Below are 109,433 nucleotides of genomic sequence, written 5' to 3' on the forward strand. Positions count from 1 at the left end.
ACCGTACTTTAATAGTGTTTTTGGCGCAGAAGGTAATGTTGATGCGTCTGCGTCTGTGAACCCAAATGGAAATCCAGGTTTCTGCCGGGCTAGCACATGATTGGCGCGACAGTATCTCGCGGCGAAATAGACTACCCGTCCCTCTTTAATTAACATAGTTAGAAAACCGGCCAAGTGCGAGTCGGACTCGCGCACGAAGGGTTCCGTATCATTACGCAAAAAACGGCAAAAAAAATCACGTGTGTTGTATGGGAGCCCCCCTTAAATATTCATTTTATTCTGTTTTTAGTATTTGTTGTTATAGCGGCAACAGAAATACACCATCTGTGAAAATTTTAACTGTCTAGCTATCACGGTTCATGAGATACAGCCTGGTGACAGACGGACAGCGGAGTCTTAGTAATAGGGTCCCGTTTTTACCCTTTGGGTACGGAACCCTAAAAAAGACGGGTAGTCTATCTCGCCGCGAGATACTGTCACGCCAATCATGTGCTAGGCCTACTGTATGGAATGATCAATTGCTTATACTACTTATTTTGGAACAATTGCTTCGATTAGATTGCTCCAAACCGCGGATTTGGGGTTGTAGTACTAACCGCGACACTATCAGTGGGCCTTGTGTTTTTGGAATAAGACTTAAAAATGGTCACAAAAATCCCGTGGACGAAATTGCACTTTAACATTTTAATGAACTGACTTAAATAAATATCGTTACTTTTTACATAAGGAGAAAACCTAAAATTTGTGCTCCAAAATTGACTCATAACATATTTATCTTGCATCTTAATTCTTCTCCATGTCAATTTCGCATGCCCCAGTTTAGACTAATAACTTTCTTAGTGCCAAATAGCTACGTAAGGAATCAGGGCATTTTAGCGTGAAATATGGCAAGGTTGTTTTCACACGGAGTACGTGCTGGTCACTGCCGGTCACCGGGCCAACAACGCAATTTCAACCATAACGGTTACCTCTGTGACGGTAATGTTAATGCAAGTATTATTGTCATTTGGTGTAAGCTTAATAGCTGCTGTGTAACTTAACGTTTGTTATGTGTATTTCAATTATGCCAAGTCGGTGAGGTCATAAGGTGGTGAACGCTCCAACACGCAAGTGAGCGTGTGTGAATTGTATGGACAGCATCAGACTGTATTTGCGTGGTGCCAATGTCAAGTTTATGTTGGTAAGGTCACAAAGGTGGCAGACCACAAAAAGCGCATGGCACAGTCGCCATCAGTTATATCGGAGTGGTTAAGGTGTTCACAAATATCCGCACAAAGCCTTGTAGGTATTATCAAAACGTTATGCATAATGTATGTTATGTATATAGGTACATAGGCATGTTCAGGTATTTTAGAGTACCTTGGCCGCTCCGATGTCTCTATTGGCAGCTGGCAACTGTACCTAAATTAGACTTTTTAAAAATTAAATCTGCAGTTAAATATATTTAACAATAAACAAAATAAATATCATATACAAAGGAAAAAATTACCAAGGCCTCCAGTCAAAGAGTAGTATAATATATAGGCCTCCAGTGCCCGCGGCTGAAACCGAACCAGAGTCCTCCGTTTACGCGACAAAAAATTTAAAAAAACATTAAGTTACTGATTTGTGATAAAATTACTGTGTTATGAAAATATTTTCATTAGACAGTAATTTAATTTGTTCTTAGAATATTTGACAATGCTAAATATTGGGTTTTTGGTGGTGAAGCCATAAAAGATTTGGTATGACATGGTATGACTCTTGTATGACTACTTCCGTTCACTGTAAAAAAATAAAAACACTCATGACAAGTTTGGCGTGTCACACAAAATAAATGTCAATAGAACTCGAATGACCTCGATTGTCAGACGTCATTTTTTGTTGTGAATGTTTATTTGTATTTTATATTTTTCAAAATTGTTTGTGTAATGTGATCGGTCATTCCAACACCTAGCTTAAGAGTAATTTATTTTCGTTACACTTTTTCTTAATTTTCCTCTTTTGCCCATGAAAGTTCAATTTTCCATTCTTTAAAATTTTATAATAGAGATAAAATTGAAATTTACTATGCCAGGGTTGGGAATATTTAAGGACCTATATCATGTAAGTAAATGCTGTTCAGAGGTTCCGTGAATATATTCTCAGGTTCAGTACTACAAGCCGTAGGAATACTAGGAATCAATTTGTAGCAGGGCGTTCTTTTTTAAGTGTTCAGGTCCCACCGGCTCCTTTTTGACAGCCATAAAAATAAAATCGGAAGTGTAAAATAAAAATGCATTTAGACGCTACCATAGGAGTTAGCAGGTTTAAAATTGATCCCCATCGGCTATGATAATGATAATTTTGAAGTCCCGCCACTGACCACCGACGACTATTGTGATTCTAACCATGAAATTTCGGCAGCTTCTCATATTTTTTTAAAGATATTGAAACTTACCGTTTCCAAAACAGAATTTTTTTATAATTCTTTTCAGAAACATCTAAGAATATTTCTACCTTTTTAGGAAATTTTCCGCAACTTGTACACGAGACTGAATCACTAAATTCAAAATTAGTGTCCGCAATTGCCGTGACACCATGAAAACTGAGAAATATCAGCGCTTTAATCATGTCTCAGTTTTTAGGTTTGTGCGTTTTTGATTATTGTATAATTATCATCAGATGGATCATGAAAACCACCTACCAGTCCAAGTGAAGCCCAAACCCGGGAACCAACACGACTGCCTCCGCACCAGCGAGAAGATCCGTCTCCTTCTCGCCAAGTTTCCTCCCGCGAAACCGATACACGATGTGCCCAGTCTTGGATACTCATGTGTAACTACTACTACTTAATAAATAAATACATATTTGGGACAATCTTACCTAGCCCTAAACTAAGCAAAGCTTGTAAGCTATGGGTACTAGGCGACGATATACATGCTTATATAGATAAATACATAGATGACATCCATAACTTAGGAACAAATATTTGTGATGAACCCGCAAATAAATGCTCTTACCAGGATTCGAACCCGGGACCTCCTGCTCCTCCTGCCCGCAATAAAATGCATAAAAAACATTTTATTTTAAATGTGGCTTTCCTGGGTGCTGTAATTTAAGTTTGTGCTTATGGAGCTATTAGTCCTAGGTCCTAGATAGAAATAGGATACCTAGATTGACATTTTTTTCGTCGTTAACTTTGTGTTTTTTTCCAAAATCTGTTAGTCTTCAATGAAAACATAAGCAAAGTCTACTTAGCTTAGACCATTTTCGCTCAGCGGCACATCATCTGGTAGCTGCCCTAAACTAAGTCATTTAAAAACCCGCCCTGTAATTTAAACCAAAATAGTACATTTCGATGCTAGTGCGGAAAGCAGGCGAGTGGCAAGACTCGGGACGAGTGAAGAATGACATTTCCGCACGTGTATCGAAACGACGTTTTTTAATGCAGTTGCGAAAAAATAAGAAAAACAACAAGTAAGGAATTCGAAACTTTTATATTATTAATTCTGTGACATAATTGACATTGACATTATGAAGAGGTGTTTTTTTAGCTGGGTGTTATGTTATTACCATTGCACCCACTTCAATGAAAGTTTTTTTTTTTAATGCATGTTCTATAAAACAGTAACAATTGTAAATGTAAAACATTGTACTATTATTACCCAAATATCGTTAATTGTAAATGTAAAACATTGTACTATTATTACCCAAATATCGTTAATTACGATTTGTGTATCGTACAATTATAAAAACAATATCGAATGTTGCCTTTGGAAACTTAAAGCAGAAAGAAAAAACGCCTCTTCTTTGACAGTCGTTCCGTTCCATTCAGACAACTTATTAAGAACGGTTTTTCAATATTCAATATTAAAAAAAATAGACGTGTTATAATGATGAAGAAGTAAGTAATAAAATATGTATATTTTTAGTATTCTTACATTAATAGTAGGTTTTTATGTTGATTACGACGTTTAAAGGAAACTTAATATTAACACTCACCAATAAGTAGTCATGAATTGGAACAAGAATAAATTTAAAAAAATTGGAAGAGTAAAAAGCACTAGTTCGCGAAAACCAACTTTCCGCACGCTAAACACTACGTAAAGTAGCACTTTTTGAGCAACTGTATTAAAAAATATCTTTTCTACTCGTCGAGTATAATCTGTGTATTACAACTTCACATGCAACACTACAACCTTACTCTTTTCAACGTTGGTTAGTCTATGGCACTTCCGACTCAAGCATAAGAATTTTATCGATACGGTTTAGTCAATTATAAAAATTTTGAAAATAGAACTTCATACATTTCGAGGAGACTCGATTCAATGCATCTGCTTTGTGATTGGTTGGCCAACAAAAACATTTTATTTTGTTGTAGTAGAAACAATTGCCTCATAAGTCAGAAACGCGCATGTGACACCCTTCATATAGCAAGATCCATACCCTACGAAAACCGCTTAGCGTTGCTTGTTAGTCTCCATAGGCTACGGTGGCCAAAATCGAGAAAAAACTGTCTTAAAATTGAATTTAGCAAGGAGCAGGTACCAGGGCCTCATAAGTTACGAGGAGGTGTCGTTGACCAACCCGCCGGGGGCGCCGGGCCCGCGGCGGCCGCGGCCGGGGCGCGTACGAGTATGAAGGTATCGCGGGCTGCGGCAGCTCGCGTATCCTGTCTACTTTTGGTTTGTTTACCTATATGATTATACTAGTGGAAAGTATTATTTTTTTGTCTCGTAGAAAAAGTATTGTATACAATAGTGATATAATCAAGCCTTTCAATCTCGTACCTTAACTTAAGCAACTCAGCAAGCTTCGTTGCTTAAACACGGTACTCGACTGAAAAGCTCTCTATTATATCACGATTGTATAAAATACTATTTCACAGTCCCAATTATCAGCCTAAACTATTCTTCAAATACCAAAACAATATTTTAACGGTCTCCAGGATTACGTCTGTGGAAAATGTACAGCCACGATTTCCAAATCTAATTCCCAACCGATACCACCGTTCCCTGACAATAACCTGGACACTGAAATGATTAATGGCCGGCCAGAAAATGATCCAGCCAGGACACAGCCCGAAAATATCAAGAAGGTATGTGACCATATTACCTAATAGAATAAGGAGCTCTCTCTCTCTCTCTCTTATCTTGGCGTATATCCCTATTTATGTTCCAGCTGCTACTTTTTTAAGGAATGCCAGGAAATCCTACACTACAAGGCCACAAAGTGCCGAACTATAAGTTGGTCAAGCAAATCTTGTCAGTAGATTAAAGCGAAATTCAAATTTTCTATGGGACGATATCCCTTCGCACCTACATTTTTTAAATAACTAATGCCGTCTTTTTCTACTGACAAGATTTGCTTGACCAACTATATTAATTGCATTATCATAGGATGCGTAGGCGTAGATGTGTACTGATCTACCGTGGAAGCTTTCCAAAATTGCGAAATTTCCACATGTTAAAATTTCGGAATCATATTTATGTATGGGATCGACATTTTCCATTTCCATAATGAAAGTTTAATTTGTTTCCTGAGAACTTTTCGAACATTTTGGAAACTTTCTGCAAATTTCAGTAAGTATGTTTTTACATATTGTAGTGGCTAAGGTTTATGATATCTCAATCAGTTCGTTATTCAGGCCGGAATGACATAGGCTTTAAACAAGGCAAGGTTCTTTACGAGAAAAATCTTATTCCATTTCTTTTTCCTTTTTTTGAATAAAAAGCGACATTTGTTTATTTCTTACGTTGTACCTACCAAATTTTTGAGCCGATTTTTATAGTTTCCTATTCTGTACAATATAAGCGTAATTTCACAGTATGTCCTAAAAATAATCCCTTGAGTTACGTAAACGAATGCAATTTTTGGAACGCTACAGAAAATTATGTACGTAGGTACATTTTTTGTCCCAAAATTGGGATTTCGTGTTTATTCCGCCCAGAATACTCTTATTCTCTTCAAACTTACCAAATTTTTTCAAAATCTAACAGAAAAAAATCGAGAAAAAAACGCCCCTATTGGTGCATTAACGAATAGTTATGTAGGTACAGCCTAAGCGCATTGTTCGTAAAATGTCAAATGCTACAAATGAGTGCAAAATGACCGATTGCCTAATTGGCGTAATGATACGATCACCGAGCTATGGTCGTGCCTCAGGGTCGTGCCTGTCTATCGTCCATCGGCCTGACGCCTCTTCAGATGTATACAGTCAACAATACAGCCAAGTCTAAAGCCGAGTCCATCTATACAGTCCATTAGATATTTATTAACAGATTATTGGTAAAGGAAAACATCAGATCATGCATGTCTGTGGATACATTTGCCATAGTCTGTGCGCTAAATATTACCGCATAATACAAGCTATGAGGGAGGTAGCACATGGCGACTTTTTGCAGTGCGGTGCAGTCGCTGGTCATATACCTTCGAACACGTAAAATCGACGTAGAATTCATTTAGCCGCGAGACACAATACCTGCCTATAAGTACCTACTTGTTTTACACAAGACGTGTCAAAAGCTGAAGACTCAAGATGGTCAATGACATACCTAAATAATTAAACTAAATAACTGAGCACTTGTGTGAACGTAGCTTTTCATGTACCTAGTATCTTACAGAAAACAATACGGTCGTGTTGACAAGAGTTACCTGCAGATTTTCCTGGTCTGGACTGTTGGAATGCCTTGCTTGTTACCGATGGAATTCGGTGCATGCTTTAGGTGTGGATAGGAAAGATGGGTTGATTTATTTTCACAGGAGTTGAGCCAATAAGAGAAGAAATAAAAGAAAAAAGATTATTGGCTAGAAGCAGTCGTATTTGACATTAGAACAATGGTATTCCGGACATTTGGTAAGCGTGCGTGTGGCCAAGCCAATACATATACGCTCTTTTAACACTTTAATGAAATGTAAGGGATACATTATTGTCTTTAAATAAAATAAATGCATATACCCGAGCAAGTAAGACAATCCAATATTGCGGAATTTTGAGCGTCGCGAGAATTTCAAGGCACGATGGTTAAACAAACTTTGCTCCCGAGTGAAAACGATATTTTTCACCACATTAACGCAAGGAAAATAACTAAGTAATGTAAAACATTACAAATTAGGGATGTACCGACTAGTCGCCGACTAGTCGGGAAAGCCGACTATCCGGCCACATTCGTAGTCGGCGATTAGTCGGCGACTAGTCGGCCAAAATGGCCGATTAGTCGGCCTTTTATTAGTTACAGAAAAACAGGACATAAACTAAAGAAACAGCAAATACATTTGATAAAATTTCCATTTTATTCAATGAAATTAATTATACTTTATACCTGTTAAGGGTGCATACAAATATAGTTATTCATATTATTATATTAAATTCATGTGTAGGGAGTAAATAGATAGATTTATTTGTTTCTTAAAGAAAAAGACACAGTACTTTATACAAAGAGATAAAACAAAATGCTTTCACGAAAAGATCTTCAACTTAAAATTGAAACAGCAAAAATAACAACTTATGAAGTAAAATATTAAATAAAAGATAAAATGTTACAAATAAACAATGTGATGTGACTCGCAAAAAAGAGGTATTGCCGAAATATGAAAAAAGTATGTATGTCGTCGCAGTCCATTCAATATTATGTAGTTGGTTGCAATTACAAACGTTTTATTACAGTGCCTATGTAATTTTTATTATTTGAGGCGCGCGGGTCTCTTAAGGAAAGCCTATTTTGCTCAATATGCTCAAATGGCAATTGGCTTATTTATGCATAAAGCTTGTATTTGAAGGAAATATTTTTTATTCGAATATTTGATGGCGTAATATCTTGTAGCATATGCATTACCTTGGTTAAATTGTCATTTAATTGCTTAAAATGTGAAATAAAATGCATTAAAATTACGCGCAAAAAGCTAAAACGACGAAAGGAACAAGAAAATTGTTTTACAAATGCATCCTAACTTGGACATAGCTGCTGCAGTGACCATCTGAATGTAAACTTTAAACAGAAATAATGATTTATGAATTTGGCCGACTAGCCGACTAGTCGGCCGACTAATCGGCCATCGGAGCGCCGATTAGTCGGCTAGTCGGCTAGTCGGCCAAATCAATAGTCGGTACATCACTATTACAAATCAAATCCAAATTAATGCTATCAAATACTTATCATTCGACATCATCAATTAAAAGTCAATTCCAATTTCCACCAGCCAACAGAAGGTAACAACTCAAAATTTGCATCTAATTACTTTGTCACTCCTGTGCATAAAATGAAACTTTCTTATCAGTTTTTAACGAATAAAGAGAGCCTTTACGATCTGGTGTGGTGAAAAATATAATTTCATAAATTTAACTAGTTCTGACGACCGCTCATGACATGACTGCGTCGTCGACAATATGGTCACATGATCATACGAGGTCATCGGTGACCTGACCAATTGAGTTCAATTCAATTCGAAATACATTAAGTCCTAGAAAGTTCAAAGTAGAATTGCAAAAAGTATCGTCATATGGTCCATGCGGTAGACGACTGGCCAAGTTAAAGTTGTGACGGTTCAAACCGTTAATAAATAAAGGGGCATTTCACGTCAAGCGGGCAGCAAAAAAATTGTCAGGTTCTGGATTTTGTTCATAGTTGGATTAATTGGACCTATATGTGAACTAAAAAATTTGGCATCATTACTTTTTTAATATATTGCTTCGTTAAAAATTTATACGCATTTGAAAAAACTACAAAATTTGAGGAACGGATTTTTTAAAAATTATTATTGCAATTCTTTCAATGGATTTAATTATAACTAAATAGTGATTATTTGAGAATATTAGTTGATTTCTTTGAAAATTTATAAAAAAAGTTTTTTTTATCTTTTTATCATATAACAAACCGGAAGTTAGTATTAAATATCTTTTTTTTTCCAACTTCGCATTTTTTTATATTTTTTATTTTTACACAATAATGTAGCTTATGGTGTACTAATGTCCTATAAAATTTTTTATAATGGCATCTAGATTGGTTTTGAAGGTTCATGAAGTAATTCGAAAGTACTGCGCGACGCTCCGTACTGAGCGGTAGTTCTATGTGGCAGTCTTTAATGGCCAATTACGGGTTTTTTTACTTTTGCGTAACGGAATTAAAGCAATAAACAATATTTCATCGGTTAAGATGTATAAAAGCAAATCATGTATTATTCAATCGTGCCTTGTAGCGCTATCACTGATCAACCATATCTTAGAACTGAAAACAAAACGTTTATGTTTTAAGAAAACGCTAGAGGTAACTTAATAACTATAGCTAGGTTTAGGCGGGGTATGTCACATGCTTAAGAAGTCACTTTCGAGTTAGGTCACGTTCTGAGGACGTCACTTTCTGTACGTCACATTCTGAGTTTGTCACATTCTGAGCTCGTCACATTCTGAGTACGTTACTTTCTGAGAACGGCACTTTCTGAGGACGTCACTTTCTGTGAACGCCACTTTCTGAAGCCCTCGCTTTCTGAGTACGTCACTTTTATAGCATAGTAAGATTAAAGCGTATACCTGCATGAACAATAGATACCAGCAATCATAACAGCTGTACGGCATACGGCCGTTTTTTTTTATGCTGTACAGCTAATATGATTGCTGGTATCCATTGTTAATGCAGGTATACGCTTAAATATTACTTTGCTATAAAAGTGACGTACTCAGAAAGTGACGAACTCAGAAAGCGAGGGCCTCAGAAAGTGGTGTTCTCAGAAAGTGACGTACTCAGAATGTGACGAACTCAGAATGTGACGTACAGAAAGTGACGTCCTCAGAACGTGACCTAACTCAAAAGTGACATCTTAAGCATGTGACATACCCCGCCTAAACCTAGCTATAGTTATTAAGTTACCTCTAGCGTTTTGTTAAAACATAAACGTTTTGTTTTCAGTTCCAAGATATGGTTGATCAGTGATAGCGCTACAAGGCACGATTGAATAAGACATGATTTGCTTTTATACATCTTAACCGATGAAATATTGTTTATTGCTTTAATTCCGTTACGCAAAAGTAAAAAAACCCGTAATTGGCCATTAAAGACTGCCACATACAACTACCGCTCAGTACGGAGCGTCGCGCAGTACTTTCGAATTACTTCATGAACCTTCAAAACCAATCTAGATGCCATTATAAAAAATTTTATAGGACATTAGTACACCATAAGCTACATTATTGTGTAAAAATAAAAAATATAAAAAAATGCGAAGTTGGAAAAAAAAAGATATTTAATACTAACTTCCGGTTTGTTATATGAAAAAAAGATAAAAAAAACTTTTTTTATAAATTTTCAAAGAAATCAACTAATATTCTCAAATAATCACTATTTAGTTATAATTAAAACCATTGAAAGAATTGCAATAATAATTTTTAAAAAATCCGTTCCTCAAATTTTGTAGTTTTTTCAAATGCGTATAAATTTTTAACGAAGCAATATATTAAAAAAGTAATGATGCCCATTTTTTTTGTTCACATATAGGTCCAATTAATCCAACTATGAACAAAATCCAGAACCTGACAATTTTTTTGCTGCCCGCTTGACGTGAAATGCCCCTAAAGTCAAGTTGACCCCCGACATCGATTAAATCAAATCTAAATCATTGCACAATTAACCCTAGTGTAATCTGATGGTAACTAACACTTCGTAACAATGCCGCCGCTCTGAAAAATGTGTAAATATTGGTTCGCATTATAGTTTATTTGATATTTTTGGAGTTTTTGTTAGGAATAGTCGTGGGCGATAGCATCAGGGCTGTAAATCTAAATTGCAGAAGCTTGGACTCAAGGCATCCAATATAAATGTAAGCTTTAGATCCGTACTAAGTATGAGTAGTCATAGATCTAGTCTATATTGGTTTTCCGTAGTATGGCGCCGGGTACAATGGATGAACTGTCAGAGCGTTTTCACATTGTCCGATCCGATATCGGATATGGGATGGAAGTATTTATTTATGCATTTAATAAATATTTTATGCTGAAAACACCTTAGCGGCTTTATTGCTAAAAAGCCGAACTTTATACCATTGGGCACTTACAGTTGTCTTTCTCATCAGGGGCCGTCCGACATCCGATACCGGATTGGCACTTCCGATAGTTTCAGACATGTCCGAGCCGCCCGTCAGCTGTCGGACCAATAACTAGACCCCGCGGTCCGCCATTTTGGATGTAGAATCCGACATCCGATATCCGACAGGACAATGTGAAAACGCACTCAAGGATCGTGACGGCGTCGCTTCCCGCGGCAGTTCCCAGCGGCAGAAATCGAGATTTATTCGTGCTTACGTAATATCTTATTTTTCATAAAATGCAGGAGTTATTGCAATGTTAGGATTTATGTACTTTCGTTATAGAGAGATTGCCTTATGACGATAACTGTGTGTGCTATAAAAATATTTGCAGACTTGGCATGGTCTAACTCTACTACTTATAGATACAAAATCTCAAACAAAGCTCTCAAAGCATAACTTCATGCAATATAATATATGCAATTTAACACTATTAACACTTACTTTGTAAGTCGCTGCGGGCAAAATAAATAAAAATGTCTACCTACCTACACATACATATTTTTTGTGTCTATTTTGCAAAACTTAATAAATTAGCACTTAATGTTAAATAACAAACGAAAATGTACTCGTCAAGTTAATTCATTCTTAGTATAAGTATGTTAACTCACGTAAGTGAATTGTAATATTCTTATGAGTAATAAAATTCTTTAAACCTAACACAGTCCGATGAGCTCACGGAATTTGTTTACTATTCTTTGCTAAATCTATGTAAGTACATCTTCGAAATAACATAATACCTATTTAAATCTTTTGTTTGCTACTTATAACAATACTTTATAGCGTTTTGATAAGCATTTTACTTGGCGGATGGACGCCGGAAGGCGCGAAGGCTTCTGGACTTTTATTGTAATTACTCGTAAATGCCGAGCACTTCGCTTTATACGAACCAGTATCATTAAGTGATCTCCGATCACTTCGATCACTTATCATAATTATAATGATTAAAGATTACTACACTTTTACATTTTTCGCCTTATTACAAAGGAGTAACGAGGAAAAGTGTAAACATGTCCCATACAGACATTTGATCCTCAAAACAAACCTGATCGACTACGTTTTTCGAATAGGATAAAGGAACATTTTGGAAGAGCATAGTATACATCGAGATCCGACGCCGCATCAAGGTGCAAGACGTCGGATTCGTCATTACCAAACTGGAGCTGGGCGGGACATGTTGCCAGACAGAGTGATGGTAGGTGGGCCAAAATGTTAACGGAATGGTGGCCGCTTTCAGACGAAAGGAGTGCCTGGCGTCCGTTGGCTCGTTGGGTGGACGACATTTGGAAGACTGCGGGTCACTTCTGGATGAGATTGGCTCAGGACCGGGATAAGTGGCGTACTCGAGGAGAGGCCTATGCTCAGCAGTGGGCGATAAAAGGCTGATATGATGACGATGATGATGATACATACACTGGTTTACGAGGCGATAAGTACGATAAATAACAGAACAACTACCATTTGATATCACTTACGCGCCGCGATAAAATAATTGTTTACTTATTTCAAGTTAATGTAAACCTTGTTTGTTTAACGAGGTTACTGCTCGTTAAGCGTAGGTTTAATTAAAGCGTATGTAACGCGTGATAGTAATCTCTCTAGGTTAAGTGTACAGTTTGTTGTGAACGTGCGATATGGATTTGGGTTAGGTATCGAAACGATCTAGCTTTGCCGAAAATGTATCGCTTATTTAGGTATACAAACATCCAAGTACGATCGAAACTCAATGGTATCTTAATATACATAGGTTATATTTTGCAAATGAAAACCCGTGCGACCAAATATAGGCACTATGCCTATAATTATGCATATTTTAAGGTAAGTCTTTTGTTTTCAGTTTCTAGGTTTTTGCCGTGGTTCTCGTCCGATTTGTTATCTCCCCGAAGCGCAGGATTTTTCAATTTTCTCTTTATTTATTTTAATAATTGTAGATGACTTCATTGAGTGCTGAATAATTAGTATAATTACTTATTGGTTGGTTTTTTTCTATAAGCTATCAGCATTAGACTGGCTATAAAGTGTGGGTCTATAGTATTAATCCTAATTGGCCAAACTATAGCACACTGCGTTCATTTGTGAGGCCCATATAGATAGGGTAGTGATGATATGATGTATAGGTATATTAATACTTACCGGAATTTCGACCATATTTTATTTTAACTCAACATTTTTATGTCATGACTTGTGGGCTAAAATAAAAAAATAGAACCCGGCGCCGTGGAAAATCTCGATGGCGTTGGCGAGATAACCTTGACGCCTTTGATAGGGACTGGTGGGAGACGGGTCAAGACCGGGATACGTGGAAAGGGAGAAGGGAGGCCTTTGCCCATCAGTGGGACACTAGGCTCATAAAATAATTTTCATGTGCTGCAAACTACTTTTGTTGCACAGAGCCAAGTATGGAACGCAGTTACCGAAGTAGTGCAGCTGGTGCAGCTAGTGGTGACAGCCACGGCATTCGCACTGTACTACGTCATCTATGGCTGGATGCAGCTGGTCTATCACGGGCTGCGGGTCGCTATGTTCTTCAGAGATTCTGATGGGTATGTAGACAAATCTCTTTGCCATGTACGGTGGCTTCAAAAATAAGTGCATTCCCGATGCCAGGGAGGTGTTGGGATTATGCTGAGCAACTTTTACTATGGGACCAACCCCGAAATCGCGAAATAAAATTTAGCTGTTTCATACATTTTGGCTGGTCCATTTTCTATGGGAGGGTAATTTTTTTTTTCGTTATTTCATGGTTGGCACCAAAGTAAAAGTTGCTCAGTATAATCCCAAAACCTCCCTGGCAACGGGAATGCACTTATTTATTAGCCATCCTGTATATATTGATGTCCCGCTTGCATGCCGAACCTATATCTGCAGGAAAATGGACCTTAGAAGACTTTGTAACAATCAGGTTATCGATTTTAAATATAGGTAAAAAAGTTCCTAGATTCTGCTCTATTATAACACACTTGTTTTTCAGGCCGACGAAGATTACGCTTGGGGTGGTTGGTGTTACGTCGATCATCGTGGGGTGCAACATGCTCCTCCGCATCCGTAAGATATACTCTGATATCTTGCGATAAATCTGGATTTTATGACGCAGTAGATTTTTTAATGAGATCCTGTTCTTTAGCTACTTGTCAATGGGTTCACTAAATTACATTTTTTTATAAAATTAAAGGTCATAATAATCCATAGTTACTTGTTTTCATATAAATTGGAGTATGTATGTATATACACCTACTACTAACACTGTATGGATCAAAATGATTCAAATTAAATAATTGAATTGAATTGAATTGAATATGCAATATAGTACCGAAATAAATTGTTTCGTGTCTAAAATTTTATAACAGAGTCCTGTAAAAACTACCATGAAAGAAGATCCTCGAAAATTGGATGAGTAACCCGTTAAAAATAATTTCAAAACAATAATGGTCAGAATATTTTAATTTATTTTTCTTAATTAAAAAATAGCCACACCTAAACTCGATCAATTTCAAATGTTAATTTTTTCTTTGAATCTTTGTAGTAGTTACAACACTTTTGGATTACAGTTTGGGGTAAGCGAACAATAAAAACATTTGAATATATGTTGGAAATGTATTTGAACATCCGTAATATATAATACAATTTTAGTGACACAGGGCATAACTACACTAACGGGGCAGTTAATTCAGTATTTCACTAATTGCTTCCGAACTGCCATTAGCGGTCTCAATAAGCGGATTAACCGTAACGTTTCAAAACGCAGGGGTTTCGCTTTAGGAAGTGATTAAGGCATTCGCTTTTTGTCCAAAGAGCATTTCGCGGTGAGGCTGCAACCAACAGCCAACATTCGAACACAGAGAGCCGAGACGAGCGTACACCGCCCGCTCTCCGCGCTCGACTTTTCCCGCGCGCGGCTGAAAATTTTCCCGCGTTCTTTAAATTTAAAAAGTTAGTTTTGTTTTTAATTTACTTTTTTAATTGTGTCAGTGGCGATATATGACAGTTTTATGACAAGTGAGAAACGCCAAGTGTGTGCAAAATGGTGTTAAGTGTGAGGTAAGTGGAGTATGAAATTTCAAGGAATTTGCAGTTTTTATTTTACTAACATACATAAATACAATTGATTGATTGGTGCTGTTTTTGAACTGAAAATTATAAGGTCTAGTAGATAATTATGAACTGAACAAGTGGATCATTTCATTTTATTTATAAAATATAAACATTTAAATAATTAAAATACATTTTCATATTTTTGGACTTAGAATAATGTAATTAATTATCAGTTTTCTACTTTATGAATAAAGTAACATATTTTAACGGACTAACATACGATGTGATAAAACCTTGCAATACGACTTTTAACTAGTCGTATTGACATGAAACTTCTAATCAGTGAAATTGACGAAAAAGACTGGGTGCGTAGACAAGAAGTCGTTCACGCTCCGTAGCGTAGCGTAGCGTAGTTATCACTCAATTCGAACAATGAGATACGTCATTTACTAGTTCAAGAAACGATATGGATTAGATATATCAGTCTCAAAAATGACGTTTCTTCAAACAAAAATGTTATTTTTGACACTGACATATCTAATCCATATCGTTTCTAGAACTAGTAAATGACGTATCTCATTGTTCGAATTGGTCTACGGAGCGTTAACGATTGGCATCTTGTCTACGCACCCTGACCAGTGATACGCTACGAGGGGAGGTACAATTATTCGCGAAATGAAGTAGAACGAGGTAAAATGGTACAAAACCTCTTTGTTTATCTGGTATGAGAACTCTTTAGAAAAAAAAAATATAAATGTCAATTCAAAACCGTCATTTGTTTTAAAGATATCCTTCCCTTCAAACAAATTATTTCGGAATAAACGTGCGGCCATTAGGCAAATTGAATATCGTGCCGTGATAAAATTTCTATCGAAGCAAGGAAAACTTCCGCAACGTTTGTGACGGCGCAAAAATTGTGTTTCAAGCATTTCCCTCTTTAATTTTTGTTGAGCATTCATTTCCTGGCCTAAATGGGCTAAATTGTCTAATTGAGTGTGAGTAAAGTGAAAATCGCCACACCGTGGTTGTAAAGGCCAAAATTGGACAAAACATTACACGTTATTTTAATTATTTGCGAAAATCATTTTTTTTTTTGTATGAGAAGGTAAGAATAATTATTTCAAAAATATATTCCTCGTCCCAAAATTATAAGAAAATGATATATAGTTGCCCTAGTTGCCAAGAGCATCCAGAAATTTAGCACAGAGAGGCCCTGGGGAACCGATCCTCCACCCCGCCTTTTTTGGGGGGTTTCCACGGTACGATTTCGTGGCTACCGGGCCAAATCAGCTTTTTTTGACCTAAGGATCAATCGTGCCAAGCTGCATCGCCTGTGAAAAAAAATGCATACTTTATGCTTACCCCGGTAAAAAAAGTTTTTGCTCGTTAAATGATAATAAAAAACCGGCCAAGTGCGAGTCGGACTCGCGCACGAAGGGTTCCGTACCATTACGCAAAAAAATCACGTTTGTTGTATGGGAGCCCCACTTAAATATTTATTTTATTCTGTTTGTATTTTTTGTTATAGCGGCAACAGAAATACATCATCTGTGAAAATTTCAACTGTCTAGCTATCACGGTTCATGAGATACAGCCTGGTGACAGACGGACAGACAGACAGACAGCGGAGTCTTAGTAATAGGGTCCCGTTTTTACCCTTTGGGTACGGAACCCTAAAAACGAACGTTGTGATAAGATGATGATGATGACGTGATGTTGTGTATAAACTATAAAGTTGACGTGCCGAAACTTTTCGATACACAACGAAACTAGGAAAAGTGTTAACGAAAGTAATTATCTGCTCCAACCAAATCGAACATTCTAAGAAGTAAGGCCAGGCCAAGAATAGATACATTAGATACCCTAAATTAAGCTATACAAACAAAAACTGAAAACCACTGATATTCAAATACAATGGAAAGTGTTACATTTCTTAGCTGTAAACATTTCTTTGAAACCATTCTGATTAACTGTTATTATTACCTATTCTGTCCACAAACCCAAAAATCTTACCACAAACAATCAATGAATGATTTACCACACGAAAAAGAATTCAAAAACTAGTTTCGCGGCCCCGCCATGGTTGATCGCTGTAAAAAGCATTTGCCCTCACTTCCAATACTCTGAGATTACTCCGAATTTGCGTGGTGACCTCAGAGATTTATAAACTCATTTTTTGTGTATTTTTTTTAGGCAAATCCTATTACATATCGTCCTTACATGTCCTTCTTTTAATTTGGCACGTATTTATCCGGTCAAGCTAATATACATTTTTACGCTCTAAAATATTAATGAACGGCCAAATTACATTGTTATATGCCCAATGAAAGTTCCTGTCTAATATTTTACATGCCCGGTTAATAATAAGCCTTTTAATTTGTCTTAGTAATTGTAAGGTTTTGTTAAGGGCTACAAGATTGCATGCCTACTATACATATAGTCTGGTAAGCTAAGTTTGTCAGTAGAAAAGGGTGAAAATTTGAAAAAAAGAATTAGAATTAAGGGGGTGCTTAATATAGATTCATTTAAGGGGGTGTAAGTGTACTAAGGGATAACTGAATCATTATTTAACCTCATCTATAGTATCCAAGAAGAAGAATTTACTTATTAATATAGTTTTATAATTTCTGAAAATATCCTTGAGTTTTGTTTCTAAGTTTGTATTTAAATATTCTTATAATTTATATTAGAATTATAGAGAGAGAGAATGGAATTTATTATAATTAATATAAGTATGATTAGTGTTGATGAGTAGAGTGGGTGAATAAAGGGGATCGCTGCATTTCTTTATATTTTAGTGGTGACCTGTCGAGTGGAGGAAACTAAAATAACTGTTATACATATAATGCATCTAATCGAGTATTGCAGTGTAGTGATGTGATGCCAATTTTGTATTGCAGAAATATTCGAGTACTTACCTTTTTGAGTGGGAATTTATCTATGATTAAATTTATTGAGATGATTACATGTATGTAATATGAGGGATATTTATATAGGTTGTGTTATGTTTTTGGTTATTGTATTTTGTAATTATTTGTTCTTTTATAGTAATATTTACTTACCTTTTTACATTATTTACCTATCTCTTACAAGTTATTTTGCATTTACATTTGTGCCAGAAACTTATTTTTTTGTTACTAAATGTCCTCAAATGTCACAGTGTGTTAGTCCTTCGAATTCACATTCAACTTTCAACAGCGGACAGTAAAAAGTGGCCAATTTAAACTTACATTTTGACGATCAAAATGATGTGATTTTGTTATCAATTACCCGTGTGTCTTTCTCGCGCCAATACATGTGCGTTCAAGTATGAGCGAAATGACATGATTTATATCATTTCGATGTTAGAATGCAAGTTTGAAAAGGCCTCAAGGATAGCAGAATGGCCCGCTCTTGTCAAAGCGTGTTACTATTACAGTATAATAGAGATGAGGTGCGAAGAGCCCGCGATGTCACCCGACGCGTGGTGTAACGGCGCGCACCACGCACCGGTGCGCACACGCACGTTTACGACGATTAGCGAATGCCAAATATATGGGTGAATTTGTAAGGACACTTAAACGCTACTAATATTATAAATGTAAAAGTATAATATTAGTAGCGTAAGTATTTTGATGATGGGGCATTTTTTTCTATAGTGATACTGGACTTTATTTTAGGATATGTAAATTTAATGTTATTTGTGCCTAGAATTATGAGCTGATTCCATGCTCCTAGGAAAGAAACAATGTCCCAAAATTTTCATACATTTTACGTACTTTCCGTTTCGTTACCGCCGTGCTCGGCCTTGCAAAGTGTTTGAAAAATGGTAACGGAATGGAAAAATAAAAATTGGGACGCTTTTTTCCTCCTAGTACGAACGAAGGAGCTCGTGATTCTAGTAGGAAGAACATTAAATTTACCTATTTTGGAAAAAAGTCCAGTGCATCACTACAAAAAAAAATGCCAGATCATGTCTTACCTAGGTACTCAAAAACAACTGCAAAGTGTAAAGGGGCCCACTGATTACCAGTCCGCCGGACGATATCAGCCTGTCAGTTGTTCGGAACTGTCAACTTTTTGTTCTAACTGACAGGCTGATATCGTCTGGCGGACTGGTAATCAGTGGGCCCAGATAAAATGGTTTGGCCGTGTAAAAAGCGTGAAGAGGCAACAGACAGGCAAAGAGGCAGAAAGAGTTACTTTATCAGGATTGGTGGTGTTTAAAAGGAGGTCAAAAATATGACCTTGAACACCTTTCATTTATCAAGGTATCAAAGAAAATATATATTACTTATTGTTGTTGTTACGTTATTTTTGAAACATTATTCTTTACCGTTCATGATTGAGGTAAAATGTATTATAGGTATCTACCGCATAGTTTCAGGATATTCTTTAGTAAATTATAAATTGATTTTGTATGAATAATAAGTAGATACGTTTACTAATGAATCCAGAATTTCTCTTAATCTTTTGTGTATGATATCTATTTCAGTTTATAATTGATATATAGTAGTGTGACTATGACTATATACTTAAAAAAACACAAATCAAAATATTTCATAAAAATAATTTGATTTGATCCCTAGTTGGAATCCAGAATATTAGAAATAGGGGAAAAGTAAATTTAAATAGTAAACTTTCTAAAGAAAAATAGTAAAAATATAGTCAGCGATTAAAACTTGTATATAAAATGTAGATTTATTTTTGAAAAAAGAAATGCCATTTTCGAAATGCGTTATGGATGTGTTACATAGGAAGCCGAGCGAGGCCAGGAGGAAGCGTAAGCGGTGCGAGGCCGAAAAGTGCATTACACGTGTTTGATTTTTTATTGACCGAGCGTCAGCGAAGGTCTCCGTTTCAGCTTGGGCAAAAATGTTTTCGTATGTCCGGATGTTCTCCTCTACTCGTTGCAATTCTCAACCGATTCTCGTGAAATTTTGTAAGCAGGTTCGATGATTAAATAGTTTTTAGGGTTCCGTACCTCAAAAGGAAAAAAACGGAACCCTTATGCGATCACTTGTGCGTCCGTCTGTCACAGCCTATTTTCTCCGAATTTGGTCTAGTAGAGACCAATTAAGTTGAAATTTGGTATACATATATATGTAAGTTTGTGACCCAAAGACGGACATATATGTAACGTAAACAAAAAAATTTTAAACATGGGGGCCACTTTTGGGGGGAAAATTAAAAAATAAAGTTTTCAAACTACTGTGTTACATATAAAATGAAAGAGCTCATTGTGAGAATCGCAAATATATTTTTTTATAATTTCAGGATGAACAGTTTAGAAGTTATTCAAGGAAATAGGCAAAAATTACCGTTCCCACCCACTTTATCTCCGAAACCACTGGGTCTAAAATTTTGAAAAAAATACACAAAATAGTTCTTTACTATAGTCAAGTGTGAGTCGGACTTAATTACTTAGTTTTTGACCCGACCCCTACGGGTTTTTTAAAGACATTTCACTCACGTTTCACATAAAAAATACATCGTTTAAATTGTTTAATGTACGGAACCCTTGGAACGCGAGTCCGACTCGCACTTGGCCGGTTTTTTTGGTAGTTCAGTTTTTGGAAATTATACAAAATGGCGGAGTCATACATTCATTCATTCAGTTTTAAGTTAAGCTTAGAATATGTAAAAGTGAAAAATACTTAGTTCGTTGTCATTATCACCGTGAACTCACAACAATGGTCCTTTATGCCAATTTACGCATTTTTAAAATTTAAAAACGATCGACAAAAAAATCTATATAATCATAGAATCTGGTCACAAAATTTCACGAGAATTGGTTAAGAATTGCGACCTGTAGAGAAGAACATCCGGACATGCCTGAGTGCATGCTTCGCTAACGCTTCGGTCAATAAATGCAACTTTTATTATTTGGGTTGCTCCCAAAACTCGGCTGCTCATTTAAAGTCTGCATCTTCTCAAATGATTTTTACGCTTAAGACGGTAATCTGTTAAACAAAAGCCGCTCGCACAAAAGAGATAATGACTTTTGTTTAACAGATTACCGTCTTAAGCGTAAAAATCAGTTGAGAAGATGCAGACTATAGTAACATGTATCGTATGTATAAATGAAATATTTTGCAACAGCCACGTCAGTGGTAAACATTTTAGCTCATGGATGCGTGCAGCACTGAAAATGATAAACGAGCTGCAACATAAAAATATATGTGTCAAAATTCAATGGATTCCATCACACGTAGGTATTAGAGGTAACGAAATTGTTGATAGTTTTGCACATGAATCCATTCATAAAGGAACAGACCTTGCATGTAAGCCCTATGCAACAGAATTAATACCGAAAATAAGGAACTTATGTTTAGAAAAGTGGAATAAGAAATTCGTAGAAGTTTCTGTTGTAAAGGGTATATGGTATAGTAGTTCAAGGACGACCCGGTTGGGTTCCATGGTTTGATGGTGCCAGACTTGCTAGAGGGACGGTAACGTGTGCACTACGTCTGCGTTCGGGACATATTCCGTGTAATACATTTTATCACCTCATGAAAAAAAGAGATACAAACCTGTGTGAGCATTGTAACAGAATAGAAGACCTAGTCCACATATTTATAGAATGCACTAGAGGCCAAGTCGAGCGGAAAAACATTTTAGGAAATATTTTGGACAGCGCATTATCCTTGAATAGCTTGCTTTCTCAACCGCTATCAGAAGGTGCTGAGAAAATGTTTACATATTATAAAAAATATCTGGAACTTAGGTCTGAAGGTTAGTTACACACGTGAACTCCCCTATGAGGCTGGCATCGTCACCACGAGTGTACGGAAGCCTCTATAAAAATTAAGAAAAAAAAAAAAAAAAAACTTCAACGGTGTTGAATGCTAACCTTTCAACGTACCTACAATACTTGTTGAAGTACCTCATACTGTCTCTTGGGAAATCATTGACAGGGTCAAAGGAAAGCACGTAAAATTATCAATAGGGATAATAATCTCAGATCCTTAGCGGTTTTCATTTTTTTTGCGGTGAGGGAGAGAATACTCATGTATGTATACCGCCGGCCCTGTACCGACGGTTATGTCCGACTCAGCTGGGAATGGTGCCCAGCCGCCTACGGGCTAAAAACTGCTTCACTTCGTGTAGTGTAGTATGTTTTTATTAGGTGTGTGTTGATTGTAACTGGAGTGTTTGTTTGAGTTTGAATTTAGGGATAGCAGCGGGCTGAGCACGGTAGCATTTTTATCGCCTGTCACCATGCCTGTCACGTTCTAACAAGACTAGCAAGTATGTAAGTGCGAAAGTGACAGGGATAGTGACAGGTGATAAAAATGGAACCATGCTGCGACCGCAGGCCCTTAAGCGGTTTTCATGTTGATTGTCACTGTGATAAGGTATGAAATGATACAGAAATGATTCCTTTTTGTGCCTGTAAATTCCTTGACTGTGCCTACAGCTCAATTTCCTTTGAATCTCACCACCCATAACAAGTAACAACTGTGTCGGAACCGAAAGTTTTGCTTAGCGTAAGTAAATGGGTAATCGTTTAGCGCGCGAGGCGTAGACATAAACGCGTGCGCAGCTTTAGGCTGCGTTTCGACCAGAGATGTGCGAGGTAGCTAAGCGGCGCGAGGCTGTGTAACGAGGAGGTGTAACGGTGTGAGTGTTTCCATCAAAGATGTGCGAGGCGGCTGAGCGGCGCGAGGCTGTGTAACGAGGAGGTGACAGAGGCTACGAGCGGTGCGAGGATGTGTTGGCCGACGGACACGAGCGTAGTCACTGGACAGTCTCAGAGGTAGATAGATGTGTAGCATGGATCAGCGGAGAAAAATACTTTTATATTTATCAATTTGCGATGAAGAAATGGAGGCAGAGAATACAGAATTTATTTCTACTCTTTTGACACACAGAAGACGTCACAGATTTTGGATACGAAACCATATAAAATTTCATCGACAACATGGAGAATTTTTTACTTTTTTCGCCACGGCTGATGATGAAACATTCGAAAATTCTTATCGGGTGTCTAGAAATACCTTTGAAATATTATTCAATTTAATTGAGAATATTATCAAGAAGAATGACACCCACTTCAGAGACTGTATATCAGCTAAGGAAAGGATAGCAATATGTTTGAAGTAAGTAAAAACGTTTTATTTTTAAATTCGTTTGTTTTTATTAAATCGTAGTAATTAGTACAAAAAATAATCATTTATTATAATAGAAGATGTAATCAATTATATTCTTCACGGGAAATGGTTTTTTTCTGATCCCAGTGGTGTTGGTTTTGGCAGCATGCTAGTAGCTTCAGATTCCGACGGTGTTTCCATCTGGCCTACCACGTTATTAGTCAATTCAGATTCCAGTTGTAACGACGGTGTTTCCATCCGGCCTATCATGTTATTTGTATCGCTACCAGAGCAAGTAGAATAACCACCATTATAACCACCATTTGGATTATACCATGACATTACGTAAGATTCCTCAGTTTCGGATATAATATTAAAAAGTTTCCTTTTTAAAGGAACTTGTAGATAATCAGGTAGTTTTTTATATGTTTTTGCCATTGAAAGAAAGAACAAATCAATATCATCGTGATCCGTTGGTTTTAAGAATTCTTTTAATTCTTGTCTTTCTTTTCGAAAATTTTCCTGATTTTCTAGATGTCTATTCAATATGCATGATAAATCATCTTCTTTTTTCTTCTTTGATGAGGATGAAACATCGGACGTTGACGCTATTTTAGTTCGCAGACTTAAATCATCGTTGCTTTTATTGGAATTTTGAGACGCTATTTCACTTCGCAGACTTAAATCATCGTTGCTTTTATTGGAAGTTTGAGAACTTGAATCATCTGTTTTTTGTGATAGAATAGTATTCTCCAAACTTGAGTCCCTCTCTCTATTTGACATGTACGGCAAAAGGTATTCCATGATCTTTTGATACTTCCATTCACGTATTTTTCGTGGAGACTGTCCGCTTTTTTTTGTTTTCTGCCTCTTAAGGGCGTCGCGATGGCTGTCCCGTAGCTGTTTCCAACGAGATTTTGCGCTTTGAACTGAAACAACAAAACGTATGATTGGTAATCAATACGTGTATTGACTTGTTATAAACACATATTTTATCATTATCACCAGAAATCGGATAAAATTGCGACATTGCTATCAATAATATGGACATAAGTCCAAATATGAATAAATTAATTAATCGATCAATCAAAATTTAAAAAAAACTGCAACAGATTATAATAAATACTAACACAAGTAGCTTTATTACCCTCGACTTGAAAATTAATTAAAACAGGTTTTTTTAAATTATGATTGAATGATTAATTTATTTATTCAAATTTGGAGTCATGTCCATATTATTGATAGCAATGTCGCAATTTTATCGGAACCCTGATTATCACCTATATTTTTAACACGTTCGTTTTTTTTTCAGGTATTTATCAACGGGTCTGTCATTTCATAGATTGGCAGAAAATTTTAGAATTGGAGTCTCAACTGTGTCGAGGATTGTAGTCGAAGTTTGTGATGCCCTTTGGCTGGTACTACAACCTCTTGTCATACCAAAACCCACTGAAGATGATTGGAAACGAATTGCAAAAGAGTTTGGAGAGCTATGGCAGTTTAAAAACTGTTTGGGAGCTCTAGATGGTAAACATGTTTATGTCAAGTGTCCTGCAAATTCTGGATCATGTTTTTTTAATTATAAACATCGATTTTCTATAGTGTTAATGTGCTTAGCTGATGCAAAAAGAAAGATTATAATGGTTGATGTAGGATCCCAGGGAAGATTCAGTGATGCTGGAATTTTCGATGATAGTGTTTTCGGAAGATTGTTAAGAGAGAAACAATTAAATATTCCGCAACCTGAACCCTTATATGAAGGAGGAGAACCAGTACCGTTTGTGTTTGTTGGAGATGAGGCTTTCCCTTTATTGGAAAATTTTATGCGCCCATACCCGCGGGTTCAGTTAAATGAACAAAAACGTATATTTAACTATAGACTGTCGAGGGCACGTCGCATTGTGGAAACCACTTTTGGAGTATTGGCTCGAAAATGGTATGTTTACCGTAAAGACTTTGAATGCAACGTAAAAACAGTAGACAAAGTCGTAAAAGCCACTTGTGTGTTGCATAATTTTTTAATAGAAAGACAGCCCGATTATTTCTCTACCATCGAAACAACAATTCCAACGGGTACTCTTAGACCCATTACTGACAATCCAATCATCGTTGAGACAAGTGATGGTAATCAAGTTAGAGAAAAATACTGTTCCTATTTTAATAATGAAGGAAAAGTGTCGTGGCAAGATACTCGTATTTCGTCACGAATTCATCCGGCACGTGTACAATAAGATATTCTTTGAAAAAAAAACAGTTTTTCTACTTACCGTCTTTAAACTTTATTTGTTCCACAATTTCACCCCATGCAGCATCCTTTGTTTCGTTACATTTGTAATATTTTGAAGAAATGTCCCATAAACATGGATAATTTTTAACCGCTTCAATTAATTTCTCGTCCATAACTACGCTGATTACGCACACCGATCGATGATGGAAACCGGGAGCCAACTGAACTCAGCGGCCAGTATCGCGTGCGCTCCGCTCTCGCCTCACCGCACCCCGCTCGCCCGGAATCCTCGCTACGCATCCTCGCACCGCTTAGCTACCTCGCACGACGCCGCCTCGCAACACATTCCTCGCACACATCTTTCCCTTCGTTTGTATGTACAAAAACCTCGCTTCTCTGAGCTGTTTCCACCAGAGCTAAGCTAAGCGAGGATAGGTAAATGAAGCGTTTCTATTGGTTAATGACAAACACATCCCTCGCAACGCATCCTCGCACATCTCTGGTCGAAACGCAGCCTTAGCGTACCGTTATCGTTTTGGAGAATGACGTTTTCAAGGGAAAGTACTGATGGATGAAAAAAATGCAAGCATTTATTTCAGCGATTTCATCGATAATAAAATTCGAAGTACGAATTGGCATTCGTACCTACTTCGAATTTTATTATCGATATATTATATTTGTAGCTGCGAAACTAAGCTTTCTGTCTGTCTGTTAACTACCTCTTCATGCTAAAACCGTTGAACCAATTTAGGTTGAACAAAATCCCATGGCATCGGTTTCTAGTCTATTCTTCATTTGCACCTAAAAACCTAAAAAAATGTCATATTTTTATTTGTCAAATCAAAAGTGATAGCAATTCTGAGTAAGAAAATCCCCATAAAACTCAAGAGGACGACCTACCGCAAACATCGGAAATAGAAATGTCATTATCTGCGTCTCTTAAGCTCTTGCATCATATCATACTGTCCTGGCCGGTTTTGACCACGGCGACTGTTGTACTGGTTAATGAGAGCGACGTTCGTAAGCTCTCAGATGATTGGATTTTCGATGATTGGATTTTTATTTCGATGATGACGAAAAAAACAATAAATAATCTAGTTGCAAAAGCCCGCGTGTCACTGGATGCACGGGTAACGGCTCCAACTCCGATCACGACATCGAACGATTATAACTGAGCTAACGATTCGGAATCGGGTACAATCGGTTACAATCGGTTACGTTCGGTTACGACTAATTGTGACCGCGGTCACGCCCGGTCAGAGTTCAGATATGGCCAATATTTGGTGCATTGCGATTTTAGGTTGGCGTGCCCTGCGGTAGGTTGTTGATAGTTCTAAAGTCAGTCAGCGTGTGCACGAATTTACGTCATTCGAGAATTTTAACGTTAATTTTAACCGTTATATTTTGTGGAATAACAAAACGGAATAGCAACATGAAATAAAACTTGATGCTATTTGATGCTGCAGTGTTGTCGTACATTTTCTGCGTGCTTCAAGCACCGGCATGGTAGAGTCCTTATTTATAAGGTGCTTGTTAGACTATTGACTAGCAAAATAAATAAATAAACTTTAAAATATTTATATTCTTTTAATGAGAATAAATAATTTATTCTTACAAATATTATTATGTTATATACAGACTATGAAATCTTAAATCTATGAAAACAAATAATTACATCAGGTAACTATTAGTCAACCCCGTTCGTTCACCAACTTTAAAATTACTTTTATTCATCAAAATAAATACAGTCAGGGAGCTCTATTTTGTGACCTAGAAATGTTTGACATAAATATCGAGGGACATATTCGATTCTTCGTGCTAAAAAAGATCACATATCTCTTCTTGAGTGGTATTTAATAATATCTCATGGACATCACACGGATTGCCTGAAAAAGCGATAATTTATTCATCAGTATCAGGCACGGCTATGACGCCTTTATGACACCACCATTCATCTTTGATTAACGATGTGCTAACGCTAACTACTTTTGTCTCGGCCAGTCATTAATGCAACACTTTCCGGCCTAGGGCCTGTTTTAAACTTCTATTGTTTCTAGGTCTTGGCGCAAAGGTAGGTTCGGTTAGGTGCCGTTTGATAATAAACCTGTTAGCTTATGGATGTTTAAAAGTCGTATTTTAATGCGTGTTAAATGTACATTGGTGGACTAAAATGGTGGCGTAAAACTTGCAGAAATAGAAAAGAACTCTTAGCCTTGGCTTTAACATGTGGAACATATTTTACTTTACTGTTTAACTTTTGAGAAAGAAAGAGAACAGTGAATAAACAAATCAAAAGCACAAGTATTGTTTGAGAAAATCGAAAACAAAAAAAAAAGAATCTGTATATTGATTGTTTCTTCCGTGGATAAAAAAAAAAACATATTTATAACACGAATTACGAACACGAAGAAAATAATTATAAGTCTTATGTATGGCGATATACTTAACTAATAATTATTTTCTTCGGCAAATATCATTGAGAACCAAAATAAAGTATCAAAGTGACTGCTCGACTAACTTAAAAGTTGATCACATTCTCTGGCCCGTGAGGCAGGTGGAGCATTGGAACTCAAGTTCGGTAAACTGCCAACTGATGTAATTGAGACAAACCACTGTTTACGCAAAACCAATGATTCGCTGTCGCGCCTCCAATAATCAATTTCTCGAATAAAGGATACTCGGTGAACGCTTCGGCGGCCAAAGGTTGCCGACCCCAGAGATTTGTTGAATTTAAAATTTTAATTATTCTAGATAATACAAACCACTCTTGGTGTTTTCTTGCAATTATTTTTTTACAGAGTATAGCTACGTAGCTGAGCGGCTCTGGATTGAATTGTTTGTGAATTCCATTGTTTTAAAAGTAACCTTTGGATAGTGTGGAGATTTGGTCATTTGCATAATTGAAAGATGACTCTTTAAAAAGTGAGCTTTCATATAGTCATAACAACGTAATTTACTATAACTAACCGACTGAGTCCGTTATGAGTCTGTTTGAATGTATGACTATAGACGCATTCGAACAACTGTATACAGAAATCATGACTTTATTTATGACCTTTAAATGGACTGGCCTCTAAAATTGCTGAATATTAAATTAACAGATCCATTCCCCTATGGGTATGGATCAGTTGAACGTGTAATATTCAGCAATTGACCATTAAAAAGACCCCATGCAAATTATGCTGAATTACGAGCTACACATATTGCCGCGTAAATATTAAAGCGTTAAGCAAATCGGTAATTCGGTATATTAGAAAATAATTATTAGATCCGGAGAATGCTTCTATATAAGTTATTTATTTATGTTATTTGTTTAGTTATTTATTTATATTGCAATATGGATATCTTGTCCGAAATAAAAGGTAAATTTTTCTTTATTTTAAGTATTCAATTTATTTGTTTTTTAATTTCCAACCGACGGGCTTCCCGACGGCTCGCAGCGGTGATCCTAATCAAACCATGACAAACGATGACGAGCTCATTATGCCACTCGTGCCTAAAGACAAGGTTCCCACCAACATTTGGCGCCACTAATTACGTTGGTCAGTTTGGCGAATCGTCGTCAATATTAATTAATAGTCAATGTCTTAAATGTCGGGCTCTTTCTGTATAAATTAGGATAGATCAGGAATATTAGGATACTTGAATAAGTGCAGAAGAATATTTCGCCTAGTCTACTTAAACATGTTAGGTTAGGTAAGGTTAGGTTAACTGGTCGTTACTTGGTTATATCTCTGAATGTGGTTACACTAAGACAATGACATATTGACCTCACGAGTTGTATTTATAAAATATACTGACAGTTGGCAATTTTTGTGATCTGACCGTCTAGCATGAGTTGCGTTCTCGCGCGCGAGTCCATACTTGAAGTCGCGCTAAATGTATGGAGTCGCGCGCGACGCAACTTATGCTAGCAGGTCTGGTGGAGTCTTGGTAATAAGAACGTGCGATATCACGAGCTGTCAAAAACAATGCGCTATGACGCTCGAGGAGGTAGTTAAGTAATTAGTAAACGCGGAAACGGATGGTAGTAATCTTTAATCGGCATGACGAAGGGTCCATTCTTCACACCAGCGTCTAACGGCGTCCGTTGCGGACGAAATTAAATCTGTTTTACATTTACACATCTCGGCCTTGACCATTTAGTATCGTCGTTTTATCAGCTAAGCTGATGTTAGGATATTGGTGATGTGCCATTATCGGTAATAAAGTTTGAGGAAAATGCTATTTGCGAATGCGTACTTCTTCCAACTAACTGAAGAAGACCTGTGAAAGAATCCGGGAATGGACTAAAATGGTAATGGGTACTACTTAAATTGATTACTTTAGTCTTGGTAGAAGATTTACTCTTCTCATAAATCAAATCAATCGATCAACTTGATACTTTTCATTGATACATATTTTTTATCTAAAAGGGGCTCACCAAATCCGTAACTAGTAGTTACAGTGAGGTTCGAAATTACATGGAGAAATTATGAATGAATTCCATTCATAGTTTCGTGATGTAATTCATTTTCATTTTCTCACTGTACCTACCAACATCAACACTGTTAACTAACCGCTCGTAATTTTTTTTTGTCGAGACATAAGGTCCACCTCCGATGGTCACCCAAGTAACAAAAGGTTCTATAACTAAGGCATTTTATCACCAAACATTGATATAGTAGGCCTTTAATGGTAACCATTGTGACTGCTTGTACTATAAAGGTTTTTAACAGAGTGTTTTGGTTGTATAAATTAAAGATTTTGTTACTTAAGCACTCTAAGAGTAGGTAGGTACCTCCTGCTATGTACAGTCTGATGAAAAAAAAAAACTGGCGTGCTTAAAAATGCGATATGTTTTGCTGGCATGCTGTTATGAATGCTGAACTTTTCCTCTTTAAGTTCCCATGGTTGTCACCATCCGTTTGGGAGTTATTGAACTTTTGCTAATGACACACGCTTTATTGACTCTAGTCTACCAGAATTTGGAGTGAACATCTCGCCACAGAACTTTAACCTCAAATACCACGACGGCACGTGGTCGAACAATCACGGCAATCGTTGTAGACATTGATTCCATTCCGCGCCCTGTCATTATCTCTTCGTGTTTTGACCTCCGTGTATTCCGAAAGCTTAGCAGTCGAACGCTTAGGCAACCATGCGTAACGCCCTGACGCCTCGGTCTCCGTAATTTGCTTACGCTGTAGACTGGTAAATTCTCCAATAACTAAATGGTACCTACCTACTCTTAAGTGACAATCGGTGGTGGACCTTATGTCTCGGCAAAATAAATTACGAACTGTTAGTTAATAGTGTTGATGTTGTAAGGTAGGTACCTACTACTTACGGATAACTAAATTATGCATCTTGTGAACACAAATCACCTTACGAGTATTATGGTCAGTGACGTCGCAACATTGCATATCGTCAGGTGACAATGACAACCAAAACTGTCAGGTGACAATGACAGCCGCAAAATAAATCATAAAATCTCTTCTATTATACATCAACACACTGATCGACATTATTATACTCTTTGACACTGATTTCAAAAATAATTTTAGATATCTAGAGTTTGTCTCTTTTTTTGGACATGCGAACTTATACTGGTTTAAACTGAATAAGTGATTTGCCTGCGGCTGGAACTACCTTGCAATTACCCAGAAGCTCCGATATTGAACCTAATCGAATAATTTCATTCTTGGCAAGTTCTTTGGATACTATATAATAGGAATCTTGATCCTTGTACCCTAAAGTCCATTTCTGAAATATTACACAAACGTAGAACATCAAACATAGGATAAAATTTGTAGAGTACCTACGACCTAACTGAAAGCCTACGTAAACGCTCTTATAGCTTTAGAAATAGAGCTGATATTTGCCAAACGCCTGTTCATTTCATCCATAGCTTTCTTCTTCATCTATACTAATAAAATAATAACACTGACACGATTGTAGGATGAGTACGTTAACTTATAAATGAGTGTACGTAATGTAGGTATTTTCCTGAACTGTATTTGAAGCAGTGTTTATTGTTCCAGGTGGCTCGTGATTTGCAGTGTTCTTCTAGCCATCAGGGTGAGTATCTTAATGTTTACGCACGTACCCGATGTATATATATGTCCAGTGAATAAAACAATACTTGTCCCAAAGTTTCAACCTATTCAGACAATAAAAGTTGATAATTCTGGACATTAAATCTTGGCCCTATTATTGGGTTGAGAAAGGACACCGGCACACCGATTAGGAAGATTTAACGATGCACGCGTGTAAATTCTAAGAGTGACAGAATTCTAAGGAAAAGTCATTTGGTGTGTTGAAAAGTTTTTCTCTGCTAGACGTCGCTCCCCATTGCAATTTGTTTAGCCCCTAGAAAAAGTGTAATATTTAACAAGTCTTTGTACTTAGCAAGCTGACTGCGCGGTGCCTCACGAAGATTCCTCGGAGGCATCGACGGAGATCTCCGTTGTGTCTATCAGCTCATCCAGTTCCACCGAAGTACACGAAGGGTCCGGAGATGACCCTCTGGAGCCCTCAGTTACGTCTGTCGCAAAGGTACGTGCTTATATAAGCCCTTAGGAGACCTCTGTAAAATCTGTCAGCCCTTTCAGTTCATGGGGTTGGCCGGTCAAAGTATTTATATGTAGTACACATGGTGCCAGCGTAGTGCCTAGCCAACGTGCTACTCGTTTACTCTCCGGAGCGAACGAGACATCTGTCTCTGTAGCACTAATATGGACGATTTATAGAGAGATGGCTACGCTACGAAGCGTAAACGATTGGCACGTTGGCTAGGCACCCTGTCAATCTTACGAACTGTGTCAAATTCTCATTTTTTTATAGATTTTTTCTCCTGTGACCTGTGAGACGGGTAAGACCTATGCTGGCGCCACCTATAGAAAACTTTTGACGGTTGCCAACCCCATTGAACGATTCTGAGCACTCAGCCTCTATTGTTACGCTCGATGTAATTATGTCGAAGAGGTGTTATCTTGTATCGCGTGCTGATCGTACCAGTGACGCTCTTCTTCGGGCAGAGGCTGTGGTTGATTTCGGCGAAAAGAGATAATGACAAATTGTTAAAGCTGAATTCTAGCGTTATAATCTGTTTTTGACTAAATATTTAGGTACTAATTCCTCATTCAGTCAATATCTAAAGCTAATAAATATCTCAATAAAACAAATAAATTTTTATTTTTATTTTTCTTTTTCAGAATGAGACGAGAGAAGCCCTCAAGACGGATGGTAGCGAACAAGATCCTGTAAGTTTATATTAATACTTCTTATATGTTTTGGGATAACCTACACAGATCGACCTAGTTCCAAACTAAGCAAAGCTTGTTCGATGAGTACTAGGTGACGATATACATCCTAGGTAAAATGTATGACCCTAACTCATCCGATCGGTCGTCATGTTTAGAGTTTAGGTTTGCTTAGTGCAATGCAAAATGAATATGTTTTTAGGTGTATCCTTCATTTGTTTTATTTGAGCGAATAAAGCAGTTCATACAATTATAAAATAATAACTACTGTATAAATACGTGTAGGTACTTGTGATTGTTACAAGTTACTGTAAACAGTATGTGTGAAGTTACATGAATGTAACAGGCTTAGATAGTGTCTGTCGTATATAAATCGCGATAATATTCTTCCCGTACCAGCCCCGCAAGCAACGAATACTAAACAATGAGTGTGCCGTACGATGCACTCTTTCATAGTGTTTAATGGTCCCACAAATCTCTATTGTTATGTAGCTCAATGTCAAACTTAGATTACGAAAGTCATCTGTACCATGACCGTCCTATTGAGCAGGGGCCAAGTTAATTATTGCAATGCTGGTGCTTCTTCAACTGTCGTTTAAGAAAGCTTTCATACCTGATTTATTACACCTCTGTGTTACTATGAATTTAAATAAGTAATATTTGTACGTATACATATGTATGTACGTATCTTACAAAGTACTTAATGTATCAAATCAGGTTGGTGAGAAATTGACCGAGCTGGTTTATTTTTGGAAAAGAGCGTTTTCCCATGTTTTATTGCAGAAAAGAATTGCAATTTAGTTTAAAATATGGTATTAGAAGAAGGTATGAAACTTGTGACAACTTTGTATCGGCTTTGTATCTCTGTGCCTAAAAAAATTATTTGAAATTAGTTGAACATAGGTAAATTACATAGGTACCCATTGGTTGTTCTATTTGAAAGCAATAAAGTTCGAAACAGCACTCAACATCTTTACGAGTTCCAGCTGATGCATATAAACAAAATGGGTTAAAAAAAAACGAAAACCTTAAAAAGCCCGATGGCCTTACTCTCACTTAATCACAAAAAGTTTTGACTAAACCGATTCGAGGGCGCCAAGTGTCGATCAAAATACGCTCAGTCATCGGTAAGTGTATATCCAGGGAAATAGGTGAAAGGCGTTTCATTAACGCCAATTGGTTCCCATTTGTTCAACGTCCACAGCACAATTGATAAGCTATTTGGCAATTTGTGACGACCAGTTTACATCAAAGACAAATTAGATACAGTATACTAGCGCCCCCTTGAATACTTGTTTTTTTAGCACTTCGGGTGTAAGATGCTTTTTTGTTTTTTTATTAGAAAGTGAGTCTGTAAAGCGATGATCTGGCTCCATTGTGTAGTGATGCGTAGGTTATAATCTGGTGATAAGTGCGACGGGCTGTGGAAACAGTGTCAGCTTATTAATTGATTTAATAAGCCAAAGAACTCTTGTAAGAAAGCTCGGATAATAAAACACTCACGATTATCTATGTACCCCCTAATAAAAGACTGTTCTCACATTACATTCTAACTAATCAGATTTGCGATTAAACAAAAAGTATGATTATCAATTGTTAACATACAGCTATCTATACACATCATCATCATTTTAATCTGTATCTATTTGGTTGCCATAATTAGCTACTTATCTTATTTCCCAGTTATCAGTGCGTTATTCCGAAACCGTTAAATTGGCTCATCAAGATCCAACTTAGTTACTTCGAAAAGCTTGTTATGGTGTGGTATCAATGTTTAAAGAAATAGGAGAAGAACAAGCAGAACTGGCATTGAAATGATGGAAATACAGATCTATATCCAAAATAAAGGACCTTGGAAAGCGGTGTAAGTATAGTGCACCTGGTAGCCCTCAGCTTTAGCAAGCCGACCCCGGCTTAATAAGAAGAGCGGATCTTAAAACAATTAAAAATTGCAAATTCCTTACAGTAGCGATACCCCAATGAGATAAGCCGCTGACGATATTGTACCCACACGTGGCTTGCACAAGTGCCCAGTAGGCTGTAGTTGGTAGGCCTGGGTTAAGCAACGTGCCCTGAGCCCCTGACCAACTCACGCGTGAAACTTTTGTGTGGATCCAGTGAGTTTACGAGATTTGGAAACGTAATTATAGGTAACGCAGGTTTTCTATTTGATGGTAATGGAAATCTGTTCAATCAGGATATTAATATAGGTAAGTTCTTTCATCATCTTTTATATATGACCACATTCATCTTTACAGTTGTAATAATTCGTCGTGTATTTCCAAAAATTACCCACAATTTCGTCACATGACAACCACAACTCACTAATTGCAAAAATATGATTAAACAAAAATTTACCCTATTTATGTACTAGCACGGTTCACTATGGCTCTTAAGTTGTGATAGTAATAAGTGTTCATCATAGAGTTAGATCAAGCTAAGTTGGCAGCGATTTTGATAGCCCAGACTGCGCAAGTGTTATTTAAACGTCATCATTTCATAGAAGTTTGACGTTTAAAATAACCCTTTCACAATCTGGGCTATAAAAATCACTGCCAAGTTGCCAACTTAAATCAGAAATCAGAAATCAGAAACATTTATTGTTCAAACTGTGTAGGTACAAGAAGTACCTTAGCTTATTGTTCTAACTCTATCTAGTTCCATTTTCGTAACTATCCAACATTCTAAAGTAATTCAGTATTACTCAAGTACCTACTCCTTATTCTTGAAAAAATGGTTGTCTTCGTCAGACAGGTATAAAAGGCCTAGAATTCTTAATATCAGAACATCTCGACATTACTAATGAAATATAATACAGGTGTAAAATACTTCAAATACCGTAAGCTGACAGTGCTGACACCATCGAGATAATGCAAATATAGTGTATGTAAATGAATAATCTAGATGCCACACATTTCCCATACAATTAACAATCTAGATGGACAGACAAACAATACAAGATCGAATAAAATAGACACGCTGAGAATCTTGTGTCCGTGTCAATGTGTGCGTTAAAGAGGAAGCTTGAATATCGAAATATCTAATGTCCTAATGTCTTACCCATCACGGAACAAACTATGGTGTTCCGGACATTTGGGACAAAGGGACACGTAGTCCCTTTTGACTCGTTAATGAAATGTTAGGGGTATCGGGTTGAGCAAGTTAACGTTTACCTTAATAACTTAAAGGTTGTAAAATGTGGACGCGGCAGAACAAACTGGCCGCACTCCTATCCTATACCTAGTTACTATATTAGTACGGAATACCTATGGGCCTGTTTACACACTAATTAGTGTTTACTAAACAATGTGTAAACAGACCCGATTACATCGCCACATGTGAATGCTCCATCTAGGTAGAGGTGATCTGCGGTAGTACGTGGGAGATAGCCATATGACCCGCCCGCGTGCGTGGTGGCTGCATGTGACACATCGTTTGACCCACATGGTTGCCCAACTAACATTAGGCGCTAAATATAAGGGTTAAAAGAGATCTACATAAGCGTTTGTTTACTCCAAGAGGTTCTATTGATGGCTTTAGGACTATTGTAAATTATTGTGTATATGGGTAAATTATAATTTTATACATCAAAATACTCACACTTATATGGAAGATACGAGGGCGATTTGATAAGTACCTGTTTTTACAGATTGTCAATGTCACTAGTCAAAAATGTATTTTCCACATTTGTAAGGAACCTTTCATAAGTTAAAAAAAAAATTGCGCTCTTTTGTTTTTTCTTCCTTCGGACGCTATCAAAGGTCGACTATATTTGCAAGTATGAAGAAAGAACAGTATAAGTCCGTAGTTCGGTCCTTGTTTTTAGAAAGAAAAACGTATGACGATATAAGAGTAAGGTTGCGGATTGTTTATAACGAGTTTTCTTCTTCCATAACAACCCTGAGAATGATGTTTAACGAATTTAAGCGTGGCAACATCTGTTTTTGATGAGGACCAACCTGGTTTTATTGGGGTGACTTCAGAGAAAATGGCTAAAAAACTCAAAATATTGTACTAGCTGACTGCCAAATAAAATTTCGCGGAATCGTTGACATTGTCAGAGTTGTTATCAAGGAGGTACAAAACATTTCAGAACAGAAATAAGGTATGAAAAAATATCGGCAAGACGGCTGCCACGTTTACTCCCTAAGAACAGCCAAACCAACTCATTGCTCTTGACTTGTAACAGCAAAATTAAAAGAATTACGTTACGAATTGATGGCGCGCCTACTCTATTCTACAGATCTATAGTTGGTCAAAGGACTGTCTTATTTCAAACATAGACACAGAATCATACTATCTTTGTCTTACACTAGTACTAGCACCCAAAAGAAAAGGATGAGTATAGTTTTTTTTTGTTTTTATTTACTGCCAATTTGGTTTGAGCTCTAAACGATTATTTTAAATTTCCAAATCTGAAAAAGTGGCATGTCGGAAAAAGTATGCATTTAATGTAGAGGTATTTGCTGCTACAGAGGTCTATTTTCAGGACTTTCAGAAATCGAATCATTTGGGCGGCTTGATTAAAGCGGAATACCATTGGCAAAAATATGTAGAGCTAAAAAATTATGTAGAAAGTACATAGTGTATATTTTTCTACCTTGAAAAAAATATATACTGAAAACGGATACTTATCAAACCGCCCTCGTATCATCGTTATTATACCGTTAAAATTATGTTATCACTACTTTGAGAAGGTTAAATGCTACTATAGGTAGCTATTTTTGAATTTCCTCCATCCATACTATATAATATTATAAATGCGAAAGTGTGTCTGTCTGTCTGTTACCTCTTCACGCTAAGCCACTAAACGGATTTAGTTGAAATTTGGTATACAGATAGTTTTGAGTCGCGGAGAAAGACACATGATACTTTTTATCCCAGTACTCACCCCTCAAGGGGGTGGAAATTTGTATGGGGAATCAATAACCGCTGCACCGATTTAGATGAAACATGGTATTGGGGTAGTTAGAGCTGTGGGGAATGATATAGAATAATTTTTATCCCCGAAATCATTCCTTATATAATGGTGTAAAAAAATGGGGTAGAAAGTTATAGTGGACCAATTTGGGGTTGCAAAAAAGGATGGATTTAAAAGCAGATTCAAAAAAATTATATACCCAAATTACCAATTTCACGCAGACGAAGTCGCGGGCAAAAGCTAGTACCTTATAAAGCATTTGTTTTCTCCGCAATCGTAAGTTTATTTTGCATTGCATTAAGTAATTGAGAGCTTACGGAACTGTGTTCGCAGTTCGGTGGTCGTTATCTTATTTCCATTTGCACTAAGCGTTGAACGGTAGTATGCAGCGGAGCGTTCCTTCGTTGTCTTTTTGGACCAATTTTATGGAGTGGAGTGACAATGCGTCTGTGATAGTTTGTATAATGCATAAAATACAGCTTTTCCACTTAGCGCACTAAACGTTTGACGATATATTTTTAATTAAATAAGTAGGTATATTGTGTAAGAAATATACGGTACGTATTCCAAATTTATTTAAGTACATCTTGATTCTGTCAGTCTCGCGGTTCGTAATTAAATTTTGAGTACTAAAACAATGTAGCCTATGAAAGGAAGGTTCTTAAACTAAGTTAATTCGCGAGAATCCTTTAAAAATATGATTTAGTATTGAAACATTAGTAACATTTCATTGTTTTGTGGTTCGAATTATTAGTACCTACCTAACGTTTATCAAAATTACGGTCGCCAAACTTGTAGCCGCCGTGCAGGTCAGGATCTCGACGACTCAAATAAAAAGCTTGGATGTGTAGTAAACTGATATGTGCCATTTTCAACCAAAAGGGTACTTATTGTCGGTTGTCAATAAGGCGCTATTTCCATATAGCTTCAATTCGAAATCAACCTTATCGACAAGTGACAATGTGGTACCTTTTAGTTGAAAACGTCACATATATTCTTCAATATAGGTACTGGTTTACAAGGGGGTTCTTGATAAAACGGTTAAGTGCAGAAGTGGTGGTTATTGGAAGATGATGAAAGATTGATTTGCAATATTTGATCAGTACAAAAATGGTTTTAAAATTAGCCGCTAATCTAATTGGCCGCGATACTATATATGTGGAGCGCTGCTATTGGCGCTTTAGAAAAAGCTTCCGCATACTAGCCGAGCCCGACGGCTGCGTTTAGCTACTGCATTAAGAATATATTGAGTTTATACAAATAAAATGTTTGCAATCGCATTCGCAACAAACTGTTTTATTGGATTCAGACTTTTTAACTGAGTTTCTACTTCATCATCATCATCATGTCAGCCTATAGACGTCCACTGCTGGACATAGGCCTCCCCCAAGGCTCGCCACTCCGACCGATCCTGTGCCGCTCGCATCCACCGAATTCCCGCGACCTTCACCAGGTCGTCGCTCCATCTCGTTGGAGGCCTACCGGCAGTTCGTCTTTCGGTACGCGGACGCCACTCCAGAACCTTCCGGCCCCACCGGCCATCAGTTCTGCGAGCAATGTGCCCCGCCCACTGCCACTTAAGGTTTGCAATTCTGCGAGATATGTCGGTGACCCTAGTTCTACTGCGGATATCATCATTTCTGACTCTATCACTCTACTTACCGTCTTTAAATCAATTACCTACTTCAATATGTCAAGTTTGTTTGATCACAGTCTACATATTGCATTAGCAATGGTCACGCATAAAAATGAAATAGACGTATAGTCGAGCAATAAAAAACGCATTTCAACGTACCTTTTCCCGAATAAGCAAAAAACCAAAAGCCCAGGCATCATAATGTCCACAGTCAACGAAACCACTGGCATTAATGTTACAGTGCCAGTGCCCTAGTTGCCATAATGCGTGCGCTGCGCTGCGCCGGCGCCGCCGTCGCCGTGCGAACCGCCCTGGCACACTTACTGACTTTTAGGACTTTTTGTGCTAAGGGATCGTGACGGCTATGGTAATGCAGTTCTATAGACAAATAGATAACGGTTTTAGAGTTAAAATCAAAATTGCAAACGATTTGACCATCGAACGATTCGGCCGATCGTTGTTTTTTTTTAATATTATAAGAAATTAGGTTAAAGTTGGTAATTGGAGATTTAACATCACGACAATGGACAGATTGTTTTTTATGCTCGTGTGTTGCAGTTTTTTTAAAACGTAATGTCAATCCATTATTTGAATGCTGGTGATGATACTTCTCACGGTTATACCTAACAGAGTATGTTACGTTTTTCAAAACTTGTGCATTAAGACTTTTTAACTGCGTAGTTACCAATCCGAGTGCGATGTCGATATATTTAATTTTGTAGTTTTAATTTTGTTAATAAAATTGCACTTATAGTTTATTAGTCCACGTTTAATTGTGCCGTTATCAAGGTCGCATAGTTCGTTCAACCTGCCAGTTATTTTGGAGCGGCATCCAAACGAGATGCACTGCAAGTGACTTTGAATCAATATCAAATTGAAATAAAATTAGAAACTTTGAATGCCACTAAGTTATCTTTGTATGCTGGGCGCGTAGGTAGACTCAACAAAACTGTGATAAGCCATCATCACAGCCTCCGTATTAACTTGCTTGGAAAGTTTGTACAAAGCGAAAGCAATTATTTTTACAAACTGTCAGTATGAGCTGTCCAATTTAAATGATTGTCAATTTGGACTTCTAAAAAAATTGTGGCTTACTGATTCTATAACCGTTCCTTCATAATTGAAATCAATGGGGCTTTACAATTGTCGGCTTAAGTTTATCAGGATAGATTCCTTGAGAAATACTAATATTTAATATGTGACTTAATGGATATGCAATAATATGTGATACATGTTTAACTACTTTTGTGAAAATTTCATCGTAACCTACACTATTCGTATTCTTCAGTGTAGATATAATTTTCATTACACTATGAGGAGTCGTTGGTCTAACATATACGGACTGGGGCAATTAATATTTATGTTCTGATACTCTGTGCTTTGGCTACTACACTGTATTTGATCGACAAAATAGTCATTAAATGCATTGGCTATTTTCATAAGTTCAGTAACAGCCATATCATCTTTTATTACTTGCCTTGTTTGCAGCTTGTCCTATAAAATGATTGTTTTGAGAACGCTGTGTAAGTCTTATAATTTTTCTTAATCTATTACTATAGGTATATGCTTTTAAAGCTGCTCTGTTTATCGTTGTAGGATTGCGTCTATACTCCCATAACATATCCTTTTGCGTTTATGCGTAGCCACTATACCCACCTAATAGCCACTGTAGCCACCTAGATACTTATTTTGATTATGCTGCTGCCAAACAAATTTTTGATTGCATTGTAGATGATTTATTAATTATATTAATAATAAAATATTTATCAGTACGGTTTTTACTCACTATTATTTTTAGTCGCTTTTTGCGACATGTTTCGGATTCTTTGGGAATCCATCCTCAGGCACGAGTGTCCGCGGCGGTTGTACGTCGTGCACTGCCTGCGCCGCCCGCCTCGTCGCTCGTTGCGCACGCGCTGATGGGGCGGGGGCGGGGGGCGCGGGGCAGTCCGCAGATGTCCGAAACATGTCGCAAAAAGCGACTAAAAATAATAGTGAGTAAAAACCGTACTGATAAATATTTTGAAATATGTCTCACGATAGTTTAAGTGCGATTATATTAATAATACCTATCAAAAATATAATTATCAACCATAGATTATAAATCTATTACTCAGGTATATCCTCTTTGGTACAGACGTTCATTTAAAAATCGGATTAACTCTACCACCAACAACTACTAAGCCATGATTTGCTTCTCGAGTGTTTACCAGGTTTCGGTCATTGAGCACCTGTTTTTCCAATCAACGGTTCTAAATGTAGAGGTTCAGTTTTTCATTCATTCTTAACCTACACTAAGTTTAAACCAGGCGAAGGTTCACCAAAAGTCGTCCGCGGAAGGAGGTGGTTACGCGCGTCATATCTCATGGCTATCTGATGTTTCGCAAGGCTCGCATCCGCACCGGCATTTTGTTGGCCTAATCTTGATAACATGTCATAATTAGTGTTAGTTACGGAGGGCTGGAAGGTTAGAAGGTGTTTTAAGATTTCTATAAGTAGGCAATTGCTGCCCCTAATACTATTTATAGTATTTATTATCTCTTTATTTGTGACGTTTTCAACTGAAAGGTACCACATTGTCGGTTGTCGATAAGGTTGATTTCAAATTGAAGCTTTAAGAAAATAGCGCCGTATTGACAAGCGACAATAACTACCCTTTTGATTGAAAACGGCACATTTGTGTGCCTCTAAACGCTTCGCGCTACATCTTACTTCGCGCTACTTCGCGCGTTTGTCATTCTTCCTACAAATAAAATGTGCAGTTCCGTCGATTATTTATCAAAATGTTTTTACACCCGAAATGGTTTTTTACAGTACGTCGCTTTATTATTTAAATTATTTTGGGTAAATTTTTAATAACCGAAATTACAGAGACCATAAAATCCATATATATAAATAAAATTCCAATAAAAATATAATAATAAATAAATTTCCAGTGTTATGTATAACTATAAAAGACTGTTTGTTTCTTAAATAAATAAATAAATAAAATATATAAATATGTAAATAAAATCCGCTTGTTTTTCTACCAGGTGGTGTTCCTATCAGAGAAGAACAATTACATACCAGTAAGCATCAAGCCCCGGTCTCCCCCCGTCCCCGCGGATACTCCATGGCGGGAACCTCCAGCGTGGGAGCGCGAGTATCGTCGTCATCGGACCAACGGCAGTAGAGTACAATGTAAGTTTCTAGCAAGTCTATCTAATTGAGATTAAAAATAAAATAAAATAAAATATAACTTAGCAAGTTCGCTTGAATTGTAGCTTTGGTTATTTGAATGTACTCGTAAAGCCAGGGATAGACTAGGGACAATAATTGTCCCACGATACGTGTCGCCAGCGACGTCGCGTCGGGTGAAGTACCGAAGTGCCAATTGTCCCTAGTCTATCCCTGGCTTAAAAGTCGCTTTCTGAATTACTATACTAGATATGTCGCAGGTAAATTGTAACATTCGCCATTACACATACGGCGAAGTTATTTTTTTTTTAACACCACGTCGGTGGCAATCAAGCATACGGCCCGCCTGATGGTAAGCAGTTACCGTAGCCTATGGACGCCTGCAACACCGGAGATATTACACGCGCGTTGCCGACCCTAACACTCCTCTCCCTCGTTGAGCTCTGGCAACCTTACTTACCGGCAGGAACACAACACTATGAGTAGGGATTTTACAAACGTTTTCACCACCCCAGCGTTTTTCATAGTTTTGATGAGCAGTGCCAAGCTAATTCGACCAAAATGCCGCGGCAAATTGCAAACGGCGCTGTTAATGTTATAATCATAAGATATTTTACAAAATGCTGACTTTTTACAGACTCCAGAAAGCGAATTTTAACACACAATAAAATATGTAATGTTAAGGTTTTGTGTAACCCGTGCGAAGCCGGGCAGGTCGCTAGTAAAAAATACGTTGAGGTAATTTTAAGGACACAATACACAATACATACAACCATAAATGAGTCGCCTAACTTCATAATAGGGTAAATCCATCTGCCAGATTATGCGATTTTGGTGTTAGGAAAACGTAATAGGGTAGATATTTGCTGAGAGGGTCGAATGGATTTACCTGAGTTTGAAGATAAGCGACACAAATAGTACATAATATTAATACTAATACATATAGTTACATATACATAATATGTATATGAAATCAGATGAAATGTACAAAACAGAAACACTAAGAATTTTCAGTACTTAATAAATTTATAAATTCAATATAATTCTTACAAATAACAATTACCTGTCCTTAGATCCCAATATCATTTACTCACACCTCGACCTTCCCTAACAATATTACCTCTATTATGCTAAATTCAGTTACCTTTCATAGTTACGACTTCTTGTGAAACAGCTTTATTAAATTAATTATGAAGCATACATTACGATTTCAATCTTTATGTCTGGGAGGTAAGGACTTGAATCAACGCATTAAGAAACTGGTAGTCTAACAAATTTAATAAACTTATGAATCAAGCATTTATAAACTTTCTGTCATTGTGATACAAACTACTAGGTATGTGTTTGTAAATTTGTGGTGTGTGTAGTGTGTAGATAGTATCGATGTTCGCGCGTGCCGCGAGCGCTTGAGCAAGTCTTTGTTTGTTTCTACCGCTTTATTGAGCCATTCATTCAGTGATAGGACTTTTACATAAATGTAGACTGTATGTGATTAGCGGAAGCTGTAGGCCTAGCACATGATTGGTGCGACAGTATTGGGTAGACTACCCATCTTTGTCTAACTAATGTTAATTAAAGAGGGACGGGTAGTCTATCTCGCAGCGAGATACTGTCGCGCCAATCATGTGCTAGCCCAGTTGGTGTGAAAAAATTAAATACTCGATTATATTTCCACCATATACATATTATATATAGACGGTACAAGTTTAAAGTCAAGGAATCCTGATTTAACTAAAAATTAAAAAAAAAAGATCGCAGGGAACCAACTGAACGAAGACCGCTCGTTGTGGAGATCCTTGGGGAATGCCTATACAATACACGGCCGAAAGGGTGGTGATTCGACTTGGCGCCTTTATAACACATTATTGGTTTGGTAATAATCTAATTATGCCCGGAAAAGTTGACATTTGTGCCATAGCAGCGTGTGCTGTGATTGATTTCCGCTGAGTTTCCCCACCAAACTCTTGGCACATAATCTTTACCTTCTCATATTCAATTGTACAAAGCCATAATATTAATTACGATACATTTCATTACAATTATTTTATTTAAATTAGTACTAAACGCGATACCAATCAAAAACAATATTAAAGTCTTTGTCGGAGTTTGAAAATAAGTAAGTAGTTGAGCTGACAAATGCCCGAGTTGATGCGATTATCGTGACCAATTTAATATTCAAATGACTCAACGATTGACCCGATTATTTAATCAACAGTTCCACTCAATATTACAAACGGACTCTTATTTTATTTCACAGATATCGAGGCAGAGTGCCAAGACGACTTCATGAAGATTAGAGTGGGTTTCAACGGGTCATTTGCAGGCCTGGTTTATTCAGCAGGTAAACTAATATAAACACTACACATAAAACATAATTATTCTTCTAGAAACATTGCCCTAGTAATTATTTATTTCTATGAAATGTGTAAACTTGCGTTAACAAGCGCCATCTATGGGATACTCTCTACTCTATATTGAACCCTCGATGGCTTATATTCTACGCACCCACTAGGGCACGTAGTTCATGAATAGGCCCATGGCGCCTTAATCAATATCTTGGTTTAAGATAGTAATAATCAATTTGTACTTCCACTTTACGAATAGACACCATTCGATACACAAGCGTTTTCTCTCCGACTCCTGCCTGACTCCTTCGATCTCCACCCATGTGCCAACAAAATGTAGATTCTAACATGAAAAACCTACAACAATAACCGCAAATATGAGTCTGATAATTACTTGAAATAAATTATATTTACACAACTTTGGGAACAAATCAAATTATTTTATTAAATATTTTGATTTGTGTTTTTTAAGTAGTCACACTACTATGTATAAATTATAAACTGTAATAGATGTCATATATTAAAGAAAAAGTGACGAAGCCCTCCAGTGGTAAAGGCCGGATTCGAACCGGCGTTTTTAGCAATCCGGGCTAACGCCTTGAACCCCTAGGCCACCCCGCCACGGCGGAACCCGTCCCAATTTCTCGACTATATGCCATCTTACACCCAACATCTCATTGACATCCAACCAGTGTCTAGCTTTCAGCGAGGTAAAATACGGCTCTTTTATGTAATTTTCAGGATTAAAACAGCACAAAGCATGTTTATTTTTACAGTCCGTCTAAGCTGAATTTACACCGATTTGAATAGAACGAAGTGAGGTAGTGTCATTATTAACATCATATTTTCATAGAAATTTGACATTAATGATACATTGACACACTTTGTTATTGCAAATGCCATGCAAAGTTAGCTTTGTCCAACTCTAGCCCTTATAAAGCAATTTATCAAGTAAATAAAGCCTTAACTCTTAAAGCCACTTGTTTAGATTAAGATATAGGTCACCAGAAAATAATGAACATTCTGACAAGCCCATGTTCCTCATTAAACCGCATATCCAGTTACTGTCCTACTTGATATGACGTACTAACTAGTGTCTCTACATTGTCTGCTGTAGTTATTCCAAACGTTCACCAAGCAAAAGCCTTTCAAAATCCCGTGCTACCCAGTTTGAGTAAGGCTTTAAGATTTGTAGCGGAATAAGCGCTGTAAAAGAGAGCACGTATAATGGACTCCCTAAATATTTGTATTGCCAGCGCTTGGTAAGCATTGATAGTGCATGGCCAGATCAGATTGTGGACGTCTGGTATTCTGAGCTGATTGTAGATAGGGCTACATGCTCGTGTCGAGCTTAAGGGGTTAAGAGTAAAGTACTGTAACTAATTATGAAATGAATTGAAATGAAAAAACCGGCCAAGTGCGAGTCGGACTCGCGCACGAAGGGTTCCGTACCATTACGCAAAAAACTGCGAAACAGTTACGTTTGTTGTACGGGAGCCCCACTTAAATATTTATTTTATTCTGTTTTTAGTATTTGTTGTAATAACGGCAACATAAATACATTATCTGTGAAAATTTCAACTATCTAGCTCTAGCTATCGCGGTTCATGAGATACAACCTGGTGACAGATGGACAAATAGACAGCGGAGTCTTAGAAATAGGGTCACGTTTTTACCATTTGTGTACGGAACCCTAAAAAGCTTGGAAAAACCAGCGGTACCTATAACAGCCCTGTGTTCCGTAGGACTAGTCATACCGATTTTGAGATAAACCACATTGTCTAGAAGTCGTGAGACGCGTGAGTGTTTTTTCTCATAACCGTTACCGCAGAGCCTGTATAGAGGCTGTATAAAGCGATTACACAGCAATTAAACAATTCGCGGTCGCGCGATGAGCTAGAAAGGTCAACTTGAGGCTGAATACTGTCGCCTAGGAACAATGCCATGATGTTGCGTATCCATAAAAAAAAGTTAAAATTTTCTTCGTCAATATTTCATAGACAAATGCAAATGTTGCATGATAGTAAATAAAATAAGAACAATAGAAATTTCCTTTACATTCAGGCTTAAAAGAATAGGCACCGTTATTGCCTTAAATCTGTACCTTAACATTCAACGTATTTATTTAACCGTATGGCAAACATATTGTAAAAATAGAAACAGTATTAGGTAAGTAATTAAATGTCTACACAAAGACCAGTCAGCCACTTTATGGCTTCGTCGCTCAGCATGATCAGCGGGAGAACCGGCGCGTCGACATGACGCTTTATAACTAGGGCATCAGTCTCGAATTATGTGCTAGATAGTTTGGGCTTCCGCACCGCAGCCGAAGGCCGGGGAATCCACCCAAAAATAAATCAGTTGTCATTTAGACAGTATAGTCATGCACTTGAAACTCTTTCCAGACTACTAAACGTAGGTACGTTGTTTCCACAAGCATTTTAATCGGAGTGACACTTACGGCGCGATTCGGGAAATGAATTAGGTAGAGATTCACTAGATATGAAATAGTAAAGATAAGTGACGTCCCACGGGTAAAGGTACCTTATGGCGGTTGGAGCTTATGCTATTATTAACGCCGCTCCAATTAATATTGGATGGCGCTTACGTCGCATAGCGTCGCAAATTATTGCGGCCATTAGGTACCTTTTGCCGTGAAATGTCACATATCTTTACTATTTCGTATGTAGTGAATCTCTAACTCATTTCTCGAATCGCGCCGTTAGCTACCTAACATTATCTTATATATAATACATTTTAAGGAAGTTCTAGAAGTAAATCTAAAAATCTCCAAAACTATCAAGTTTTACAGAAAAAACGTTAGGTAAGCGAGACTGGGTGCCTAGCTAAGATGACTCTCGTTGATAGAAAACGCCAATCGACACTTGAAAATTGTCACGTGACTTTTCGTAGCATCTGTCATCCCGATACATTTTTTCTTTTCATTTGGCGTTTAGTCGATGTACGACTATCGTCTTGCCTAGGACCCTGGGATAAAATGACGACATCTTGTACACTGTAGAAAGATAAACTATAAAGGATGACTCACGTTAGACCGGGCCTTGTCCGGACCGGAGCTTCTGGCGCTTCGTTTTCTATGGAAGGCATCATGTGATCACCTGTCATGTCATAGAAAAGTAAACGCCGGAAGCTCCGGTCCGGACACGGCCCGGTCTAACGTGAGTCATCCTTAAAGGGTCAGACTATAAAACGATACACATTACACATCTAAGCAGTGCATGCAGTTGTATTGTATCTCAAGTTCGCGATCCATTTTAAATAGACCGCGGCATAAGGTGTTCAAAGCAACATTGTAGCCGGGAATTCGCCTGCGGTTTTGTTTACCTGTCAGAAATCTGTTGCAATTTACAATTTAATACAGTGATTACTTCTCACGGCTTATCTTACATTTTTATTATCATAATTTATATTTTTGATTTTTAGAAAGATGCAGTAGGTACAATAATAAAACGTTATATGTAAGATAAAGATAAAAGACAAATAATATTTTTATTGCACAGAAAGAATACAGATGTAGTACTTTACACAAGTTTCTGACGTTATTTATGTGAACTTAATGTCACAATATAAATTTTAGAGACGGACCAAACTAACTCTACGGTTTTGTTTACCTGTCAGAAATCTGTTGCAGTTTACAATTTAATACAGTGATCACTTCTCACGGCTTATCTTACATTTTTATTATTATAATTTATATTTTTGATTTTTAGAAAGATGCAGTAGGTACAATAATAAAACGTTATATGTAAGATAAAGATAAAAGACAAAAAATATTTTTATTGCACAGAAAGAATACAGATGTAGTACTTTACACAAGTTTCTGACGTTATTTATGTGAACTTAATGTCACAATATAAATTTTAGAGACGGACCAAACTGGTGGCAATACCAAGTTTAAATAAATTTTCTTATTGAATTGCCTATCTAACTAAAAACATTACATGTAGGTATTATAGTCTATAGCTTAATTAAAATTCTCCCTTTAATCATTTGAAATTGCGCTTTACCAGCACAACCACCAGAGTAGAAGTGAATGCCTAACTAGCATGATGGTAAATAAAATATCTAGCCTAAATAGCTAGAATATTTAGGATCAATTGAACCTTTTAAAACACTTAGGCGCTCGACCAAAACGACCTAGAGTAAAACTTAGGTCTAACCGCAACTTAATGGTACTTAATTTTAAAATTACTTGTCGGTTTATCGAAATTGTTGGCCTATTTGCCCACATAAAGCTATTCACTCCGGCAGTTACCGATTTGCAGTCGGTTTAAAGTGAAATAGTCACCCTCACCACAAACCATGGCAATTACCGATTGTTTTTTTTGGTGGAGTGAGTGTGTTTTATTAAGTAGGTAGCATACGAGTAGGATATATGGATCAAGTGTAATAGATTAATAATAGTAATAATAAATATTCTTTATTGCACCACAAAGAAACAAAATTTTCAAACAGATTTACAATGTCTTACCGCTGTAAGATTACTTATTAGCTGAACCAAATCTGTTTCAGATTTGGTTCAGCTTAAATCCACGAAGTGCTTAAATATATAGGTAGTTTTTTAAAAATTACTAGCTGTTTAGAGTAATAAGTTTCTAACTATATCTATTTTCTAAGCAAACATTACAATTAGGTACATGTCCAACTGTCCGTGGGCCGAAATTTGACGCTTTTAGGCATGGATTTAAATTTAATACATCTAAATAAAATAAAAAAATATTGAAAATATTGAACTATAAATTTGTTGAAATAAATGTCGTTTTAAGAATTTATCTGTAATGTGTGTGTACCGCGTTACGATGCGTGGTTTGTCTAGGCTATAAAAGTGGTTTGGTTTTTGGTCGGTAATAATTTAAAAAACTGTGAACGCAGCATTATTTTATTATATCTAATTCGACGCCTTAGTGCCACATAATTTAATTTATCCATAATATTGTTATATACTTCCCAATATCTACTGACACTTAAATATCAAATGCTCGTCCTACTGTTTTTCAGGATACTCGTACGATCCAGACTGCATGTACATCAACGGGTCTGGACGCGATTACTACGAGTTCTACATCCAGCTGAACCGCTGCGGCACTTTGGGAAGGAACAGCCAGCATGACGACTCCAGGAAACATCCCACTGTAAGTTGCTTCGGGAGTAAATAAACCTATTATATGTCTAAAATCGTTTGTTCCAAGATTGGTCGTGCCTATACATATAAATAAAAAAAAAAAAAAAAATCAGTTATTGCAGACTAAAAGGTCCATACATACATATAAAGCAGAAAAAATCGTTTTTTTAAATCGTTCTAAAAACATGCAAAAAGATGACAGGAAAAATCGATTAGGATTGATTCGTGGACAGAAAGTGAGCGATCAACGAGTGCAGTATTACGATTACGATTTACTATGTGGGGGGCATATCACCCTTTGCCTGGTAAAGGGTTAAGCCAAAGTAACTTATTGTCTATACACGATGGCTAAAAAATAAGTGCATTTCCGTTGCCAGGGAGATTTTGGGATTATACTGAGCGAGTTTTACTATAGGACCAACCCCGAAATCGCGAAAAAAAATTGGCTGTTTCATTGACTCAGTATAATTCAATTCAATTCAATTCAATTATTTATTTCAGGCAAATGCCCATATAATTTGTTAGTTAGTTAAATTAATCTTAATATGCTAATGTTAGTAAATACACATTAAATTACAAATAAAAATATACATCACATTTAACTATCCCTATACCACACCCCTACACTATACCTATCACATTTAACTCTATAGTCCCTATCTAGAAGTTAACACACGTACCTATGTTTATTTCTAACAGAAGAACCTGATGTGGAACACGATCACGGTGCAGTACAACCCGCTGATCGAGGAGGAGCTGGATGAGCATTTCAAGGTCACCTGCGAGTACGGATACGACTTCTGGAAGACCGTCACCTTCCCCTTTTTGGACGTTGAGTAAGTTTTGATTAGTTTGCGTTTCTTAATTTTGACGGCAGTTAATTTTCAGAATGAAGTTTCTCACCGACCAATAGGTTCTATTGTGAGGATTATTGACCTGCTAAAGGCCAGGGTCTAAAATGGCACTATTTCGCGAAAATTAATTTCGGACCATTGATCGGTACCACTGTCAGAGACTTTTATTTTATTTTTTTATTTTATTTATTAAGTACAGCCACATCGTATGTATTACATATTTTGCATTACAATTGTGTCAAAGTACTTCACCTGATACAATACGACAAGAGTACATAGCGTTGACTAAGTATAATACTGCGAAGACTTGAAAATACTAGTTAAATAAATCTTTGACATCTTTGTTCAGAAGTGAATTTGTAGGTAGGTATGCTAAAGATAAATTTTGGTTAGTTCATTTAATTAAAAATTGAGTATCAAATCGCAAAGAATGATGAGTGGTTACTGCAATTCGGATACCACTGATACCATGAAGAAGGGTCCGACGGATCTTATCATAATAATGCTATTTTAGAACTTCGACTCTGATTGCAAACCCTGAGCAGAGCTAACCCCTTAGAAAAGGGATACAGGACAAGTGCGAGTCGGACTCGCCCGCCGAGGGTTTACTTTTTAGTATTTGTGAAAATTTTAACTGTCTAGCTATCACGGTTCATGAGATACAGTCTGGTGACAGACAGACGGACAGTGGAGGCTTAGTAATAGGGTTCCGTTTTTCCGTTGGGAATGGAACCCCAATAAATACAACGATGTATTGTTTGCGATTATTACAGAGTGGCGACGGGCAACCCGGTGGTGTTTACCTTACAACCGCCGGAATGCTATATGGAGATCCGTGCTGGCTACGGGGCGAGCGGCGCCCGCGTGTCTGGCCCCGTACGGGTTGGAGACCCGCTGACGTTGCTTATCTACATGAGGAGCACTTACGGTCAGTTCATAACACTATGAAGTCAAGTCAAGTAGGTAGTTACTTATAGACTTAGTTCTTCTGGCCAACGCATTAGGAGTCTTGTAACGTAGGCAATAACAGATACAACCACCGGAATGCGACATGGAGATCCGTGCAGGCTACGAGGCGGGTGGAGCCGTGTGTCTGGTCCCGTACGGGTTGCAGGCCCGCTGACTTTGCTCATCTAAATTAATTTTTAATAAGCAGAAACGTCTGCGAATAAATTTTAAAGTGGAAAAAATACTGCCTATGACTATGGATGAGGTCTTGGTGGCTCAGTTGGCAAAGCGCTGGGCTAGAGTATCAATCCAGAGGCCGTGAGTTCAAGCCTCACCCAAGGCAGTTATTCCACTTTTAAATTTGCTCATCTACATAAGGAGCTCTTAATATGGTCTGTTTATTTAAAAGTATTAAGATTATACCAGACATTATCAACTAGTTCATTCCGAGGCCGTATTCAGTGCCATTATTTACTGTCCAATCTACATAATGTTCCTCTAATACGGTGGTTCTTAACTGATCATCCGACAGAACACTTTTGTTGAATTTAATCATCATAGGCATTTAATTCCTAGTTCGTGGTCTTTGACAAAAATAGTTATTTGTTATACAAGGGTGCAAAGTTGTATTTTACCCGCGAGTGTAGAGTTGAAACACGAGTAAGCGAAAGGATTCTATAGGTGAACCACGAGCGAAGCGAGTGGTTCTAAAATAGAATCCTGAGCGTAGCGAGTGTTTCAACACACGAGAAGTAAAATACATTTGCGCCCGTGTGTAATACAAAATTTTTCACCTCACTATAGCGAGGAAAGTGCAACATGCACAGGCGTTAGATCATCTTCATCACTGGAATCACTCATTTCTTTACGATATTATAACAGAAAACTCTGGAAGTTGTGTATTTTTACGCGAGTCGGTGAGAAAAGGTTTTAAGTAAAACAATTGTTGACAATGTTGACATTTCTGATGTATGAAATGTCAACGATGCGTTTTGAAATTGCATCGACTCAACTTGTGCGTTCAGAATTATATTTAACATCATTATAAAAAAACAAACGTTTCTTATGGAAATTTAAGGTTTATGACTTAAGCTAAATTTGGTATTTTTTATTAGATTCTGAAACCATTTATTTAATGATAATTAATATCGAACGAACCATTATCATGAGCGTTTTACGTTTTGTTATCTGTCAAACTACTTAAACACGCTCCATCCAAGGTCAAATTACTTTCCCCACTAGTGGATAAAACGCGTTTTTCCTCGCTTGTATTGAAGGATAAACGACAACTTTCCGAGCTAGTGAGGGGAAAAATATTTTATTAATAGCGTGAAATTTTACAGTAATAGGTTAATAGTAATAGATTTAAATCTGCACCGCTAAGGGATTTAACGGCATCTACATCGCGTGCCATATGTGCGTGCAATCGAAAGAAGAGCTGTGACGATCAGGTTCATTGCCTCTAACAATATGATCGATGCCGTTAAATTAATGACCAACGTCTACTGCTATACCTACGCGGCAGTAGGTATTTCTTACTGACAGAATCCCCGCAACCGCACTTAATAGTAGATGTCGCACCAGTTCTTAGCAGTAAGTCCGAAAAGGGTCAGCTAAGCAGTAGCTAAGTCGGTATAGTATTTTTTGCTAAGGAAAAAAATACTACAACTTGTTTAGGTATATGGCTTCAAAATAACTGTCCGCTTAACTACGCGTATGTACGAGTGTGTCACTTTGTCTTCAGTTTGTAATCGCTGTTCTGTCTCGTCGGTCTCCACCAACTATCCATTATCATCATCATTGACCATCTTCATGGTATGAGGGGTTACCGCCAAAATGGAAATTCGTTATCTGCCTGTCTTTCACTTTTTGCATATTCCAGCGACAGAGGCAGATAATGTTTTTCGATGTTGGCGGTAGCCCCTCTGGACCTTTGTCGACCGAACGCTTTTAACTTCAACTTGAATTTCACGATATCAATAGAAAATTTACATAATTTTGTACTCATTTATGTTGCAGATGGGTTCGATATCGTGGTGAACGATTGCTTCGCACATAACGGGGCTACGAAACGCATCCAACTTATTGACGAGCATGGGTAAGTTATTCATATGAAAAACTCTATCGCATAAGTTTTTAATTTTTTTGTTCAAAGTTCGGACAAGAATGGCAGCAGAATTAGTTCTCTTGTCTAAGCTTAGCAATGTTACCCCAGGTCGGAGTTATACTTAATCTGATCGTTGATTCCAGGTGCCCAGTGGACGACAAGCTGATCTCCCGGTTCCGCGGCTCCTGGTCCGAGGCGGGCGTGTTCGAAACTCAAGTGTTCGCGTACATGAAGACTTTTCGGTTCACCGGATCCCCTGCCTTGTACATTGAGTGCGACGTGCGGATGTGTCACGGGAGGTGCCCGGTAAGAACGGAATAGATGCACTACGCGGGGAACTACATAGCTGTCTGAGTAAGAAGGGAAGTGACGTGGGGAATAGGCTGGTCTCACGCTTCCGCGGCTCCTGGTCCGAGGCGGGCGTGTTCGAAACTTGCGTACATGAAGACGTTCCGTTTCACCGGCTCCCCTTCCTTGTGCATCGAGTGCGACGTGCGGATATTATGTCACGGAAGATGCCCGGTAAGATAGAGATGGAGACGTGGGGAATAGGCTGGTCCCTTGCTTCCACGGCTCGTGGTGTAAGCCGGCCGTGTTCGAGATACATTAGTTATAACCTATTTTTGTATTGATGCTGTGATCAAGATATTTAGTGGAAAACTAAAGTACTAACTATACTAAGTTAAATTAGCTTAGTAAAGGTTAATAACGGCTCAAGTGCCGTTAAGAAATTAGAAGATTCTTAGGGTAGATATCACTATGCGCCTCCCTAAGGCGTGTAAACTAGGAAGGAATGGAAAAATTCGCACGCTTCTAGTAAGCTTTGGTAGCTCAGTTGGTTAACAGCGATTGGACCGGTATTCCAAAAGGGCACAAGTTCGAATCTTGCCCGCAAATGAACCTTATTAGGTACACTTATAACTAGTGGTTATACACTTATAACTAGTGGTTATACACAGGTAGGTCGAAATCAACACTAGATATTTCTAGTGTTGATTTCGATGGACACCTTCCATCAAAATCGGCTGGGATGTTTTGGCACTGCGATGGAAGTAATGAAATAACAAATGTAAGAACGTATACACCTGCAATAGTATACAAAACTCCCCCACAGCAAAAAATACAAGAGCTTATTATCCTTCTTAATACCTATGGCATTGTATTCTGAAGTTTATTCATTTCTACATTGACCTATTTCAGTCTCAACCATGTCACTGGCGCAACATGAAATCGGTGCGTCGGCGCTCAGTAGAACCTCCCGCACCGCCGCAGCTATCTGAGAACATCTCGCTGTTCCAGTCACTCCGCGTACTGCAGGAGGGAGAGGAGGACAGCGAACTCGCCGCCCGCAGTGGTTAGTAAATTATAACCCCTTACACCCTTATATTATATCTATGGTCGTGGTAAATAGCAAGTTCAAATGCGAATGCACTTTGGTTTTCTTAACATACCTAAACAGTATGAAGCTATTTCAACAATTTTAAAGGGTCTTTTAAGGGGATACCAAAATCAAAGAAATCGACCCTATTTGATATGATAACCCTGGCCAGAGACGTCCCTCAGTAGCACAAAACTTAAACATAAGTATAAAGGTACCTACTGCAATAAATCCTTTTCTTTTCAGGTCCAGTCGAAGGTCAGACGTGTCTAAAAACCTCCGCATTGTCGGCCATGCTGGTGTCATGCGGCGTCCTCATCGCAGCCCTAGTGGGGGCGCTACTAGTAGCCGCTCGAGGGTGGAGGAGACGGGAAGCGCGTACGCCGCATCACGTTTATGTACCGCATAAAGGGCGGATAAAGTAAATGTTTATACTACATTAGGTTAGGTAATGATAGATAATCAAAATAGGCTACAGGAAGAAAATTCTCTAAGACATGGCCTTTAGGTTGAAAATATTTCAGGTTGTTCCATCCCTTATTCACCTTTTTCGTCTTAGGACTTGGCCTCTTATGCTGCACACAGTGTCACTTTCTATAAAACTGTTGCTGTCTGTGGTTGCTGTCATCCGTTCCCAATTTTTTTCCTTATGCCTCGCGTCGCTAAGGCGGAGAGGCCTGTTCCCGCATCACGCTATGTAAGGTGTTAACAAATTAGTTAGACCAAGAGAAGTCTGCAACGATTTTGAAAGCACACGCAGTGCAAGTGTCATAATTTCATAGAAGACGTTTAAAATAACACTTGCACTGCGTGTGCTATCAAAATCGTTGCAGACTTATCTCGGTCTAACTACCTATATTTTAAGATATGATACTTTACGCTGAAACAATTAAACTTAAAAATTAATAAGTAATTCATATTCATAATTAACTTTAAATAGAAATTAAGAAAACTTTTCATGTATTTTTTTGTTTTCATATATTTAAATATACCTACTCCAGGAGCCGTGTATTATCAGCAGTAAAAATCTCGGTAACTAATTTAAAAGCACCTTATATATCGCAGAAGGGACGGATAACTTATTATAAATGTTTTTAGTAGGCTAGATTAAGTTGTGATGTTCGGAATATGCCACTAGTTGCCTTTATGTCCAAGAGGCCTGTTTAAGTATTGTCAAGTCTATGTCCAAATAAGTTATTTTAAAGTATAAGGTGTTCAAATCGTTTAGGTAAATATGACCCTTAAGAAAACAATGTTTGAAATAGTTCTGTCACATTTACATGCTTAGCGAGCTAAGGTTTTGGCTCTATGATAGTAGTTCGAATTTCTACGCAAATATAACCCTAGTAGAATTATGGCACGGAATTGTATGCCTACCAAAATGCTACTAGAGAAGGTCTCAGACGTAAAATTATTGCTTGTTTTAAGCCCTAATATAGCCATAGTTTAATATTCCATATAAATTGGATCTAATAGCCAATACTCAGAGAATGAAGAAAACTAACTGTAGGTATCACAATTTTAGGGCATTTGAAGCTTGTAGATACGAGGTAGAGTAAAAGATAAATATAGCAGTAATCTTAATAGCCTGTTATTTAGATCGATAAATGGACCCAATTGGTATCGACCGAAGAAGTATTCATAATTCATATTTTTTTATTAATTGCATGAAAGTGTGTACAAAAAGTCCATCACAATCTGCCGAGATCCAGCACGCAATATATCTATAGCACGCAATATATATATTCCATAGTTAACCCAGCAGTGGGTTGTTTTGGATCTTCTGAAATAATACAGCGCGCGTCGTGCGCGGCGTAGACGTTGCGTTCGGAAATCTGATACAACATTTTGAATTCTCGTTCAGAAATCTTAACTTTTACTCTGTATATTCATGGTCGAAAGGCTTCATGGTTAACACCTACTACAAGTTATTATACATCATTTCGAAATTTGTGCAGCTAATATAATTTGTCATTAAAGTTTAGATTATTTTTGCGTAAGTTAAATTTACTCATTTTTTTACTTAAGTTGAATGTAAAATATTGACAAATTGAGAGGATTTATATTTTTTATTTAAAATATACCTCCTTCTGTTTGTCTGTCTATTCTTAAGTATGTTTAAACCAGAATTCTCTCAGTAAAGTTGTGATAAAATGATACAAACGTATTCGAATAAGTTTAATACATTAATGTTTTTTAAAATAATAAATTATAGAACTAGATGTTATTTATTAGTATTTATATACAATTTATCGTAAGTTTTTTATAGGTACAGTCAGAAAAACTAATAGCTTAGCACCCCTGCATACAAATTTGTATGCAGGAGTGCCAAGCTAATAGCTATGCTTACTGTACATACATGTTTGTAAATATTACTTTAGGTTATATTTTTAGACTATATTTATAAATTTTGTACTTCTGAAACTGCCTATTGTGAAATCGAAATAAAAAATAATAAACCTAAATGCAATTATACTATTTTTTTTAGTTTTACAAGTATAAATAACAACAACAACAACAACGTTTCAACAACACAAAGTATAATAAAATACGTTTGTAAGTACATGACATGATTTATAACAAAAACAACATAGAAAATGCACACAAAAGAGAAATCACAATGAAATTCCTTACACGAGCAACATAATAAATCGCATTTATATGTATAAAAATATATATAGCTGCTCTAACAACTTTATCACTACAGCGCCTACATCTCTTTAGTTTGCCGCTTTTTTCTATTGACGGAAATGGCTTGACAGACTATAATTAGAAGTTCTTAAAACCACTTTAAAAACATATGCCCCTCAAAGGCACAGATTAATGTTTTTTTCTTTTGTTATACCCACCGTGTAAGAGTAAGGCCCACTTGCACCATCCACTAACCCGGGGTTGTGGTTAAACCGTTAACCCAGTGTCAAATTGTATTGGTAACCATGGTAACCCCGGATTAGTGGGATGGTGCAAGTGGCCCTAAAGGTTTATTCGTTGCACAAAACAATGCCCTTAAAAATACATTTAAAGTGTTAAAAGACTGTCATCATTTGTTCATAATTCATAATTGATTTTTCATTACACGACATATTTTATGCTTATAATATAAGATGTTAAATTTGTTTGCAAGAGAGTACAATTTGACTTGATCTGAATAATATTCGTATAGATCATATCAAATAACATTTATTTTATAATAATGAATTACATTGACCGGACGAAAGCTATATTAAAGTGAATGACGGAAGTTACACAGCATAAAATGGCCTTCCTTATGCGATGGGACTGCTCGGCTATTGTATAAACTAGATCAAATGAGATAACTGCACCTACTTTCAAAATACAAAAGGCGTACTTGCCTCCACCACAGAATAAATAATAGTACTTGTTACAGAAGGTTCACTCTCTAACAAAACCCGTCTATTACGACAGATATGACCGCTAGGTGGCGCAAGCGCGAGCAGGCGTCCGTTCCGTAGCGGTGCGCGGCAACTACTATGGCTAGACACCAAAATTGGTGTGGGCCGCATGTACTCGTAGCGACGCGACAAAATCGCGGAGTGAGCCATGCCTGCCTCCACTGACTGTAGCGATAATGATTCATACTTATCATTAACTTTATCATAAAATGGTGTCAAGGATCATGTAGGGTCCATCGTTGTATTTTACTATTTATATCAGCAATGTTTTTAAAATACCCTTTATCGTACTTTTTGTGCACAAAAGGAGAGACAAATAAATAATACAGACAATTCATCTCCAATTCTCCGTAGAGCCGTGTGCATCATTGTCGTAGATGGCTTCTTACTTGATTTTTATAGCTCTAGTTAGTCACTATCAAGTCTTTCTTATAACCTAGGTAATAAGGCCCATTAGAAAATATCAAGTCATATGATGTTTCCACACACTGTCGTTTGCCATACCTATATTATTGCAAGCTTGACTTAGATGGACTTTACAAAGATCTAAGAGAACTCGAAAAGCGAAAAATATAAATTTTTGGAGATGGCGCCTCATTTGATTTTGTTTTACATAGTTACTAGAATCACTTTTATTACCTAGACAATCTAGGGTGAAAAATATAATGATAATTTGACGTTTTTGTTGCCGCTTTCATTCTGTTTTGCCATCGCCAAGTCGACGCAGAATATTGACGTAGACGGAATTTAACAATGACCAAAGGAGCTCACAATTAAGTGTCGTTGTAACGATTAACGGTCTGTACCGCTTACTTGTCTCATTATCAAGACTCGGAAAAACGCCCGTCATTTTAAAAACAACCGTGTTCCGTACAACATAAGACATCCTTATAATGGCGTCCGCAGAATGTTAACGAACATTTTCGACTCATAAATGGGTCCTAAATTATGGTTATGTTTTCAAAATGACTTAAATTTCCGAGACTTATAAATAAACATTTAAAAATAAGGATTGCACGTGAGGTACCTTAAAAACATTGTTGATATGTACCGGTCTCAGTTGTCGGCGGCGGGTAGCTTCTGTAGTTCGGTTTCCAAGTACTTTATGGTACCGTCCAAGATATGTACTTCACATTGTTTCAGCAGCTTGATGTTTTTGCTGCAAAACAGACATCGCATTTAAGATTTTGCAGCGACGGAATTTATATAGACGAAGCTTTCAGTACATTTTTGACTTATATTACACGGACAAATTTGGCATAGAGATAATTTGAGTCCCGGGAAGGACATAGGATAGTTTTAATGTCGGAAATCATCCCTAAAGAGAGTGAAAAGGGGGGTGAAATTGAGAGATTTAATGAGTTGCCTGATAATTGATGTCAAGAAATTAAGCTTCTGCCTAAATTGACTGCGGTTTTCTGTAAGGTGGAGGTACCTCCCCAGTTGGGCTCTGCTAGAGCACTTCAGTCGGATTCTAAACAGATCTAGAGATCTGGAATGACATCCGCTGTCCTGTGCCCTACCACACAAAGCGAGATGTCATTCACAGTGCCCATACCTCTCTTCTGGACGTAGTAACTCATCACTCCTCTGGAGTTGCAGGCGTACATAGGCTATGGAGACTGCTTAACATCAGGCGGGCCGTATGCTTGTTTGCCACCGACGTAGTATAAAAAAAATTTGAATTATTGCTATTCACTTTCTCCAGGCGTTAAACTTACTCAGCTGCTGTTACTGATACCACGCAGACGAGGTCGCGGACAAAAGCTAGTATAAGATAAAATACATACGTATGTGTAGTATCGTTGGTATCTCTCTGCTTGTACATGGCCTTTATGAGTCCGCAGCGGGTGAGCAGGTACGTGTACGCGCGCCGGTCGAGCGCCGCGCCCACCGCCTCCGCACTGCTCGCTTCAGTGGAGACCAGGTCGCCGGGTAGGCCGTGGTCCGACCATTTTGTCAGTTCGTCTGAAATTAAAAACATTGTATTTTAATATACCCATGTATCGAGTGTGGTTTACTGAACAAATCTAGATCGAACCTGGATTGATATTGAATATCCTTATGAAAGCTAGTACCTCGGCGCTGATGGGGCTGTCGCCCCGGTACAAACTGTAGTGGGTGACACCAGAAAGTCCCAATCTGCTTAGTAGGACTTTAGTAAAGGTTGTTACTTTACGAACCTTGATTCATATTGAATATCCTAATGAAAGCCAGTAGCTCGGCGCTGATGGGGCTGTCTCCTCGGTACAAGCTATAGTGGGTGACACCAGCGAGACCCAATCTGCTCAGTAGGGCTACTCTTGTGTCCCGGTGAGGGTCGCTTGAACTAACACCGAGAGCAAGGGAGAGGCTGTCATGCTGATTGTCTGGGTACACGAAACTGAAAAGAAAAATAGTAGGTAATAAAGGTAAAAAAACAACACTTATTTTTAATACAAACAAAAAAACAATGTCGACCTGCGACTTTTCTAATTGTAGGTAATGATATGGATGCTATTAAAAAATACAAGTCACAATTTTATGTAAACTGGTCAGTAACGTTGATATAACGGCATATTCTTGCAATTTGTAATTTGTAGCTTTATAAATCGGACCCATATGTTTGAAACTCTTCTATAATTAAATTAAAAACCAAAAATAAATATTGCTGGACATTATAGCGCCACAATAAGCTCGATAAGGCTTGTGTTGTTTGTACTCGACAAAGATTTGTGACGCTTTCAACCAAAAGGTACCACATTGTCGCTTGTCGATAAGGTTGATTTCTAATTGAAGCTATATGGAAATAGCGCCTTACTGACAAGCGACAATAAGTACCCTTTTAGTTAAAAATGGCACATTTAATCATATAATATAAATACATATATTAAATACTCATATACACAAAGATCGTCCATAACTCAGGAACACATATTTGTAACCACACAAATAAATTTCCTTTACCAGGATTCTAATCCGAGACATTTTGCTTCGTAACAGGCTCACTACCGACTTGGCTAGGAGGCCGTTTCTATTGTGAATATTGTGTAACGAATTGAAAGCAATATTGTAGAGATTTTGGCAAAATCACACGAATAAAGGAGGGCACAACACTGACCACATTTACCACGTAACCTTTTAACCCCGAATAGAAAGCAAAAACTTGACAAGTTTTTAGGGTTCCGTACCCAAAGGGTAAAAACGGGACCCTAATTACTAAAGGGGCCTGGCCTACTGATTACTAGTCCGCCGGACGATATCGGCCTGTCAGTTGTTCGGAACTGTAATTTTTTTGTTCTAACTGACAGGCTGATAATGTCCGGCGGACTGATAATCAGTGGGCCCCTTAAGACTCCGCTGCCCGTCCGCTGTCCGTCTGTCACCAGGCTGTATCTCATGAACCGTGATAGCTAGACAATTGAAAATTTCACAGATGGTGTATTTCTGTTGCCGCTATAACAACAAATACTAAAAACAGAATAAAATAAATATTTAAGTGGGGCTCCCATACAACAAACGTGACTTTTTTGCCGTTTTTTGCGTCATGGTACGGAACCCTTTGTGCGCGAGTCCGACTCGCACTTAGCCGGTTTTTTTAAAACACTCCCAATATATTTTTCGGAAAGCAGCGTTTGCATGAGTGTATTATAGTTGACTTGTCCAACTTGAGCGCTACAAATTTCTCTCAGTCATATTAAGCGAAACTAACAAAAAAAAACTGGCACAATAAAGTACGTGTACGTAATCGATGCTGTGACAGTGTGTGACGCGGGCGCAAGTAAGTATTACGTCAGTGTTGTTCCTGGTACCTACGCTTCAATAGAACAATGCTGCTTACTTATCGAATACTGTCGACACTGAATGATACGTAAACAAGACAACGATATATGAATAGAGAATTGAGTTTTCTGTACAGTCCTAATGGCTGAAAAAAATCTAATTATAGTAGATTGTACTCGTACAAAAACGGAATAAAACGAGCCACATTTCCCCGAGGCTTATTGGTCCGAGCGCAGCGAGGACCAATATAGTCGAGGATAAAAATGGAATTTTATGCCTGAGTTATACACTCTTCTTTTCACTTCGATTGTGAGTAAAATATACAACGATATAGATACGTAAGTGCCAAAAAGAACAAGTATAGTATAATCAATTTTTTTAACATGCAGATACGTCTGCGAGCGATACTCCAAATTTTTATATTAAAGGAAAAAGTTACCGCCCGCCGGAAGTGTAACTTTTTCCATTTTTTCCTTTAATATAAAAATTTGAAGTATAGTATAGTCTATAACAGATAATGAATATAAACGAAACGAAGTCACGAGATTCTGTTACATACATATTTAATCCTCATCCAATAAAAGCATTTAATTGACATCAATACAAACAAATATACCGGAAAAATATGATCAAAAACAGCGCTTATGAAAATTATAGGGTAAACATGTTAATAACTTCATGTTAAGTCATATTGCTTCATAACCCTTAATATATTTAATTTGAATTGTTAATGTTTTATATTTTTGTAACAGGAATTTATTTAGTTATTTTTAAGTCGACTGAGATTTGACTTGAGTTTGGCATTTGTAATTATTTTCTAGTAAGTGATTGTTAAATTGGATGTGTACATGTGAATTTTTATTCTAATAATTTTGTAAATATGTTGACATATTTGTAATTGTAATTTGTAATTTTATATACTTATCTTCAATCTTTATTTTAATGTTTAATAGGTACAATGTACATAATTTTAATTATTAACAAACTATGTTCGACGCAATAATTATTGTTAAGAATAAATAAAGAAAAAAAAAATCGTTGTGACATCCGTATGAAGCAATATGATCACCATAACCGTATTTTTATTGCCCTAAAAACACAATCCATGTTAAGCGTATTGCAATTTTTATGATACTTTTTACGAGAAAGTGCAATAAAGAAGCAAAAATAAAACCTCATTATGAGTATAACATGTCTCGATATCAATAAAAAAACAAAAACAGTAAACAAGCCATCGTCCTTGTTAAAATAAATTGGAGAGAAAATCGTGAACCTTTAAAGACTTTCTAGACATAATTGGCAACAATTGTGCTATTATGGGTACAAATAATAAGTTTTATGACTTCCATTATATCAGTACGTCACGTAGGTGCCTAGTAAATAGCTACTTTTGAGTTTTTGTTCAATTAACGTTTTATAGCTTTAGGTGAAGCGTAATAAAGGTTCAATATGTTTAATTGTCGTCAAAGTTACCGTTTATTTGACGTGGTAAAAACTTTTGTTTAACTATAGCAGCGTCATCTGTTCAGTTACAATTTAGAACCATACCTAATACCTATCCAAGAACCATCCTTTAATAAAACAGCGATTTATTTGGCTAAGCATTTTTAGAACTACGAAATTTGGTTAAACGCGTTTTTCTATGTCAACATAGCCGAAATTTGTTTTTTTCTATAAAATGCCGGAAAGTGGCAACAGGGCCTAAGATTAAAGTCTGACTATAAAATATATGTGCGTACCCTTGTGTAGGTATCTACAAGGAAATCGGCGTTAGGCCCAGCACTAAACTAAGACGATAAGACTTTGTTCTCCAGTACGGCTACCACCAGTTTGACACTGACATAATTCGCTAGCGTGTGCGTAACTTACTTTCTATGCATCTCGCTCGTCCTCGCATATTAATGCGACCGAGATGTATAGAAAGATTAGAAAGTAAGTTACGCAGACGTTAGCGAATATGTCATTTTGACACTGCTGAGGCAATAACAGTTTTGAATGATTCACGGTTAGTTTCACTAGACTTATATTGACCGGGATATGGACCAAGTGCGGTCTACACAACTTTGACACCCACCCGCTATCTTCCGTCACCCGTGAACAAGATGCATGTAACTGCGTCGAAATATCCGAAGCTCGAAAACAATACAAAAGGTAATCACGGTCCATATCCCGATCAGGTCGTCAGCAGTCGTCGTAAGGCTAAACAGGATTGAACCTTACGTCCATATATACATAGTATAGGTATCCGTACCAGTTATGTAGAAATAGGTCAGCGTTAGGCCTAGCCCCGTAGAAGATGAAGATTTGTTCCCCCGGCTTAAAATCCCGTAACGCGTAGCATTCGCCTCGGTTCAGCTCCTTGTTGAAATCTGTTGTTATCTGGAAATAAACATTTGGACGTATAGATAAAGGAATAGCATTTAATCCATTTGAATTTTACTAGCATCTACAGGTGAGCTTTGGAGAAATAAGCTTTAACCCTTTACCTACGGGTGTCAACCAGAGTTGCCAGTAAGGCAACACCGCTGCAGTACAGGTGTCAATTATAGTTGATCGAAGATAGGTTCATGTTCAATATTTATTTTAATCGAAACGAGACCTTGTGTCTTGGTAATAGCGGTCATATTATGCATTGGGATTAATATAGATGCAAAGAAAAAAATATCATAATATTTCGTTAGATGGCTCTGACATAAACATATTTTTAAAATTACCGCATTTTTGCTGTCAACTGGGGTTGACACCCGTACTGCAGAAGCGCAAATAATCGAACTCAATATGGCGGACCTAGTGTTTTTTTATATTTCATCGACTTGTTGTAGGAGTGAGACGTGTGGGTGATTTGAATGTTATTTTTAGTTTTTACACTTTTCTTTGTCCAAATAGTTACAAAATTGGAATGTAATATTTTTTTTATTAAAAACATAACTTGCTAAGCTTATATCCCGTACTTACAGAAATATCGTCAATTGTGTCGATATGCGCACATCACTATTGTTCATCAGTAGCAGAAATCTGTTTCTGTGCAACATTTTAAGTGATTGATTTTTTGCAATATTTGAATAATCATCCTTATTTAAGTGTTTAAATAGTTGTGTTACATATATAATAAACTAATACTTTAAACCTTAATCTTGAGAAATTCGCTAACAGTAACTTAAAATTCTTCAATTTCTTAGTGATTAATATTAAGCGTGAAATGAGAATTATTAGTGAATATAAATACACCAAGTGATTAGTTATTAATAAAACATATTATACTTAATGTGTGTGTGAAATTTCAAGCACGTAGCTGTAGTACTTCAAAAGTTACAAGTAAGTGAAATTATGTCAAACCGCTGACTCTCGCCAATACATGCCCGTATTGAGCGGTGACTGGGTTTTCAAAGTCCCCGTAGGTAAAGGGTTAAGTACTTAAGAAAAATACACTACTTAAAAATACTACAAAACAGAAACGAAGATAACTTTAATTTTTGATACATAACCACAGCTCCGTGCCATCCCTAGCCCCGTGTCAGCTTATATGAATCTGAAATTTTGCAGTACCATTCGAGTCACAGCTTAATTTACTGTCAAAGTTCAATGCCCTTCAGCTTCCTATAACAGAGGAAGACCATAAATAGCTGCATTGTTCATGTGCCTACTAGAAAGCTAGACACATGTCCGTATTACTAACAACAACACAGTTATCTGACCATCAGTAGACGTTATCTCGTTGCAATAAAGTTTAACTGATCAGTTAAATCAGTTAGTACATCCTAGTCATGGTCACATAGGCGGGAAATTTGTATTGAACCCGGTCTTGGTCGTGACAAGTTATCACCATGGCCCATTTCTCAACAATGTTTGTACTTTCCCGTGCTCGTGGAAACCATTTTCCAGACCGAAATGAAGACGGTCGCGTCCATGCTCTGCTCCAGGCTGTGACAAGTCATCACTATGGCCCATTTGTCAACAATGTTTTTGTTTTTACCTTGCCGTGCCACGAGCACGTTGCACATGTCCCAGAGCGGTATGAAGGCGGTCGTGTCCGTCCTCAACTGCTCCAGGTTGTAACTAGTCATCACCGTAGCCCATCTGTCAACAGATGTACATATCTTGGCTTGCTCGTGGTTGCACAAGTCTCAGAGCGGTATGAAGACGGTACTTGACTGCTCCAGGTTGTGACAAGTCTTCGACATGGACGCCTATCTGTCAATAGATACTACATATATACTGTACCTTGCCATGCTCGTGGTTGCACATGTCCCAGAGCGGTATGAAGGCGGTCGTGTCCGTGCTTGACTGCTCTAAGTTGTTCTGACGAGTCATTACCGTAGATACCGCCCATCTGTCAACAATTACAGAAACTCGATTAATATACATTAATGTAAAGAAGAAAATTTGAATCCCAAAATCCCTAAATTATGCCAAAAGTGGTTAAATGCAAATCCCCTAATCATGACGGTTTTGGTTACTTCAACAAGAACGTGGGTGAGTTTGGGATGGAGTATTACAAGGTAACTTCGGCAGCTAGCCAATGGCACAAAAAACATAAAACGTTCTTTCATAGCCGATTAGCAATGGTTTTAAGTGAGAACAGATAAATGTTGCCATATATAGGAAGCGATTGATCTAGAATAGGAACAGATCACGCAACATCGCACATTGGAGCCGTGGCCATTCATCAACAGAGACGTACCCTACATTCTGTCACTTTGAACGAGAATGTTGATTTCGGACTTTACGGCTAGTACATTCAGTTAACCTTGGCTGTTCCGATTATATCTGATGGCGACTGTACTCTCCACGGAGACGGGAGCTGCCAGATAAAATATGACTAAATAAACCCATTTTAGAAACTTAAATCCAAGGCAAACCCTTAAATGGAATTGTCGTAGTAATCATCAGCTTCCATATATGTTCGTATAAAGGTATACAAGGTGATTATGGTATGTTTGACCATACTCTGAGGGGTGAATATGTAGATCATACTGAACAACCTATTACTATTATTATTATTAGCCTATTTTTGTACAATAAAGTTATTTACCGCCGACCGGTTTGACCTAGTGAAGCCGATGGTCCTGGGTTCGAATCCCGGTAATGCGGTTTGTGGGATGAACACAAATATTTGTTCCTGAGTCATGGGTGTTTTCTATGTATATAAGTATGTATTTATCTATATAAGTATGTATATCGTCGCCTAGCACCCATAGTACAAGCTTTACTTAGTTTGGGGTTTGGGGCTAGGTTGATGTGTGTAAGATGTCCCCTATTATTTATTTATTTACTACTACTATCTACAACTTTAACTATGGGGCCAAACCCGAAATCGCGAAAAAAAATCTGCTGTTCTATAGAAAACAACATGTGATTCACCTAAATGTATGAGACGGCAGATTTTTCGATGCCGGGGTTGGCCCCATCACAGATTCACCCCTCATAGAGCCTCAGACATAACAAAATCAACCTGTATGTAACTCTTACACAAGAAAGTTACTAAAGAGCAGAGCTACTTAAGAATTGTATGGTAATGTGCACTGCCGTTGCAAAGTAACAGATACTTTGAATAGTGAACTGTAAAGATTTATTGGAAAAGTACTTATTCCAGAATGGGAGATACTTTTGGCACGTCGTTTCATCCGTTACTATTTATTCTGACTGTACCAACGTATAATAAATTATTGATTACGAATACTAATTACAGTGATTATCTCTGTTTTTACTAAATTACTTAAGAATTTATTTGCTTTCATTAAAAAACCGCATAGCGTTTTGCTGTTATTTGATGTCTACCGATCACTGAATACCATTTATAACAGTGCGTTTTTATATCAATCTATTTCGTAGTAATTCGATAAAAACAACACGCATCTTTTATTGAATGACTACAACTAGTTTCGCAGCAAGTAGAATCCGCTTTTAATACGATCGCTTTTAATACCTACGATTTCTTGCGTTATAAACAAGGAGGCCAATTCGAAATTCATATTTTTTTGTTATTTTAGGAATCATTAAAAAACGATTTTGGTCAAAAACAGATATGGCACAAACGTATTCTCAGCCGACGACTTAACTATTATTCTTAAATAACAGATAATCAAGATCTTAAACAGTATTCTTCATTTACAGAGTATGTTATAAATCTTTTCAACACACAATAAAGCTAAACTAATAATCGTAACATACAATAAAAAAAATGTTAATTCGAAAATTTGAAACGTCAGTCTGATGTTAATTTAGTCTTTGTGTTATAGCTACTTTAATAGCCATTTTGTTATCATTCGCGCGCGCATTTTGCTCGTACTCGTTCGTACATTGTATAAGTAACAAAATATCATCATTTTGAGATCAAAGTGTAAGTTCGAATTAGCCTCTATGTTACACTGATTCCAGAAACTTGATTTCATATAACGGGTTTTTGGCGAGATCCCATCAGAATCTTCTTAAGCTGGTTTTACTTTAAATATGCCTGCTAACGATAAAAGAAAACATTATTATAAAGTGCATTATCTACTTATATTTGCATACAAAGTGCCTATGAATATTCAATGTGTTAAAAAGCTATAAAGTTCTACAGGTCTTGAACCTGCTAGAGTAACTATTTATTTAATGTAGATACTTTATTTCCCTTAAAATATATATTATATAAAGTTATTGTCAAAATTTCAATAAAGCGAAAGTAAATAGGGAAGCTATAATAACTAAGAGATGGGCTTGCATACAGAAAGTATAGTGTTAAAATCCCAGCTCTTAGGTATCAATAAAAAATATTTTCCGAACGTCTTTAAGAACAATAGTTAAAGATTAGCGTTTTAAAATAAAGTAAATCATCGTAAAGGATCTGAACAAATATAAGCCTACATATGTCGCCCTATGAATATGGCCATTTTTATCAAGATAGCACCTAAGCCAAATCTTGGGTATTGAAAGTCAAATGGAACCCGGAATTCTTTAAGAAACATAACCAAAAGACCAAGATATTTAACCAACGCAGCCGTGTCATAACGAAGTATATTACTTTTCTCTTAGTACTTATTTCCATGCTACATTAAGAGGGAAAGCTGTTTACAATTCATCGTTCTCATCTTAGCAAAGCTGCGTTCGTCAAACAATAGGTATTATAGGCAAGCTTTTACTTTTCGTCTAATTACGTAAATGTTAACTTTGGTTTTGACACCCGTGAACAGATCACTTTACCTCCTAGACGGAGCGTAGACAGATGTACAAGTTGCTAAAAGTTTCAAAAAAGTTCTAGGAAATTTCAGGAAAATTTTATAGGAAATTAAGGAAACTTTCATTTTGGAAACTGAAATATTGATCCCCATACATAAATATGAGAACGTTCCGAAATTTTTCAATGTGTAAATCTCTTTCTGATAAAATGAATTAAAAATAGATTTCCGCTAGTAGTTCTTAGTTAAGCAATTTCGTAAAACAGTCCTCCGTGCGCTAATATGAGTTCTGGCGTTATGATATTATGAATGGTGTAGAATGCAACAGAATGGTGCGATTCAATCATAGTGTACTAATTCTTGAGGGAAAAGAGCGTGTATATGCGAAGACCGTGAGTCTTCGGCAATTATTCATAATGAGGAGTCTGTGAGAGGTCGTCTGTTCAGCCGTCTATTGTTTTATTATGCTCCCGTGAGATTGTCGTATTTTTGCACATTTAATATTAAGTATGATTTTTATCTAAATTAATAGGTAAGTCCATTAAAGTATATCTCATACACAATACGTAACATGATGTAGACATCGTTTAGATAGATCACAAACAAAACAAACAAAACTAGTTTTGATGTCACTACGCACGTCGTGCATTTCATAACAGCGACGAATGTTGAATGTTTCACTTCAAGTGTAAAAATTACGAAATACTTAGACGTAATGAATGAGAGTTAACGCAGTAATCGGTAATAAATCGAAGAAAAGCGGAATTCGCAATAACGCTGTGTTAAAGCATTAAAGGATGCATTTACCAGCCTCTAGCCAAAAATATGTATACACTATGTACCTTAATACTATATGGGCAATGGGGTCGTATATACGTATTTTTGGTATGTATTATACATATAAACCTTCCTCTCGAATCACTCTATTAAAAAAAAACCGCATCAAAATCCGTGGCGTAGTTTTAAAGATCTAAGCATACATAGGGACAGACAGACAGCAGGAAGCGACTTTGTTTTGTACTATGTAGTATGTAGTGACAATGCAATAACTGCCGAGTTTTCAGTTAGCTAAAATTACCTCGATGGCTGTATAAAAATTAATTTTTAACAAGCAGAAACGTCTGCGAACTATTAAACTTACTATTAAACTATTAAGCTTAGAATAAATTTAAAATTGGAAAAATTACCAAATAAAATTACATATGTGGCATTTTCTATAAAAAGGGACATTATCGTCGATGGCGCTTACGCCATTATTAACGATGCTCCGATATAAATACAATGCCGCGCGACGCTGTGCAGCGTAAGCGCCATCGACAATAAGGTCCCTTTTCATAGAAAATGCCCCATATAGTGGGAAGATTTGTTGACTATGGATGAGGTTTTGGTGGCTCAGTTGGCAGAGCGCTGGAGTATCGATCCAGAGGCCGTGAGTTCAAGTCTCACTCAAGGCAGTAATTCTTCCACTTGTAAATTTATTCTAGGCTGTATAAAACTTTGGGAAATATTGTAGTTTCCCAAATTATTTATTACTACTGGTACCTTAAATAGCGTCCGAGGTGATGCTTATACACGAGGCCTAATAATAAAGTCGACACCTCGTAACCGCGCATAATACCGAAGATTGCCGGCAAAACATTCTGTGGTTTAGCCAAACGCAAGACCTAAGAAATATGAAAGTAAATTGCAGAGAATACTTATAGACTTACTTGCATAAGTATTTCTTGCATAAATCTAGTGACAATACTTAAACGGAAAATGATAGATGGAATGTTTGCTAATTTCTTCCTGTTTGTTGCGAATGGCAAAAGGAATATGAAAACGAAAGGTAAAAAGCGCATAAGTAATTAATGTATTGTAATGTATTGTCATTGTATTTAAGACGAAAGGGGACGACCGCCTCGAAACCGGTTTACCATACAAACGTATTCCCCATTTTCCTTTCTGGATATCAACATTATTGAAAATATTTTTACACAATATGATGTAGGTATTTTAAACGTAGCTATGGTCGGTATAAACGGTCGGGCGTTTGATTTTTTCGATTTTTTAATTATTATAAGAGTTAGGGGCGAAAAAGAGGGTTCAAACAAATTTTAAAAGCCCGTATAAAGTAAAAACACTTCTAATAAAGTAAAACCTGAAAAAAAAAACACACATAACAAACCATCTTTACAATGAGAATTATAGAAAAAGAAACAAATACGTGATAAAAGGCTTTTAATCTTAAATAAGAATTTTTTACATTATTTTTTCTTGGCTTTAAATAAATATTTATACTACACGGCACATCTTTTGCGTAAATTTTTACTAGCATAGGTACAGCATTACCAATATACATAAATGTTTTCCTTGCTCACGATGACCTAGCACTAACACAGATTGTATAAGCATTACTTGTAGATGCGCCACATTGCACGTAACGAGCTTTTTGCGTATCACGCAGATCTCACTCAATAAACGATACGAACTGAAAGTAAGAGCTAGGGTACGCGTGTGAAGCGCCCACAATGACCTGAGCACAGACATATATGAGATCACATAACCTACTGTGTGTGCTAACGATCTAAAGGTCAAATATCCCGCATACATATCAATGTGGTTCAGTAAGGCGGCGGACTAAAAATCAGCGCTGTGCAGTAAAATGAAATGGCTGGCGCAGCATATGCTGAGCCCGTTCCTTTTGTCGCGCATGCCAATTGTTAATGTTATTATTAAATATATTATTGTTATCTCTCTTCTTTTGTATGGCAAATTGGCACTAAACATTTTCTTATTCTTATTTATTCAAAGCACAAAGAACAAATAACACATGGAGATTTTTCGTATATGACCTTTTTGAACGTCGGTTTAAAATGTAGTCTACCTATACACCCACGATTTAAATATGAACTTATTTACATCTCATGCATTACAGTCGCCCTAAAATGGATACAAAAATACTCAGCCACCGACACTGCATAAACCATAACTCTTGCTTTGGCTCTGGGATATTAGGTGTTTTGACCTTTCTATTTATTAGAAATATAAAAAGAGTTGGTATTTTTTTTGGTATTTTTTTATGAGGACATAATATTTTCGTAGCAACCTTACTAAAAGTGTTATTTAAATCAGGGTACGTGCGGCGTCTATTTCCGACGTGCGTCTGTGGGCTCACCTCATTAGTTTGTTTGCTATCTAACATCAGTATTATGTAAATTGTAATGAGTTCATTACAATTTCAAAATTGCGACGTGAGAAAAGGTCTGAGGACATGTTACAGATAGATTACACGAAGAAATGATAACAGGCTACGTGTTTTGAATGCTAATTTTACTTTCTCCGACCCCACTGGAATTATGTATTTACAATATTTTTTCGAGACATGAAAAGTTGAGAAACAGGAATAAACTCTTAATTGGACTGGCTAATGCTTGTGTCAATCACTTTGCACCTCATTATTAAGGGTCCCCGGCAAGCTCGGTTCTCGGTCCATCCAAACGTATTAGTTACGCTCTCATTTTAAAACGAGTAGCTAGTTTGCTCTCAAACTTTGTACTTACAATAGGATAAGGTACCTATATCTATGTCTGCAATTAATTTATGTAGCTTCAGATACCATAGTAAAAAAAACCGGCCAAGTGCGAGTCGGACTCGCGCACGAAGGGTTCCGTACCATTACGGAAAAAAAAAACAGAAAAAAGTCACGTTTGTTGTATGGGAGCCCCATTTAAATATTCTTGTTATTTAAATTAAATTAAATTAATTAAATATATCTTTATTTTAGACCCACAAGTCCATAAAATATTATTATTTATTATTCTGTTTTTAGTATTTGTTGTTATAGCGGCAACAGAAATACATCATCTGTGAAAATTTCAACTGTCTAGCTATCACGGTTTATGAGATACAGCCTGGAGACAGACGGACAGACAGACAGCGGAGTCTTAGTAATAGGATCCCGTTTTTACCCTTTGGGTACGGAACCCTAAAAAAGCAGCTAATTTAAGTTTTTCATACAAAACTTGTTTTTGCTCTATTTCGTTTGTTTTATAAACTGGAGCTATATAAACTAATTAGTAATACAGACCTAGATATATCTAGGTATACCTCATGTCATTGTATGTGCAAAGTTTCATTACAATCCAACATGTAGTTTTAAAATGAAAACGAAACTCCGTTTATATAGGAAGGTGAAATTCGGCCGAGCTTGCCGGGGACTCTTAAGGATATAAACCACAAATACAAGATAAGTATCATCATATCGGATATCGTTTGGACTTTGGTCTGCTGAAAAAGCAAATGCAAATATGATTAAGCATTGATGCAATAATTAATTAATGATAATGATGAATTCTCTCTATACTTACAGAATGCTTAAGTGATTCCGATAGTTAAGTAGGTAGCTTCTGTTTAAAGTTTAAGTAGGTTTTATATAAGTTAATATGCTTTTGATGAAAGCAAAACAAAAAATTATACACCTCAATTGCCTCGTCTACATTTTTACTCATAGGTACATATATATTTTTGTATTGACAACTCTATAATTCCATTTGATGAATTGCCATTTGACGGTATCCATTATCCAATAAGAGTAGCGCGAGTCTATTTCGAATGATTACGTAAGCTATAATTTAGCGGTATATTGCTAGAAAACAGTTTAAGAGAAATGGCGGCGCGCAGGTAGGCGTGAAAATTGAAATTGCTGAGGTGACGAATAGGAAGTTTGTTTAAATTCATAAGTTCCGTTCTATTATGGTTAAATATACAAGTCACAATTTTCTTAATAAATAAATAAAAATGAAATTATTAAGCGGCTTAGAGTAGGTATGAGGAAAGAAAATGTCACAAAAACTGGTTGTAAAAACAACAGAATTTATCGGCAATATTAAGTGGTAATAGCCGTACTTGTTCGTGTATTTTACTGCCGCATGATACCTACGCTTATAAATAAAGAAGAGTAGAAAACAGGGTTATGATGGATACATATGTTGTTAACTCAGGTGTAAAGAAGCTGAGAAGAAATTGTTCTGGTCTTTGCTTATTTCCTATCACAATTTAAACAAGCGTGTGATGCCATATGGTCGGCCAAAGCGAATGGAGGCTTATACCCTAGAAGGCCTAGAATGTCCGTATCACATGGGTGATATTTCGTTGAACTTATAAAAAGCAAAATCCACTTTTATTTAATTTCTTGCTTCTCTAAATGCGGGTGTAATCCGGGTGGAATAGTGGTTATGGCCTCTGCCGCGAATGCAGAGGACGCTGGTTTGATCTCAACCCTGGGCACTTGAAGCCTCAGTAACTTTCTTTCGTATATTTATTATTATTTTGATACACTAGCAGCTCTTGGAGCTGATGCGTGTATATCGAAGCACTTGTATTTTATTTTGCACTTTTCAAATCACACAATTAAATCAATATGACATCAATTTCAGTTTTCAGTTTATAATTAAAAATAATGGTGTGACTACTTCAAAACCAAATCATGATACTTATTTCATAAAATACACATTTTTAACATTTTTTCAATTTCTGTAATAACTGAAAGCTCGATCATGACAATTTAAATACCACGTGGTAGATAATTTTCTGCCCTAAAGTAATTTGATTTTGCTCCCTTGATGACTAAAAATTAGGCCAGCTGGTGGGACTCGAGTTCTGTAGACGTCACGTCACCGCTACCTAAGTACATCTAAGTCATCTTAGCAAATCAAAGTACCTGGCGTGTCGATGATTTAATTATAGTAGACAATAACAATGATTTGTCGATGCGCAACATTCCGCGCGGCAGGCGGCGCGTGCGCGCATTCCGTTTCACCGAGGCTGAACTCGGTGTGATACGGCGAAATGTAAATGTGGACTGAAGAAGGTGATAGATGCGTTGGGATAAGATTTTTTTAAGAATATACAAAGCAGTTACTTTCTCATTGAAAACAAATTAAAAGTGTAGAAAAGATTATTACAAAAACTGAATTTAAGGACCCGTAAGTACGCTATGGACTGCAGTGAGGTTCTTCCAAAAAAGTGTACAGGGTAACCCCTGTAAGCGCTTACCATCAGGCTGTATGCTTGTTTGCCACTGACTTGGTATAAAAAATGCATAATCAAGTAGTAGTAGGCCTTTTCTCCATCCAGTCATTTCGGATTGGGCATTTCTCACACACCTTTTATTTTTTTCGCAGATGTACATAGTTAGTACAATGTTTTCCTTTACCGAAGTTGAATCAAAAGATATTTCGTACGAACTTAAGATATTTATCCCATTAACGGACAAAATTTAATATAAGCGAAAATCGAATTTGAACGATCTCTGTTGACGTTGACAGACGGTGCAGCTGGCTCTAAATGAAGCCACTGAGTCAAATCCTGTCAAGTTAACGATCGTACCTAAGTACATGGTGCAAATGTTGTAAAATCACGAGGTAAACATCAATTTTCACATAACTGATGCGTAATACGTTTTACAGTACATATGGTTCTACTTTACTGCACTAGTGCGATAATTAGCACATTATGTCACTGTCGAAAATTTAAAGGGCCATATGTATACTGTAAAACGTTGTACGATACATGTGCGAATAGGTAATTCGCAACTCGTATCGATTTAAAAGACTCCCTTCGGTCGTGTTATAATTTATCGCCACTCGTTTCGAATTTCCTATTTTTCGCACTTGTATCGTAATGTACTATTACAAAACCAGAAAATTTTGTAAGCGCGCAATTTTTCCAAAATTAGGAAACATATAATTGAACAGTTTAATTGTTACCGCTATATAAATAGAAAGATACAATAGTAAAAGTAATGTCAGATGCAACACAATAGGTGATGTAACTAACGCATCAACAGTCGACAAATAGGGACACGATACAAAAACAATTGACGATCAACGACAAATGTGTTTACTTTTCTTTTGATGTCATAACTGAATAGAAAAATGCTTGTCTACGGAACTGTCTTGAAAAACATGAATACTTAGGTATACAATACATAGGTTTCGTATTTCTGAAAACGATATTGTCAAATAATCCTCTCCGATTACATTTGGTTAAAACTTTCCATTATATCTTTTTTAAATATATTAATAACGGGTCACTCACGTGTTTTAAGTCGAAAACGCTCGACATGTTTCACTCCGTACCGCGCGCCCGAGCCCCGTCACCGTCGACGCAAGCTCCTGATGACGCTCCTCGGTACGGAGTGAAACATGTCGAGCGTTTTCGACTTAAACACGTGAGTGACCCGTTATTAATATATTTAATATGTCTATGTCTCACGGAAGTTTTGTTATATTTTTTTTCAATTTGAGAACAATATTTTAGTTTCTTATTAAAATAATAATTAGTGAATGGTAAAAATGCCGACTTATACGTCCGTTTTGTCGTTTTTCATAGCAAATTAGATAGGTACCAAGTATCAAACATCATAGTCAAGTGTGACATTATAATGAAATACATGGGTAATGCTGAAAGTTTCTATATTGAGCCACTTTAATAGAAAAAACGTTTATTATTTGAAAATATAACTCTTTGTCTATCTTTTGAGGTACAATTTATTTGGGATAAAATTGCGTGCGATAATTGGGTGCGACATATGTATTTTAAAAATGCCGGCAGTTTAAAAATTGTATGATTTGTATGTCGAGCGTTTTTTTTTTTTTTTCGTGTTCAAATATATTTATGACTTTCAATGTGCTCTTATTCGACAAAGAAGTTATACTAGGCTTACGAGTATCCATACTATATAATATAATCCATACATTCCATGCTAATATTATAAATACGAATGTCTGTCTGTCTGTGTGTTACCTCTTCACGTTTAAACCGCTGGACCGATTCAGTTGAAATTTGACATAGAGATAGTTTGAGTCCCGGGGAAGGACATAGGATAGTTTTTATGGTATGGAGAATCTATAAAAGCTGGACCGATTTAGATGAAATTTGGTATGGAGATATTAGTTGAAGGATAAAGAATAGTTTTTATCCCCGAAATCATCCCGTAACGGTGTAAAAAGGGGATGGAAATTTGTAACGGGGATGCATTTTTATCATTTAACTTTTCGTAAGAGGGGGTGCAAAGGGGGTGGAAGTTTGTATGGGGAATCAATAAAAAGCAGATTGGATAAAAAAGCTACTTAAATTACTAATTCCACGCAGACGAAGTCGCGGGCAAAAGCTAGTCTTATAGTTCACTTCTCGTTTGTACTAGTTTTTCAATTTAATCACTTTCATAATAATCTTACGGAGGATAATCGAGACGGACGTCTTTCAACGGCGACGCTCTAAACTAAAATCGCAGTTGTGTGCTCAATGATAAAAAGTTCTAAAAATCGCATATCAAACAAACAGATCGCCCGTGCACTTTTCAGGTTGATCTCATCGTTAAGAAATTTGTACGCATTGCCAGAAAGTTTATATAAAACAAATTGTTGTACTGTAGTAACAGTTTTTGAGATTGTATGAACTTTCAGTATGAGTGTACTAAATATAAAAAAAAAAGATGCAAATAAAGAGCCAATCAACGTGCTCACTAGCGCCACTGGTAAATATTGCTTTTATATTGCTGGATTCGTCGATCTATGAACTCAAAACAAAAACGGCCGTTTTAACTTTGGACGCATAGATTGACGAATCCAGCAACGTAAGAACTATTATAATGTATTCAAAAGGTACCTAAATACAAAATACAGTACGTAGCCGCTCCCTTTTTTGAACATCTATCGTTCAATGTGAATAATCACAATTATTTACCAGTGGCGCTAGTGAGCACGTTGATAGGCTCTTAAAGATGTGTAAGTAACTTTATCTAATTAACGAAATATATTACGATCTATGGCGTTATTCATATACGTGTTTCTATTATAACAGTTGAAAACTGTTTGTCGCTATCCGTCATTTTGACAATTCTGTTTGTGAGAAAGAGACAAACTTTAACAAAGTTAAGATAATGCTAAGTTTTATGAATAAGGGGGACAGTATTTCTTTAGTTTACACTTTAACATTTACTTAGCTCTACGTGAGCTAGATGAGACGAATGGAAATCAATCTTATGCAATATGCATATTCTTCATAGCATCTTTGTTCTGCTGCACTGCCCATTGCTCCAGTTGCGCGTGCGCACACCATTTCTATTTTCATAAAAATAAATCATTAATAATCACTGTCCTATGATGTAAACAAATGACGGTTTTATTGATTGTATACTCGACAAATTTGTTGCGACCGATTATTGAAAGATGAATGGGCTTAGTTATCGATAAGATTATTGTTCTCGATTAAAAATAAACGCCAAACAAAAGTAAAAATCGCGCAGCCGAGCGCGCAGCGGCGCCGGCTCACTCCACGCAGTCCTACCGGCGCGGCCTAACGTGTGCTGAGTTACTTTCACGTTTGCAAACAAAAAACCGCGGGAAACCTCGAGAAATCTTGCATATTTCGCAGAAACGCGACAAAGATAGTTTATAAACAGTTATGATGTGTTCAAAAAAAGGTTAAGAAAATTTTGAATTTGAAACGTTTGGAAAAATTACGAATAGAGTGCGCGTGAGTTTTTCTCAGGCGTCTCGCTTCCTGCTACCCTTCTTTCCTCTTCTGACTTAACTTTTGAGTTCCTTTACCTTTTGCTGAATCCCAACGTTTACAATATTTGCATCAGTGCAGTGAAAACCAGTGTCAATAACCGAGTGTATATTAAAGCGGTTGTACAGTTGAGGAGTGTCGCTGGTATACTATGGGTATAATTTGGAGGTTCACAATGCCATTGTTGAGCACGCTGGCGGCCTTGGTGATCATCGTGCACTCCGCGGAGGAGGAGATGAACCGAGGGTACAGGAGGGACCTGCGCCCTAGAGCCGTAGACACGGCCAGTTATGAACAGGTAATTTTGATTGGTATGAGTTAGCTGGTTCCTCTGGATGTAGGTTGTGGAGGTCTATTCGAAATTACATGTTGACATCAAAATGCGAATGATAACAAACTATCATTAAAATATATCAAAATGTATGAATTGTCCTCGTGGTTTCTGTTAACTTAGGGGGATTATCAGAAAAAATGGTGTGTCAAATAGTTCATACTGAGCACCTTTTACTATTGGACCAACACAGAAATGGCGAAAAAGAAAAAACTCTCCCATACATTCAATAAAAACATCGTGTATAGCTAATTTTGCTATGTTTGAAAATTTAACGTAACAAAAAATACAACACCGTTCCGATTAAAAAAGATTTAAATTTCATCGAACTTAATTAATTATAGTAGGTAATTATTAATATTAATTAGGTAGAAGTGAATCTCACGAGGCTAAAGACGGAAAGATTAATTAACTACACCTGTTTACTAAACTCACTAATTTCCCACGACCTCTTTCCAATTTCAGTTAAATAGTTCCGCAATTTTAGTTCCTCACACTTTACGTGTTTAATGATTTAGTATTAACTTTTTTTACCTACTAAATTATAATTTTAGCGGGTCGATCGCGAATTTATTTTGTTTACATTTACTTCCGTCGTAACTTTTTACCTAATTTATAGAGCGTTATTTTGCGGATGTCCATATTAATCAAATAAGTAATATGGCTAAAAGGCTAAGAAGTCGTTGTTGATCCAAATTTTAAAAACCATTATTTTTATCACAAAATTACAACTGTTGATAAATAGTTGAAAACAAGATTGTTACGTTATTGCTCAAAATTACTTAATAAACGTCAAGTTTAATATATATTCAGTGACACTAACTTTCTTATACTACCAAAACCAGTTTTTAATGCGACATTAAATTATGTAAGATACACGTGACGTGACGAATCTTAAATTCAAAGTAGGCTATAAGGCTCGTGATAGTGGACTACCAAACATTTTTGACAATGTAGATAATACAGTAGTATAGTCTGCATCTTCTCAAATAACTTTTTCACCAGACCCTAATCTGTTAAACAAAAGCCTTTGTTCCTTTTGTGGTTGCGCGTGCCCATTGTGGGTGAGCACGTGGCCATTGTTGGTGAGCGCATGCCACTCGCTGATACACAATGGTCACGCGCTTACCAACAATGGGCACGCGCACGCACAAAAGGAATAAAGGCTTTTGTTTAACAGATTAGGGTCCTTGCCGAAAAAATCATTTGAGAAGATGCAGACTATAATCACAGGATAACGTCAGCATGAAAATAGGGACCTACGTTTTATGGGATAATGACTGACATGGCTGTTCATGTGGTCACTATTCTCTTATGACATTTACATTGGGTGGAAATGAGTCATACTTACACTGATTTTGAAACAAAAGTTGTCACTCCTGTGGATACCTAGGTGGAGATGGGTACTAACACTAACAAATCTTCAAGTGGAGTATCCTCAAGAGTGCAACTTTTATTGTTTTGTAAAGTCAATAATAATAAACACTGTATGTCACAATGTTATAGCAGGTGTCAGGAACTCTTTGCAATAGCCAGTCTTATTTTTCACCAAAATTTAAACCATAGACCAGGACTTTCAATTTGTTCTATAATAGCTCCCAATAATGCCTGCTGAGACCGGTCTATGGGTATCTATTGATGTACTCGTAAATGGGTTCCAGCAGGCGTTCTACAGGACATCAAAGCTATCCAAATGGCCTCTACGTGTTGGATCTGATTTGTGTCCCCACGCACGCCTTATAAATAATGACCGGGCTTAAAAACCCGAGAGTTTGTAATGGAGATACAAATAATAATAATTCAGCCTATATACATCCCACTGCTGGGCACAGGCCTCTCATGCGCGAGAGGGCATGGGCTATAGTCCCCACGCTAGCCCAATAATGCGAAACCTTTAAATTTCTTCGCAGATGTATGCAGGTTTTCTCACGATGTTTTCCTTCACCGAAAACCTAGTGGTAACATGATATTTCTTACATAAGTTCCGAAAAACTCATTGGTACGAGCCAGGATTTGAACCCGCGACCTCCGGATTGAAAGTCGGACGTCATATCCACTCGGCCACCACCGCGGCGCTTTGTAAACTAATTTTCATGTAAATCTTATACTGAAACAATCATTCTTAGTCCACATATACTTGCCAAAATCAATTGTTTGGGTAACGATGTGTACATTATTGATGTGTAGGGCATTGGGCAAGCTAGGTAACAATGAAAGTTTACTTTTCGTCTACATCGTTCATTTGTACACAAGCTAAGCACTCATAACAACACAAGTTCGATTGAATAACCACGAAACTGAATAAATATTCCTTGGAATGTCAAAGAATCCGTCTAAAATTTGCACCGACTTTAATAGAACAAAGTGAGGAGTGTCATTATAAAAGGCATATTTTAAAATGATATGCCACCACACTTTGGCATTGCAAATGTCATGCAAAATTAGCTTAGTAGACAAGATAACATTTTTTTGAATAAATGTAACACTGTCTACTTAAAGTAGATGGCCAATTTTATTATGGAATGGACAACAAAAAATACACGGTCGACCAAATATATATTCAACTATGGTTATAAGAAAAGGTAAGGTCCAGGGAATATGCCAAAACGTGATAAAAATAGGTAGACCCATGAAGTAAGGAATCCATGTATACAACCTATTCATTTTTTTTTTGTTAATTGTATAGAAATAGTGTTTAGAATTTTTTTAAATTTACATTTTTTTATTTTATTAAGGTTTAGGTAGGAAGAAAAAAATTAGCCCAACTAAGCATTACTTTGTTTATCTAAGTGTAACAACAAATGTGACTCCGACTAACGTGTTAAACATTGTAAACGCTCCAAGATTGGAAAAATACCTATACTGAACCGATATCTCGTTCTTCTCTACGGCAAAATTGTGAGACTTACTCAATTAACTTTCTCTTACCCATAACATTATTTAAAAAAAGTATTCAAATTGAAAAAAAAAAAAACACCTAGATTTACTTTTCAAAATTTCTTTAAAAAAATTGCGTGGAAAACAATTCCTCTTCGAGGTGAAGGTTAGAATAGCAACCAACCATTACTACCTTTAAAGTCATTATCATTATCACAACACCTGTTTCGAAGTTATCAAACCTCGTTATGGTTATATAATCATAATAGAGTTCAATTACGTAAGTTGGTAGCAAATTGATGAGAGCGTTGAGTTCCGGACCACGGAGTTTTGGGGCCTTAGCTAAGTTGACATAACTTGCATTTGAAATTAAAGATAAATTGGTATTGGCATGGCAAATTAATGCTGTATTGTTTCTTAAATGAACACGTAACATTACAATATTCTCGATGGCACACCTCGATAAAAGAACAGTACATATCACAAACTAGATGATCTATATTAATACTATAAGGTGTTTGTAATAGCCTAAAATTTATTTATTTACTTATTATTAGGATTAAGTATGTTTACCGTTTGCTAACTTAAACCATTAGTAGATATTAGGTAATCTGTCGGTAGAGCAAAACATATGAAATGAACTCTCTACCTTTAATTCTACTGTTATTGCAAAAAACATGTGCATAGCACAGAGAAAAATACAGTTAATGTGTATAAAGGCGAACTTATCCCCTTAGGGGATCTCTTTCAGCTAATCTTTAGGCACCTGAGATAGATAAATACGAAATGGTATTCAAACTAAGATAATTATGTAGATGACGGCAATACTTAAAAGAAGTATAGCGTATAGCTAGCCCTAGAAACAACTAAATACGACGCAGGTGCTTGTAAATTTTTATAGCTACAATTTAAATTGGTTCACAGTTGAACGAATGGAAGTTCTCATTTTAGTTCTGGCTTTCTCTTTTTTAATTTGAGTCGTATTTTCAAAAACAAGTCCCCGGCAAGCTCGGTTCTCCATACAAACGTAGTTACGCTCTCATTTTAAAACGACTAGCTAGATTGCTCTGAAATTATGTACTTACAATGGAATAGAAATATTTAGGTCTGTAATTAGTTTATGTAGCTTCAGATACCATAGTTAAAAAAATACAGCGAATTTAAGTTTTTCATACATAATTATTTTTGCTCTATTTCGTTTGTTTCATATACTAGAGCTATATAACCTAATTACAGACCTAGATATACCTTATGTCATTGTATGTACAAAGTTTAATTACAATCTAACAAGTCGTTTTTAAATGAGAACGAAGCTCCGTTTGTATGGGAAGGTGAAATTCGGCCGAGCTTACCGGGGACTCTTAAGGTCCAAACTGGAAAAAATCTAACATAACAAGTAAGTCCTGTGTACGCATCACGCATTAAGAACCGGATAGAAAAGCAAGGAAGCGGTCCGACTCTCGTGTACTCGTAAACTGGTTTGCCTAGAAATCAAGGGAGGAGCCGGGTAAGTGGAGCGTACGAACATCTATCTTACAATTAGTGCACTGTGCTATTACATAGTGCATTGACGCCGATTATAGAAGGATTTTACTTATTGATGAACTGTCATCAACCTAGAGTTGGACCAAGCTACATTCAGCCAGCCAGTGTACCTATATTTACAATAAAAAAAAGTGTGACAATGGCATCATTAATGTCAAATTTCTATGAAAATATGACGATTATCATCCACACTTTGGTCTGTTCAAGTCGGCTTCAAATCAGGGTCAAGATAGCTTAGCCGGACCGGACTATAATACCTATGGGTAGACATTTTCTGAAAACAACAAGTTAATTGTGCTAATATTTAGAGAGATACAGTCAAGTATAAAAATATGGGTGCACTCATCATACTCAAAAATGTGTCCTATAGCTCTTATATCAGCGAATTAAGAACTATGGGACATATTTTTGAGTAAGTTGTATGCGCCCATTTTTTACACTTGACTGACTGTACTAAAATACACATCAAACCAACTAACCCAATATGTGTGAAGCGTGCAACCGGAACATTCATATTACAACTAGTGCAGCATTAACCCCACTCTGCGTAGGGGGCGCCACTACCACAATCTGAGGGTCTGTCGAGAAAAGAAAATCGAAATTTCGTTATCTAACAACTCTGTCACTTGCATATTCGAGCGATAAAGAGGCAGATAGCGAAATTTTGGATTCGCGTTTCCCGGTAGGTCCTTTGTAAACAAAACCGCCTTGATGCATAAATGTCATATTTTATTAACTCTGAAAACTTGTCAAAAAAATGTTAATTAAGGGCACAGTATGTATAAGTTACTCTATGGTTTACTAAAGAGGCTAGTGCTGCACTCTAGTGGCAGAACATTGCAGTAATATCCCCCATTAGCACCCGTTAAAGTATGATGCATTGGCTGGGAAGTGTGTGTTAGGTCCTCCGTAAAATCGACTGCCCACGTCGCAATATACTCGTAAATGTCAACTTTAACGCTATTCAATTATTTGCTTTTATAATCTAAACCAGTTCGCACGTCTGCATAAATGATACATTATTAAACAAATACGAAAACTCTGGTAACATTAAATATGCCTATATTTTCTATAGTATAAAAAATCATTCATTATTATTAAACCATGCGAAACCGGTAGTTATACACTTACGTACGAGTATACTGGTTTATCAGCAAAGTTGTTGGCAGAATTCGTGAAACACTAAACGGAATTCGGCGCGCGCGCCGCTAAATACACGCGTAATTAGGATATCCTTACGGTAAACTACAGCGGTTTTTGCAATTTTGAACTTTATTTATAAATAGTGACATGCCTAAAAATAGTGCTGTGCTAATTCTTACTCTTTTTTTGTAAGTAATGAAATGCTGCTGAGTTAAGCTGTATCTCATTATAAAAGTCATTTGTGTATTGCGGATTGCGGCTACATTTACGATCGCCTTTTTAACCCTTCGACGCAAAAAAGGGGTGTTATAAGTTTAACGTGTCTGTCTGTGTATCTATTTATCTGTCTGTGGTATCGTAGCTCCCAAACGGATGAACCGAATTTAGTTTAGTTTTTTTTGTCTAATAGTTTTTTTTTGTTTTAGTACACATTTTGTTGGGAAGTATCATGCAAATAAGGTACCTGCGCCAAAGAATTCCCCTCGTTATTTTAAATTTTTCTTATGTTTAATATGAATTTACTGTTTTAGCGAACTAGCGAAAGTGGACGCAAAATTTGAACCCATTCACAGTTATACAAGTATGAAATTTTGAATGTAGGCGGGCTTAAGAACCTTCTTTGGCGCAGGTACCTTACCTTCATTGGGATGTTAGGAGAGTTCGTGGTACATTTCATAATATAATACTAAATTTAGGTCAGTTGGAACAACCGCCTCTATGGGAAAATAATCTACCCTAGTAAATACAAGTACATAATTTAAATGAATATTATAAAGCACTTTCATCTTGCACATTCGCTAGCCGAGGAAAATAAGGGAAAGTCTGAAACTCGCTTTTTGTCCTAAATAAATTTAAAAAAAAACTCGGTGCCTCCTAAGTGCGGTTACAAGCCCCATCTTGCAGGTGCAAAAACTATTTCAAAAATAACATGCTGCAATCATCGGCAGTTGTATGTTGTATTTGTATTGCAACCAACTTGAGCGAACATTTAAGTAAGTAGTGTTTTATTTTAATACATTTTGCCAGTCGGCATACAAAAACATTGAAATTAATACAAAAAACAGAACATATATTATTTATCTTGCTCACAATGTATTTTTATTTATTGTAACCATAGAGCTATGGCAATTCAATAATGAATATCAGGAACATAGTTTACAGTTATTATAAAAAAATATATTATCACTAGGTATATATTCAGTATGTTCAGGAGAATAAAAAAATATATCGTGTTACTCTATGTTAATATCCTTTAAATAATCTGCAATGGATTGGGTGAATTAAGGATGCCATTGATGCTGTCTTTACGTATATTATGTTATGTTTTTGTGCAAATAAGATGGAGAGTTGGATAGTGTTGCCAGACATCCTACACCCGAGTAATGCCCGATTATCGAGATGTGTCCTTAACATTCGTATCAGTTGTAGGACCAATCGATTACATAGGTAATTTTCTTTCAAGTTGAAGTCTTAAATATCTTTAACACATAAAAAAAACCGGCCAAGTGCGAGTCGGACTCGCCCACCGAGGGTTCCGTACTTTTTAGTATTTGTTGTTATAGCGACAACAGAAATACATAATCTGTGAAAATTTCAACTGTCTAGTTATCACGGTTCATGAGATACAGCCTGGTGACAGACAGACGGACAGCGGAGTCTTAGTAATAGCGTCCCGTTTTTACCCTTTGGGTACGGAGCACTAAATAAACTATTGTCTCTCTTCTAACTTATATGAAGTCCCAAACCGCTTAATTGAATCCGAATACCACAACGCACGGGATGACCCTTTCTGCATAAGTCATAGCGGTCATAGATTCACCGGTCAGACCGGTCGGCTTTCGACTTTCCTCCGCGTTATGCCATGTTTTGTAACAGCTTTCTTGGCGATGAGATAACTGAATTATGTCTGCCATGCATGGAGTAATCGCCCGTTAATTGTTGCTTGGACACTTAAAGAGTTATGCTAGGCGCGAAATTATAGTTGACAAGTTGGTGTGATTGGACTACTAATATGAGGAATTTTCTATAAAAAGGGACCTTATTGTCGGTGGCGCTCACGCCATTATTAACGATGCTCCGATATAAATACAATGCCGCGCGACGCTGTGCGGCGTAAGCGCCATCGATAATAAGGTCCCTTTTTATAGAATATGCTTTGGAAAAATGTCATGTGTGAAAGCTTTGTAAGAAGTCCGTGGATATCTATAGATGTCAATGCTAGATGGTTATACATACAATGTGCCGTCAGAAAGGTTTCAAAATTGAGAACATTCCACGTTTAAAAATATCGGAAATTTATAGCGTAATATTTAGTCGTTGTACCATGGCGTCTCTCTGTTTCGCAAATCTCTCGATAATGTGTATAGAAACTGAACAAGCAAAGCCACGATCACAGATCAATGTACACATCGTTCAGATTATCATTAGCCGATAACTCATCGATTACAATGGGTTCGTTGATCAACGGCCGACTCAGTAGAGGAGCATTATCTATGGTACATTACCTGCGATGTAGCCAACGCTTAATGCTCCAGAGGTTTTAGGTCCGAGACGGAACCGGCTGTAGCTTTAGAATTCGTTTAACTGATTGTTGTTAAAAGTTTGAGATAATAAAAAATCCATACTAATATTGTAAATGCGAAAGTGTGTCATTTGTCTGTCTGTCTGTTACCTCTTTACGCTTAAACCGCTGTACCGATTTACTTGAAATTTTGTATAGACATAGTTTGAGTCCCGGGGAAGGACCCAAGGTAGTTTTTTTCCCAGAAGTCATCCTTTAAGGGGGTAAAAAGGGGGGTGGAAGTTTGTATGGGGAATCGATAAAAAGCAGATTGGATAAAAAATAAGCTACCCAATATAAGTAACTCCACGCAGACGAAGTCGCGGGCAAAAGCTAGTTTGTGAATAAGTACAAACAAGTTAATGCATGGTAAATCTATAAAAAGTAGGATAGTAAGTAAGTAAGTAAGTAAATCTTTATTGCAAACCATGGTATGTACATAGATGTTACAAATTATGTAAAGTTTCACATGGACCCCGGTGGGGTGTAGCAATTTTTCTTATAACTAGCTTAAACATAATTATACAAAACTAAACTTAATTACTTTCATAATGAAAGCGCTAGGTCTATTATACATTTATAATTTGTGGATCAAGATATATATATAGGCTACATTATAAAAAAATAATTAATTGTGTCTTTCATAAATTCTTTAACAGTGTAATAGGTTTTGTTTATCAAATGTGTCTTGAGCTTAGTTATGAATAGGTTTTTGCTCTGAATGTTTTTCATATCTGAGGGTAATTTGTTGTAAATTTGTATAGCGATATCAATCGATTCAGCGGTTTAAGCGAGAAGAGGTAACAGACAAACAGACAGAGTTACTTTCGCATTTATGTTTATTGTATAATATTAGTAGGGATAAATCTACAACACATTTGTAGAAAGCGCAACATGTGGAAGCAGTCAGCCAATAATGGAACGTTGTTAAGCTAACCATAAATATCTTACAAACATCGAAATTGCTTAGTCAGCTCACTGGTTACTTTCTCATTATAAACAAACTTAAACCAGCATTAAATTGAGTAAATTTTCTATATTTCCTATTCATTACTTAAATAAATAAAATAAATAAATTTGTTCTCCGCGACTTTTCTCGGGATAAACATTCACAATGCTATATTGTTAGCTTTTCGACGTTCATATATTCATTTTGAAGTCTTTACAGAGGAATAATAGTTATTTGTTATACAAGGGTGCAAAGTTGTATTTTACCCGCGAGTGTAGAATTGAAACACAAGCAAGCGAAAGGAAGGAAGGACTCACGTAAAAATACAGAATTTCCACAGTTTTTTGTTATAATATCGTAAAAAAATGAGTGATTTCAGTGATGAAGATGATCTAACGCCTGTGGATGTTGCACTTTCCTCGCTATAGTGAGGTGAAAAGTTTTGTGTTACACACGGGTGCAAATGTATTTTACTTTTCGTGTGTTGAAACACTTGCTACGCTCAGGATTCTATTTTAGAACCACTCGCTTCGCTCGTGGTTCAACTATAGAATCCTTTCGCTTGCTCGTGTTTCAATTCCACACTCGCGGGTAAAATATAACTTTGCACCCTTGTATAACAAATAACTATTAAGGGGCCCACTGACTACCAGTCCGCCGGACGATATTGGCCTGTCAGTTGTTAATTCGGAACTGTAAAATTTTTGTTCGAACTGACAGGCTGATATCGTCCGGCGGACTGATAATGGTGGTGACTGTGGGCCCCTTTAGTTTGACACTACACCATCTCTTTTGACGTAAGTAATTTAATACGGCCGACCGTCTCTCCATACAAATTCACTCACTGGATTCCCTCTTTGTTTTTTTTTTCGATTTTATTATTATTATAAGAGTTAGGAGCGAAAACATGATTACATAATTTTTTTGAATACACTCTTAATAATAGGTAATTGGGTCAAAATTCTTTTCGTTGTCTTGTTTCTGACCACTCTGTCAAGCTTCTATTTTTGTCTGTTATTAAATAAATAAATAAAGTTTTTCTAGCTGTAGATTATAATTTTCTTGGAAAAATTCAAAAATAAATTGTACCTCATACAAAAAGCTCCACTCCGTTACATTTTTTGGGGACAACGAACAAGACAACGAAAATAATTTTGACCCAATTACAAAGTCGGGGGCATAGCAATGGAAACTACCTTTTTTTTATACCACGTCGGTGGCAATCATGCACACGGCCCGCCTGATGGTAAGCAGTTACCGTAGCCTATGGACGCCTGCAACACCGGAGATATTACACGCGCGTTGCCGACCCTAACACTCCTCTCCCTCGTTGAGCTCTGGCAACCTTACTTACCGGCAGGAACAGAACACTATGAGTAGGGTCTAGTGTTATTTGGCTGCGGTTTTCTGTAAGGTGGAGGTACTTCCCCAGTTGGGCTCTGCTCTAGATCTGGAATGACATCCGCTGTCCTGTGCCCTACCACACAAAGCGAGATGTCATTCACAGTGCCCATACCTCTCTTTTGGACGTAGTTTAAGGACATATCCGGGTCCGGACGCAGTTTAAGGACATACCCGGGACCTTTGTATAGAGAAGCGGTAGTCGACTTTCCTCTTAAGTTATTCAATCAAAGATAATGTAAAATATTATAAGCATCGCGACTTTTTTTTTTATCATGCAAAGACCACTGTCATAGCTACAAATTATTAAACAAACGCTATTTGCTTGCAAACTAAAACCACACTCACTGTCAATGAGCACGCCAACTCTATTTAATAACGCTATAATCAATACTTTTTTACCGACTATTCTGCACCATTGTCGTACGTTCACACGACTCGCACTTTTTCGACCATCAGCACACAATGAGGTATATGGAGCATGCATCTAAACGCTTTACGTAACACGTTTTCACTTACGAAATAGTATGAGAAAACCGGCGAAGTGCGAGTCGGACTCGCGGACGAAGGGTTCCGTAACATTACGCAAAAAACGGCAAAAAAATCACGTTTGTTGTATGGGAGCCCCACTTAATTTATTTATTTTATTCTGGTTTTAGTATTTGTTGTTATAGCGGCAACAGAAATACATCATCTGTGAAAATTTCAACTGTATAGCTATCACGGTTCATGAGATACAGCCTGGTGACAGACAGACGGACAGCGGAGTCTTAGTAGTAGGGTCCCGTTTTTACCCTTTGGGTACGGAACCCTAAAAACTAATGGTACGTTAACATGACGTAGGTATGGTGTAATTAAAAAAACAATCTTAAAATTAGCCACATATACATAGTTCACATTCTTGCTAACAATAGATGAGATATAAGGGTTCGAAAATTTGAGGTGTCATGTGATATTAGTAGACGTAATGTTACGTTTTTGCTAATGAAATGAAAACCGTGATCGTTAAGGTGGTTTTACACTATATTACGATCGCTTATCTCCGGATTGCTTATTTCGATAACTTGAAAGTAAAGTAACAACAACTACTAGCAGTTGCTAATGCAACAGAAACCATTTCATCAAAATATTTACTTGTTTAGGACTACATTTTTATTTTTATTAGGTACGTAGATAGTCCTAGTTAATGACCGCCAAAATATTAACTCGAGCAACATTTATGACTCATAAACCCGCCGCCAAAAAGCCGCTTCCATACAATCGAAGTTATGCTCTCATTTTATAACGACATGCTTAAATTTTGCGAGTTTTGTATGTAAAATTTCTACTCGCTCTAATTTATTTGTATTAAAATTTCTAGCAACGAAAACTTGTATCTACCTATCAGGCATAGATATAAAGCCTGACCAGTAATATATGATCATTGTTAAGAGGGCGCTGTTATTTTCATGTATAGGGTGACAGTTCAGTATAGTATGAAAAAATTAGTTCCAGTGAAATTCCGAAACAACGAGTGATCATATATTAGGAAAATGAGCCGGATTAATGCAGATAAGGCAAAATAATTAACAAAAACATTTTTAATTTCAGCCTTGGAAGGCGATTGACCACCCGCCACCCCAACCACCAGAACCAGTGCACCAGCCAACCCGCGCTGAAGGATGGATCGAGTCTCTCGAGTTCTTAAGGTCGGTAGAAGAGGTGCCGCCACGGCGAAGACCTGTTCGGAAACGAAAACGCCGGCCACTGCCTTATCAAGACATGGAACCACTCGAAAGACATCAAGAAAGCATACAAGCCGCGCATACAGAGTTCCACGACCAAACAATTGATGCCCCGAGGAGAAGACGCAAAAGACCAGAACTCATCAACTACCACTTAACAGAACAACCAGCACTAGCCGACGATAGACCGCTACGAAGACGGGGCTTAAGAAAGAGACGACCTGATTACGATGAACAGATAGCTGACCCCGGCCAAACTGATTTTGAGCTAGTCGAAACCAAACTCGAACATCCTCAAACATTTCCTAATAAATATAAGCAATTCGATTACGACTATTTAGACACCGAACATAATACGGAGATCCCAGAAGCAAACATAAGATTAGAACACGATGTGACTGATCGACCTTACAATGTAAGAAATGAATATGACAATAAACATGAAACATCTTATAATAGACCAAACGGTTTTGAAGACAAAAACAAACATACTATTGGAGCATCAGAATCTGAATCCATATCATCAGTCGAAGATAATTCTGATATACATACAAAAATAACAGAAGAAGCTGCAATGGAAAAACCAAGAGCACAGAGTACAGAAAATGCTACATCCAATCCAGATGATAATCCAAACATTATGGTTACGATGAACAGACCAAAGGTAAGATGAATTTATTTTATGATGTACCTATATTATCAAATTATGATGCATATTTATAGTAAATGCGACATGTCAAACAAATACATGAGCAAGCTAAAACTTTCTTAGTTAATCTAGTCACTTTAGGCAAGAAAAACAAAATAAGTCAGTCAGTTTTAAAATATGTAGCCTAGTCTGCCTATCGCTGTGGGAAAAGTGCGGCTGGAAGTTCCGAATGAGGTCGATCAGAGTAAGTTGTTGTTGGGAACAACCAGACCCTCCGGAAGGGACCTTATATCCCCAAAGTAGGTTTTTGTAGGAAGAGAAGACTAACGAAACGGAAAACGAATGGAATGAGTATTAAAAAAAATACTTAAACAATAATATGTATATCTTAAGCCGCGTATCCACTAGAGGCAGAGGCTTTTTTTCATCTATCGTGAAATGTTTTTAATGGTGTTGTTGTAACACGGACATTATATTTAATCCACCAAACAATTGAAAACGACAATACCAATGACATATCAATGACAGTAGGTATAGTCGGACGGTTTTAAAATGTCGGAATCCACTTAAAGGATTACCTACCGATGAATGGCATTGTTGTCTTTTGTTAAGCTTAACCGCTAATTGGCTGTGCCAAATGGAATGCAATAACAACAAAAGATTCCATACAGATAACAACCTTATCGCTTGAAGAATAGAGTTAAAATTGCAATAGCAGGTACTCGATATAGAACCTTTTGGAAATATTTTTATAAGTTTATCTCTTAGAAAAATCAACTTCCATCCATAATGTCGCGAGTTTAACATTTTTTCCCCATCACAAAAAGTGCACAGCGCCGCTTAAGAAGTTTTCACTTCAAAAACACAAAAAAAGTTGTTCATCTTGGAAATCTATCCCGACAACGTCCGGCCCCGGGTCTACTGCCAGATTTTCATATTTACAAAATATTAACAGTTTTGAACATATATTGCGCAAAATACGTATATCTTTTCTTTTTAGGTTCAAAAATTGAAGTTAGGTATTATAATGAATGGCACAGAACACAGTTATCTTCCTTTACTAATACCGTCAGAGGAAATTTATAGTCACATCGAGGATTTGTTTGTTACGCAAACAATCAACAGTAATACAGGTATATCAAATAGTGTATTTAATACAGACCCGACAAGCAAACAAACTACCAAAATGAGTTTACCAACACAGTCGCCCAAAGTTCCCGCTTCTAACGCTATTTGGGACGAAAATACAGAGCAAGTGGAAGATTCTACCTATGGTCTCAAATCACCACAGAACGTTATAGCAGAAGACAATATTTTGAAAAATATCACAGATAATACAAGTTATGTAACAAATAATATAAGCTTATGCAATACAGATAGAGATATAAACAATATGAGTTCGATAAAACCGCTGCAAAAACAATTTTATTCAGACGATATTTTGGAAAATGATATAGATAATACAGATAAAGATAAAGAAATAAACTATACGAGTTCGGTAAACCCGCTGCAAAAACATTTTTATTCAGACGACATTTTGGAAAATGATATAGAGGCAGGTGACGATTTAAGTTACGGTAACAAATTGGCACAAGCAGGTATTGCAGAAGGCGGTCTTTTGAAGTCACAATTTTGGTCCGGAAAACCCAATATTGACTATCGCCCTAAAGACCCAAAAATCTTTAATTTGCCAATGCCGATAGTAAAAGAATTTCTTCCTTACTATATTCGGAACCAGAATACACATCCGACAGAAAATAATAATTATTCAATGAAAAAAGTTATAACAAGTAAAGGTTCCTTGAATAGCAGCACAGAAAGATATCAAAGAGTAATTAATCTAGACTTGGGCAAAAAAAAATCAAAAAACATACATTTATCAATACCGGCGGAAAAATTTCTTCTTGCTTACGGTGTTTCTAATAACGATACTGAAAGGATAAAAGATTTCGTCCACGTCGAAAACCTAACACAAAAAGGTATCCCTGCTTATAACTTCCCGGAAACTAACACAGGAAAATCTTATAGTTCAATTTATTTAGACCATGATAATAATAAATTACACTACATTATTTTTCCAATATCGCCAACAAAGTTTATAGCCATTTATTATCGTTTGAAAGATAATGGGAAAGCATCTAACGTCGACTTGAATTTGGGCGTTAGCGACACAGAACAAAACATTTCTTTGCCAAAATTAGAAGAAGAAAAAAAAATAAACACCCCTTCTGCTATAATGCAAGATATTGCATATGTACCAAAGGAAGAAACCATTGTTGACTTTGGTAAAGGAGCTATATTACTAGATACATCAAACAGTGCAAAGCAGTTTCGCGATAAACCTGGTGTCATCAAATATAGCAGAAAACATTTAAATAACGGATACTTTTCAAAGAAATGGATTAATACAAATAAATTGATTGGTAAAGTAAATGTTCTCATCCCCGTTCTACCGCTAGAAGAAACTTTTGAATTTGAACTCATGCCAGAAGAATTGGAGGTTGTAATGTATATCAAAATGTCCATACTTACACAACTAATATGAGATAACGTAAAACTATAAAATTTAATTAACATCAATTCCATTCTTAAACATTTGTCTAACCCAATTTCCGTGTTACTCGATTTGTGCTCATTTTTTAATATCAGTAGCTATGGACTAATTTTTTCGTTTACTTCAAAGGAGCTTTTTCACGGCAATTAAGAATACCTAACCTAGCATCCATCTTTGAGAAGCGTTTAATAATGTCTTGGAACGTAATTTGAAAAATTCGTGAAGGCTATGACTTGCCAAAACATATTACATTACATAGGTAGTGCTCTTGAAATTACTAGAGTGCCGAGCTCACATATTCTTGGCTAACGATACGATCCAGTTGTCATCCAAATTACAATTACTTGACAATGGGTGTTCCATTAAATACAAGACGCAGTGGACGCAGAATTGAACTTTTTTGTTTCATCATCAAACGCCGAGGCGCGAGGATCCTTAAAGGGGCCCACTGATTATCAGTCCGCCGGACGATATCAGCCTGTCAGTTAGAACAAAAAGTTGACAGTTCCGAACAACTGACAGGCTGATATCGTCCGGCGGACCGGTAATCAGTGGGCCCCTTAAGTTTCGTCGTGGACAAACGAATTCGTCTTTTTCGTTGTATTATTATAGAATACGCTACTATCATCTGTCTAACTATTCCCTTATAAATACGATCTAGGTCTCTTGAACAAGTCTCTATGTTTCTGTACCTAAATTTATATGAATTTCATGTTAACAATTTTTTTTTGTATAATAAAGTGATTTACTACTACTACTACTACTACTGTATCATCAACCTACTTTTTTTGTGATATAGAAGGCAAACGAGCAGACGAATCGCCTGATGGTAAGCGATTACCGTCGCCCATGGACACGTGCAAAACTATAGGGGTTATAAGTGCGTTGCCGGCTTTTAATATAGGAATACACTTTTTTCTTGAAGGTTTGAAGGTTAAAGAAAGGAATAAATTAAAATTTGATTTTTTATTTAACAACAGAGGGATTTCGCCTTATCGTCGCTCACTATCAGATGAAAAATGAAATAATTATAATTATGAAATAAACTCTAAAGAAATGTTCTCTCGTCCACCACTGCACTGATAAAATTCCGATGTGTAGGATTATTGAAACTAATGCCCATGAATATTGAAATTTAGTTAACATACTAATACGAGTAATCTATGTAATTGTGGTCTTATTCGTTATAATTTATTTAGTACCTAAATAATTGGTTTCATAACCATTTTCTTATTTGATTGTATTTGTGTTCTATTCTATTATCGTTGACATAAAAAAATATTACAGGAAAGTGGAGTGATTGACCCGATTATGCTGAAACAGCTTTTGAAGAGATCAAATGGATCTAGTTTGAGCGAAATGTTGCAACGACACAATTTGTCATTGACAGATTTGTTGCAAGGCAGAAATGAAGCAATTTCAGTACTAAATGCTGGCGCTATGTACGAGCCTCAACAGTCTACTGATATTTCATTGGAAAGTAACTCGAAACTCTATGAAGAAGAAACCAAATATCCTACAAGAAGACGAACAACGTCAAAAGAAAACATTGCACCGAAGGCGAAGGAATCAACTTCAGATGAAGATACAAAGGGACATAAAATTGATGGAAATACTGAAAATGATGAACAAGTTGCTAATAAGGACGCAACCGAAACAGAAAACCAAGAATCAAAGCCAAGAATAAGTACCAAACGACGTTTTCCTACCGGTATTCGCAGAAAGCTAAGAATGAGGCCAACGTTAAATAGTACTCTTAAAGCTCAGTTAAGCAGAGATTTAATAGCCTTAAGTGCAAGAAAGTATTCTATTAATAACAAGAACGTTACTAAATCTAGAGAATGGAAAGATATAGTTCCAATGATGCCTGACCGGAGTAAAACTGATAATAATGAAAATAGTAAAGACGAAGTCACGGAAACCGTACCAACAACTACAGATGGTCTCGTTGAGACAACGACATCTGATTTGAAGATTTCTAATTCATCCTACTCACTTTCTGGCGGAAAAAACGTTAGCAACGTGAAGGATAACGAAGTTGAAAACGTCGCAACAACTACCACAGAAGCAACAACAACAATTACCATAGAAATTATGCCTGACGAAATAATGAGCGAAATCGAAAAACCAAAGATTACACCAATCGTGAGGCCTACTGCCAACAACTCTACACTCAGACGCCAAGCATTCAACAACAGATTAAAACGAAAACGTCTCAAACAAAAAACTGCTATAACAGAAGATCCGTCGGACGATTTGATGAGGAATTTCCTGGGAATGGCCAATTTGGTATCAGCTTCACAATTTATAGAAAGGACTCAGAAACCGCATACGACTCTCAAAATGGATAATACGGAGTTTACGACGGACTTGGAAGATTTTTTGACAACAGAGACACCGCCGGCAACCGTTGATGGCGGAGTAAAATCTACTTCGAGATTTACGACTTCAACCACGCCTAGAATTCTCGCACAGACAAGTAGTACAAGCACTACGGAACAAACAGCGAAATTTGAAATTCAGGAAATATTAAATGATAAAATGAGTAAGTAACACTTGCATTTTTAACTTTCTTTACTTACCAGGTTTCTTATATACCAGGCGTGTTGTACCCAACACTTTTAGATGTATATCGTTTCAAGAATCAGAAAGTCACAACGTCCCAAACGGTGAAAAAGTGCCAACAAGTCCAAATGTATTTTTGTCCTACAGTCTAGGGTTAAAATGGCCTTTAGACAAACTGTTATATTGCCAAATAGGCCCGGTCATATTTTTTAAGCTGTTTTGGCGGTAAGTATTTCTTAAAGATAATTTGGGTTATTCCCACAAGTTACCACCAAGTTGTTACCAGTGGTAACTAATGGGAATTTTTTTCCCACCTTTTACCACTGGTAACTACTGGGAAAAAATATTTCCAGTAGTTACCACCAACTCGGTTTGGTGGTAAATACTGGGATTTTTTTCCCAGTATTTACCAGTGATAAAAGGTGGAAAAAAAATCCCAGTAGTTACCACTGGTAACAACTTGGTGGTAACTAGTGGGAATAACCAGATAATTTAAATCAAACTCTATAATCAAATTGTAGTCTACCAATATTTTTTACTAGTCGATGCAGGAATTCTGTATCGAATTTTAACGTCTCTAATGCACCTAAAACCGAACGAAACAAGTAATTATCAATAATTTAATTTTCTTTTTTGATTTCAGCCAAAGAAAGACTAGCAAAAATACTACGAGAGCGAAACATGACTCTAAACGAGTTAGTTAATCACAGAGAGCGGGGCTCAAGTCACGTGCACCTAGCCGACATATTCCACAACGCCTCCAAAGAACCCAACCCTCCTGAACCATTCCTAACAAAATCTTCTATTGAGCCTATATCGAAGGAAACGTATCCACTGCGCGCTATCTTAGAAGCCAACACTTACGAAACAACAACTAGATCCGTATCGTCGCAGGCAGAACAAAAGAATATACTAATTCCAGTGGTTATGAACTTTGGGAATAATGTCAATGAAAATGGAGAAAGCATGGGTATCATATCGTTATTTACCAAAATGGCTGAAAATGAAGTAACGATAGATAAAACTGATATAAAAAAGGATTCAGACGGGACGCCGTATGTAAGCTCGATTATAAGTGTGAATGCCACGAACGGTAACGATACAAATAGGGAAAGCAGAACGATGGGAGACAGTGAAGATTGGAACGAACTACTGTCGTTTATGAAGGCGCACAACATTAGTACATTTGATGAGGACTTACAGGTCTTGGACAAAGGTAAATAAATACAATACCCTTATATAACAATTAGTTAACATTGAGGCAATATTGTCTTTTTCTTCCACTCTTTTACTTTTCACCAATCACCACTCACCACTTCCTCAAGTTTTAAACAAAATTTATCCGCTGGTTTCTTGGTGCACGTTTTCCTTTACCAAACACTTTCAGCCAAATACACCAAAGAAAATTGGATATATGCTCAAACGTCTTTTAAATAAAAAAAGCGTTTATTAATACCCCGTTTAATAATAACCTACTCGGAACGGAACCTTAAAATCACAGAGAAATAAGTAAGCGTAGAGTGCTCACTGCATACATTAAAAAAATCTCAATTTAATAAGTTTTAAGCGAGCTTTGCAAAGTTATTTGTAACAACATTAGAGTTTAAAACTTATTAATAATACGTTTTACTATACCTCCCATACAACTTATTATAGTTATTATTTATCAAGTAAGGAAACTGGAGTGAGCTTACTTATCTCTCAATGCTTAAAATGTACTTTGTAAACTTAGATGTTTTAAATATTATTTCAGGAAACACGGAAAAGGAATCTCTAGAAAACTTGGAAGGAGACGGTCTGATGATCTTAGAAGACCTTCAGAACCTCGAAAACTTCCAAAATGGCGTAGCATCCGGTTCGGGAGAAAACGTAGAAATAAGCATACAGGAGAAAAGTGAGAATTTATCAGAAAATCCAGGTATTCTTAATAAGTTACCCAACCATACAAAGACAGTAGCTATTGCTACAGCCAGTATACTCGGTCTGGCGGCAATACTCTTCTTATTAACTTATATAACGTTTAAATGGAAGCAGCAAAGAAATAAGTTGAGAAAGAAGGAAAGCTTTTGCGATGGACCGATTCCTTCGCCAGTTTTTGAGAACAGAAAAGGTAATAAAACTAATTGCAGTAGCCGAAGTATTAGTCCAATGATTTCAAATACTAATATTTATATGAGCACTTTAGAGACTAATAGCGGGAAGGAATCGCCTGACTATATGTGGAACTCTCTGAGAAAACCATTCCAGTAACGTTTTCTAATAAGCATAGACTGAAATTGTAAGTTATGTTTTATAATGAACCATAATCTTACAGATGATGCTTAAAATAGTTTTAAATTAAATAGTGAGTGACCTGATATTATTAGTAAGGGCTATTGTATAATTCTTAAAATTAATTAAGATTGGTGTTTTAAGTTAGATTTGTACGTGCATTTTTATTTTTTAAGAATTTAGAATGTACTTACATGTCATGCACATATTAGGTAAATGTTTGTGGTATCATAATCATAAATTATCTTACTAAAATTCTAGTACTATTTTAGACTGAAGACGGCTTCGTACATTCTAATGAGGGCTACCGCGTTTAATTTCGCCCTTAGGGGCGGGGCGCTAGTGTAGATGGAGGTCTTTCAAAATGTCAAAAAAGTTTTAGGCGTTTCAATAAGAATCATAAATGACAGCAAGCATCGTCGCAAGGTTGCCAGCCTGTCGATCTTTTATAGGATACATTTCGGAGAGTGTGCCGAGGAACTACACAACCTTATTCCTCCGTCCCATTTTTACCATCGGACCACACGACAAACGGCACTCCGGCATCGCTTCATGGTAGGAATTCCAAAAATACGCACGAAGCGTTTTGCTTCCACATTTCTTATGCGAACTGCCAAGGAGTGGAACGCCCTGCCCGAGTCTGTGTTTCCGCATGAGTACAACTTGGAGCTCTTCAAGGCAAGAGTTAATAGGTATCTCATAGGTAAGCGTGCTCCACCGTAGACCACATCATCACTTACCATCAGGTGGGATCGTGGTCAAACGCCTGCCTATTCATCATAAAAAAAAAAGCTTTTTTATCGGGAATTTTCACTCCTTATTCATAATTGTAGTAAATCTTTGATTAATTATGGTAAACAATGTCGTATAGCTCAATAAATGTTAGTGGTATAAATAAGTGCCAACTAAAATATTATGCAAAATTAAACAGGTTGAAACAATGGTAAATTTAGACGTTATAATACATTTGTGTATATTAGAACGTATTGATTTTATAAAAATAAGCATAGAAGAATTTTGAGATCTGTTTTTCTGGACCTACATCTACAGTGGCGCCAACCAGTTGCAGAGCACAAAAACGGTAGCCCTCATTCCTTTAAAAAGTTTCATTAAAAAGTTCCCGAAAATTACAGGAGAACCTAATTCCTACAATCCGGAATTTCCTATGACGAAACACACAACAACTTATAGTTAGTTAACTTTTTTTAGTAAAATTTACCTTTACAAATATCCGACCCGAAGGCATTAACTGTCGCTTTGTTATATAAGATCCATTATTGAGTCTTTTGAAAAGATTGATGTTTAAAAATCTTAGACAATTTCGTACTTACATCTAATTTTACAGGGTAAAAGAGAAGGCGCTGTAAGGCTCCGTACATTATGCGGTAGCTTTGGTTGTGTTTAACAATTCCGTGACCACAAAACATAATAATATAGCGTAATTCAGCGCCAAGTCTTTCGGCCATCAAACTAGGAAATACGTTTTTTTAGACTTCACCTCTCTTTTACAATCTATAACTTTGTTGCTATTAAGTAGCGCGTTCCGTTGCGCACAAATACCTATAGGACATCTAGGGAGTAGTGAGAGTGAGTTTATACAATGTGTTGTCAAATTTTGTTATTGCTACTTTTATCATTTTATTCGGCAATGAAATGACAATTTTACTGTAAGTTTTGAATGAATGTGACTGCCTTAAAGTAATAGGAATAATAATTTATTGGCTGTTTATAAAAACAAAAACACGTTTTAAATGTAAAAAGTTAACAAAAATATTCTATCATCTATGTTTTATTTATTACTTTTCAGTATTATGTGGCATGGTGCAATGTGGCATAAGTTGTTTTTTATTTTCTATTTTTGTATCTAAAACAGAACTTTAATAAAAAGTAAAACCTATAAAAATGTTTGAATGGAAAATACACATACCTGTAGTTCTCATACGTAAATATTTCTTGGAGACTTTTGAAGACTGGCAAGTCTAATGTATGAATCTTGTTATAGAAGTAGGCATACTGTCTGGCGATGCTCCTATATAACTTCAGTGATGACTCGAAGACTGGAGATGGCTGTGAATTAGGAAAAAAAAACATGGATTGATCTCCTTAATTATTTCTTGGTCATGGAAGTTTGGATATCTAAAATTATTTGCCATTTTAGCTTAGATGAAAGGGTTTGTATATTAATACAAGTTACAATTTATCGACGAAAACTCGTAAGTAAGGAATATGTACATGTATACTTATAACAAAGTTTGGATTTCAAAGACTCAATGCCAAAATGGGACTTGATTCAGAGAAAAGGACACACAAAATACCGTTGTTACAATTTTTCGCTACGTATGTACGTCCGTTAGGTTTCTAAGGGTATTGACAGACGTGACTTTTGGTAACCACAGATATACTAAATAAATTTTTAACAAGCAGAAACGTCTGCGATCGATGCTATTAAGCTTAGAATAAATTTAAAAGTGGAAAAATTACTGCCTTGGGTGAGACTTGAATCCATCCAGAGGCCGTGAGTTCAAGTCTCACCCACGGCAGTAATTTACCACTTTTAAATTTATTCTAAGCTTCACAGATATACTAATTTTAAAAGTTACTGAATAAACTGACCTTCAATTCCAGTAGTTCTTCTGGGCTAAAGTATAGAACTGTAGAATACTTCTCAGGCAACACATCAATGTAAGGTCTCCAGAATGATTCTGAAATGGATATAAACACACAATGTGAAACAAGTGTCATGTATGATCTTATCTTTTAACCATTATCAACATAGTAACTTATAAAGCAAAGTGGAAAAATTCACTGTCTCGGGCGAGGCTCAAACTAGCAAGTCTGGATCACTAGCTAATTGTTCTGCCAATTTTATTTGTAAGTTTTATGGCATTGTTTGCAGATGTTTCTGCTTGATACATAGTGTCCCAGAACAACCACGTCACAGTGACACCGGAGGTAGGTCAACTGAAGAGGCACCAGCGTTTTTCTTTTTTGTAATGCAGTTAGGCATTCCGCCCAGCCGAACATGTCCCCAGTAAAAGTTGCATGGTTTTCGATCTATTGATGCTGGTACTAAAAATGTTAAAACAAAGGGGAAAATTCTCAATTTGTTTTTATTACGGTAATAATTAGAAAACCGTGCAACTTTTACTGGGGTCATGTTAGGCTGGTTAGGTTCCTCTTGAGTTGACCTTCACTGTGACGTGGTACTTCCGGGACACCGTGTACAAAATTAATATAGTAACATAGATAAAATAAAGAGCATAGATAGACTAATTCGCATGACTGAACATAGAGAGACATATAGACATATGGTCGCCGACATCCTGGACGGAGATGGCACGTAAAGAAGAAGAAGATAAAATAAAAATATTGGCAAAAACCTTTGAAACATAATGTTCTATATAAGGCTGCAGCAAACATATTAGTTCATCCAAGGCAATCGCAAATATCTGAACATGTCTCCATTGTCAAGCCATTGAGAGCATATTGAGATATTTTTGAGCACATTAGGCGAAGGATATAACTGAAAGCGACAAAGAAGTACCTTCAACCTTGAAGGAATTAGTAATAGAGACGCCATCATGTTGTTTCCCCTCTGCCAAAAACACGAACAATTTTCAGACCATTTTATAAAAACTACTTCATTCATCGATTATTTAGTCTTGCGATCATATTCCGCGTGACGAGCTCTGTAAAAATGCCTGTAGGCCTAGCACATGATTGGCGCGACAGTATCTCGCCGCGAGATAGACTACCCGTCTTTTACTAACTGTATGAATTAAAGGGGGACAGGAAGTCTATGTCACAGCGAGGTACTGTCGCGCCAATCATGTGCTAGCCCAGCTGTTTATAGGTATAAAAAGCGATCCATATCATATCCATACCATACCATACCATATCCAGCGATACATCAAGTATACAAAAGGATGGAATATCATTTAAGAGTTTAATAGATTTTTGCTTGATTATAGCAAATTATAACATAATATTAATACATTAAACGCTTTCAAGGAAACCAGGCATCTAGAATCGATTACAAAATCAGTTTAAAAAAAATCGCATACAATTTGTATTTGATTTTGACTCATAGAGAGAGTTTGACATTTTAGACCAGGGATGTTGCGAATATTCGCATCCGCATCAGCAATCGCGGAACTTCCGCATTATTTTCAACATCCGCATCCGCATCCTTATCCGCATAAAATCGATGCGGAGCTTAATGCGGATGCGGATGTGGAACAGGTAGGTACAGGAACGTCATAACGGCAGCGTAAGTGCAAGGTAATTTCGTCATTAGCCAATAGGAATCTCGTTTCATTTTTGTGATTCGTCGATCGAGCCCATGACGGACAGCGACAAGAAGTGAATAATTTGTTTTATTTGGACTTTAGTATAGTAATGCGATTGTGGGGCACCTATATTCTTGTTCAAATACTAAAAGTTTCGTTTTCCTTTTCAAAAAAATTACTAAAGTGTAATATTTGACGTTTTTTATGTGCCTAATCTCGACATCCGCATGTGAGCCTTTAAAAATCCGCATCCGCATCCGCGGATGTCAAAAAATCGGGATCTGCAACATCCCTGTTTTAGACGTCACCATATTTGATGTTAATAAGGTCTACTGTCCTGACCCTAAAATGTTGTATGAAATTACAAGTTAGGAAAGACGCAGTGATGTATACTCTATTACTAATTCCTTCAAAGCTTAAACAAATACAGAAAATTGGTAAAATGATTGATTTTTTATTACCTGCATTATTCTTCTCAAGTAACAAAAACAATGCCAATGTTATATTTGGCATGTTCTGAAGCAACGGGTCTACGGCTATGAACTCAGACAGGGTGGAGTCCCGGGCATTCTGTTCGGTCATCATCAGCTTCCGAGGCACCGTCAGCACCAGCGAGCCTTCTTTAAACTCCTTCTTTGCTACCAGGCCAAGATCATAGCCTTCAAACTCTTGGATGTCAATGCCTGTAAATATAAGAAGGAGAGATAAATTTGGGTTTATATTGCATTTACAGTTCTAAAATTCGAGGGATGGGCGGTCAAACCCGATACGTCGTGCAAATGGGTTTTTGAAATTAGAACTATATGTGACGTGCATATTTAAGTGACCAAATAACTCGACTTATCGGGTTTGACCGCCCATCCCTTGCAATATGAGTTGTATTTAAGGTCCGGAAAGCGAATCTGGGTTCAGCCAAGTAAAACTGGACATATTTTTGCAAACGGAAACCAACCCACACCAATTACTCATTTAAATGTTTACTACATTGTTTTAACATTAAGGTTCGATTTTCAATGAGTATTTGGTTTGGGTTGGTTCCCGTTTGCATAAATACGTCCAACTAATCTGGTTGGCCTATTTTAAAATAGTCCTAGGTATTGACTTAAAAGCCATACAACTTGTGCTTTAACCACAAAAAATGATAAATATTAGGGGACATCTTACACATGAATGTTCTGAAATAAATATTTTATTTTTTAATACACAGATCAAATTACATATAACTACAGCCAACCAAAAGCAACGATGTCTAGTTTGAATTAAAATAAAAAATTGAACCTAAAAGATTTGGTAAGAGAAAGTACTTAGGTACCTATGTTTCATTACATTTTATTTTTTTATAGATTTTAATCACCAGGAGGAGGATTTTTGCAAGAAACTGTGAATATGTTATATTTACCTTCAAATGCCGCCCCATTTTCGCTCAGCCAGCTAAAGAAGTTGTCTTTGCGTGACTGGCGTGACTTTGATACCTTGAGGCTGTTAAGTGGGTACTCAATATTCCTAATTTCTCCCAGAATCGCCTCAATGTCATTGTGATGCTCCCAACTCTTCGTTAAATTCACCGTAGTTTGGAACACGCTTGTTAATTTAAGCAACTTATCCACGTACACCGCAAGCTCTTTACGAATATTCTGACTTAATTTATTATTTTCTTTCCCAGAGCTTTTCTTAGCAGATTGCTTTGAATGTGATTTCCTTCCCATTGTGACGTATTATAACGCAATTATTAAAACGATATGAAATATAATAAACTCTCTAAACTAAAAATAGGTTTCTAAAATACGAATTTCGTGTGGATTTGTTTTCCTGAAAGACGACACTTGACACTTGACTATGACACGACATTATAACCGTTATAAAAATCAGTATACGAGATCTTTGGTAATATAAAAGCGACCTTAAATTTAAAACCATAAGGTAGTTTTTGTAGTACCATATTATGGATCACACGCTGGAACAATGGCAATTTAGCGGCTATGGGAATAGACTTGACGTGTGACAGTTGTGACAGCGGTTCAGTTTACAAAGTCTGCTACTTGACTGTTCGACGAGTTCATAGGATACGCATTGTGAAAGGAAAATTATAGTTAGTCAAGCCAAATTGTTAGTAAATAGCAATAAAAAAACTATACCCATCCTTTTCTTTTGGGTGCTAGTACTAGTGTAAGACAAAGATAGTATGATTTTCAAACATAGACTCTCTGTCTATGTTTGAAATGAGACAGTCCTTTGACAAACTATATTAGCAAAGAGAATTCAATTCTCATTGTAGATGGTGTGTCAATGTCAGTTTGGCTGCATTGTCCAATTTTTAAGCAAAAATTGAAGTCGTTATGTTTTAAATAATGGAAAATTGTATGCTTTTCTCTATTAATTACATGTACATCCATCATCCATGGAAGAACGCCCACGCACACCACCTAAGTGTTTGCTTTTCGAAGATTTTTAAACCGAACTATATTGCTAGGGCACGGTCATTTTGTTCTTTTCTGTATTAGTGCCATGTGTGCGCATTGTAGGTCCACGGTGTGCGCGCTGTGTCTTCCGGTAAGTGCTACGAGAGAACTTTTCTATCTAGCGACATTTCCTTTTTCATTTTTAGGATGTATCAAATTGATTTAAGTATATTATTTGTAGGTGCTTAAGTAAGGAGTGGTATGTAGGTACTACCACCTACTCTCCTACCTACGAACTACCTCCGAATCTGACACCTACAAGTACAGGTCACAATCAGACCCTTACATATTTTAAGTTTCATGTGGTAACGATGCGGTTGCGCACAGAAAGAAGTGGAGCCTACAACGAGCGGACGTGTACATACATAGTTAAGGTAAGTAAATAATATTATATTTTCACCCTTTCAACGACCAAAGTATCTTCCAAGCGTTCAAGTAGGTAAATTATGGTGTAGTTGTATAATCACCCTCAATATTATCGCTAATATATACTGAAACACACCCAACTTGTCATTGTCAGTAGAAAAAGGCGTGAAATTCAAATTTTCTATGGGAGATCAACCCTTGGCGCCTACATTTCTTAAATTTGCCGCCTTTTTCTACTGACAAAGTTCAAGTTCATAGTTCTCTGCCAGAGTATTACAACAAGCCAAAAGTATTTGCCATTGGGCCCATGGGCTTAAGAATCACCCAGATATTTAAAAAAAAAAATACCTAACCTACACCAACCTACACTATTCTACATCAATTTCACATAGGTAAATCGGACATGATAGGTTAATCAATCTAAATGGCATGTCTTTTAGCATTTGGCGTTTAACGTTCAAAAGGTTAAGCATGCGATACAATGTCAAATTTATCGACAACCAAAGCTTGGCAATGGCAATGGTGCATCGGGCACTTGGCATCAGCGGCGGCGCTTCCCAGAAATGTTATTTGAATTCGCCCCACTTTCGGCCGAAGAATGCTCAGCATTCGTGGTGGTATGCTAGACAAACGTCTGAGTCTGAGGGTCTACAGCCATCGGAATTTCGTTGTTTATTTGCCTCTCTATCGTTAGAAAAGACATAGGTAGCTCATGGGTAGCTCTATATCTTTTCTAGCGATAGAGAGGCTAAAGAGTTGGATAACAAAATTTTAATTTCCGATTTTCGCGGTAGACAGCATTCATGGTAGCGTACTGTTGGTATTTCCCTAAAAGCGGATATACCTATATATACCACCCTATACATTAGCACAGAATAAGTAATAGTATGACATTACTATAGGTATATCCACTTTTCTGTACAGCTATTCTGGGCATTCTGGCTACGTAAGTAACCTATCCTAACGTAAGTTAGGGCACTTACTACACTAAATAAACGTCTGAGGGTCTACCGCGAAAATCAAAATGTTCTCTTGCATATTCCTTGGCACGAAGCACGAGAATGTCGAGTAGGTATTAATTTTCGCGATAGACCCTCTGTTAGTTTTCGCGTCTATCCTACAATACAATTTATACAATGGTACAAAACAAAACAAGCAACTCGATCTAACCAAAACAAACACAGTTGTCTTTGTAACGATTAAACATTTTTATTAGGTATTGGGTATACCTAATAAAAATGAAAGAACTGAAAGAAATTTGAAATGGAAATATTTACCAACAGCCAATTTCGTGGTTTATTAGGTATACCTACTAATGGATCAAATTTCAAAGGATTATAGTATATTCTGCCCCATATTTGATGACAATCGAGCCAATAAATAAGTGGATTTCTGAACGATTTTTTTTTTCAAAAATTCGCTAGTCTAAACTCTATGGATTGTTATGATCTTATGATTTTATGATCTGCAATAAATCATTATTTAATTAAACTTTAAACTGAAAGAAACTTGAAATGGAAATATTTACCAACAGCCAATTTCGTGGTTTATCGCCAGAGGTCGGCGGGGGTGTTATTTGCCATTTGCCTTATATCTACCTAATATGACGTAAGGCATGTCAAATTATATGTAAGGTAAATTGTATGTTATTACACAAACTAGGTACGTCAAATAAAGTCGGATAACGCTCCTTGACTATTATTACCTAAGCTAATAATAGGTAGCTCACAAATATGGAAATGCCTTACTCTCAAAATGGCACGACATGGTAATAATAATCTAATAATAACTTACTTACTTACATCTAATGACACAATGCGTCGTGACCCTTCTAGCTGCGCTACGCCTGTTCTGTGTCGGTCAAATTCCTAGACCACAGACATAGAGCGAATAAACTGCGTTAGTGCTTTACCCACGGAAATTTGAACCATTAGGTCAAGCTCTAAATGAAATTTTAAAATAGGTATCGTGGTTCGTTCAGAAATCTTAGTAGGTTGACGACGATCTTGTCAAAATCGTAGGAAACCGGTGGGTGAGTTTCTCTATGTCCTGCAGTGGAGGATTTATGGTTGCTATGGTGATGATAAAAATACAGCTTACAAAAAAGTGACGCAAAGGTATTTGTTCCGATTCTCCATTTTTAGGGTTCCGTATCCAAAGGGTAAAAACGGCACCCTATTACTAAGACTCCACCGTCTTTCTGTCCATCTGTCTGTCTATCAGCAGGCTGTATCTCATGAACCGTGATAGGTAGACAGTTGAAATTTTTACATATGATGTATTTCTGTTGCCGCTATAACAACAAATACTAAAAAGTACGGAACCCTCGGTGGGCGAGTCCGACTCGCACTTGTCCGGTTTTTTTGACATGCTAACGTGGCGCTAAAATATTAGATTGCGTTGCAGCAACTATTTCATTTTAAATCTATGTGTCGGACACACCTCTCATTATGAAGTCAGAGCTAGGTTCGGCTTCGGTTTCCCCTTGTCTCCAATAGCTATAATGTAGTTGAACAGTTGAACCATCTGAATTGATTAAGAATTCTATAAGAGGCTATGAGCTCAGAGAACGTGGTATGCATTAGCGTCGCGTGAACTTTATGCTAAGTAAGCTTACGCACTTAAACTTAATTGGTTCTGTCTTTACAGCATATTATATTCGTTAGCCTAAAGATTCTTATTGGAAAGGAAAAGAGCCTTAAATCCTTTGAAACTTCTTGGTTTTATGTTTTGTGCAATTGA

At 36.8% G+C, this 109,433-nt stretch overlaps 6 protein-coding genes and 1 non-coding gene across 8 annotated transcripts; 5 read left to right on the forward strand and 2 right to left on the reverse strand.

The window, feature by feature from the left end:
• Positions 1–1,952: 1,952 nt before the first annotated feature.
• On the forward strand, positions 1,953–14,145 carry LOC134747871 (uncharacterized). The gene is made up of 5 exons (XM_063682543.1): positions 1,953–2,085; positions 2,644–2,796; positions 4,910–5,059; positions 13,426–13,577; positions 14,006–14,145. Exons 1-5 carry the CDS (start codon positions 2,050–2,052, stop codon positions 14,106–14,108), a joined length of 594 nt encoding a protein of 197 aa, XP_063538613.1. The 5' UTR covers positions 1,953–2,049; the 3' UTR covers positions 14,109–14,145.
• Positions 14,146–14,979: 834 nt separating this feature from the next.
• Positions 14,980–55,746, forward strand: LOC134747690 (cuticlin-3). The gene is made up of 13 exons (XM_063682297.1): positions 14,980–15,072; positions 31,389–31,425; positions 31,756–31,902; positions 32,562–32,609; positions 42,199–42,346; positions 44,601–44,684; positions 49,708–49,841; positions 50,531–50,667; positions 51,459–51,613; positions 53,653–53,731; positions 53,884–54,046; positions 54,941–55,094; positions 55,365–55,746. The coding sequence occupies exons 1-13, from the start codon at positions 15,056–15,058 to the stop codon at positions 55,541–55,543; spliced, it is 1,482 nt and encodes a 493-aa protein (XP_063538367.1). The 5' UTR covers positions 14,980–15,055; the 3' UTR covers positions 55,544–55,746.
• LOC134747700 (uncharacterized) lies at positions 22,614–25,751 on the forward strand. 2 transcript variants are annotated; one of them, XM_063682311.1, is made up of 3 exons: positions 22,614–22,804; positions 22,920–23,147; positions 24,451–25,751. In XM_063682311.1, the coding sequence occupies exons 1-3, from the start codon at positions 22,758–22,760 to the stop codon at positions 25,367–25,369; spliced, it is 1,194 nt and encodes a 397-aa protein (XP_063538381.1). In that variant the 5' UTR covers positions 22,614–22,757; the 3' UTR covers positions 25,370–25,751. The 2 variants fall into 2 exon arrangements, with proteins under 2 accessions (XP_063538381.1, XP_063538380.1); XM_063682310.1 differs by having other exon boundaries at positions 22,614–23,147.
• Positions 23,175–25,736, reverse strand: LOC134747701 (uncharacterized). The gene is made up of 2 exons (XM_063682312.1): positions 25,406–25,736; positions 23,175–24,067 (listed from the first exon to the last, which is right to left on the reverse strand). The coding sequence occupies exons 1-2, from the start codon at positions 25,536–25,538 to the stop codon at positions 23,256–23,258; spliced, it is 945 nt and encodes a 314-aa protein (XP_063538382.1). The 5' UTR covers positions 25,539–25,736; the 3' UTR covers positions 23,175–23,255.
• On the forward strand, positions 51,899–51,976 carry Trnas-aga (transfer RNA serine (anticodon AGA)). Its single transcript is given in 2 exon segments — positions 51,899–51,935; positions 51,941–51,976. It is a non-coding gene; the product is annotated as a tRNA-Ser (tRNA).
• Positions 55,747–57,641: 1,895 nt separating the features above from the next.
• On the reverse strand, positions 57,642–105,698 carry LOC134747859 (actin-histidine N-methyltransferase). The gene is made up of 9 exons (XM_063682523.1): positions 105,266–105,698; positions 104,328–104,549; positions 102,191–102,279; positions 101,505–101,644; positions 66,515–66,623; positions 64,545–64,672; positions 60,715–60,914; positions 60,322–60,499; positions 57,642–59,690 (listed from the first exon to the last, which is right to left on the reverse strand). The coding sequence occupies exons 1-9, from the start codon at positions 105,570–105,572 to the stop codon at positions 59,588–59,590; spliced, it is 1,476 nt and encodes a 491-aa protein (XP_063538593.1). The 5' UTR covers positions 105,573–105,698; the 3' UTR covers positions 57,642–59,587.
• Positions 78,765–99,766, forward strand: LOC134747853 (uncharacterized). Its single transcript, XM_063682503.1, has 5 exons — positions 78,765–79,306; positions 91,405–92,202; positions 96,029–97,286; positions 97,950–98,522; positions 99,060–99,766. The coding sequence occupies exons 1-5, from the start codon at positions 79,160–79,162 to the stop codon at positions 99,554–99,556; spliced, it is 3,273 nt and encodes a 1,090-aa protein (XP_063538573.1). The 5' UTR covers positions 78,765–79,159; the 3' UTR covers positions 99,557–99,766.
• Positions 105,699–109,433: the final 3,735 nt, after the last annotated feature.

The sequence above is a fragment of the Cydia strobilella genome, chromosome 15 (assembly GCF_947568885.1).
Source record: "Cydia strobilella chromosome 15, ilCydStro3.1, whole genome shotgun sequence".
In the NCBI taxonomy this organism is placed as follows: Eukaryota; Metazoa; Arthropoda; class Insecta; order Lepidoptera; family Tortricidae; genus Cydia; species Cydia strobilella.

Bases quoted from the DNA above. Each gene is read 5' to 3' on its own strand.
- LOC134747859 (XM_063682523.1), bottom strand. From the start codon at position 105,572: ATGGGAAGGAAATCACATTCAAAGCAATCTGCTAAGAAAAGCTCTGGG. The intron at 60,915-64,544 runs GTACGGATACCT...TTTTCTTTTCAG, and splicing joins GACCTATTTCTACATAACTG to TTTCGTGTACCCAGACAATC. The intron at 59,691-60,321 runs GTATGTATTTTA...TCTGTTTTGCAG, and splicing joins ACCAACGATACTACACATAC to CAAAAACATCAAGCTGCTGA.
- LOC134747871 (XM_063682543.1), top strand. From the start codon at position 2,050: ATGCCAGGGTTGGGAATATTTAAGGACCTATATCAT. The intron at 2,797-4,909 runs GTAACTACTACT...AACGGTCTCCAG, and splicing joins CCAGTCTTGGATACTCATGT to GATTACGTCTGTGGAAAATG. The intron at 5,060-13,425 runs GTATGTGACCAT...TTTGTTGCACAG, and splicing joins AGCCCGAAAATATCAAGAAG to AGCCAAGTATGGAACGCAGT.
- LOC134747700 (XM_063682310.1), top strand. From the start codon at position 22,813: ATGTGTAGCATGGATCAGCGGAGAAAAATACTTTTATATTTATCAATT. The intron at 23,148-24,450 runs GTAAGTAAAAAC...TTTTTTTTTCAG, and splicing joins AGGATAGCAATATGTTTGAA to GTATTTATCAACGGGTCTGT.
- LOC134747690 (XM_063682297.1), top strand. The intron at 42,347-44,600 runs GTAAGTTTCTAG...TTTATTTCACAG, and splicing joins CAACGGCAGTAGAGTACAAT to ATATCGAGGCAGAGTGCCAA. The intron at 49,842-50,530 runs GTAAGTTGCTTC...TATTTCTAACAG, and splicing joins ACTCCAGGAAACATCCCACT to AAGAACCTGATGTGGAACAC.
- LOC134747853 (XM_063682503.1), top strand. From the start codon at position 79,160: ATGGGTATAATTTGGAGGTTCACAATGCCATTGTTGAGCACGCTGGCG. The intron at 92,203-96,028 runs GTAAGATGAATT...AAAATATTACAG, and splicing joins TTACGATGAACAGACCAAAG to GAAAGTGGAGTGATTGACCC. The intron at 97,287-97,949 runs GTAAGTAACACT...TTTTGATTTCAG, and splicing joins AATATTAAATGATAAAATGA to CCAAAGAAAGACTAGCAAAA.
- LOC134747701 (XM_063682312.1), bottom strand. From the start codon at position 25,538: ATGGACGAGAAATTAATTGAAGCGGTTAAAAATTATCCATGTTTATGG. The intron at 24,068-25,405 runs GTAAGTAGAAAA...TTGTTGTTTCAG, and splicing joins ACAAATAAAGTTTAAAGACG to TTCAAAGCGCAAAATCTCGT.